The following is a 144,179-nucleotide window of genomic DNA, read 5'->3' on the forward strand; positions in this document are numbered from 1 at the left end:
TGGAGCGGTAAATACCCGGCTGTCGGTGTCATTGTGAGCCACCAAAGTTGCCTTCCTGGTCGTGCTCTCTTGACTCCTGTTGCTGAGTGTCGTGATTTAATTTCGATTGTTTCCACCATTCCCGTGCCAAGCGCTTTGCTTTTCGTTCATTTCCACTAAGCGTTCGACCGCGTTAATCATGGCTTCCTTACGCGAGTATTGACGACTGTTGGTTTTAACGATGCTGCACGAAGGCTGTTCAATTACTGGTACTCGGGTGTCTATTGACCCAAATGGCCGTCTTACGTCCCCGATCGCGGTGTGTGAGGGCGTCCTTCAAGGGAGTCCATTATGTACGTCGCTCTACGTGCTGTTTCTGGAACCCTTGTTGCGATCTATAGCTGCTCGTTTGCGTGGCTGCTCACTGTTGGGAGAAAGGATTACCGTTCGTGCATATGCTGATGACGTTATGGTTCTTCTCTGTACTGATGATGATATACCACTTCTGAAGGAAGTTTCAGATGCCGTCTTACGGGAGCATGAGTTAATGACGAGAAATGTCGCTTACTCAGTTTGCGAGGATGTGACGCTGTTGAAATTCCACTGTGCGGCAGGTCCCGGCGGAGGTTCGAGTCCTCTCTCGGCCATGTGTGTGTGTATGTGTGTTCTTACGATAATTTAGGTTAAGTAGTGTGTACGTTTAGGGACTGATGACCTTAGCCGTTACGTCCCATAAGATTTCACACACACTTGAACATTTTTTGTTGAAATTTTTTGTTGATATCGATCGCTGGTTCAATCCCGTGTCCGGCCATCCTGATTTAGATTTTCCGTGATTTCCCTATATCACTCCAGGCAAATTCCGGGATGGTTCCTTTGAAAGGGCACGGCCGACTTCCTTCCGCATCCTTCCCTAATCCGAGCTTGTGCTCCGTCTCTAATGACCTCGTTGTCGACGGGACGTTAAACACTAATCTCCTCTTCCTCTCTAAAGATAGCTACGATAAACTGGAAGTCTGTCACGGACAAGATTCGAGGAGCAATCACTGAAAACCAACCAACGTCGCTTTCTCTCTCACTTCTTCATAAGGTCCAGGCCATGGAAACGTATGTGTTAAGTAAGGCTAATTTTATTTCACAAATCATTCCACTTAATGCGATGATGCACCGCAAGTTGCAAAGTTTAACTGGCAGGTTTATTTGGCGCAGCTCTATATTTCGCGCGCGTTATGGGGTCATCGGAGAGGACAGGAATATGTGGAAAACACTGATAAGTAGAAGGGACAGGATGATGGGACATCTGCTAAGACATGAGGGAATGGCTTCCATGGTACTAGAGGGAGCTGTAGAGGGCAAAAACTGTAGAGGAAGACAGAGATTGGAATACGTCAAGCAAATACACTCCTGGAAATGGAAAAAAGAACACATTGACACCGGTGTGTCAGACCCACCATACTTGCTTCGGACACTGCGAGAGGGCTGTACAAGCAATGATCACACGCACGGCACAGCGGACACACCAGGAACCGCGGCGTTGGCCGTCGAATGGCACTAGCTGCGCAGCATTTGTGCACCGCCGCCGTCAGTGTCAGCCAGTTTGCCGTGGCATACGGAGCTCCATCGCAGTCTTTAACACTGGTAGCATGCCGCGACATCGTGGACTTGAACCGCATGTGCAGTTGATGGACTTTTAGCGAGGGCGTATAGTGGGCATGCGGGAGGCCGGCTGGACGTACCACCGAATTGCTCAACACGTGGGGCGTGAGGTCTCCACAGTACATCGATGTTGTCGCCAGTGGTCGGCGGAAGGTGCACGTGCCCGTCGACCTAGGACCGGACCGCAGCGACGCACGGATGCACCCCAAGACCGTAGGATCCTCCGCAGTGCCGTAGGGGACCGCACCGCCACTTACCAGCAAATTAGGGACACTGTTGCTCCTGGGGTACCGGCGAGGACCATTCGCAACCGCCTCCATGAAGCTGGGCTACGGTCCCGCACACCGTTAGGCCGTCTTCCGCTCACGCCCCAACATCGTGCAGCCCGCCTCCAGTGGTGTCGCGAGAGGCGTGAATGGAGGGACGAATGGAGACGTGTCGTCTTCAGCGATGATAGTCGCTTCTGCCTTGGTGCCAATGATGGTCGTATGCGTGTTTGGCGCCGTGCAGGTGAGCGCCACAATCAGGACTGCATACGACCGAGGCACACAGGGCCAACACCCGGCATCATGGTGTGGGGAGCGATCTCCTACACTGGCCGTACACCTCTGGTGATCGTCAAGGGGACACTGAATAGTGCACGGTACATCCAAACCGTCATCGAACCCATGGTTCTACCATTCCTAGACCGGCAAGGGAACTTGCTGTTCCAACAGGACAATGCACGTCCGCACGTATCCCGTGCCACCCAACGTGCTCTAGAAGGTGTAAGTCAACTACCCTGGCCAGCAAGATCTCCGGATCTGTCCCCCATTGGGAATGTTTGGGACTGGATGAAGCGTCGTCTCACGCGATCTGCACGTCCAGCACGAACGCTGGTCCAACTGAGGGGCCAGGTGGAAATGGCATGGCAAGCCGTTCCACAGGACTACATCCAGCATCTCTACGATCGTCTCCATGGGAGAATAGCAGCCTGCATTGCTGCGAAAGGTGGATGTACACTGTACTAGTGCCGACATTGTGCATGCTCTGTTGCCTGTGTCTATGTGCCTGTGGTTCTGTGAGTGTGATCATGTGATGTATCTGACCCCACGAATGTGTCAATAAAGTTTCCCCTTCCTGGGACAATGAATTCACGGTGTTCTTATTTCAGTTTCCAGGAGTGTAATTGAGGACGTAGGTTGCAAGTGCTACTCTGAGATGAAGAGGTTAGCACAGGGGAGGAATCCGTGGCGGGCCGCATCAAACCAGTCTGTAGACTGACGAAAAAAAAAAAAAAAAAAAAGGAGGTCATGGCGCATCCCCTCTGCTGGGATGTTTGGGCCTCCGTGACATTCGGGTTAAGGCTTCTGCCTTATTTATCCGTCGCACCGTTTTAACATGTCAACGCGGTCCCCAGTCACTTACAGCTCGCCTCCATGACTGTTGTTCGCAGATGATGCTGTAATTTACCGTCAATAAGGTCATCCGAAGACCAGAATCAGTTGCAAAGCGATTTAGAAAAGATCGCTGTACGGTGTGGCAGGTGGCAATTGACGCTAAATAACGAAGAGTGTGAGGTGATCCACATGAGTTCCAAAAGAAATCCGTTGGAATTCGATTACTCTATAAATAGTAAGATTCTCAAGGCTGTCAATTCAACTAAGTACCTGGGTGTTAAAATTACGAACAACTTCAGTTGGAAAGACCACATAGATAATATTGTCGGGAAGGCGAGCCAAAGGTTGCGTTTCATTGGCAGGACACTTAGAAGATGTAACAAATCCACTAAAGGGACAGCTTACACTACACTCGTTAGTCCTCTGTTAGAATATTGCTGCGCGGTGTGGGATCCTTACCAGGTGGGATTGACGGAGGACATCGAAAGGGTGCAAAAAAGGGCAGCGCGTTTTGTATTATCACGTAATAGGGGAGAGAGTGTGGCAGATATGATACGCGAGTTGGGATTGAAGTCATTAAAGCAAAGACGTTTTACGTCGCGGCGAGATATATTCACAAAATTTCAGTAACCAACTTTCTCTTCCGAATGCGAAAATATTTTGTTGAGCCCAACCTACATAGGTAGGAATGATCATCAAAATAAAATAAGAGAAATCAGAGCTCGAACAGAAAGGTTTAGGTGTTCGTTTTTCCCACGCACTGTTCGGGAGTGGATTGGTAGAGTGACAGTATGATTGTTGTTCGATGAACCCTCTGCCAAGTACTTAAATGTGAATTGCAGAGTAATCATGTAGATGTATCCGACCGGCGAGTGTAACACTTCCAGTAGATATTGGTAGGATTAGTCATAAACTACAGCACGTTAAGAAATTTTTTCTTGAGGTCAGTTATTTACATTGGCAGTTTCCCAAGTGAAACTCTCCCTAAACACGCAGTCAAGCCGCTGGCCAACAACTCATAGTATTCGCTCTGTGGACGTCCTGTCGCCATAAACGAATTGGAAGATTGTTTCGTCTAACGTCAGCCTCCAGATTTTCCCGATGGAGGTGGCGTCCTCATGGTACCAAGTTGTTCATGATATTGTACCTACCAACGTGCGACTTTTTCGTATTGATCTCAATGTGAGGGATAGCTGCAATCGTTGCCACGAAACCGATACATTACGTCACCGGTTGATCTCCTGCGGTCATGATCATTGGAGGTGGCTTCGCCGACAACTGGCTTTTCTCCTCAGGACGTCGGAGGCGGCTGTCTGTGGGAGATTCTCGTGCTTCCCGATTCAGCCTTCTTTCCCCTATCGAAGAACAATGCTTTCATGTGGCTTGTTGGACATTATGTCCACTACGTGATGGTGAGTGAATCTGACCCAGATCCGCGTGCCTTTTTCCAATATATGGCCACAGACCATTGGACGTGGCTCGAGATGCCACGTTATGGAGAGTTTTTTTTTCTAATATGCTGTATCTTGTTTCTCACCGACAAGAGGTTGGATGAAACTTCCTGGCAGATTAAAACTATATGCCGGACCGAGACTCGAACTCGGTACCTTTGCCTTTCGCGGGCAAATGCTCTGCCAACTGAGCACAACTCACGCCCCGTCTTCACAGCTTTACTTCTGCCAGTATCTCGTCTCCTACCTTTCAAACTTCCAGCTGTAAGGACGGGGCGGGAGTCGTGCTTGGATAGCTCAGTTGGCAGAGCGCTTGCCCGCGAAAGGCAAAGGTCCCGAGTTCGAGTCTCAGTCCGGCACACAGTTTTAATCTGCCCAGAAGTTTCATATCAGCGCACACTCCGCTGGAGAGTGAAAATCTCATTCAAGGAGTTGGATGAGTTGACGTCCACCCCTTTCTTTATGGACACTCTTCTTCGGATTTAAATTTTACACGACGTAGAAGTGACGGAGGAAAGAAGGTGTAGGCGCGTTAAAATGGACGCCATATTCCTTCATGCGTTCTCCTGATTTAACCCCTTTGTTTTGTGGAAATGACTTGTTTTGTTTTATTTTATTAAAAAAAGAAAAGGAAAAGTGGTAAGGTCTTTGATTGGTTATCAAAACGTCCTCGGTCCCCTTGTTCGAAACCCTAAAAATAAAGGGGTTAGCGTCTGTGATTCCTAATCAAAACGACATCGGTCCCGGGTTCGAATCACGCCGCTGCTTAAATTTTGATTAATAATCAACATTGTCGGCCGAAGGCTTCCTGAATAAGATGTCACCCTCATTTTGCCAACACCCGTGTCAAAAAGAGTGGAGGAGCGCACAGATGTTCAGGGCACTCTCTTGTCCTAGGGGTGGGGCACTGCCCACAAAGGCAGAAGAATCAGCAATGATCAACGACATGAAGATGCAGAAGGCAATGGAAATCACTGAGTTCAAGGCACATAACGTGTATCCACAGCACATGTGACCTGTAATTGAAGAAGTATCATGATGATCTCTCCATTGGCAAAAGATCCCCCCCCCCCCTCCCCCTTCGGATCTCCCCGAGGGGACTGCCAAGGGGAAGGTCAGCATGAGAAAAAAAATTGAATAATCAAGGAAAGGATAACGTTTTACGAGTCGCTGAGTGGGACTTCAGAAGCTTGAACGTGGTAGGGAAACTAGAAAATTTGAAAAGGGAAATTGCAAAGGCTCAATCTGGATATAGTAGAGGTCAGTGAAGTGAAGTGGAAGGAAGATAAGGATTTCTGGTCAGATGAGTACAGGGTAATATCAACAGCAGCAGAAAGTGGTATAACAGGAGTAGGATGCGATATGAATAGGTAGGTTGGGGCAGAGAGTGTGTTATTATGATCAGTTCAGTGACAGAGTTGTTCTTATCGGAATCAACAGCAAACAAACATGGACAACGATAGTTCAGGGATACATGTCGATGTCGGAAGTTGAAGATGGAGAAATACAGAAAGTTTATTAGGATATTGAAAGCTGGCAGGTGTGGCGGTGCGGTTCTAGGCGCGTCAGTCTGGAACCGCGCTACTGCTACGGTCGTAGGTTCGAATCCTGCTTCGGGCATGGATGTGTGTGATGTCCTTAGGTTTGTTAGGTTTAATTAGCTCTAAGTTCTAGGCGACTGATGACCTCAGAAGTTAAGTCGCATAGTGCTCAGAGCCATTTCAACCTTTATTTGATATTGAAAGGGTAATGCAGTATGTAAAGGGGGACGAAAATCTAATAGTCATGGGGCACTGGAATGCAATTGCAGGGGAAGGCGTATAAGAAAAGTTAATAGCAGTATATGGGCTTCGGTCAAAGAATGAGAGACGAGAAGAACTAATTGACTTCCGTAACACGTTTCAACTAGTAATAGTGAATACTCGGTTCAAGAATCACAAGAAGAGGAGGTAAACTTCGGAAAGGCCGGGTGATACAGGAAGATTTCAGTTAGATTACATCATGCTCAGACAGAGAATCCGCAGTCAGAGCCGGCCGCTGTGCCCCAACTGTTGTAGGCGTTTCAGTCCGGAATCGCGCGGCCGCTAAGGTTGCAGGTTCTAATCCTGCCTCGTGCATGGATGTGTGTGATGTTCTTGGTTCAGTTAGGTTTCAGTAGTTCTAAGTTCTAGGGCACTGATGACCTCACACGTTAAGTCCTATAGTGCTCAGAGCCATTTGAACCGAAATAAGATACTGGATTGTAAGGTGTACCCAGGAGTAGATATAGACCCAGATCACAAAATACACTACTGGAAATGGAAAAAAGAACACATTGACACCGGTGTGTCAGACCCACCATACTTGCTTCGGACACTGCGAGAGGGCTGTACAAGGAATGATCACACGCACGGCACAGCCGACACACCAGGAACCGCGGTGTTGGCCGTCGAATGGCGCTAGCTGCGCAGCATATGTGCACCGCCGCCGTCAGTGTCAGCCAGTTTGCCGTGGCATACGGAGCTGCATCGCAGTCTTTAACACTAGTAGCATGCCGCGACAGCGTGGACGTGAACCGTATGTGCAGTTGACGGACTTTGAGCGAGGGCGTATAGTGGGCATGCGGGAGGCCGGGTGGACGTACCGCCGAATTGCTCAACACGTGTGGCGTGAGGTCTCCACAGTACATCGATGTTGTCGCCAGTGGTCGGCGGAAGGTACACGTGCCCGTAGACGTGGGACCGGACCGCAGCGACGGACGGATGCACGCCAAGACCGTAGGATCCTACGCAGTGCCGTAGGGGACCGCACCGCCACTTCCCAGCAAATTAGGGACACTGTTGCTCCTGGGGTATCGGCGAGGACCATTCGCAACCGTCTCCATGAAGCTGGGCTACGGTCCCGCACACCGTTAGGCCGTCTTCCCCTCACGCCCCAACATCGTGCAGCCCGCCTCCAGTGGTGTCGCGACAGGCGTGAATGGAGGGACGAATGGAGACGTGGCGTCTTCAGCGATGAGAGTCGCTTCTGCCTTGGTGCCAATGATGGTCGTAAGCGTGTTTGGCGCCGTGCAGATGAACGCCATAATCAAGACTGCATACGACCGACGCACACAGGGCCAACACACGGCATCATGGTGTGGGGAGCGATCTCCTACACTGGCCGTACACCTCTGGTGATCGTCGAGGAGACACTGAATAGTGCACGGTACATCCAAACCGTCATCGAACCCATCGTTCTACCATTCCTAGACCGGCAAGGGAACTTGCTGTTCCAGCAGGAAAATGCAGGTCCACATGTATCCCGTGCCACCCAACGTGCTCTAGAAGGTGTAAGTCAACTACCCTGGCCAGCAAGATCTCCGGATCTGTCCCCCATTGAGCATGTTTGGGACTGGATGAAGCGTCGTCTCACGCGGTCTGCACGTCCAGCACGAACGCTGGTCCAACTGAGGCGCCAGGTGGAAGTGGCATGGCAAGCCGTTCCACAGGACTACATCCAGCATCTCTACGATCGTCTCCATGGGAGAATAGCGGCCTGCGATAGGTGGATATACACTGTACTAGTGCCGACATTGTGCGTGCTCTGTTGCCTTTGTCGATGTGCCTGTGGTTCTGTGAGTGTGATCATGTGATGTATCTGACCCCAGGAATGTGTCAATAAAGTTTCCCCTTTCTGGGGCAATGAATTCACGGTGTTCTTATTTCAATTTTCAGGAATGTAGTGGAAGAGTAGGCTGAAGATTAAGACTTTTGTCAGGAAGAGTCTACTTGCAAAGAAATGGTATACGGAAATACTAATGAATGACGATATATGCTTGAAGTTTTATAAGGCTATATGTACAGCAATAAGGAACAGCTCAGCAGGCAGTACAGTTGAAGAGCAATGGACATCTCGGGGCATCAAAGAAGTTGGGAAGGAAAACATAGGTACAAAGAAAGTAATGGCGAAAAAACCATGGGTAACAGAGGGGATAGTTCAATTGATCAATGAAAGGAGGAAGTAAAAAAATGTGCTGGGAAACCCAGGATTACAAAAATACAAGTTGTTGAGGAATGAAACAAATAGGAGCTGCAGGGAAGCTAAGCTAAAATGGCTGCATGAAAAATGTGAAGACATCGAAAAAGAAACGATTGCCGGAAGGACAGACTCAGAATACCAGACAGTCAAAATAACCTTTGGTGACATTAAAAGCACAGGTGATAACATTAAAAGTGCAGCAGGAATTCCACTGTTAAAGGCAGACGAGACAGTGAATAGGTACAAAGAATACATTGAAAGCCTCTATTTGAGGGGGAAGATTTGTCTTATGTGATAAAAGAAGAAACAGGAGTCGATTTAGAAGAGATAGGGGATCCAGTATTAGAATCAGAATTTAATAAGGCAGAAGGGAAAGATAACATTCCATCAGAATTTCTAAAAGCACTGTGAAAATGAATATTTACATTGGTGTGTAGAATGTATGACTCTGGCGACATAACATCTGACTTTTGGAAACCCATCATCCACACAACTCCAAAGAAGACAAGAGCAGACAAGTGAGAGAATTATGTCACAATCAGAATAAAAGCCCATGCATCCAAGTTTCTTACAAGAATAATATACAGAAGAATGGAGAAGAGAAATGAGGATGCCCTAGATGACGATGAGGTTGGTTTCAGGAAAGGTAAAGGCACGAGAGAGACAATTCTGACGTTGCGGTTTAATAATGGAAGCGAGACTAAAGAAAAACCAAAACACATTCGAATCATTTGTCAACCTGGAAAAAGCGTTCGACTATGTAAATGATGCAAGATTTTCGAAATTCTGAAAAAAGTAAGGGGTAAGCTATTGGAAGAGACGCGTCACATACAATATTTCCAACAGTCAAGAGGGAATAATAAGAGCGGACGACCAAGAACAAAGTGCTCGTATTAAAAAGAGTGTAAGACAAGGATGTAGTCTTTAGTCCCTACTATTCAATCTCTATATCGAGGAAGCAATGATGGAAATAAGATGAATGTTCTGGAGTGGAATTAAAATTCAAGGTGAAAGGATATCAATGATACGATTCGCTGATGACGTTACTATCTTGAGTGAAAGTGAAGAAGAAATACATGATCTGCTGAACGGAATGAACAGTCTAATGAGCACAGAGTAGGGATTGAGAGTAAATCGAATAAAGACGTAACTAATGAGAAATAGTGAAAATGAGAACAGCGAGAAACTTAACATCAGAATAGGTGGGTAGTAGATGAAGGTAACGAATTTTACTACGTATTCAGTAAAATAACCAATGATGGACAGAGCAAGGAGAGCATCAAAAGAGGATTAGCAATGGCAAAAAGAGGATTCCTGGACAAGAGAAGTATACTGATATCAAATATCGGTCTTAATTTGAGGAAGAAATTTCTGAGACATATGTCTGGAGTACAGCATTGTATGGCAGTGAAACATGGACAGTGGGAAAACCGGAACAGAAGAGAATCAAAGCATTTTTGATGTGATGCTACAGATGAATGCTGAAAATTAGGTGTACTGATAAGGTAAGGAATTCTGTACAGAATCAGAGAGGAAAGGAACATGTGGCAAACACTGATAAGGAGAAGGCAGGACGATAGAACATCTGTTAAGACATGAGGGAATGACTTCCATGGTACTATGGGGAGCTGTAGAGGGATAAAACTATAGAGGAAAATGGACACTGGAATAATCCGGCAAATAATTGATGACATAGTTTGCAACTGCTGCTCTGCTCTGAGAAGAAGAGGTTAGCACAGGAGAGAAATTCGTGGCGGGCCGCATCAGACCAATGAGAGTGCTGACGATGATCAAAAATGTAAAATAAAGACTTATGTCCATCCTATCCAGCTGCCCAGCACAGACTGAGTCTTTTTCCCACCAGTTCCAAGGAAGAGGTGACGGTCAGATGATTTAGATTAGTGGAGGTAGCCCAAGTGACTTATTTTCCCGCCATTTTCTTGGTTTAGTGGAAGTAGCCAAAGTGACCTTTTGTCTGCCAATATTTGAATTTCCCGCCATTTTCTAATGGAGGGGAGGGGGTTATGTTAGTGGAAATAGCCCAATTGACCTGTTTACTCACCAAAAATTTGAATTTCCCACCATGATATCACTGCAATGTTGCCATATCTGCCGCCGCCATCTTGGATCTGCCATCTTGAATCAATCTGGCAACATCGTTGAGTGCAGTGACAGGAAGCTTGTCCCACTACTACGATAGTGCCCTCTGGTGGCAGTACCGTGTATTAGGTCTGTTGGATTCCGGACTTCATGGGGGACATACTGGATGGAGTTACTGCCTATGTCAACTCAAACTGTTCAAATAAAGACTGCATGCAAAATAAAGATTTATGTCCATCCTATGCAACAGCCCAGCACAGGGTGAGTCCTTTTCCTACCAATTCCAAGGAAGAGGTGGCGGCCGAATGACCTAGGTTAGTGGAGGTAGCCCAAGTGCCCTTTTCTCCTCGCCAAATTATGACGTCCCGCCATATTTTTGGGGAGGGGAGGAGGGTAGGGGGTTAGGTAAGTGGAGGTAGCCAGACTGTCCTATTTCCCCGCCAAAACTTGAACTTCCCGCGATGAAGTCATTGCGGCGTTGCTCTATCTGTCCCCGCTATTTTGGACCCGCCATTCTATAAAATTTGGCAACAATGCAAGGTGGGGTGGCGCCCTGAAGCCTACTAGTCACAGACTTAGGCCTTACTTTGAGACAGAAATTTCTGAGAATGTGCATTCTAAACACAGCATCGTGTGGCAGCGAAACATGAACTGCGGGAAAACTGGGAGAGAAGAGAGTCGAAGTATTTGAGATTTGGTGGTATATAGAAATATTGGGATTTGGTGTACTGATAAGGTAACATATGAGGAGGTACTACGCAGAATCGGTGATGAAATGAATACGAGGGTTGTTTTTTTTAAGTAAGGGCCGATCGCGCGTATAGTCCCGTAGTTCGCGCGGACGCCGCAACAAGCGACCGCGCCACTTGCCGGCATCCTTCCCGCTCACACTGATGCAAGTTGCAGCTCTGTAGCTGACGTGTACGCATCGCTGTGCTACTTTATAATGTTTACGATTATTGAATCGCACGCCGCGTGTGAGATACGGTCAGTGATACGTTTTTTGACCGCGAGAAGCCTATCAGCTGCAGAAATTCATCGTCAGTTACCAGAAGTTTATGGCTCGAATGCAATGAGTGAAGGTAAAGTGCGTCAGTGGGTTAGAGAGTTTAAAAATGGCCGTCGAAACGTCCATGACGAAGAACGCTCAGGCCGGCCCTCTGTGATCACTGATGATTTGGTGGCTGCAGTCGAATCAAAGATTCGTGAGCACAGAAGATTTACAATTTCCACTCTTTCTTTGGAATTTCCACAAGTTTCAAGATCAGTTTTGTACAAAATTGTGTCTGAGAACCTAAGCTTTAAGAAACTGTGTTCTCGGTGGGTACCCAGACTCCTCACAGAGGACCACAAAGCCCGCATCTCGTGGTCGTGCGGTAGCGTTCTCGCATCCCGCGCCCAGGTTCCCGGGTTCGAATCCCGGCGGGATCAGGGATTTTCTCTGCCTCGTGATGGCTGGGTGTTGTCCTTAGGTTAGTTAGGTTTAAGTAGTTCTAAGTTCTAGGGGACTGATGACCATAGACGTTAAGTCCCATAGTGCTCAGAGCCATTTGAACCATTTTGAGGACCACAAAGGGAAGAGATTTGACACTTCATTGGACTTTTTGATTCGTTACGAGGAAGAAGGGGATGACAAGTTGAGTCAAATTGTCACTGGAGATGAAACATGGGTATCCCGTATCACTCCCGAAAGCGAGCGACGATCGATAGAATGGCGACACACAACCTCACCCGTCAAAGTCAAAGCCAAACAGACGCTGTCAAAGAGCAAGAATATGGCAACTGTGTTCCGGGACCAGCGCGGTGTTTTGCTAGTGGACGTTATGCCACGAGGAACGACAATCAACTCAGATGCCTACTGTGTAACTCTAAAGAAGCTCCGCAGAGCAATTCAAAACAAAAGGCGCGGCATGCTGACAAAAGGAGTTTAGCTCCCACACGATAACGCTAGGCCTCACACCTCTCAAAACACTCGGGATTTGATTTATTCTTTCGGCTGGGAAGTTTTGGACCGTGCACCATAGAGCCCCGAACTTGCTCCTAGCGATTTTCACCTTTTCCGTCACCTGAAACAACATCTTGGCGGGCAGCGCTTCAATGACGACGATGAAGTGAAATCAGCCGTGAACTCTCGAATTCTTTGAAGAGGGAATTAAAAACTTAGTTGTACGGTATGAGAAGTGCTTAAATAAACAAGGCAACTATGTAGAAAAATAGGTAAAAGTGTGTAGAATCAGAAAATAAAAGTTTTTTTTTTACAAAAGTATTTGTATCTTTTCTTAAAAATAAAACCGGCTCTTACTTAAAAATCAGCCCTCGTACATGGAAAAGACAAAGAAGAAGGGATAGGGTGAGAGGACATCAGGGAATAACTTACGTAGTATTGAAGGGAGCTGTAGAGGGCAGACAGAGATTGGAATACACCCAGCAGATTACTTGGGAAGCAGGTTGCAATTGTTACTCTGAGATAAAGGCGCTGGCACAGAATGGAATTCGTAGCGTGCTTCTTCTCACCAGTGAGAAAACTGACAACACCACAAAAATACAAAATTCCCACCTAATGAGGGGATTGCTTTTCGATTCTCAGCGGCGGTATGGGTTGAAATGTTTCCCTCAGCCACCCATATTCGAACCTCGGTCATCGTGGTTAAGACCTATGGTGTAGAGGCGTCAAGTAAAGTAGTGAGGTGTGGGAAAGTGTGGGAGGTGATGCGGCGATATTCTCATCGTGTGACAAGTGCACCTTGCCGTTGGACAGAATTGTCGAAGAATGTGGTTCCAATGTGACCTCCCAAAATATATATATGAGGCAATACTGACCTTACGACTTATCATAGAAGAAAGCTTTCTAGCATTTGTAGACTTAGAGAAAGCTTTTGACAATGTTGACTGGAATACTCTCTTTCAAATTCTGAAGGTGGCAGGGGTAAAATACAGGGAGCGAAAGGCTATTTACAATTTGTGCAGAAACCAGATGGCAGTCATAAGAGTCGAGGGGCATGAAAGGGAAGCAGTGGTTCGAAAAGGAGTGAGACAGGGTTGTAGCCTCTCCCCGATGTTATTCAATCTGTATACTGAGCAAGCAGTAAAGGAAACAAAAGAAAAATTTGGAGTAGGTATTAAAATTCATGGAGAAAAAGTAAAAACTTTGAGGTTTGCCGATGACATTGTAGTTCTGTCAGAGACGGCAAAGGACTTGGAAGAGCAGTTGAACGGAATGGACAGTGTCTTGAAAGGAGGGTATAAGATGAACATCAACAAAAGCAAAACGAGGATAATGGAATGTAGTCAAATTAAGTTGGGTGATCCTGAGGGAATTAGATAGGAAATGAGGCACTTAAAGTAGTAAAGGAGTTTGCTATTTAAGGAGCAAAATAACTGATGATGGTCGAAGTAGAGAGGATATAAAATGTAGACTGGCAATGGCAGGAAAAGCGTTTATGAAGAAGAGAAATTTGTTAACATCGAATATAGATTTATGTATCAGGAAGTCGTTTCTGAAAGTATTTGTGTGGAGTGTAGCCATGTATGGAAGTGAAACATGGACGATAACTAGTTTGGACAAGAAGAGAATAGAAGCTTTCGAAATGTGGTGCTACAGAAGAATGCTGAAGATTAGATGTGTAGATCACGTAACTAATGAGGAGGTATTGAATAGGATTGGGAAGAAGAGATGTTTGTGGCACAACTTGACTAGAAGAAGGGATCGGTTGCTAGGACATGTTCTGAGGCATCAAGGGATCACAAATTTAGCATTGTAGGGCAGCGTGGGGGGTAAAAATCGTAGAGGGAGACCAAGAGATGAATACACTAAGCAGATTCAGAAGGATGTATGTTGCAGTAGGTACTGCGAGATGATGAGGCATGCACAGGATAGAGTGGCATGGAGAGCTGCATCAAACCAGTCTCAGGACTGAAGGCAACAACAACAACATATATATAGTATTACCTCCCAACTGTTTATTATTCTGTAACCTCGCAAAATAACGTGAATAACCTCTCAATAAAAAATGTGACTCATTTGTAACCTTTCAGTAATTAATTGACTGTGAATCTAAACTGGTAAATTTGGACGTCAGCAGTGCTGTGTCGTGGGTCTGAAAGATCATTCTGAATAAACTGAAAATTCTTACCTCAGTGAAGTCCCTGAATAACGCGTATATATCTGCTCATATGAGAAATCTTTCTGGCACACTCCCAGTCCAATGCTGGCCTCTAGACGTGTCATGTATAAAAAGAAACAACTGATTTTTCCTTACGTTAATATCCATGGAGAAGAAGTAAAAACTTTGAGGTTCGCCGATGACATTGTAATTCTGTCAGAAACAGCAAAGGACTTGGAAGAGCAGTTGAACGGAATGGACAGTGTCGTGAAAGGAGGGTATAAGATGAACATCAACAAAAGTAAAACAAGGATAATGGAACGTAGTCGAATTAAGCTGAGGGAATTAGATTAGGAAATGAGACAAATAACGGAGTAAAGGAGTTTTGCTATTTGCGGAGCAAAATAACTGACGATGGTCGAAGTAGAGAGGATATAAAATGTAGACTGGCAATGGCAAGGAAAGCGTATCTTAGGAAGAGAAATTTGTTCACATCGAGTATTGATTTAAGTGTCCGGAAGTCGTTTCCCAAAGTATCTGTATGGTGTGTAGCCATGAATTGAAGTGAAACGTGGACGATAAATAGGTTAGACAAGAAAAGATTAGAAGCTTTCGAAATGTGGTGCTACAGAAGAATTCTGAAGATTAGATGAGTAGATCACATAACTAATGAGGAGGTATTGAATATAATTGGGGAGAAGAGGAGTTTGTGGCACAACTTAACCAGAAGAGGGGGTCGGTTGGTAGGACATGTTCTGAGGCATCAAGGGATCACCAATTTGGTACTGGAGGGCAGCGTGGTGGGTAAAAATCGTGGAGGGAGACCAAGAGATGAATACACTAAACTGATTCAGAAGGATGTTGGTTGCAGTAGGTACTGGCAGATGAAGAAGCTTGCACAGGATAGAGTAGCATTGAGAGCTGCATCAAACCAGTCTCAGGACTGAAGACCACAACAACAACAACATTCGGTATGACCATAGATTGGTGAAATTAGTAAATTAATTCAAATGAATGATTGTCAAAAGTTAATTTGATAAGAAAGATTATTATTAAAAGATTTTTTTAAACATTTACACAGGAGTGGGCATAACAATAGTACAAATTGTAACAAAGTTGTAACGAGTTAGGTATGCGCGCGGTTGCTTTTACCTTATACTACGTCGCTCGGGCATGACCTGCCCAACCACCCAACTGCGAGTTACTACTACTAATAATACTTCCGACACTGCTCCTACTGCAGCCGACAGTGCCGTTTGGTCTGCGATTCTATTATGGCTGAACATATCGCAGGCAGAGAGTGAGCAGCCCACCGAAATTACATCTGCTCTAGTGCGCTAGCAATAAAGTCCTTGCCAGCCGTGATGGCCGAGCGGTTCTAGGCGCTACAGTCTGGAACCACGCGACCGTTCCGGTCATCCTGCCTCGGGCATGGATGTGTGTGATGTCCTTAGGTTAGGTAGGTTTATGTAGTTCTCAGATCTAGGGGACTGATGACCAAAGAAGTCCCATAGTGCTCAGAGCCATTTGAGGCAATAAAGTCCTCAATCGTGGTCCTCTTACAAACTCACTTTACCTATGGCCTTCTTTTCACATGTTGTTTGAACCGTTGCCGGGCTCGAGGATAACGACACAAGGCATCAAGATTTTCTATCCTGGTTGTAGGCAATTTAGCCCTAAATTTTAACTTCTGCAGCCCAATGGCAGAGAATAACTGTGTTTCAAAACAGTGCCCATTAACTTTTTTTTGTGTCATGTGTTTTCAACAGATGTCACATAATAACTTTGTTCTTTTCTTTCTGCAGGGCGAGTAGAGCATCTGAAGTATGGGTTCCAAATCTATTATGCGTTACGCCAGAGAAAAGAGCTTGTATGAAGATGTGTGTTTGGCGGAAATTGCAGGCGAACGGAGAAGGAAAACCGGAGAGGAACCGGTGATAGCGGTCGACGGAGTCGAATGCGTGTGGTACCTGTACCGAAACTGCGACTTCCGCTGTGGTGGGCAGTACAAAGAGTTCCGAGAGGCTTGCAGAAACTTTGTGCAGATTCAGTAATTCCAGCGTTCGACTCGTGTTCTTCTTCCATGGGCTACCATCTGCTGAGAAGAATGAGAAATGGCTCCATATGTCTAACCAGAGTGTAGAGAACCCGGAAGAGACTCCCACTAGAGCAAATGTGAGTTTGCAACTACCAGAATGGTTTATCCCGTGCGCCCGGGTGATTTTCAGGGGGGAACCATCGTCCGAGGTGCGTCTCAGTATGGAAGATTACAACATGGACATCGCGCGGTATGCGGCGAGCTGCAAAAACTGCCTGGGAGTCATTTCGAGAAATGGGGACTTCCTGATATATAAGGAGGTGTCAGGGCTGTTCACATTCGACAGAAGCCTGCAGTTAGATGACGAAGTGAGAATGTTGCGTTTTCGTCCCTCTGACATCACCTCAAGTCTTGGCATACAGCAACAAGACCTGCCTGCATTGGCAACATTCTTGCACTGTGATGGCATCAGCGCGGATGAGTTTCGACGCGTTCACGGACGGCTTGGTCGTCGTTATGGACGAAGAGAACATCTAGCCAGCGTTGTGGCAGAGCTGGTGAAAAATGGCACAGTAGAGGAGATGTGTCGCATTGCATTCGGTGACAGCTGGCGAGAATTCGTCGACAGCGTGTAGGCAGAGATTGAACATTTCAATTACAAGCGGAAAGCAACTGTAAGGATTTCAGATGGGTCTGGTTGGTCCGACGTCCTCCAGCGGATTACAGCTAAGCACTCTTCTGGCGAGATTCCAGCTGTACTACTCTCAGTGGCCAGGTGTCATAAATTCCATGTGGGTGCTGCACTGGAAGATCCGTCACTTGCCAAATATGACACCACGTCGATAGGAGATGCTCTCCAAACTATGAGACGCAGGATGTACACCGTGCTGCTGTGGGAAGGTGGAGACGGCCCATTCCAGGTGGAGGAGCTGGTGACTGGAAAGACGGAGGTGTGCCGGGAGCGAGTGGAGGTCCAGAAGCGGCTGCCGCCCAATGTGGTACACCCAGGCCTGCTGGAACTGTGGGCTGGAGATGTGGAAACGCGCTGGAGGCTCTTCACATGGATAGTGGGAGTCCCAGATCCAGAGGAGTCCGCCCTGATGTCACTGGAGCCCCAGTCTCTGGTTGTGCCAGCCGTCACGCTGTACTTCCTCCGGCACGAGGCTCGTCTTCTGAGGCGCCATGAGGCTGAGATTTTTGCCGTCGTCGCCGCCACTGTGGAGAAGCTCACAGCATGGGAACTCGCCCGAAAACATTGCCCAGAACTGGACCAGCGTGCTGTCTTCCTGGCAGCACTGTTTGTCCGCACCACCTTGCACGTACTGGATGCGGCTGCCCTCTGTGGATTGTCCTTCCCACGGGAAGCTGACTGCCAGCTGGATGCCTACTTTGATGGGAAGTTCTTCCACGAACTGTACCTCAAGGCTAAGGCCCAGTCGTTCTCAAGGATTGGGACCCACGCTTCCTGGGACCCTACCTACCTAGCTCCAATCCACAAGCTGCTGAATATCGTAGAACCCACACATTCTTAACATACGGCTCTATCACTGCATAATAAGATGAGTCAGAGACACCATTCTGTTTAAAGCAGCCAAAACATCTTAATATGATGGGCAACCACACTATTTCAGAAGAACCCAAAATAACACACTGTCATCCTAAATCTGCTAGCAAATACTCCAAATATGCGAGGCGTGTTTTTTAAGTAAGTACCGTCTTGAAATTAAAAAAAAAGACGTGATAAGATATCTCAATAATTTTATTTTCACATGAAATCCTGTATCTTAATCAACTTTTCTACATAATTTTCGTCAATATTGAGGCACTTGTCATAACGTTGTACCAGTTTTTGAATACCCTCCTCATAGAAGTCTGCCGCCTGACTTGTTAACCACTGCATCACCACTGTTTTGACTCCGCCATCGTCTTGAAGACGCTGACCGCCCAGGTGTTTCTTCAAGTGCAGGAACAGATGGTAGTCACTGGGCGCAAGATCGGGGCTGTACGGAGGATGATCTAGAGCTTCCCGTCGGAAAGATGTGATGAGATCTTTGGTCTGTTTCGCCACATGCGGACGGGCATTGTCTTGCAGCAGAACGATGCTCTTGCTCAACTTCCATGGGCCGTTGCTTTGATTCTGATGTGACGTAGCCCACCCACGTTTCATCATCCGTAACAATTTGGCTGAAGAAATCGTCAACGTCGTTGTGGTACCGCTCAAGAAAGTCAATGCACTGTCTAAACGTTCGGTTTTGTGCACATCCGTCAACATTTTCGGTACCCAACGTGCGTACAATTTTCGGTAATTCGAGTGCTCAGTCACAATGCCATACAAATCACTACGAGAAACATTAGGAAAGTCATCCCGCAAGGAGGAAACCGTAAAGCGTCTGTTTTCTCTCACCTTATTGTCCACTTCCTGCACCAAACTTTCATTAAAGACCGAAGGACGCCCACTCCATTGTTCATCGTGCACATTTGTGCGGCCATCTTTAAATGCTCTCACCCATTTTCTTACCATTCCATCATTGACAATGTTTTCTCCGTAAACTGCATAGATCTCACGATGAATGTCGATCGCTTTTAGGCCTTTAGCACTAAGAAATCTTATAACAGCCCGCACTTCACAGTTGGCGGGACTCGCGATTATCGGAGGCATCTTGAACACTCAGTACACAACGTAAACAAGGAAGAATCAGACTGTAATAGCGTCAGTGCGTAGATTAAGGTACAGGCTTTGATATATCTTAGCACTTCTTTTTTTTAATTTCAAAACGGTACTTACTTAAAAAAACACGCCTCGTATATTCACCTAACACACGCCAATATCAGATGAAGCATGTCGCCCTCGTAGGCACATGGCATAGTATTGACAAATTATATATACTGCATTTCCATTTATTTCAGAATTTATAAGCTGTTTCCAATGGAATCTAGTTCCACAACTAAGAACTTATATGTTCCGCTTCATGTCGAATGGCATGTCGAAAGTTACTTGTTATAGGAATGTTTAAATGCAATTTCCACCATTTGACTGTTTATATAGTAGACTGTTTATTCTACTGTACAATCATGATTCCGGGCTTTCGCTGTTTTCAAATACTAGAGAGAGAGAGAGAGAGAGAGAGAGAGAGAGAGAGAGAGAGAGAGATAGGAAAAAAGGGAGAGAGAGAATGCATGCATTATCAATTTATAAGAAGAGAACGCTGGAAAAAAGTATTATAAAATACCGATATCTGTATCACAAGTGCACAGTGGGATGCCGGCATCTCACCATTCCTCTCTTGCTACAGATTTCATACCGTTTTCTTCATTTACCATTTTTCTTTCCCCATACAGAACTTCGCTGCCTGAGTTACATTGCACAACTGTAAAACTACTCCCATGGTCTATTACTCAGTGAGTCCACAACTTCGTCTACTTCGCATTTTTTTTTTTGCCTCACAAGGTCTTTCTCAGCTGCTATAATGAATACACTTTCAAATTTTCTAATTGATTAATGCCGTTTCTCATCACAAAAAAGAAAAATGTCGTTAATACATTTGTTCCATTATGTCGAAATATTCATTATCACTCAAAATTCCGTCGTAAACATTTCCCAGAGTAGAGTAGAAGCAACTGGCGTAAATATGGCTCGTGCCATAATTTGTCGACTCAGTGTGACCTCGCACAAGGGTCGCTGCAATTTGCTTGTTACAATTCATGCCGTACGAACATATAGTTCACTCTGCGGCTTCCAACCGGAACCAAAATGCCTAAACGTGCTAATTGTAACGCGGACGTAAGGAATATTGACCAAAGCTTGCTCTAGCAAAACATTTCAAGTACGTGCTGGAAAAGGTACCTTGAGGTATATATTTTTGAAACGAAATAAGCCAAGTGAAATCGTATGTTATGATAAGATTGACCTATCGGAACTGCATTTACATAACGAATAATTTAGTATAGCTACAGAACAAAACACACACACACACACACACACACACACACACACACACACGCACGCACACATACATGTACACTACATCATAAATTAGTGTGTGTAATACTGACACTGCAAGTTTTGAAAACAATGTAATGTCGGATAGATTGTGCAGTTAGTATAACACTGAGAAATGACATTTTAAATACATAATACCAAAAAATTGCTACATGGACCGGAAATATGGTACTGTAGTAATGAATTTTTGTTCAAATACTATTAATCAACTTAAATGCCGCAATTCAGAATTTTCATCCCATTTCAGTGCCACAGTCAATTGTCCCGGCCACTGTTGTAACATTTCGTCACAAGTCTAGCGGTTAACACTGTCACTGAAACTGAGTGTAATACCTTTACTACTCAGAAGAGTTTATTTTGAAAATTGTGGTCGTACTAGAATTGTCGAGTGCTGTACTGTAGAAAGCTTGTTGGACTGATCTGTGTTGCTGTAAATACGCATTAAAGAAGTGTGTATGGGTGTGTTAAGGGCAGAGTAGCGTTATCTTCTCTGCTTCTCGCTTTTTTTCTCCGTATCAAAATAACTGCTGTGATATTTTGCAGCTAACACTCCGTGGCAGACAACGGCTTTCTCCGCCATCTAAGAATATTGCAATACACTTACAGCGAATCACAACCATAGAGTAGAAACATCCCTGGAAAGAGCATTGAGAAGCGCAGAATTGATTTTGTGTTGTCCACATACGTTGCCACAATGGCCACGTGATCTCGGAACGCCGTAGATTTGTCCAACATTTGTCCTATAAATTTTGAATGTTGTCATATCGCTAGTGAAGATAGATTCCCTTCGTAAGTGCTGCGGATTTGGTATAGACGTTTTGCAGGCACCATAGCACTTAACGTCTGATATTTGAAATAAATTGGGCTCTTAGCTTTGAAGAGCAAAATGAACGGGTATGACGTCACAGAAGCTTTACGTCAGCATGTATTTACACTGTCTTTCATGTCACATCTCGTAGAGTCGCTTAACAGAGTATTGAACGGCGAAATTGGGGTTTTGAGTCACCATCACTAATATGCATAAAATGTTAGGATACAGTATCAGAACTGAGGAGCTAACAACGCCAACGTTTGTCACTGGCTGAAGCAAACTTTATAACCTATATTCTTGATCAGTTATGTTTGGTATATTACTGAGAAGTGAGACAACGTTTCAAAACATCGACAATTACTTGCTAGGGATAATACGTACATTCATACACATCAAAGAAAGCTTCAAAAGAATTAATGAAGCCTGTTAAACTTATCCAGTATGTTATTTCTTACGTAATTAATAACGTCATAAACAACTATATTTTACTTCTTTATTAAAGCTGAACGTTTTGCTTAATATGTCATATGGTGGAATTTGCTTCGTCTACTTATGTTCTTATATATTGTGAGCGTCGGCGATTTTGTGTTATAGTAGTACCTAAATAACTTTTTGCCTTCAGATATACGGCCTCGGTTGTGTAAGAAAGTGGAAAAATATCCCTGTCGTCATGGAACATCTCCAATTTTCCACTATAAGAAAGCGCTATTATGAAATAAAGATTATGAAGATACAACAGTACAAAATTATAAGGAGAATGAGAACGGCGAAAATAAGTTAACTTAAGATGTTAACAGACAGGTATTTTCGAAATTTTCTTTCCGAGAAACCTTCACGTGCTGTGAAATGACGTGACGTTTAATTGAAGACCTGTGCGAATGCCTCCATTCGAGAGGTATTGTAGAATGTATTGATGTTATGTGACGAGACGTGACGTCACTTGATGGCGGACTCGAATTGGCGTTAAACAATCGACGTCGTCCCTAGATCACGTGACAATTCCATTTTAATTCTGATAACATGCGCAGGACGCAATGTTCACTGCAGAGGTATTTCTACTCTATGATCACATCGCGTCCTCTTAGCAACGCCATTGTGTATCACTGCTGATCACAGACGCTCTCCTTGCTCAATAATGTCTTTGCTCTACGTAGTGCCTCTTTCTGCTGTTAATAAAACGTCTATAAGCATATATTGTCTTTAAAAGCTGTAAATTCTTCTGTTTGAAAATCATATAAATCTTTAACAAAACAATGTAACATGTATTATTGAAAGGAAATAAAAAATAAAATGACAGTTTTGTGCAAACAATCCAAAAACAAATATTTCCACTCGCCACTAAAGTACGTCGGACGATAACAATCGCTTTATGTGTAAATTTTTGAATTGAAATGAGCCAAAATTAAATCATAGGAAAGAAATACTACTGACTTAAGTGTGGTCAATAATGTGTAATAACACATGCCATGTAGAACAAAGCGGGAATTATATCAAAATGTTAGAAGTAGTCACAATCAAGCTACAGTAGCCGATTAGATACAGTATTGTAAGGTGCTTAAAAATGTTATTAGCAAGGCAAAAAGTATGTGGTATGCAAACAGAATAGCTACTTCACAGGATAAAATTAAAGCCATATGGCCAGTTGTGAAGGAAGTCTCTGATCAGCAGCACAAGGTTGACGACATAAAGTCAATTTTGCTGTAATAATATTTCTGTTAGTGATAAATCATATATATGTACAGTATTTAACAACCATTTTCAGAGCATTGCTGGTGAATTAAATAAAAATTTAGTTTCTACAGGAAATCATACAAATTTCTTAGCAAATGCCTTTCCGAGATTGATGTCTGAAATACTCCTCTGTGATACAGGCAAGAGGGAGATTGAGACAATAATCAAATCACTGAAGACTAAGTACTCTCATGTCTAGTAGAATATTAAAGTACTGTGCTGCACATGTTAGCCCTGTATTTAGCCATATTTGTAATTTTTCCTTTAGAAATGGTCACTTTCATGAGCGATTAAAGTACTCGGTAGTAAAGCCGCTTTATAAAAAGGGAGAAAGGGATAATGTAGATAATTGTAGACGTATTTCTGTGCCATCAGTGTTTGCAAAAGTTATCGAAAAAGCTGTGTATGTAAGGTTAATTGATAATTTTATATCACATGATTTGCTATCAAATGTACAGTTCGGCTTTAGAAGACGTTTGACAATTGAAAATGCTATTTTCTCTTTTCTCTCTGAGGTACTGCATGGGCTAAACAAAAAGTTTCTAAGGCTTGGCGTATTTTTTGATAACAAAGGCATTTGACTGTGGTGATCTCGCAATATTGCTCCAGAAGTTGGACCATTATGGAATAAAGGGAGTAGCTCACAATTGGTTCACCTCTTACTTTAGCAACAGGCAGCAAAATGTCATACTGTCAAGTGGGGGGGGGGGGGGGGGGGTGCCCCAGGGATCAGTGTTGGGGCCGATCCTGTTCCTTATTTGTATAAATGATATGCCCTCTAGTGTTTCAAGTAGAGCAGTACATGACCTCAGTTCATGGCTTGTAGAGAATAAACTAACGTTAAATCACAGTAAGACTCAGGTTTTACAGTTCCTAACACCCAATTCAACAAAACCTGACTTTTTAATCTCACAGAACGGGCATATGATTAGTGAAACTGAACAGTTCCAATTCCTAGGTGTTCAGATAGATAGTAAGCTGTCGTGGAAAACCCACATTCAGGATGTTGTTCAAAGACTTAATACTGCCATTTTCACTATTCGAACGGTATCGAAAGTGAGTGATATTTCGACACGTAAATTAGTCTACTTTGCTTATTTTCATTCACTTATATCGTATGGTGTTACGTTTTGGGGTAACTCTTCCCATTCTAGAAGGATATTTTTGGCTCAGAAACGGCGGTTCGGGCAATGAGTGGTGTGAGTTCACGAACCTCTTGTCGACCTTTGTTCACGAGTCTGGGTATTTTGACATTGGTCTCTCAATATGTATATTCCTATTTGTCGTTTCTTGTTACCAATATTTGTTTATCTCCAACAATAAGCAGCTTTCACTCGGTTAATACTCGGCAGAAATCAAACCTCCATTTGGATCGGACTTCTGTAACTCTTGTGCAAGAAGGTGTGCAGTATACTGCTGCATCCATTTTCAATAAGCTGCCACTCGAATTAAAAAATCTTAGCAGTAATCTACGCGCTTTCAAGTCGAAACTGAAGAGTTTCCTCATGGGTCACTCCTTTTATTCTGTCGAGGAGTTCCTCGAAAAATTAAGACGATTCTCATGGTAATGCTGATAGCGTTTGCTTAAACTTATGGACTGATTTTCTTTCAGGTTCATTAACATTTATTTTTATCTATTATTACTTTTTATGTTGCTAGTTCATGTACTGACACGTTCCATTACCTTGGAGATTTGCTCCTCAATTTGGTCCTACGGAACTTGACATTCAAAATAAATAAAAATAAAGTTCCGCATTTACGTAAGTAGTAACTTAAAACAGCTACAGATCAGCATTGACACACACATGCACATACACAAATTCATGCATACGTTATTTTTTAGAATCAGTAATATTAAAACTGCACTTTTTGAAAACAACGTGAAGTCGGAGCTATTGATTTCTCCAAAGACTTGCTCTCAACATCAAACAGCCTCTCAGGTGCCTTTAGCTGTATAACATGTTTGATCTTGTACTGATATGTTTCAAAGTAGATTAAAGTATTAATTGAGACGGAAGAGAAAGAAAATAAAGTAGTCTGTCAGTGCCTCGAATTTAGTGTTCGCACACTGAATGTTTTTGAATCATAAGAAGGTAACCATGTATGCTGTAAGTGGGTAGATATTACGACGAACCTGACAATATTAAGCGTAAGCCAAAAGATAACAGCGGAGAAAAGTTTCAGTTCTGTAAGTTTGTTTGACTATGCGACGAGACGGGTTTAGGTTGCAAGCGGTTTAAAAAGGCTGTAAGGCTAGAACACGCTCTCTGGAAAAATAATGTGCATACAGGAACATATGAAATTTTTCATAACTAAACCAAGGATAAGGTTTGTTATTATTCAAGAAATTTCAGCCAAGAGTGAAATGTGAAACGACAGTAGACAGATTATTTTTTGTTGATAACATATGGCAGGAATAAATATGGTACGAAATGTGCACCTGTCCAGCACAAACTGCTATAAAAAAAGCAGTGTGTTAAGTTTATTAATTCTAGAGTCCTCCCTGGATGGTACTTGAGTCATTGTACGGTGTAGGATGAGATGGACCAGTAGTAACATTTTGTTCAATTTTTATTTTACTTGTCTTTCTTCTTTATACGAATATTTTTGAAGTTTAGGATGTTGGCCCTTAAAAGACCTAGAATTTATGGAATGCTGTTCATACGAATGTGGTTATTATTTAAGTAATGACGGATGTGAGCCGGCCGGTCTGGCCGTGCGGTTCTAGGCGCTTCAGTCTGGAGCCACGTGACCGTTGTGGTCGCAGGTTCGAATCCTGCCTCGGCCATGGATGTGTGTGATGTCCTTAGGTTGGTTAGGTTTAAGTAGTTCTAAGTTCTAGGGGACTGATGACCACATATATTAAGTCCCATAGTGTTCAGACCCATTTGAACCATTTTTTGAACGGATGTGATGTTGTGGCATAAGCTTTTTCCACCCTAATCCTTGAACATGGTTTCTCACTGAAACGGGCCCATATTTGGTTTTTGTATAAAAAACAGCGGACGGTCAAACAAGCGTTTTATAAAACAGGTCATAATTGTCCAAATGAAGTATCAAACATAACGCTTAATACGACGGTTGTTACTGCTCACTTTCCAAAAGTGTTCACTCTCCTCTTCGCCTGTGCTAGACATGTCTTCCCTGCCTCGTCCGTTAACTATTAACTTTCGTTCCAAGGTAGCTGAATTCCTTAACTTTCTCTATCATTTTTTATGTTGACCCTCTTGCTATTCTCATTTCTGATGCTGCTCTTTTGTCTGTTTTAGGTTTTATCTCAGTCCATATTCTGTACCCATTCCGTTCAACATGTTCTGCATTTGTTCACTTTTACAAAGCATAGCCAGTGTCAACACCTAATATTATGAAATCCTTCCATCCTGAATTGTAACTCAACTCTTGAACCTTTCTTTTATGTACGTCATTGCTACCTTGACAGACAGCCCGGAAAGTATGTCCGAAGGCTGAATCCCTGTCTTACATCCTTTCAATCCGCCCACTTCGTGTTTGGTCTCGCAGACACACTGTTCGCTCTTGTGTCTTCAACATATCGCTTATTACCCTTCTTTGCCTACATATTACTCCTATTTTTCTCGGAATGTCGAACGTCTTGCAACGTAAGAAATTTTCGAACGCTTCTTCCATTTCGACAGATTCTATGAACGGATCTTGATATTTCCTAAATAACGCTTCCATTGTCCCGTACCATTTCAGAATTGCCTCTCTGGTCTATCTCTCCTAAAGCTGAACTGATCATCGTGTAACACGCCAGTACCATTTTTCTATACATTACTCTCGTCAGCAACTTCGATACACTGACTGTTAAGCTGATTGTGTGATAGCACTCACATCTGTCTGTTCTAGCTGTAATGCATAATTGTGTGCTCAGAATGAGATTTTCACTCTGCAGCGGAGTGTGCGCTGATATGAAACTTCCTGCCAGATTAAAACTGTGTGCCGGACCGAGACACGAACTCGGAACCGTTGTCTTTCGTGGGCAAGTGCTCAGACGGTAGAGCACTTGCCTGAGAAAGGTAAAGGTTCCGAGTTCGAGCCTCGGTCTGGCACACAGTTTTAATCTGGCAGGAAGTTTCATAATTACGTGGAAGATATTTTTACGAAATTTACATGTTATATCTGCATTCCGACAGGGTCGACGTATCAAGGAAATTCTCAAGGAATGTCATCCATGCCTTGCCCTTCATTTGATCGTAAAACATCCAAAGCTCTGTTACATTCTGACTCTAACACTGGGTCCCCTGTATATATCACATCACCTCTCATGACTTTTTGTATTACATCGTAATACAAGTCTTTCTGCTCGTAGACGCCTTCAGTCTTCTCTTTCCACCTATTCATTGTTCCATTAGACGAAAACTAATATCTTAATATGTTTTCGCTTTTCCAGTTGGAGGTTATGTGTGTTGCCAGTGAAGCTCTGGGGTGTTGTGAGAAACACCTCTCTCAGCGCTCATGATCTTCATCTATATCTACGTGGATACTCTGCAAATTACATTTAAGTACCTGGCAGACGGTCCATCGAATCACCTTCACAATTCTCTATTTTTTCCAAACTCATATAGCGCAAGGAAGGAACGAACACCTATATCGCCGGCCGGAGTGGCCGTGCGTCTCTAGGCGCTACAGTCTACGGTCGCAGGTTCGAATCCTGCCTCGGGCATGGATGTGTGTGATGTCCTTAGGTTAGTTAACTTTAATTAGTTCTAAGTTATAGGAGACTGATGACTTCAGAAGTTAAGCTGCATAGTGCTCAGAGCCATTTGAACCATTCGAACACCTATATCCTTCCGTACGAGCTCTGATTTCCCTTATTATACCGTGGTGATTGTTTCTCCCTATGTAGGTCGGTGTCAAAAAAATATTTTCACATTGGGAGCAGAAAGCTGGTGATTGGAAGTTCGTGAGAAGATTCAGCCGCAACGAAAAACGACTTTTTTTAAAATGATGTCCAGCCAAAATAATGTATCATTTCAGTGACACTCTCTCCCATATTTCGCGATAAAACAAAACGTGCTTCCCTTCTTTGGACTTTTTGGATATACTCTGTCAGTCCTATCTGGTAAAGATACGTTCCAGAGACCACTTTCCACAGTGGATGCACCTTCTGTCTGTAGGTTTACTTGAAGAGGAGTCACCAAAGTGGATGGTCAGCAGGACTTACTGGACGGCCAGCTGGCTGTGTTTGAACGCCGTGACAGCGTCCAGGACTACATCACACGAGTGACCCATCATGCCAGTGACTTGTCCGTCCAAAATTGCTCTGATCACCTTAGGAGGCAACGTCTTCCTTGACGAAGAGGTGAATGCCACTCAACCACGGCACAGTTTCTTCCAGTGATGAAGATTGGGAGACTTCCGCCTCACTGGTCTCTGCATAGATCACAGAACAATGACACTTGGCTTCGTGCTCTGGCGAGAGGATTTTCCAGTGTGTAGTGCTTGTGGTGTACAAATTGCTGTGCGCGACGTTCTACTAGTATGTGTTATATTTCCAGACCATAGGGTAGCGGCTGTTTTGTTCGCAGATCCACCCTCTAGCGTAAGAGACATTGAAACGAACGTGGTTAGAGTTTTATGGTTTAGTGATCGATCCAGCTAGGTTCCTAAGATTTTATGGAGATGGTAAGGTGTTAAGATGTTGGCTGGCTGACCTACACTATTCGTAAGAGTGCAGCCAGTCACATACCCCTGCACTACTCTTTCAGCTCCTCTTGTTTTACTTCTGTTTCAATACATCGTACAGCACCCTTCTCTGTGTACTTTTTAGGACTGTGAATGAAAGTGTTTGTTTGGATCAATGTGAGTGAGGTGAGAGTGAGTGAGTGTCTTTTATAGGTTTCCTCGTCACTGTGAGATAACACTTTTAATCCCTGAGACTGCTTTGATGCAACTCTCCATGCTACTCTATCCTGTGAAAGTTTCTTCATCTTCCAGTACGTACTGCAACCTACATCCTTCTGAATCTTCTTAGTGTATTCATCTCTTGGTCTCCCTCTGCGATTTTTACCCTCCACACTGCCCTCAGAACAGGTCCTACCAACCGATCCCTTCTTCTAGTCAAGTTGTGCCACAAATTCCTCTTCTCCCCAAATTTATTCAATACCTCCTCATTAGTTATATGATCTACCCACCTAATCTTCAGCACCACATTTAGAAAGCTACTCTTCTCTTCTTGACCAAACTAGTAATCGTGCATGTTTTACTTCCATACATGGCTACACTCCATAGAAATACTTTCAGAAACGACTTCCTCATACTTAAATCTATACTCCATGTTAACAAATTTCTCTTCTTCAGAAACGCTTTCCTTGCCGTTGCCAGTCTGCATTTTATATCCTCTCTACTTGGACCATCATCAGTTATTTTTCTCCCTAAATAGCAAAACTACTTTAGTACTCTAGATGTCTCATTTCCTAATCTGATTCACTCAGCATCACCCGACTTAATTTGACTACATTCCATTATCCTCGTTTTGCTTCTGTTGATGTTCATCTTATATCTTCCTTTCCGTTCAACTGCTCTTCCAAGTCCTTTGCTGTCTCTGACAGAATTACAATGTCATCGGCGAACCTCAAAGTTTTTATTTCTGCTCCATGCATTTTAATACCTACTCCAAATTTTTCTTTTGTTTCCTTTATTGCTTGCTCAATATACAGATTGAGTACCATTGGGGAGAAGCTACAACCCTGTCTCACTCCCTTCTCAACCACTGATTCGCTTTCATGTCCCTCGACTCTCATAACTGCCATCTGGTTTCTGTAAAAATTGTAAATTGCCTTTCGCTCCCTGTATTTTAACCCTGCCACCTTCAGAATTTGAAAGAGGGTATTCCAGTCAACATTGTCAAAAGCTTTCTCTAAGTCTACACATGCTAGAAACGTAGGTTTGCCTTTTCTTAATCTAGCTTCTAAGATAAGTCGTAGCGTCAGTATTGCCTCATGTGTTCCTATATTCCTACTGTGCTAAGAAACGTTTTTATTATCATGAAATGTATGGACTTATCTTTTGAGAAATTATCGCCACTTTATGTCTATAAAGCTTTAGAGAAACTTTCGGTGCAACTGAGATCGATGAAGAGGGCTCCTCAAGTACAAAAGCTGCTGAATGCCATGCTGCTTGGATGATATCCCACCAATAGTGAGGTGCACACCAAGCGAAATTGCGTTAAAGGTTTTGTAAGATGCTGAGAGATTATGGATGGGGATACAAAAGAAGAGCAACAGCAGTGGGAAAGTACAATGGCGACTGAAAAGTGTTGATTGTTGATGTTAAGCTCCAAAAATTAGCATCGTTTATTGTGACATCAGCTAAAGTTGGCTGAGTATATTGCAGCAGGATTCCGCCAGCTAAGGTTAGATCTCATGTACCAAATCCAATGTGCTGCTTAGAGTGCCAATGCTTCAGTCACGCCTTTATGTGTGTTGACAGTCGCGCTACACATGGCCGAGCCCTCAGGGGCTACGCATTTATTCGCTGGGTACAGACTTGGCGACCCCAGGGTTGATTTTCTGGGTGTTGTTAAATGAAGCTGTCACTGTAAGCTCTGGGCAGGCTTCAGCGAGCACTGTCGAGGCAGAGCGGTGGGATGTTGCATGTCACGGGGAACGGGGATAAGGGTTTGACTGTCTGGATGGCAAGGATGGTAAAAAGCTCTACAGAAATAGCCTCAGCCTTAATGTGTGCAGTGCACTATTAAGATGCATGGCTGCTGAGGGGCAACAGATTTTAGTGGGCAAGATCTGGGGAACCAGCTGCATCTCAGTTGTATAAGACTTACTCAGACTCATGAGGCTCTGTCTAGATGGAATTCTGTTTCCCTAGTTGCCCATGGGACAGGAATGGATGCTTTGAAATTTTTGTCGTCCTTCTTCTCCGTGTAACGGTGGTACTAACAACCAACCAAACTAGAGGGCTTGTGCAATCAGTCTTCCTGATTCTGGATTTATTCCGAGTGGTGGTATTTGCAGTACTGCTGGCCAGAAAGTGTTTTTCACGGTGAAGCGGAAAGAGATTAGTTTTGGTGAGGTCTCGTTCTTGTGTGTTCAAAAGGGTTTACAGGGAATCTGTGGCTCCTTAAAGTCCGTCAAGAAGCGCTTGTGCATAGGGGCATTGTTAGGAGAATCTTCTAATTGCCAGTAAGCAGCTACCCTTGATTCAACCTTGAGGTCAGGTTGTGGAGAGCCTCATGACGGCTTAGGACCTGTTCACTCTTGACACAGTTACACCCATTTATTTCTGTGGTGTTACTGGGTCATTCACTGCCATCGGCCTGTGATTCCGCTCTCTAGACCTCACAGAATCCGTTCAGTGGGAGATCAGTGATGGCCACCACTCCACCACTTCCCATTCCACATTCACCTGCTGGGTGGAGAACTACCTGAAGAGAAGCCAGGAAAACGGTTGTCCAGCAGGGCCAACTGGACGCTATCCAGGCCACTTTCCCAATTGGTGGAAGGAGGCAATTTTGGAACCTCTTCTCAAAGTGACAGCGTCCATGAATGGGTGGACCACATCCGATGAATGATGCATTATGCTGCTTTCTCCGTCCCAAAGTCCTCAGGTCATCTTAGGAGGCTGCAACGCCGGAAATGCATATCCTTCTATTTCCATCTCTTGTACTATAGATTTTTCCTTATTTTGTTACCTGAACATATAACATCTCTGTGTCTTAATATATTGTACTTCTTTTGCTATTTGTGTATGCATTTATGTCGATGTATAATTGGTTTGTTTTGTAAATATTATTTCTATTTTTACGCTGGGTCTTGCCTAGGGAAAACTATGCTACCGAACGATTACATCGATAGGTCGTGTGAAGAGCGAAAGTGTTTAGAATCTTTGGTAGTGTTAACTCTGTCGCGTGGAGCGCGGGCAGAGGGGAGTCTGGCTGGAGTAGTGCAGTGGAGCAGGTGTTGCCTCGCTTTCGTGGTCTGGCAGCATGTAATCGCGCTAGAATTGCTCTGTTAGTTTCTGACATGGTGTCGCGGACGGGAAGCGTTAACCGGCACACATCAAGAGCCCGTTTCGGCTGGAGACCGTGTCGAGAAGAAGGCGCGCCAACATCCAGCTTCTGCAACAGCGACGGCTGACAAAGAGTGACTGTCGCCACCTGCTCGATCGACGACTTCAAACCTTCAATCAACCAACAGGGAAGACTGGAAGCACGTAAAGTTTTAGAACTGTATGGCAGACCTCAGCTTTTCAAACTGTTCCATTTTCGTTACTATAATTACAGCAACGTAGCATGAACCTTTGTTGCTCATTGTCCCAATTGCATTACCAAGCAGGGTCCCTTCCTTTCCCGGAATGAACCCGAGTGTCGTTGAAATTCAAACGCCAGCATTAAAGTAATATCATTCGATTTCACTGCTTTAATTTCAAAGTTCAGTTAAAGTATTCATAGCTGGCTACAATATCTAGATTATACAAGCACAAATGAAGAGTGCGAGTTTTGTTACCATATTTTAGCTTACCTGTGACTGCAGCTCAGCTTGGTACATACTAAATGTTACTATTGTTAATTGTCCAGAATCATTTAATTCAGTTTCAAAGTTAAATCTCTTATTTCTAAATTGAGTAGATTCCAGTAGCACGTAACCAGGACACTAACGGCAACAAGACAGAAAATTCCGCTTCTGCACTTGAATTGCAAGGAACCAATATACACTACTGGCCATTAAAATTGCTACACCGCGAAGATGACGTGCTACAGACGCGAAATTTAACCGACAGGAAGAAGATGCTGTGATGTGCAAATGATTAGCTTGCCAGAGCATTCACACAAGGTTGGCGCCGGTGGGGACGCCTATAACATGCTGACATGAGGAAAGTTTCCAACCGATTCCTCAAACACAAACAGCAGTTGACCGTCGTTGCCTGGTGAAACGTTGTTGTGATGCCTCGTGTAAGGAGGAGAAATGCGTACCATCATGTTTCCGACTTTGATAAAGGTCGGATTGTAGCCTATCGCGATTGCGGTATATCGTATCGCGACATTGCTGCTCGCGTTGGTCGAGATCCAATGACTGTTAGCAGAATATCGAATCGGTGGGTTCAGGAGGGTAATACGGAACGCCGTACTGGATCCCAACGGCCTCGTTTCACTAGCAGTCGAGATGACAGGCATCCTGTCTGCATGTCTGTAACGGATCGTGCAGTCACGTCTCGATCGCTGAGTCAAGAGATGGGGACGTTTGCAAGATAACAACCATCTGCAAGAACAGTTCGACAATGTTTGCAGCAGCATGAACTATCAGCTCGGAGACCGTGGCTGCGGTTACCCTTAACCCTGCCTCACAGACAGGAGCGCCTGCGATGTTGTACTCAACGACGAACCTGGGTGCACGAATGGCAAAACGTCATTTTTTCGGATGAATCCAGGTTCCGATTACAGCATCATGATGGTCGCATCCGTGTTTGGCGACATCAAGGTGAACACACGTTGGAAGCGTGTATTCGTCGTCGCCATAATGGCGCATCACCCGGCGTGATGGTATGGAGTGCCATTGGTTACACGTCTCGCTCACTTCTTGTTAGCATTAACGGCAGTTTGAACAGTGGACGTTACATTTCAGATGCGTTACGACCCGTGGCTCTACCCCTCATTCGATCCCTGCGAAACCCTACATTTCAACAGGATAATGCACGACCGCATGTTGCAGGTCCTGCACGGGCCTTTCTGGATGCAGAAAATGTTCGACTGCTGCCCTTGCCAGCACATTCTCCAGATCTGTCACCAACTGAAAACGTCTGGTCAATGGTGCCCGAGCAACTGGCTCGTCACAATACGCCAGTCACTACTCTTGATGGACTGTGGTATCGTGTTGAAGCTGCATGGACAGCTGTACCTGTACACGCCATCCAAGCTCGGTTTGACTCAATGCCCAGGCGTATCAAGGCCGTTATTACGGCCAGAAATGGTTGTTCTGTGTATTGAGTTCTCAGGATCTATGCATCCAAATCGAGTGTAAATGTAATCATATGTCAGTTCTAGTATAATATATTTATCCAATGAATACCCGTTTATCATCTGCATTTCTTCTTTGTGTAGCAATTTTAATGGCCAGTAATAGTAAATGGGCCGCGGAACACGTAACTAACGGCAGATGTTCTCCGCCTCAGAGAAAGAGAGAAAGAGAGAGAGAGAGAGAGAGAGAGAGAGAAATACTTAGTTCCTCGCCACAAGGAATTTCGTATTTGAAAAGCAAAAATGCGACAACCAACTGATGACGGAGGGTTTCGAGTTGTCGGATAAATCTGAAATGGCAAAGCCAAGTAGCAGTGCTGCCAACATCCACTGGTCCCGCTTTGCATTAGAAAATACTCTGAAAGCTGTGTGATATCGCAGGAGAATCCTACCGCAGCACACTTAGCACCTGAGTTATTATCTGTGTCTTACACAAATGTGCGGCATAGTTCTACTACAGACGCTACGCGAGCATAGCTGCTACGAAAAGAAATCTTTTGGCAGATGTGCTTCAGAAACGCAACGGAGAGGGTACGGCAAGTTTAATCGAGTTTCGTTGCAGATGCTGATAGCAGATATCGTGACGTATGTGAAGTGTTTATCAAAGATTAGCGAATCTGTCTAATTAAGCAGCTGATATAATATATACCGTGCGATTGTGAAGAAATGCACTGTTAACAGCTGAAGCTGCACACGCACGTATCTTTTGTTGGCAGCGACGAAGCTACATCTGCTGAACGTAAGTTTACATTTCACAGCAGAGCCTATTACTAATAAATTCGGAAGCTGCTACATTTTGTGTTTCTGTTGCCGAGGCGCTGAAAACGTCTGTGTATATGAAACATGTTTAACAATGTAGTGAACAATAAGTGTAAAATTTTCCGTCGTTTGTCTGAAATTTTTCAATTTGCGTCTCACTGTCTTCGTAATTTCCATTCCATGCTTGAATTTTCAATCGGTCGGCGGTGTAAACAAGACTATGCATTTCTTTTGCAGACACTTGTTTCGAAATTATACCTTTCGTGAGACAAAATAAGTTTTCACAACGTTGATTACTCCCTAACTGAAGTTTAAGCTCAACAGGTTTTGGAGGCAATTGCCACGAAGGCCTTAGCATTCTACGAAATTCATTACGCGCAGCTGCGCTAATATCCTCTCTTATCACTGATAGCTTAAAATAACATCCACCATCAAACTATCTTCCATATTTTCGTTATCTGTACTTATATGCTCATATTATTTCACATTTTAAATATTTAGACTATTACCTATAAGATGCTAACATTCTCGTTTTTAGGGTTCCATACTGTAATCGGTAAGAATGGAACCATTGTATGATCAGTTTCTTGTCCGTCTGTCCAGATGTTAATATGCTCAAGAATGGTTATAGGTATAACGTTATAGTGGATTTCCCATCGACCTAAAATCGTAAAATTTGGCAAGAAGCAAAGTTTCACAGTACAAGTAAGGAAGAAAAGTCCAAAAATTGTTAGTTGGTATAGATATATAGAAAACTTGTGTTTTTCTTTGTTCGTCTGCTTGTCTATCCGTCTGTGAAACTATACTGATACTGGTTTGATGCAGCTCTCTATGCTACTCTATCCTGTGCAAGCTTCTTCATCTGCCAGTACTTACTGCAACCTACATCCTCCTGAATCTGCTTAGTGTATATTAATCTCTTGGTCTCCCTCTACGATTTTTACCCTCCACGCTGCCCTCCAATGATAAATATGTGATCCGATGATGCATCAGAACATGTCCTACCAACCGGTCCTTCCTTCTAGTGAAGTTATGCCATAAACCCCTCTTCTCCCCAATTCTATTCAATACGTCATTAGTTATGCGATCTACCCATCTAATCTTAAGGCTTCTTCTGTAGCACCACATTTCGAAAGGTTCTATTTTCTTCTTGTCTAAACTATTTATCGTCCATGTTTCACTTCCATACATTGCTACACTCCATACAACTACTTTCAGAAACGACTTCCTGACACTTAAATCTATACCCGATGTTAAATTTCTCATCTTCAGAAACGCTTTCCTTGCCATTCCCAGTCTACATTTTATATCTTATCTACTTCGACCATCATCAGTTATTTTGCTTCCCAAATAGCAAAACTCCTGTACTACTTTAAGTGTCTCACTATAGAGATACGAACTTGAAATTTATGTCAAATGTTGTGGACTACGCTTCTATGGCGGTGAAAAAACCGGTAGAGGTGTCAATTGGGAATTCGTGTCAAACACTGAGGTCTATGGGTCTCTTTGTGGTGTAAATAATTTCAGGTCCTAGGTAAATGCGGTAAAAGATGCACATATTCTGATAGTTTGAAACTCACTCATCCTAATCTAAGGAAACACCATGTACTTACATGTGAAACCTGATGCTTTAGTGACAAAGCACGAGTCTAGAATCCGAGAGTTATTGCCGTCGAATCTGGGGCAGGTCACGGGTTTATCAGCCTTCGTTTAAACCCAGGTTTCAACTTTTAGCGATAGAAAGTGTAGCGTTGAACAACAAGTGGTCTCCTTTCCCCACTTTGATAACTGCCGTAGATAAGGCGCACTGTAGTTCCCGAAGTGGCGCTCAACGAAAGGACCTGCAACAGGGTACTGAGCCACACAAAATTATTATTCCGTATATTATCCTATAAATGCATAATTAAATTTATGCTACTTGCACCTGCACTTTTAAATTTCTTTTTCTTTTTAATCTATAATCTTCTACAACTGACATGTGCTTTCACACACCGAAGAGCCAAAGGAACTGGTACACCTGCCTAATTTCGTGTATGGCCCCCACGAACACGCAGAAGTACCGCAGCACGACGTGGCGTGGACTCGACTAATGTCTGAAGTAGTGCTGGAGGGAACTGACACCATGAATCCTGCAGGGCTATCCATCAACCAGCAAGTGGGTGCAGATCTCTTCTGTACAGCACGTTGCAAGGCATCCACGTATGTTCAATAATGTTCATGTCTCGGCGGTTTGGTGGCCATCGGAAGGATTTAAACCGAGAAGAGTGTTCCTGGAGCCATTGTGGACGTGTGGGGTGTCGCATTGTCCTGCTAGAATTGCCCAAGTCCGTCGGAATGCAGAATGGGCATGAGTGGATATAGGTGATACGACAAGATGCTTATGTACGTGTCACATGTCAGGGCCGTATATAGACGTATCAGGGGTCCCATATCACTCCAACTGCACACGCCCCGCACCATTACAGAGTCTCCACCAGCTTGAACAGTCCCCTGCTGACATGCACATGCATTGTACATAGATTCATGAGGTTGTCCCAATACCTGTACAAGTCCATCTGCACGATACAATTTGGAACGAGGCTCGTCCGACCAGGCAACATGTTTCCAGTGATCAAAAGTCCATTGTCGGTTCAAAAATGGCTCCAAGCACTATGGGACTTCACATATGAGGTCATCAGTCCCCAAGACTTAGAACTACGTAAAACTAACTAACCTAAGGACATAACACACTTCCATACCCGAGGCAGGATTCGAACCTGCGATAGTAGCAGCCTAGCGGTTCCAGTCCGTAGCGGCTAGAACCGCTCTGCCAGCCCGGCCGGCATGAGTGTCACCAAATTATAAAACTGAATTACTGTTTTGACCATTCTGCCGATGACCTTATTAGTTTCGTCCCCTAGGAATCTTTTGGGCGCTGCAATCATGGACTATGCGGCTGGTACCGGCGGAGGTTCGAATCCTCCCTCGGGCATGGGTGTGTGTGTTTGTCCTTAGTATAATTTAGGTTACGTTGTATGTAATCTTAGGGCCTGATGTCCTTAGCAGTTATGTGTCATAAGATTTCACACATATTTGAACATTTTTTTCGAACCTGCGACCGTAGCAGCATCGGGGTTCCGGACCGAAGTGCCTAGAGCCGCTCGACCACAGCGGCCGGCCCATTGCCGGTGTTGATGGGCCCAGCCAAGGCAAAAAGCTGTGTGTCGCGCAATCATCTAGGATATACGAGGGAGCTTTCGGGTCCGGAAGCCTACATCGTTGATGTTTCGTTTAATGGTTCGCACACTGACACTTGTTAATAGCCCAGCATTGAAATCTGCGGCAAATTGCGGAAGGGTTGCACTCCTATCACGTTAAACGGTTCTCTTGCGTCGTCGTTGGTCCAGTTCCTACAGGATCTTTTTCCGCTACACTCGTGAAATGGTTGTACGGGAAAATCACCATGTCACCGCTACCTCGGAGATGCTGTGTCTCATCGCTCGGTCCCAACTACAATACCACGTTCAAACTGTTTAAATCTTGATAACCTTCCATTGCAGCAGCAGTAACCGATCTAACAACTGCGCCAGACCCTTGTTGTCTTACATAGGCATTGCCGACCGCAGCGCCGTATTCTGAGTGCTCACATATTTTTCTAATTTGTTACACATGCCTATACCAGTATCTCGGCGCTTCAAAATGGTTCAAATGGCTCTGAGCACTATGGGACTTAACATCTGACGTCATCAGTCCCCTAGTACTTAGAACTACTTAAACCTAACAAACCTAAGGACGTCAGACACGTCCATGCCCGAGGCAGGATTCGAACCTGCGACCGTAGTGGTCGCGCGGCTCCAGACTGTGGCGCCTAGAACCGCTCGGCCACACCGGCTGGCCTCGCCGCTTCAGTGTAGCACACGTTTATTGTAGTTCTACGTGGAGAGTCAACTTTTTGTTCGATGTTTATAGTGATTTTAAACACTGAAATAGTTGTAGCTATATCTTTGGTTTGTTTTTTTGCAGAACACGTCTGTGGTTAACTACTAGAGATGGGCACACTTATTCGTCCTTGGGAACTAGTACACTGCTGATCGCTCTTTTATGTGAACTGTTCATTTTTACTCGTTCACCGTTCATTTGTTCTTGGTATATGGTTCTTATGAAAAACTGAAAACTAGTAGTGTAGGTGAGAGGGCACCACGAGGGGGCACTTGCCTCCCCCCTGGAGTATAGAGTTTTTATTCATTACAGAATTCTTAGGCACTTTTAGAAGTAATTTCTGTGATTCTGCAGAACCTCTCGTTTAGCCAACTATAGCGTTGTGTGGCTGATCGCACGGAAATAGCATAAGCTGGCGCACGGAAAACCGGCCCCGAGTACAGACCGTTCGCCAATTACGGACGATGTGTTGCACGTTACGAGCAGATGGAACAAACAGACAAACATGTAATAATTAGGCAGTGAAGAAATAAGGTAATGCAAGCAACAATTGCGAGACAATCGATGACGATGTGTAGAGAGCTGGAGAAGAGAACATGAAAATCTCACGCGGCGCCCATGTAGTCTTGTACACCCGTTGGTGGCTGTTTCCCAACTTAATAGGCCACAAGTGTCTTGTATAAAATTCTTCGTTTCGACTTCCACTACATAGCTATGTTACGTTGTAAACAATAATCGTTTACACCCTGTATATACTTCACGTTGTCTCTAAGTTCGCAGGCGAACTAGAGACTTTATGGAGGCATAAAATAAAATATGGTTGGTAAAAATTAGATTTTTATGTTGCATTATTAAAGTTAATGCAGCAATAATAATAATAATAATAATAATAATAATGTTCGCAGTAATAAAGTTTTTGGTTTGAAAGCTCCTTCTGAACAAATGTTTTTGAGATAATAAGTAAATACGATTTTATGGCAATATTTGTCTTTTCAAATGGAGAGGCACCGCTTTTCCTACTGACCCAAAATGACCCAAAAACCACTTTTTTTTGTTTTTCAAGGAAACCAAACTAGCTGCTAATGCAAATGGGAAACAACCGAACATAAAAATAATAAAAGCCTTCCTAAACGTAATGATTTGTAAATGAAAGATACACGAAAATCATTTTGTATGAATTTTCTTACACTAAAAATTACCCGATTGACAGTTAGTTGCTAAATCAGTTCGATGAAACCAAAAAAAATATATGAATAACAAAAAAACTTGCCTGCTGTTCATCGATATAATGAAGTGAGCTGATATGCCCTTTTGTTACCTGAAAAGACGTACCTATTTCATACAACGTAATTTGTATGTAATTTACGTCACTATAAAATACTTTTTGATTACCGGTCGTGGATGCTGAATAGCCAGTGCCGAGTGCAAGAATAGTTTGTAACACATCTAAATGGGCGAGCGCAGTGAACGAAACGAACAACTGGATACTGAACTAACTGGGAGCAGTCGGCAGTGGAACTGAGACAGGTGGTCATGCGAAGAACGACGAGTGCGGCCGAGGGAGGCCGAGGCTGAGACGAGCACGCGACCGAGGCTGGAGCGAGAACTGCCCAAGTGACCGCCGCGACCGAAGTGAACTATGAACCGATCGTTCCTCGGATTTCGTTCCTCGGTCCTTTTGTTCACCTTGGTGAATCGTTCCTTTGCATCCGCTCTTTCGCGAACTACCCATCTCTATTAACTAATCTCTGGTTTGTATGTAATTAGCCACTCACCAGGTATAACAGTGCTTTCACATCTGACTCACTCTATGATTATCCTTTTCGTGTTCAAAAGTTCTGACTGGGCAGTACTAATAGCAATGCCATAATGTTAAGACACCATCTGAAACGCCAACAGCCGCGCGGGATTATCCAAGCGGTCTAGGGCGCTGGACAATGCGGCTGGTCCCGGCGGAGGTTTGAGTCCTACCTCGGGCATGGGCGTGTGTGTTTGTCCTTAGGACAAGTTAGTTTAAGTAGTGTGTAAGCTTGCGGACTAATGATCTTAGCATTTAAGACCTATAAGATTTCACACACATTTGAACACTTTTTTTTTTTTTTTGTAGCGCCAATGACACATGACTTTTTGTAAGTTACACCACCTCGCGTATAATCGATTCTACATTATGCCTTTCCGGTTGTGTCGTTTTCCTGTACACAATTACTGTGATGATGGCTGTTAGTTAAAACCGGTATTGAAATATCAAGGACCTCGTGGACAGCTTCTTGCCATGCATTTCATAAAATCACGCATCGGTGCTTCGGAATGGGTGCAAGACAAAAATATCATTTCACTCTGGAATAGCGTGTGGGGGCCATGAACGCCTAAATCTTGTGGTACCAGCTCTAATTTCTGTATCTTGTCGAGTTTATTATCCCCTGCAAGTTTTCCCAGCCCCTCTGCTGGTATGCTGCAGGCAACAAAATAGAGAAAGGGAGGAGGAACGAAATAAAACCAAGTTCATAGGTTGAGAGAGGATGTTGGGCTATTCTAGTGATTACAAAATTGAGTTATGAGCCCACTTCTCCGTATAACGTTGCACCGCCTGTAGCCTGGAGAGATACATTCATCCGATTGGGAAGGGTGTCATAAAACCGTCGAGTCCTCTCCTGAGACAAGTTGTCCCATAAGTCTTGTTAATGGTTCCTGACATCACAGATACTGGGACTTGGTTGGAGGTGACACCTGAACTGGTCCAACACATGTTCCATTGAGGTGAAATGTGGGCATCGAACTGACTACGAGACTACTTCAGCATCGCACGGACAGTTTATAGAGTCACAAAGCGTTTGAGAACGAGCATTGTCCTGTTGAAAAATGGCGCCCCGTTACTGTGGTATGAGAGAGACGACAGGAGAATGGGGGATGTCCGCCGGCCGGTGTGGCCGAGTTGTTCTAGGTGCTACAGCCTGGAACCACGCGACCGCTACGGCTGCAGGTTCGAATCCTGCCTCTGGCATGGATGTGTGTGATGTCCTTAAGTTAGTTAGGTTTAAGTAGTTCTAAGTTCTAGGGGACTGATGAGCTCAGATGTTAAGTCCCATAGTGTTCAGAGCTATTTCAACCATCTTTTTTGGAGGATGTCTACGAAGTGCTGTTGTGATATCATAGGTCCGTCAATCACTACCAGCTGTGACATGAAGTCATATGCAGTGGTTGTCCGTAGTACCAGGAGAAATACCGCTGTGCCCCGCCAAAACATTGAGACCTCAGGGACTCAGCATTCGTTTTCTGGGTAGATGGTTAGCGACCCTGGTGTCCCTGAGGTGGGGACTGGTAAGTGCCGACAGTCCTCTGTCAGTGTAAGCTCTAGTAAGCTCTAGGTATCCTTCAGCAGCCACCATGCAGCGTGTGTCGCAGCGAAAGTGCATCTATTTTTGACTACCCTTATGGCAAGGATGGTAGAAACCTCTACAAAAAAAGTCCTCAGTCTCCAGGTCTGCTGCGCAGAGATGAGATGCGTGGCTGCTGAGATGAAACAATCCTTAATGGGCACCCAGAGGAGAACCTACGAGACCTCAGTTGTATATGCCAACCAATGAGTTCAGTTCCATTACTCTCGAAACTAGTCATCGAACCTACAAACCAATGCGGCAATTTCAATGTCAGTGTTTTCGGCACATCACCTTAGGATGTATGGATGAAGCCCGTTTTGCCAAATGTGGCAAAGGCACCCACGAAGGAGTTGGGTGTTCCTCCCGTCTGAAGTATTTAAATTGCTCTGGGCATCACTCAGTCTCGAGTAGGGCCAACAGTGTCTTTTTTTTATTGTTCCGTGGCACCAAATTAAGGAGAAGTCTCCATGGTCATGGAACGAGTCAATACATGAAATTATAACACGATTGTAGAAGCAGATAAAATGAAACATAAGAAACATATTCAGTTGTAGATTGTACAAACAGATAAAATGAAATATAAGAAACATATTCAGGTGACAAGTCGTTAGTTTAAATAAATAAAAACAAGAATGTAACACTGGAATTTGCTTAATTTTTTAGCTCTTCCAGGAGCTCCTCGACAGAATAGAAGGAGTGAGCCATGAGGAAACTCTTTAGTGTTTAGGCTACTGCTAAGATTTTTGAGTTCCTGTGGTAGCTTATTGAAAATGGATGCAGCAGAATACTGCACACCTTTCTGCACAAGAGTCAAGGAAGTGCATTCCACATGCAGATCTGATTTCTGCCTAGTATTAACTGAGTGAAAGCTGCTAACTCTTGGGAATAAGCTAATATTGCATTAAAGAAAATATATACTGTGAGGGCAATGTCAGAATTCCCAGACTACTGAATAGGGGTCGACAAGAGGTTTTCGAAGTTGCACCACACATAGCTCGAACAGCCCGTTTTTGAGCCAAAAATACCCTTTTTGAATCAGAAGAATTACCCCAAAAAATAATACCATATGACATAAGCGTATGAAAATATGCGAAGTAGACTACTTTTCGTGTTGAAATGTCACTTATTTCAGATACTGTTCTAATCGTAAATAAAGCGGCATTTAGTTTCTGAACAAGATCCTGAACATGGGCTTTCCACAACAGATTACTATCTATCCGAACGCCTAGGAACTTCAACTGTCCGGTCTCGTTTATAATATGCCCATTCTGATTAAAATATCAGTTCTTGTTGATTTGTGAGTTAGAAACTGTAAAAACTGAGTCTTACTGTGATTTAGCATCAAATTATTTTCCACAAGTCATGAACGTATTTCATGAACTACATTATTTGATAATGTTTTAATATTACACACAAGATCTTTCACTACGAAGCTGGTGTCATCAGCAAACAGAAATATTTTTGAATCACCTGTAATACTGGAAGGCGTATCATTTATATAAATAAGAAACAGTGGTGGCCCCAGCACCAACCCTTGAGGAACGCCCCACTTAACAGTGCCCCATTGGGACTGAACATCACTACCACTCTCAATATTACGGAGAATTACCTTCTGCTTTCTGTTCTTAAAGTAAGAAGCGAACCAATTGTAAGCTACTCCCCTTACTCCATAATGGTCCAACTTCTGCAGTAATATTTTGTGGTCAACACAGTCAAAAGCCTTCGTTAGATCAAAGAAAACACCTAAAGTTCGCAACCTTTTATTTAATCCGTCCAAAACCTCACAGTTGTTAAGCCATTTCTAAAACCAAACTGTACATTTGACCGCAAATTATGTGAATTTAAATGCTCCAGTGACCTTGTATATACAATCTTATCGATAACTTTAGCAAACACCGATGGCACAGAAATAGGTCAATAATTGTCAATATTATCCCTGTCTCCCTTTTTATAATGTGGCTTCACTACCGAGTACTTTAATCGGTCAGGAAACCGACCACTCCTAAAGGAAAAGTTACAGATATGGCTAAGTACTGTGCTAACATACATGGAACAATACTTCAGTATTCTGTAGATACCCCGTCATATCCATGAGAGTTCTTGGTCCTTAGTGATTTAATTATTAACTCAATCTCCCTCTTGTCAGTATCATGGAGGAGCATTTCTGGTAACAGTGTCGGAACACTTTTTTCTACGAGCGCTATATGATTCCCTGTTGGGACTATGTTTCTATTTAGTTCACCTGCTATATTCAGAAAGTGATTATTAAACACTGTACATATATGCGACTTATCAGTAACACGGACATTCCCACTACACACTGATTCTATATCCTCTACCTGTCTCTGCAAACCAGCCACTTCCTTTACGACTGACCATATGGTTTTAATTTTATCCTGAGACTTAGCTATTCTATTTGCATACCACATACTTTTTGCCTTCCTAATAACTTTTTTAAGCATCTTACAATACTGTTTGTAATGGGCGGCTGCAGTTAGATTGTGACTGTTTCTAACGTTTTGATATAATTGCCACTTTGTTCTACAAGATATTCTTATCCCTCTAGTCAGCCACCCAGACTGACTGTTTGTGCTAGTACCATGTTTTGAACGTTCTAACGGAAAGCAACTTTCAAAGAGCATGAGAAAAGTCTTGAGAAAAGCATTATATTTATCATGTACTGTATGAGCTCTATAAACATCTTGCCACTGTTGTTCCTTGATGAGATTTACAAATGTCTCTACAGCAACTGAATCTGATTTCCTAAACAGCTGATGACTATATTTAACACGTGATGCAGCACAAAAATCTTTTAGAGTTAACATTTGTGCATCATGATCTGAAAGGCCATTCACATTTCTGCTGACAGAATGCCCTTCCAGTAATGAGGAATGAACAAAAATATTGTCTATGGTTGTTCTACTGTTCCCTTGCACTCTCGTTGGAAAGAATACGGTTTGCATAAGATTACATGAATTAAGGAGTTCTACCAACATCCTTTTCCTTGCACAATCACTTACACAATTAATATTGAAGTCACCACATGTAACAAACTTTTTGTATTTCCTGTAAAGTGAACCAAGAACCTCCTCTACCTTTAGCAAAAATGTTGTGAAATCGGAGTCTGGGGATCTATAAATAACAACAGTAAGAAGTTTAGCTCCACTAAATTTAACCACACATGCACAACATTCAAACACCTTTTCAGTGCAGTACTTTGAAACATCAATTGACTCAAATGGGATACCGTTTTTCACATACATAGCTGCTCCTCCACACCGCAAAGAGCTCCTAAAAAAGCTGTCAGCCAACCAGTAGCCTAGTAAAGGAAGGCTGTGAATTATCTCCTTATTTAAGAAGTTTTCAGATATACCAATAATTTCAGAGTCAATATCTATAAGCAGTTCACTGACTTTATCTCTAATACCTTGTATATTTTGATGAAATATACTAATTCCCTCATTAATCGGATACCTAAGCTTTGTCGAAAGTGGTTTCTTTGTTAGAGAGACTTCCCTTAAGCAGGAATACCTATGAGATGACTTCAATCTAAAAAAGGTACAGCTCTAACACCCACAACTACCGGAATTTTCCCATGAGTGATCCCACCACCCCTACCTATGCTGTCACCTACAAGCTTTGCCAACCTACCCTTTCCATACCTGTTGAGGTGCAGGCCATGTCTAGTGTCACCCTTAAGAAATGAATATGCAGGAGATGAAACATCGAAACACATCCCATGTGGTGAGGCTATACAATCTCCCACATTACCTTCATCTTTTGCTTCGGCCCGTAAAAACCACAGCCAACGCTTCTAAGCCAATGGAGGTTACACTAGTAGCTACGCTTGTCAGTGCACGTGTCAAGCTGCAGTTGGTTCAAATGGTTCTTAGCACTATGGGACTTAACATCTCAGGCCATCAGTCCCCTAGAACTACATAAACCTAACTAACCTAAGGACATCACTCACATCCATGCCCGAGGCAGGATTCGAACCTGCGCCCGTAGCAGTCGCGCGGTTCCGAACTGAAGCGCATAGAACCGCTTGGCCACCTCGGCCGGCTCGGTGTCACAAAATCGTTGTGTTCTCTCCTGAGACAAGTTGTCCCACAAATCTTGTTAATGGTTCTCGACATCACATGGACTGGGATGGAGTTGACATCTGATCTGGTCCAACACATGTTCCATTGAGGTGCATTGTGGGCATCGAGCTGGCTTCGAGACTACTTCATCATCGCACAGACAGCTTATAGGCTCACAAACCGTGTGAGCACGAGCATTGTCCTGTTGAAAAATGTCGCCCCGTTACTGTGGTATGAGAGAGAAGACAGGAGAATGGAGGATGTCCGCCGGCCGGTGTGGCCGAGTGGTTCTAGGCGCTTCAGTCTGGAACCACGCGACCGCTACGGTCGCAGGTTCGAATCCTGCCACGGTGTGGATGTGTGTGATGTCCTTAGGGTATTTAGGTTTAAGCAGTTCTAAGTTCTAGGGGACTGATGACCTCAGATGTTAAGTCCCATAGTGATCAGAGCTATTTCAACCTTTTTCTTTCTTTCTTTTTTTTTTTTTTTTTTGAGGATGTCCACGAAGTGCTGTTGTGATATCACAGGTCCGTCAATCACTACCAGCTGTGACATGAAGTCATATGCAGTGGTTGTCCATGGTACCAGGAGAAATACCGCTGTGCCTCGCCAAAGCATTGAGACCTCAAGGACTCAGCATTCGTTTGTTGGGTACGAGGTTGGGGACCCTGGTGTCCCTGAGGTGGGGACTGGTAAGTGCCGACAGTCCTCTGTCAGCGCAATCTCTAGGCAGCCTTCAGCAGCCACCATGCAGCTTAGTGGTGGAACACAGGGAAAGTGCATCTTGGTTTGACTCCCCCGATGGTGAGGATGGTAGAAACCTCTATAAAAAAAAACCCTTAGTGTCTAGGTTTGCTACGTAGAGCTCAGATGCGTGGCTGCTGAGATGGAACAATCCTTAATGGGCACGTTGAGGAGAACCTACGAGACCTCAGTTGTGTATGCCAACCAATGTTTTTAGTTCCATTACTCTCCAAACTAGTCAACCACCCAACAAACCAAGGCTCTATTTTCAATGCCCGTGCTTTGGGCACATCACCTCAGGATGTAAGGATGAAGCTAGCTTTGGGAAATGTGGCAAAACTACCCACTAAGGAGTTGGTTGTTCCTCCCCTTTGAAGTATTTAAGTTGCTCTGGGCATGACTCAGTCTTGAGTAGAGTCCACAGTGAAAGGAATGTACAGGAGATTGAAACATCGAAACACATCCCATGTGGTGAGGCGATACAATCTCTCACATTACCTACATCTTTTGCTTTGGCTCTTAAAAGGGCGATTTCCACAGCCAACCCTTCTACGCCAATGGAGGTCACACCAGTGCACATGTCAAGCTGCAGTTGTTTCAGGCCCATAGTCCTTCCAACCAATAGTTACCACCACTGCAGACCTCCTAGCACCTGCAAAGGCAGAGCCAGGTGAAAAATGTGGCAGTACTTCCACTGCTGATTGAATCGTGAATTTACTTTCAATTTTTTTTAAGAGAATTTACTTTATTACTAGCGATTGAAGAACATAAACACATTTAATAACACTTGGTGAGCGTGGAAGTAGTTGCAAGGAAGTAACTGACGGAAAATGAAATAACAAATGTGAATTTTTTCCCCAAGACATATTCAAAACTATAAGCAGAAAAGCACCCTCGAAATATCAAGTTACAATTTTATTTAGAGGCAGAAAGAACAATATTAACAGTAGGAGCCTTTGGGCTGAGAAGCTTGCCTGCTACTTTTCAACACATCAACATCTGAAAGAGTAAACTAATGCAAATCTGCAACAGACCAGATTACTTTAAACTAAAAAAATTTTAACAACTCACACAAACACGTCAACTTTGCAACCCATAAGAGGGATGGAAATGGTACAATACTCAAATTATTTGTCGGCGAAAGTGCAATTTTTTTTAAAGGACCCGTACGGTGGAATCGTGGCAAACTTATAGCCTAAACTATTTAAATAAAACCCATAAAATGCAGACTTACATAAAATGTACAACATGCTCTACATTACACATATACCACCTCGCAAGATGATAGACAAAATAAAAACATATTTAAAGAATTCGGCCTTTAAGCAATAAATTCGTTAACACCGAATCGGACGAACATGACAGAGGCAGCTATTAACTTATGGCCGATTGACAGGAGGGGGGGGGGGGGGGGCGTTGCTAAACAACCCGAACCGCAGATTGCTCTAAACCTCCCCATTTTCACAAGAGAAAAACGGAACACCCAATTCACAAATAACCATCTTCCCGCGGGTGGGCAAATGGAGAAGAATGTGGGGCGACCCCAAAACAAAGCGGCTGGTGACCTCACCAAGAAAACAAGTAGAATTTAACAGTAAATGAAACAACATATCTCGAATCACCCCCAAAACGCTCTCCCGAACCGTCCGCTGCCAGCCGCTTCAACGGACGCAGGAAGGCGCGCCGATCTCCCTTCTCACGGCGTCGCAGCTCTCCCCGACCAGACGGATGTCGTGGTTTCGCTGCTGTTGCTCTCGTGTGAACCGCGAAGCCACTACCCCTTTCTATACGGCGCGGCCCACTGGACTCAAGTGGCGACCTCACATGCGCTGAAGCTCGAGGCGGACAAGTCATCTCGTGTCTCAGTGCGCGACCGACCAACCGACCGATCCAACAGCCAATGACCGTTGCCCGAGCAACTCGAGCAGACTGGCGGCCTAATGCGCAGACTCAGATTCAGGAACTCAGCCCCGAGCGGGCGACCACTAGCTACGTTCTGTTACTGGCGGAGTGGTAAGACTCATTTTCTGGCTTTAAAACTTGATCCAAACGGCAGACATACTAGCACTCCGACGACAGACAGACACTAACTGCCGCACAAGTGCAAACGAGAGACAGTTCAGCTACTGGTGACCCGAGACTGACTTATCCCCACTCCAACCGACCAACTGCCGAGCTTAAAGCGCCCCTTAAATGCACGTCAACAGGCGACCTGTCCGCTTTCCCATCAGAGGTAGTCACCAGAGCTGCGATAGCCACAGCGGCGCCACCGCCAGAAACGGAGGGCGACTGCTTCACACAACGCGCTGCGGCGCGCTCTTCAAAACAGCAATTTTTATACCACGGCTCACTGATGCAGTAGCTTCTACAAAGCCTCCCCCCCCCCCAGACCAAAAAAAGCAAATGTGATGCTTTCACCACAGGCGATAAGAGGCCTTAAATCAACAGATCATGTCGACGTCATGCGACTTGATGGCTCAGATGCTCCTACTTCAGAGCCAATGGTTGCAAAGTCTGTCCCGGGCAAACATCTTGCTCCAAAGTAGAAACTCCAACCATTTTGGGTTCCCTTCCCTGGCGGAAAGATAGGGTGAATGTCCAACCACCATGATAAATGGCTCCCATACAACAATGGAACGTGAACGGCTTCAGAACTCATGTGCTAAAACAGAAACTCCTATCAGAGGCCAAACACCCTGAAAATTTACCGCCAACCTCCTTGCCTACAGGCGCCAGGTGAAACTTGATGTCGTCAAGTCCTGAATCAAAATTGCGCAACGGATAACTGGGGAGGTGAGCTTGAGAGCGCTACCTAGAGAGCGTGCCCTTTCTGTACGATACTAGGCAAGGGGCTGGAGGGCTCACACGCTGGTGTGTGGGTCCCTGCATTCTATAGATTTTATTTTAAATGAATTCCTTTAACTTGACTTCTTTGTGATTTTTAAGGTATGTTAAAGATTAATGACAATTGTTTACGTATTTATTTTAAATATTATCACTCGATATTACAGCGATTGCAGCAATTGTTCCAGTTTAGAAATATTACAAGTTTACATCTTATAGCTCGGGTATATTATATACCAGTCAGCACACACTTTTCTACGGGCAAGACGGAATTGCGTTGGTCAAATGTATACCACCAAAGTCTCCCAATATTTTACATAGGCCATCCACTACGTGAGGAGGATATCGGGCAAACTGGGGACCAGATACTTTAACACAGGGGGCAAATTCCCTAAATTAAAGAGATTGTAAGGTGTCAGGCAAATCGAACACCTTCCATGAAAACCCTGACATGATAAGCAAATCCAGTAGTATGTCACATAGCTCCGAATAAATTGTGACATTAAATTAACCAAAGTAACACGAGTAATGAGTGAGCAAATGGAATACCACAGACTAACACAACAATGCCCAAATGCATGTCGTCCCTTCCCACCATGAGGCAGATGCAGTTCCGAGGGGAGAAACGAGGACAGAAGCCGAGAGCAGAACCGTGTTAAGCTAGAAGGCCCTACGATAACGGACGGACTGGATACCCACGTCAGCAGCCTACCTCTAAGTCTACCACCCGCACGTTTTAGAGTGAGACTTTTTCACATCTCTGTTACGTCAAGGACCACCCCCCAGCCAATGTTAAAAGCCTAAAAGCTAGAGCCCTCCGATAAAACAAAAAGGGCCACTACCACACGCACGTTTTAGTGTGAGACTTTTTCGCGTCTCAGGTACGTCAAGGACCACCCCCCAGCCTATGTTAAAAGATATAGCCCTCCAGAAGAACAGTATAGATCTTACAATAACGCTAAAAGGACCACACCAGCTGCAGGTTTTAGCGTGAGACTTTTTAGCGTCTCTGTTACGTTGCAAACTTCAAAAACATTGCCCCACCATGAAAAGTATAATGTTTGTCATTGGATAGACAGAATTTTTGTAGGCGGAGCTTAAGATTAACATAGAGACACTGATTGGTCAGATGAAAACACAGCCAGATAGTTTTTTTAAACCAACTTCGGTAAATTGTAGTAAGGATAGAGTTAGTTCCGAGACGGCGAGCTGGATGGCTGGTGCGCCGGCCGCTGTCGCCCTGACGCTGCCTGAACACCGACAAGGTAATGAACGCACGTGATGCTGCATTTTTGAGCGCATCAGGCTTCACTCAGAACTGCAGAAGTCTCATCTGTTACGCCCCTTTTTTTTGCGTAATACTAGTGTCGATCGTTAATTAAAACTCATGGTGTTCACATTTGCCACTGGAAGTAAAGATCTGAAACGCGATGATTTTTCTATTTTATAGTTATTGAGAAGCCACATCAGCCACTGTAATTTACGACAGGTTAGATAAGTAATTACAGATAATTGAGGGTCATTGTGGACCATTTTGATAGTTTTCTCTTTTGTGAAACTTAATTTAAACCTAGATTATAGATGTGATATGGCATAGGTCATCCTTCGATCCATTGTAGAACTTGAAAAACCACTCAGGGAATATTCGTTCACATTTTTGTTGAACGCAGTTGGTTTTTACCATCCTGTATTGAAACATTTCCTTTTATCAATATAGCAATTTATCAACAACGTTTTGTGAGTAGAATAAAATTTCCAATGGTAAACTTTACTGCTTTTTCGACGTTATTTTACTAGCTAACTAAAAATAGGAAAGCCTTGAACCCTTTCCACTAAATTTAGTTAGTATTAAGATTCTTTTACAGGGAGTGCAGTGGAGCTGACACTGAGATCATTTAGTATTTGGTTATATCATCGCTAGTCTCACTGAACTCTTCTGAATTCTACATGTCATGTGTGGTCTGGCGTCTCGTTACCAGCAACAGGTCCCAGGTTTAAACTAGTTAATTCCCTAAAAAACACGCTCAGAGCGTCGTTGCGCAAAAGTGGTAGGGAGACACGATATAGAACAAACAGACACCACCATGTATGTTTAGAAAATGGCGACCCTGGCAGGATGGTAAAATACCATAATTGAAGGTCGACCACATGCCTAACTAGGTCAGGAAAATATCGTGCTAAAAATTTTTCGTATTAAAAAAGTTTTTTCTGAAGTTATACATAGTTGTAAACAGTAGCTGGACCAGTAGATAGTTAAAGTATTCAAGAAAAAGTAAGAAATATGGCAGAGACAATAGCAGAATTAAGTTATGAATTTTGAAAATTGTTAGAATTAAGTTTTCTCTCCTAAGCAAGCGCGCAGGTGTCGGATACATCGTTGACAAGTTGGTTCTGACCCAACAAGTAAGTGAATGGGTTGTCAGTCTTGGTACTGTCAAGTCGTGGGAACAAAAAATTTATGAAATTCGTGAGATCGTATGAGCGCATGTTGACGCTAAGTAGGGCGCGTGAATTGCTTTTAAAACAGAAAATAAGGGATTCTTAAAGATTGGATATGGCAGATGGAGACCTTGACCGAATTGAGGTAGAGACCCAGTATGAAAATGGACAGAGAATAGAGAACAGTACAACAGACGATGCAGTATCGCGAGAAATAGGACAGATAACGAACCATAACGAGGATAGTGTACGCCAAGGCACAGAAAACCTAGGTCAGCATACGACAGAGGAGCAGGAAAGTAGAGACAAAGTCGATGAGGATTCTAACTTGCGTCTTGAATACGTAGAACGTATAGTACAAGTAATCAGAGCTCCCTCACCACAGAGTAAAAGGAATGCGATCAGAAACGTGTCAAGGCACAGTTCAATGAGATCGGTAGCGAACCAACACTCGGGCGGAAACACAGAGCGTAGGACGTCGGAAGGAAAGGCAATAGGACCCACCAATCTGGCAGAATTTTTACAACAAATTACGGAAACCATGACACGGCAAAATAAAGACATAGCGAACCAAACTAAAATTAAGAATGCAGAAACCATTAGACAAATACGTGAGATTAAAGAACAAAACAAAAAAAAATCAGTTACACCTATGTCATATTGAAGACGAGGCAAAAGAATCTCGAGAAGTGATAGGAAACTTAATAACAGGTCACAATCAACTGAGAACAGACTTTGACAAGGTACAAGTAGACGTACAAACATTGCGTAATGACATTCAGGACGAGATCAAAACATTACGTAATAACACCCAGGGAGAAGTCAAGAAACTAAAGAAACAGATAAACGTAATTACTAGACAAGCAGCAGGTACAGCGCATGAAATTGTTGAAAACAGTGTGTTACACTAACGTATCACAAAAGCAGCGCTGAAAAGATATGATAACCGCATAGTCAAAATAGAAGCGCAAACGAAGCGACAGTTTCAGAAATTGCGAACAGAGTTTTTGCAAACCACTGAAGAGCGTAGTGAACAGGATCGAACAAGCACAGAGTCTACAACCACATCCGTATCTATAACAGCACCGGAAAAACAAGCAATTAACGAAGATATTACGCATTTGCGATTCCAATCACAGGCGGAAAGTAACATACGTGACAATGGAAAGCCAGGTCGCGAAGAGTACGGTGCAATGCATTCAGCTACACGTTCACAACCGATGGAAGAAAATTATTGCGTACCACTCCAACGATACTACGCAAGGGTACGCGAAAGTTACCGTGGACAATATCCAATGGATCTACCACAACCGGAAGGAAAGACGAGAGAAATGATCAGAAACAAAAGTGGCGAAGAATCGCGAATTTCATATGGAACTATGACGAAGTACGACAACGATCATTTCCTCACAGTCAGAAAATTTCAACACTTTCGAGAAGGAAACTCATTACATCCACGAACATTTATTGATCAATTCCGAGGAGGATTACCAGAACACTGGACGCTAGCACACAAATTAGACTTTATATGTGCACACATGTCAGGAACAGTCGCAGAAACCATGCAGGATGTTGCAGCGACATGCCGATCGTACGAAGATTTCAAAGAGAAGTTTCTCTCACGATATTGGTCGAGCGAAGCACAGAACAGAGTGAAGTACGGATTATTACAGAACCCATATTTTGAAAATTCAGGAGAGAAGAGTCCCGTGAAATTTTTCGAAGTAATGGCGAACAAAAATCAATGCTTAGATGTACCATACAGTGACGGAGAGTTGATTAAATTATGCGCGATGAAGCTACCATTGAAATACCAGCAATCATTAGTAGGTCGCGGAGGCAATGACGTCGAAGCATTTAAAGGTATTCTAAGGGAACTAGAGTTAATATTTTCGGAAGATGACGCAAGAAAAAGACGAAGCGCACGTGAAAACGGAAGCAAAAAGCGGTGGAATCCACAAGACACAGTACGAAGAAACAATAATTACGAACCACGTGATAACTTTGCACCAAGAAACTACAATAGATTTCAACAAAGAACCGGTTATGGATTTAGAAGAGAATATGGCAATAACTATAATTTAGCCAGGAACGGCAACTACTATTACAGAGGGAATAACGACAACCGGAACGGGTACTGGAGAACCAATAGACCGACAAATTATCAACAAAGAAACCACTATCAACAAGCTGAACAAGAAAAGCGAATACAGATAGAAGAGGTTGAGGTAAGACCACCAAAACCCGACAACCGTTCGATTTGACAGCTAAGCGCCCATGCCAAAGAGAATGACGCACCGACCCAGGACAATTGCAGCACCTTGAACAGAGAAGTAAAAATCTTATCACGAGAAGAGAAGAAGGAAGAAACAAATCCGCAGGGACTAGATGAAAACGAAGACAAGAAAATAACAACATCGTGTTGGAACGAAATTAATGGGGAGAATACTGACGAGGAAAATGAATCACCAGAGGCATGCACAACGAATGTAGGAGGAAAGGACGATGTAATGAGTATTGCAGAGCTATTTGAGATGGAAACCAGGGAAAGCGAATTCAATGAGGATAATGCGCAGTCGACAGAAGTTGAAAATAAGTTACGAGTGGGCACACAACCCAACGTATATAATGAAGGAATGAAGCGATAATTAGTGCATTTAGATGCGGTTATGTGGAAATAGCGACGAAGAAGGAGAAGATAGACGAGGATGGAAAAGTAGAGGATGTTGAAGAAAGCGTAAATGAAGGAAGAAATAGAGAAGAGGAAATAAAAAAAGAGAGAAGTAGCAGTCGAAGCTTATCCTACAGAAAATTCGAATTCACAAGAGAAATTCCTAAAAAGACTCATGTATGATTCAGTGGAGGATTCGTTGATGCAAGAAGAAGAAGAACAGAACCAACCCTTTCAAATTCAACCAATTGTGAAGGCCATGGTAAAGCATATCCCAGTCAATATTGTAATTGATAGCGGAAGTGAACTGACTGCGATGTCAGAAAATTTATTCATGCAGTGTAATGTCCATGAGGAATTGCCAGTTCTGAAAACACGTAAGATTAAAGTAAGACGTCCTATTAGAAACAATGCTGCGGAAGTTACGAGACAAAGGATGTTAACTCTTTCGTGCCAAGGTCAAAAGATCGAAGCCAACTTCGTGATTATATCTAAACTAACTGTAGATTTGATTATAGGTGCAGATTTTTTAAATGAGAGACGAGCGATAATAGATATGGGGAAAGATAGCGTAACATTCGGGAATGTCACACTTCTCTTTGAGCAAAAGCTAAAATTAGAAGAAATATCAGTTATAAGCAAACAATTAAGAATGATGCGAGATAAAGAGGATGAAGAATTAGAATGGTATGCACAAAAGAGGGAACCGCCTCAACTCATGTTAGAAGTCCATAAAGAAATCGACGAAAAATTGCTAGAAGTTCAAGGTACTTCGGAACACAGTAAAAGAGAATTAGAGGGTATTTTAAGAGATAAAGCAGAGGTATTTTTACCTAAGGCTGGCAGTATTAAACACTTTCAGTACAAATTTGAAGATTAATTTTATTACTGGTAAATAATCAGCATAATATTTCAATATTATGTTGCAGATAAGATCGTCAGGAGAAAGGAGAATGAAGAGAGAGGAAGGTGGGAAAAAGAAAGTAGTTTCAATAATAACACCAATAGTACGATAGATTAAGGTGAAGGGATAAAGCGTAGATAGTCTAACAGCATGAAATACTAAAATGCTATACACCACGACACTACACAAAAATAAAAAACGAATTTGAGGATTCTTGAGTAGGCGTTAAGACTCCAAATATCTTAGAATTGTAACATGGAAAGGGGTCTGAAATTTAAGCTTTTTAAGAAGGCATAAACAAGTAGGTACTAGACATATGTTAGATGATTATAAGTAAAAACGTTTTGTAAGAACCATTGCAAAAAGTCCAACAAAGACTAGAAGCAACGACCCACAAGCTGCAACGTGAGATGTATCAAGAAAGAAAAGGATGTAATTACCAAGACACGATTCCTACATAGCAGGAGCGTCGAGAGAAGGGAAAGAACAGCGAAACCAACAGAAAGCCCTTATATAGAAAGTGGGCAATAAATTTGCCCACTAGCAGGAACCCTGCTGAGACGTGACGGGATGGGCGAACGCCGGAACGGTCTCCGAGCCCCCGACACAGCGGAGCGAGCAAAAAACGGCCGGACGAGAAGACCGCTTGGGCAAGCCACCACTGGCAAAAAATATGTGTAAAAGTCACACTACTGCTATTAAAGAGCACGCTGATGCACGAAACTGAAGAAGAACTTCCACAAATTAAAAATGACGCGCCCAAACAATTTATCAAACTGTTACTAGGAGGAGAACTTCAAAGCGACTAGTTATCAATAAATATTTCCATATCCTGCCCAGAGAAGAACCAAGAAGCAAGTAAGAAGCAGAGAAAAAGCAGGAAGAACAGAAGTTGAAGATTCGCAAGATTGAGACCAAGAAAGAAGATGGGTGAAGAATAGACGACATACCTTCCCCAATCCCTATGCTATTGTAAAATAGTCGTCTGCGAAGTATTACAACGAAAAACGACCGCTTTCAGCGGCACATAACGATGACTTTCACGCATACAAAGCCAGTAAACCACGAGATTCGGCACTCACAGCTCCATTCCATTATGGGACCTCCACAACAGCAACACACTTGCAAAGCCAACAAGGAACGACAAACGAAGCTGTACATCAAATACTTGCCCACATCCATCTCGCTCAAGTCCATCACCTTCGTGCAAAAACATTCGCCAACCACATGCTTGAACATTCATAGGATTGTGTGAATGTGTGAAATCAAATTATGTGATGCAGGAATTGTGCAAAAGAAACGTGTGAAAAACTAAATAAGTTAAGCACAACAGACAGCTAATAAACTACAAAATAACAGTCATTGACTATGGACTTAAGTAAAGAATAGACTATCGATAAAAACAAGTCATTAGTTCTGAAATGGACAGTATATAAAGAAACAATACGCCACTTATTTACTCCTCATAAAAATAAAAGAATAACTGTATTTTACTTATTTTCTCCTTATAAAAACAAAGAATAAAAAATTATCTTGTTGGATGTTTTCCCTTTCTTTAACATTTGTACCATTTATTAGGATAATACCTCAATACTTGTGTATGTATACTTCTTTGTCAAAGCAATTCTAGGAAATAATTCTGATTTGTTAGTGTAACAATGTTGAAATGAGTGTCTAGAAACAAAAACATTTTACTTGTACATGATACTTAGAAAATGTGTTAGGAATAAATTTTACTTAATTACTACATTTATAAAAACAATATTTATAAGAAAATCGATGTGAAAGGCTCCTCACTTTCCATAACAAACTTCTTAAAAAACAAACTACGCACTTAAATAAGGAAAGAAAATAATTAAAAATTAATAATAGTAAAAAATTAATCTCTTGTCATTTTTAATTATGATGTGGAAGAATTTAAAAATATAAGTTAGTAATACAAACTAGCATAGAACAGAATAACGTGGCTGAACAGTAGGCAACAAAATTCAGACACCGGAATAATTTTTGACGGACTTAGACAACGATTCAATCATTGCCTAAATTTAGTGCAAAAATTAAGTTCGAAGGGTAGTGATATGTAAGATGTCAGGCAAATCCAACACCTTCCATGAAAACCCTGACATGATAAGCAAATCCAGTAGTATGTCACATAGCTCCGAATAAATCGTGACATTAAATTAACCAAAGTAATATGAGTAACGAGTGAGCAAATGGAATACTACAGACTAACACAAGAATGCCTAAATGCATGTCGTACCTTCCCACCATGAGGCAGATGCAGTTCCGAGGGGAGAAACGAGGACAGAAGCCGAGAGCAGAACCGTGTTAAGCTAGAAGGCCCTATGATAAGGGACGGACTGGACACCCACGTCAGCAGCCTACCTCTAAGTCTACCACCCGCACGTTTTAGCGTGAGACTTTCTCGCGTCCCTGTTACGTCAAGGACCACCCCGCAGCCCATGTTAAAAGCCTAAAAGCTAGAGCCATCCAGAAAAACAGTATACATCTTACGATAACACAAAAAGGGCCACTGCCTCCCGCACGTTTTAGTGTGAGACATTTTTGCGTCTCAGGTACGTCAAGGACCAACCCCCAGCCCATGTTAAAAGATAGAGCCCTCCAGAAGAACAGTATAGATCTTACGATAACGCTAAAAGGACCACGCCAGCTGCAGGTTCTAGAGTGAGACTTTTTAGCGTCTCTGTTACGTTGCAAACATTAAAAACATTGCCCCACCACGAAAAGTATAATGTTTGTCATTGGATAGACAGAATTTTTGTAGGCGGAGCTTAAGGTTAGCATTGAGACACTGATTGGTCAGATGAAAACGCAGCCAGATAGTTTTTTTAAACCAACTTCGGTAAATTGTAGTAAGGATAGAGTTAATTCCGAGACAGCGAGCTGCATGGCTGGTGCGCCGGCCGCTGTCGCCCTGACGCTGCCTGAACACCGACAAGGTAATGAACGCACGCGATGACGCATTTTTTAGCGCATCAGGCTTCACTCAGAACTGCAGAAGTCTCATCTGTTACACCCCTTTTTTTGCGTAATACTAGTGTCGATCGTTAATTAAAACTCATGGTGTTCACATTTGCCACTTGACGTTAAGATCTGAAATGCGATGATTTTTCTATTTTATAGTTATTGAGAAGCCACATCAGCCACTGTAATCTACGGCAGGTTAGATAATTAATTAAAGATAATTGAGGGTCATTGTGGACCATTTTGATAGTTTTCTCTTTTGTGAAACTTAACTTAAACATAGATTATAGAAGTGATACGGCATAGGTCATCCTTTGATCCATTGTACAACTTGGAAAACCACTCAGGGAATATTCGTTCACATTTTTGTTGAACGCAGTTGGTTTTTACCATCCTGTATTGAAACATTTCCTTTTATCAATATAGCAATTTATAAACAATGTTTTGTGAGTAGAATAAAATTTCCAATGGTAAACTTAACTGCTTTTTCGACGTTATTTTACCAGCTAACAAAAAATAGGAAAGCCTTGAACTCTTTCCACTCAATTTAGTTAGTATTAAGATTCTTTTACAGGGAGTGCAGTGGAGCTGACACTGAGATCATTTAGTATTTGGTTATACCATCGCTAGTCTCACTGAACTCTTCTGAATTCTACATGTCATGTGTGGTCTGGCGTCTCCTTACCAGCAACAGGTGCCAGGTTCAAACTAGTTAATTCCCTAAAAAACACGCTCAGATCGTCGTTGCGCAAAAGAGGTAGGGAGACACGATATAGAACAGACAGACACCACCATGAATGTTTAGAAGATCACTAATTCCCTTACACAATCCGAAGCTGGAAATAAAAGAATTAGTACAAATATTCAAATACCTCTCTTCCGTGCTTGAACATTGAGACAGACGCACTGAGGGCATGTCTGCTCAGTTACCTGTATAACATCATTTATTCTTTCCTGTTGGCTGAGTGTGAATGCTCACATTTTACTTATTTCCTTCCACACTCGTTTCTTTTAATATAAGGGCGATGGTAATCTCGCCATCGGGCACGTGTAAGCACCAAAAAACACACCCACATACACAATGTCCGTGTTTCTCTAGCATTGTGTTTGTCGCCCGAAGTGTTTAGTGTGTTGCAGAGTGGTTGGTTCACTCTTTTTTATTTTTACGATCAGCCAGCCCAGGCCATCTGCAACGTATATTATTTTGATACCTTCAACCGATTTTATTTTCCTTTTAGTGCATGTTCTCCATTTTTGCTTACTTCTTTCGCTTTCTTTTTCAGTGTGGTTCCCAGTCCGTTTTTCACCTTTTTACTTTCGCCGACTCGTTTTCGGAATGCTTTTCACCAAAGACCATCTGGCATGAGGAAAAAGGGTCTGATGACCCTGCATTTTGGTCCCTTTACTGCCATCATGGGCTCAGCTTTCATTTGCTGAATACGAGCTTGGTGACTCTGAGGTTCCTGTGCTGGGGACAGCTACGCACCGCTACTCCCTTGTCACCATAAGCTCTGGCCATGCTTCAGCGGCCACTGTGAGATGCAGTTGTGGAACGTTTTGTGACTCATGGAATAGGGATCTTGCCCTGACCACTCAGATCACGAGGAGAGAATAAAGTTACACGAGTGTCGACAGAACTCACAGAACTCATCTAGCACTGTCCGTCCACCGCCCTGGGTAAAATTATTACTATTTATTTTAAATGCTTATCATAACGTCTATACTACCTTGGCAATATATCTTTACAGAGTCTGAAGATGACTCTTTAATAGAGTCAAAACCTGTCACTTACTCCAAACTCTATAAAGTCCCTTCAATCTCATGGTAAGCTGCACTCTGATGGGATACATGCCTGTTGAGGTGGAACAGTGGTCAGTGGGCAACCTCTGGGGAACCTAGTGGACCTCAGTTTCATCGAGGCTCTGTCTGAATGGACCCTTATTTCCCTATCTGCTCGTGGGACGGAAACGAATACTCGTAAATTTTCTTTTTTGCCCCTCCCAGCGGAAAGAGTGGGTCGCTGGAAGGTACCAAAATTCAATCTAACAAGAGGGCGGGTGCAGCCAGTCCTTCTGAATCAGTCAGTAGTAAAAGAATGCGTGATGTTTCGCAGAATGTGCTTCTTATAGGTGAAAGGAAAGAGGGTTGTTTTGTGAAAGTTTGGCCATTTTTTATACAGAAAGGCTCTGAAGGCATTGCCGGGACCTTAAAACGTCTTAAGCGCTTGCGCAATGGGCCTCTTGAAACACTTAGCTCCCAACAAGTCAGGAGACTTCAGAAATCCCGACGCCTCTGGGAGTATGCGATAGAAACTGAATTGCACAGCACCTTGAACTGCAACAAAGGTGTTGTGAGTTGCTGGTATCCAGCCGACACTACCCGAGAAGAAGTAAAAGCCGAGTCGTTCCAGGAAGGGAATTTCGATGTGCAAAACGTTATGAACCGGGTCAATGGCGATCTTGCAAAATGCGACACTTACGTTTAATGGCAACAAACTACCAGAGCGTCTCAAGCCAGGTTACCTACCACTCAGTGTGCGACATTATGTCCCAAATCCCATGTGGTGTTTTAAATGGCAACACTTTGGGCACATTACTCTCGGCTATAAAGATGCCACCTTGTGGGAATTGTGGTGCAGCCACCCATGACGCAGTTGGTTGCTCCTCTCATCCAAAGAGGATCAACTGCTCTGGGGACCAACCTATGAGCAGCACAGACTGCAGACTTTTTCTGGAGCAACGGAAGCTCCTGGAGATCAAAACGACAAAGCGCGCCCCATATGGTGAAGGTAAGAATTTGTAGAGGTCAATGCCGCTGCCCAACTTCGCTGCCTCCTTTTCTTCTGTTCTGAAAACTGATGCCGCTACACTGATGGAGGCTGCCACTGTCAAATTACCGACTGCGTTTGTCGATGCATTTGTGCTGCTGCAGTTCCTTTGAAGCCTGCTCCTCCAACCTGAATTTCAAAAAAGACTGTGGTTGCTGACATCGTGCAATTTCCTGCCACCTCAAAAGGTCAAGTCTTGTGCACCACCCATCACTGCTACGACCATTTCCATGGCTGTGGCTCCAAAGCCGCCTCAGACCAAAATATCGAACGCGAAGTCGAACAATCGTCCACTGAGGGAGACGGGAGGTACACAGTCCGACGATGTCACCGTCATCCTATCTGACACCTCTCTCGAATCTTCTTCAGAGGTGATGGGGCTTGATGCCAGATGAGGACAATCATCTCGCCCCAAGGCTGAGCCTCCACCCACTGTCGATTCCAAATTAAGATGGTTCAAATGGGTCTGAGCACTATGGGACTTAACATCTGTGGTCATCAGTCCCCTAGAACTTCGAACTACTTAAACCTAACTAACCTAAGGACATGACACACATCCATGCCCGAGGCAGGATTCGAACCTGTGGGCATAGCGGTCACGCGGTTCCAGATTGAGGCGCCTAGAACCGCACGGCCACACCAGCCGGCTTGTCGATTGTCATCCCTTGCAGAAAGTCAAGATGGAAGTACTACCCCCCTCACCTTCCCCCCCGTGATAGATGACCCTCATCATACTGTTAAACATTAATTGGTTCAGGAACTAAAACTAAAAGCACAACAATGCGCCCTGTGCATGTGTTTACAGGAAACACATTTTAAAGTATCTGATACACCTGTACTACAGGTCTTAAAGCCATATTGCTAGGTTGAGCTGCCTGGACAAAAGGCTAAGGAAAGGGTTGCTATATTTCTGAATAATTTGCACCATTCCTCTGCTCTCCCTCTAGCTAATGACCTGACAGCCATTTAACTTGAAATTACTGCGCTTTGTAGGATTCAAATTTGCTCTCTGTATTTACTTCCACTGGATGCAGTAGACTCTGAGGCTCTCACAGATCTTATGGAACAACTCCCCTGAACCATTCCTCCTCCTGGGAGACTTCAGTGCCCATCATGTCCTGTGGAGCTCGACCTCCATTTCCCCTCAGTCACGAGTTTTGGAGAACCTCATGACGTCTCATGTGCAATGCATCCACAACCAAGATTTCACTTCTTCACTTCCAATGGGTCATTCTCGACCATCGACCTCACTTTCTGCTCTCCCACCCTCACAAACGGCGTTCAGTAGGATGTAACTGACAACCTCCATTCGGGTGACCACTGTCCATTCCATGTTCGCCCACTGGATGGTAGAATGTTCGAACAGAAGCCATCAAGATGAATGATTGGCCGGGCTTACTGGGCCCTGCTCAGCCCGTTGGTTGTGACTGAACACCGTGATGGTATAAAGAAGTTAGTGGACCATTCATGTGATCCATCATGCCCCTGAAGTATCCATACCACAGTCTTATGGTCCTCTTAGGAGGCAACCTGTCCCATGGTGGACAGAAGAGTGCCATTCAACCACCCAGACCAAAACATTACTGCCATCGCGAGAGACTAGGGTCGAGTTAAAGAGAGCAAAAATCAGTCTGGGCAACCATTCCTGGGCATCATCGACGGTTCCATTTGTTCTACAAAAGTATGACAAGTCATCCAGAGGGTTTATGATAAACATAGTCATTTACCAATTACAGCAGTGTGAACTACAACGAAGTTCGGGGTCATCGCTCAGACAGCATCGGAACATTGTGCACGTACTACAGCTGATAAAAGCCATGATCCGGCATTTCGTCGCTACCATGCTACTGTCGAGAGGGGCAGGTTGGACTTCAGATCCAACTGTTCTTTCTCCATGTGGGAGCCGGTATCAGCACTGTCTGAGACTTGTGACACCGCACCCAGTCAAGACCAAATCCGGTACCTCATGCTTCGACAATTTCCAGTGGCGTCAAAGTCACTCCTCCTAAAGCGTTTTAACCTTATGTGGCAGACTGGCAGCTTCCCCAGCTTGTCGAGGTTTCTGATACACCTCCTGAAATAGGGAAAAGACCATATATCTCCCAGTAGTTAGAATAACGCGTTAATGAACTGCATAGGAATGAATCTGGAGTGAATTGTTAACCATCGTCTGGTGCTATTAGAGACAACTCCTTAGTAGCACTCAGTGTGGATTCCTGAGATTTTGGTCCATTGTCGATAACCTGACCCTGCTATAGGTGGCTACTCAGTAGTCTCTCCTACACAGCCATCAATGTATCAGTCTATTCTTCGATGTCCGTGAGCACGTGGTAAAAATTGCTGTTTTGAAGAGCGCGCCACAGCGCGTAGTGTGAAGCAGTCGCCCTCCGTTTCTGGCGGTGGCGCCACTGTGGCAATCGCAGCTTTGGTGTTTCCCTCTGGTGGGAAAGGGGAAAGGTTGCCTGTTCACGTGCATTTAAGGGGCGCTATGAGCTCGCCAGGGGGAGCAGTCTGAGCCAGTCTCTCGTCCCCAGCTTGTTAGGCGGTTAGGGTCTGTTTGTCGTTCGGAGTGCTAGGATGTCTGTCGTTCGGATCAACCTTTAATGCCAGCATAATGAGAGTCTTTCCACTCCACCAGTAAGAGAACTCGGGGGGTGGTGGCCCAGACGGCGTTTAGTTCCTGCATCTGAGTCTGCGCGTTAGGCCGCCAGTGTGCTCGAGTTTGCTCAGGCAGTGGTCATTGGCGGTTGGATCGGTCGGTTGTTCGGTCGCGCACTGAGACACCAGATGACTTGTCCGTCTCGAGCGTCGGCGCATGTGAGGCCGCCACGTGAGTTCAGTGGGCCACGGCGTATAGCGAGGGGTAGTGGTTTCGCTGTTCACAAGAGAGCAACAGGAGTCAACCCACGACATCGGTCTGGCCGGTGTGAGCTGCGAGGCCGTGAGACGGGAGGTCGGCGCGCCTTCCTGCGTCCGTTGAAGCGGCTGGCAGCGGACGGTTCGGGAGACAGATTCGGGGGTGCTGCACCAGGTCTTCTCGAGAAATCGAAGTTTATTAAAAGTTAAGTGATGAGTGATATGTTGTTTGTAATACTCTTGTTAAATTCTACTTGTTTCATTCACCAGCCGTTTTGTTTTGGGGTCGTTCCACATTCTTCTCCGTTTGCCCATCTGCGGGAAGGTGGTTGTTTATAAATAGGGTGGTCCGTTTCTCCCTTGTGGAGTAGGGGCGGGTTGTTTGGTAATCTCCGTATTAAGCTACCGCACGTCAGTAGCTGCCTCTGTCAAGTCGGATTTGGTGTGTTAACGAATTTATTGCTTGGAGTGTAACGGTCTAATACCTGAAATACGTTTTGATCTTTGGATACTTTGATATTATTGCCTATGATATTGAGAGGCGGTATCTGTGTACTGTAGAGCATCTTAACTATTGATGCTTGTGAAAGGCAAAGGTCCCGAGTTCGAGTCTCGGTCGGGCACACAGTTTTAATCTGCCAGGAAGTTTCATATCAGCGCACACTCCGCTGCAGAGTGAAAATCTCATTCTGGATCTTAACTATTGTTTGGCCAACATTGTAGAATGTTATATAAGATTGCATTTCATGGTCTTTTATTTAAATGATCATTTTAGTATATAATGTTGCCACCCTTTCACCGTAACACTTTTCTTAGAAGTTAAAATCAAGTTGCACCTTCGGTATCAAGGTTTATATTTTAATTGTTAGTGTTTTGTACCATTCTGTCCCTCCTATAGAGCCGTGCATAATTTGTATGCTTGTGTAAATTGTTAAAACTCTTAGTTTAAAGTTATCTGGTGTGTTGCATATTTGCACCATTGTAGTCTTTCAGAGCCTGTTGTGAGCGGTCGTAATTACGGCCGAGTCAAAAGGGAGCGGCAAGGTTCTCTGCCCGAAAGCTCATACAGTCAAAACTTGTTTCTTTCTGCCTTTTAATAAATTGTAACTTTGATATTTAGAGGGTGCTTTCTGATTATAATTGTAATTCTGTTTCTTTAAAAAAATGATTTTAAGGCACTATTAAAGTGAATAAAATTCCCATTTGTTAAAAGTAATTTGGTTATAATTTCATCAGTCACTTCCTGGAAACTAGTTTCGTGCTTACATACTGTGATTAAATGTGTAAATGTTCTTGATGAATCGCTAGAAAACAAAATAAATTCTTAAGAATATATTTTGAAAATAAATCACGGTTCAGTCAGTAATGTGTACAATATTGCTTGCCGACATTGTATGCTTGCATAACTGCATCAGTGCGGTCTGCTATGCTACATCCCCATCATCTTAAGGCGTTTCCCGTCTCTACGGTTTTTTAGGACCCGAGATGGTGACTCACTGTCAGATCGTTTTGACCAGAAGAATGGTGTCCCTCGGGGCAGTGTTACTCTCTTTGCATAGCCATAAACAGCAACATGTCTCTGGTAAGGAGTCCTGTATAGCACTCCTGATTTGTGGACGATTTTGCTGTTTTCTGTTCCTCCTACAGTGTTACAACGGCAAGCCGTCAGTCCAGAGGTTAGGCGAGTGGGTTGCAGAAATGAATTTTAAGTTTTCTGCGGGTATGTGAGTGTGTGTTTATTTTAATCGTTCTTGTCGTATTTTCAATTAGCGTGCCTTGCATGTGGGGGACACCGTCCAACATTTTAGAGACTCAGTGCTCTTTCTGGGCGTCATTTTTGACTCGAAATTATCGTATATGCCACACCTGAGAGACTTGAAAGGCAGTACCCTGAAGGCACTGAGTCTCTTAAAGTTTCTTAGCCACAGGGCTTGGGGAGTTGACAAGGCGCGTCTCGTCCAGTTTTATAGGGCTTTCGTGAATTCGGGGGTGGTCTATGGGTGCACGGTGTGTGCATCAGCGATGCCTTCTTATCTGAAGACCATTGATCTGTAACAAGTTTCAGCTAGTAATAGCGAATACCCTGTTCAAGAATCACAAGAGGAGGAGCTATACTTGGAAAGGGCCGGGAGATACGGGAAGATTTCAATTAGATTACATCATGGTCAGATAGAGATTCCGAAATCCGATACTGAATTGTAAGGCGTACCCAGGAGCAGATATAGACTCAGATCACAATATAGTTGTGATGAAGAGTAGGCTGAAGTTCAAGACATTAGTTAGGAAGAATCAATACGCTAAGAAGTGGGATACGGAAGTTCTAAGGAATGACGAGACACGTTTGAAGTTCTCTAACGCTATAGATACAGCAATAAGGAATAGCATAGTAGGCAACACAGTTGAAGAGGAATGGACGTCTCTAAAAAAGGCCATCACAGAAGTTGGGAAGGAAAACATAGGTACAAAGAAGGTAGCTGCGAAGAAACCATGGGCAACAGAAGAAATATTTCAGTTGATTGATGAAAGGAGGAAGTACAAACGTGTTCCGGGAAAATCAGGAATACAGAAATACAAGCCGCTGAGGAATGAAATAAATAGGAAGTGCAGGGAAGCTAAGACGAAATGGCTGCAGGAAAAATGTGAAGACATCGAAAAAGATATGATTGTCGGAAGGACAGACTCAGCATACAGGAAAGTCAGAACTACCTTTGGTGACATTAAAAGCAACGGTGCTAACATTAAGAGTGCAACGGGAATGCCACTGTTAAATGCAGAGGAGAGAGCGGATAGGTGGAGAGAATACATTGAAAGCCTCTATGAGGGTGAAGATTTGTCTGATGTGATAGAAGAAGAAATAGGAGTCGATTTAGAAGAGATAGGGGATCCAGTATTAGAATCGGAATTTAAAAGAGCTTTGGAGGACTTATGGTCAAATAAGGCAGAAGGGATAGATGACATTCCATCAGAATTTCTAAAATCATTAGGGGAAGTGGCAACAAAACGACTATTCACGTTGGTGTGTAGAATATATGAGTCTGGCGACATACAATCTGACTTTCGGAAAAGCGTCATCCACACAATTCCGAAGACGGCAAGAGCTGACAAGTGTGACAATTATCGCACAATCAGCTTGACAGCTCATGCATCGAAGCTGCTTACAAGAATAATATACAGAAGAATGGAAAAGAAAATTGATAATGCGCTAGGTGATGATCAGTTTGGCTTTAGGAAAAGTAAAGGCACGAGAGAGGCAATTCTGACGTTACGGCTAATAATGGAAGCAAGGCTAAAGAAAAATCAAGACACGTTCATAGGATTTCTCGACCTGGAAAAAGCGTTCGACAATGTAAAATGGTGCAAGCTGCTCAAGATTCTGAAAGAAGTAGGGGTAAGCTATAGGGAGAGACGGGTCATATACAATATGTACAACAACCAAGAGGGAATAATAAGAGTGGACAATGAAGAACGAAGTGCTCGTATTAAGAAGGGTGTAAGAAAAGGCTGTAGCCTTTCTCCCCTACTCTTCAATCTGTACATCGAAAAAGCAAAGGTGGAAATAAAAGAAAGGTTGAGGAATGGAATTAAAGTACAAGGTGAAAGGGTATCAATGATACGATTCGCTGATGACATTGCTAGCCTGAGTGAAAGTGAAGAAGAATTAAATGATCTGCTGGACGGCATGAATAGTCTAATGAGTACACAGTATGGTTTGAGAGTAAATCCGAGAAAGACGAAAGTAATGAGAAGTAGTAGAAATGAGAACAGCGATAAACTTAACATCAGGATTGATGGTCACGAAGTCAATGAAGTTAAGGAATTCTGCTACCTAGGCAGTAAAATAACCATTGACGGACGGAGCAAGGAGGACATCAAAAGCAGTCTCGCTATGGCAAAAAAGGCATTTCTGGCCAAGAGAAGTCTACTAATATCAAATACCGGCCTAATTTGCGGAAGAAATTTCTGAGGATGTACGTTTGGAGTACAGCATTGTATGGTAGTGAAACATGGACTGTGGAAAAACCGGAACAGAAGAGAATCGAAGAATTTGAGATGTGGTGCTATAGACGAATGTTGAAAATTAGGTGGACTGATAAGGTAAGGAATGAGGAGGTTTTACGCAGACTTGGAGAGGAAAGGAATATCTGGAAAACACTGATAAGGAGAAGGGACAGGATGATAGGACATCTGCTAAGACATGAGGGAATGACTTCCATGGTACTAGAGGGAGCTGTAGAGGGCAAAAACTGTAGAAGAAGACAGAGATTGGAATACGTCAAGCAAATAATTGAGGATGTAGGTTGCAAGTGCTACTCTGAGATGAAGAGGTTAGCACAGGAAAGGAATTCGTGGCGTGCCGCATCAAACCAGTCAGTAGACTGATGACCAAAAGAAAGATGCTGTCCACAATTACACGATCCGGCTGGCCACAGGTGCTTATTGGACCAGTCACGTACCAAGTCTCTGTACTGAGCCTAGGGAACCACCACTTACCATGCTGGAGTCGTTGGGCATTGACCACATCCAACCTCGCATCCATTGTTTAAATGTCTGCCGTCCTGTTTGTTGTACAGAGCCATTGTCACTTTAGATTTATTGCAGCACAGGAGAGATTGCATCCCTGCTTCTGTTTTTAATTCGATATTTTCAGAGATTTTACATGTGTGCCACAACTGTGTAAACCTGCATCTACTTCCACACTCCGCAAGCCACCTGACGGTGTGTGGCGGAGGGTACCCTGAGTACCTCTATCGGTTCTCCCTTCTATTCCAGTCTCGTATTGTTCGTGGAAAGAAGGATTGCCGGTATGCTTCTGTGTGGGCTCTAATCTGTCTGATTTTATCCTCATGGTCTCTTCGCGAGATATACATAGGAGGGAGCAATATACTGCTTGACTCTTCGGTGAAGGTATGTTCTCGAAACTTCAACAAAAGCCCGTACCGAGCTACTGAGCGTCTCTCCTGCAGAGTCTTGCACTGGAGTTTATCTATCATCTCCGTAACGCTTTCGCGATTACTAAATGATCCTGTAATGAAGCGTGCTGCTCTCCATTGGATGTTCTCTATCTCTTTCATCAACTCTATCTGGTGCGAATCCCGCACTGGTGACCAGTATTCAAGCAGTGGACGAACAAGCGTACTCTATCCTACTTCCTTTGTGTTCGGATTGCATTTCCTTAGGATTCTTCCAATGAATCTCAGTCTGGCATCTGTTTTACCGACGATCAAGTTTATATGGTCATTCCATTTTAAATCACTCCTACTGCGTACTCACAGATACCAGAATGAGATTTTCACTCTGCAGCGGAGTGTGCGCTGATATGAAACTTCCTGGCAGATTAAAACTGTGTGCCCGACCGAGACTCGAACTCGGGACCTTTGCCTTTCGCGGGCAAGTGCTCTACCAACTGAGCTACCGAAGCACGACTCACGTCCGGTACTCACAGCTTTACTTCTGCCAGTATCCGTCTCCTACCTTCCAAACTTTACAGAAGCTCTTCTGCGAAACTTGCAGAACTAGCACTCCTTAAAGAAAGGATATTGCGGAGACATGGCTTAGCCACAGCCTGGGGGATGTTTCCAGAATGAGATTTTCACTCTGCAGCGGAGTGTGCGCTGATATGAAACTTCCTGGCAGATTAAAACTGTGTGCCCGACCGAGACTCGAACTCGGGACCTTTGCCTTTCGCGGGCAAGTGCTCTACCAACTGAGCTACCGAAGCACGACTCACGTCCGGTACTCACAGCTTTACTTCTGCCAGTATCCGTCTCCTACCTTCCAAACTTTACAGAAGCTCTTCTGCGAAACTTGCAGAACTAGCACTCCTGAAAGAAAGGATATTGCGGAGACATGGCTTAGCCACAGCCTAGGGGATGTTTCCAGAATGAGATTTTCACTCTGCAGCGGAGTGTGCGCTGATATGAAACTTCCTGGCAGATTAAAACTGTGTGCCCGACCGAGACTCGAACTCGGGACCTTTGCCTTTCGCGGGCAAGTGCTCTACCAACTGAGCTACCGAAGCACGACTCACGTCCGGTACTCACAGCTTTACTTCTGCCAGTATCCGTCTCCTACCTTCCAAACTTTACAGAAGTTCTTCTGCGAAACTTGCAGAACTAGCACTCCTGAAAGAAAGGATATTGCGGAGACATGGCTTAGCCACAGCCTGGGGGATGTTTCCAGAATGAGATTTTCACTCTGCAGCGGAGTGTGCGCTGATATGAAACTTCCTGGCAGATTAAAACTGTGTGCCCGACCGAGACTCGAACTCGGGACCTTTGCCTTTCGCGGGCAAGTGCTCTACCAACTGAGCTACCGAAGCACGACTCACGTCCGGTACTCACAGCTTTACTTCTGCCAGTATCCGTCTCCTACCTTCCAAACTTTACAGAAGCTCTTCTGCGAAACTTGCAGAACTAGCACTCCTGAAAGAAAGGATATTGCGGAGACATGGCTTAGCCACAGCCTGGGGGATGTTTCCAGAATGAGATTTTCACTCTGCAGCGGAGTGTGCGCTGATATGAAACTTCCTGGCAGATTAAAACTGTGTGCCCGACCGAGACTCGAACTCGGGACCTTTGCCTTTCGCGGGCAAGTGCTCTACCAACTGAGCTACCGAAGCACGACTCACGTCCGGTACTCACAGCTTTACTTCTGCCAGTATCCGTCTCCTACCTTCCAAACTTTACAGAAGCTCTTCTGCGAAACTTGCAGCACTAGCACTCCTTAAAGAAAGGATATTGCGGAGACATGGCTTAGCCACAGCCTGGGGGATGTTTCCAGAATGAGATTTTCACTCTGCAGCGGAGTGTGCGCTGATATGAAACTTCCTGGCAGATTAAAACTGTGTGCCCGACCGAGACTCGAACTCGGGACCTTTGCCTTTCGCGGGCAAGTGCTCTACCAACTGAGCTACCGAAGCACGACTCACGTCCGGTACTCACAGCTTTACTTCTGCCAGTATCCGTCTCCTACCTTCCAAACTTTACAGAAGCTCTTCTGCGAAACTTGCAGAACTAGCACTCCTGAAAGAAAGGATATTGCGGAGACATGGCTTAGCCACAGCCTGGGGGATGTTTCCAGAATGAGATTTTCACTCTGCAGCGGAGTGTGCGCTGATATGAAACTTCCTGGCAGATTACAGCTGTGAGTAGCGGACGTGAGTCGTGCTTCGGTAGCTCAGTTGGTAGAGCACTTGCCCGCGAAAGGCAAAGGTCCCGAGTTCGAGTCTCGGTCGGGCACACAGTTTTAATCTGCCAGGAAGTTTCATATCAGCGCACACTCCGCTGCAGAGTGAAAATCTCATTCTGGAAACATCCCCCAGGCTGTGGCTAAGCCATGTCTCCGCAATATCCTTTCTTTCAGGTGTGCTAGTTCTGCAAGTTTCGCAGAAGAGCTTCTGTAAAGTTTGGAAGGTAGGAGACGGATACTGGCAGAAGTAAAGCTGTGAGTACCGGACGTGAGTCGTGCTTCGGTAGCTCAGTTGGTAGAGCACTTGCCCGCGAAAGGCAAAGGTCCCGAGTTCGAGTCTCGGTCGGGCACACAGTTTTAATCTGCCAGGAAGTTACTCACAGATAATTTATGGAATTAACTGCTTCCAGTTGCGGACCTGCTATTTTCTAGCTAAATGATAAGGGATCTATCTTTCTATGTATTCGCAGCACGTTACACTTGTCTACATTGAGATTCAATTGCCAATCCCTGCACCATGCGTCAATTCGCTGCAGATCCTCCTGCATTTCTGTACAATTTTCCATTGTTACAACCTCTCGATACACCACAGCGTCATCTGCAAAAAGCCTCAGTGAACTTCGGATGTCATTCACCAGGTCATTTATGTATATTGCGAATAGCAACGGTCCTATGACACACCCTGCGGCACACCTGAAATCACTCTACTTCGGAAGACTTCTCTCCATTGAGAATATCCACTCACACAATTGGTCTGATAGTTCATATGCTCTTACTTTGTTCATTAAACGACTGTGGGTGTTGTGGTTGATAGGAGAGCCAACACCGTGTTATTAGCGGAGGCCGAAAGGCACGCGTTGTAGCTCACGCAGGCTGGCGGACGTAGCTGGTGGAATACTTAACTCTAATCCGTTAATGATGAACGTCGCTCTTGACGGTACATGATTTACAATATCAGTAGTAACTGAATATGGTGCCTTGCTAGGTAGTAGCAAATGCAAAACTATCGTCTCGGCAAATGAGAGCGTATGTTGTCAGTGAACCATCGCTAGCAAAGTCGACTGTACAACTGGGGCGAGTGCTAGGGAGTCTCTATAGACTAGACCTGCCGTGTGGCGGCGCTCGGTCTGCAATCACTGATAGTGGCGACACGCGGGTGCGACGTATACTACCGGACCGCGGCCGATTTAAAGGCTACCACCTAGCAAGTGTGGTGTCTGGCGGTGACACCACAGTGGGGAACTGTATCGAACGCCTTGCGGAAGTCAAGCTGTCTTTACTGATGGATCAAAGCAGGTGGCCCCATTAGCTGCTCTTTCGTTCTCCCATATCATGTCCTTAAAGTCTCACTGCCTCAAGAATAAACTATCTTCGATGCATACGCGATCTTCTGGACACTGGAGCAGATGAGACGTTCTTCCAGTGCTAAATTCCCTGTCTGTCCAGATTCTCTGAGCGCCCTCTAATCTGTCCAGCCTTTGTAACCACCAGATAAAGTCATCCAGAATGGCCAGAATGCCTTGCAAAAAATGTTCTCGGTTTACTTGCCGCGTCAAATTTGGTTAACATCCCAAGCTTTCGATGACTACCTCCGTCATCTTCGTCAGGGGTAAAACTGACTGCCGTGGACCGGTGAGGCTTCCGCTTTTATGAGCAGTGGTCGGCTTCTCATTGGCTGGACGACGTCACGGTTGAAACGGCGCATATGGAGGTGGCGGCCTCAGTATCCATAGGTTTTGTTTGCGCGCTTTATCCAGTGTTGCTTGTAGCGCCATCCATCGCAATAGGCGGAGAACAGCCAGGAATGTGAGAAGTCTCCCTCTGCTCTCTTTCTTTATGAACTGCGCGCTTCCGTGCACTGCTGAGAGCATATCCAATGTCTCTGCTGAAATTATTTTCACGGAGTCTAATTTCAACTGCTTCCCTGATGACAGCGTCCCAATAGTTTGAAGCGCGAGCAAGTAGTCTTGTTTCATCGAATAAAATCTTATGTTTATTTAACAAACTGTGCTCAGGCGCAGCTGATTTTTCTAGATACCTGTTTTTCAGGTGACGCTTATGTTCCTCACAGCGATCGGCAACAGTTCTTATAGACTGCCCCGCATAATTTTTGCCACACTCGCAAGGAATGCTGTAAATTCCCGGCACTCTCAGGGCAAGATTATCTTTCATGTGTCGTAACAGCTCCTTAATATTCCTGGGTGGCCAGAAGACTGGTGTGATTCCCTGCCGGTTCACAGTGGAGGTGGAGAAGGATGGAAAGTTACCCTTCTTAGATGTGCTGGTGGAGCGAAAATCAGATGGACGTCTCTGACATTCTGTGTACAGAAAACCGACCCATACAGATTTATATCTAAACGCGCGTAGTTTTCACCACCCAGCTCAGAAGAGAGCTATGCTGAATACGTTGGTACACAGAGCAAGGATTATTTCGGACAAGGATCGTCTCGGCTCCGAGATTAGCTATCTGACGATGGTGTTAAGAAGAAATGGATATTCTGGTCGTGTACTCAGATGTACTTTGGCGAACAAACCTAGTAAGTGCGCTGTTCGAACAGATCAAGAGGACCAACACATCGCGCGGCTACCATTCTGCGGTGCAGCGACCAGAAAGATCGGCAGATTCCAGGAAGATTAAGGAGCTGTTACGACACGTGAAAGACAATCTTGGCCTGAGAGTGCCGGGAATTTAGAGCATTCCTTGCGAGGGTGGCAAAAATTGTGTGGGCCAGTCTATAAGAACTGTTGCCGATCGCTGTGTGGAACATCAGCGTCACCTGAAAAACAGCTATCTGGAAAAATCTGCGGTTGTTAAGTGAGCACAGTTTGTTAAATAAACATAAGATTTTATTCGATGAAACAAGACTACTTGCTCGCGTTTCAAACTATTGGGACTCTGTCATCAGGGAAGCAGTTGAAATTAGACTCTGTGAAAATAATTTCAACAGAGACTCCGGCTATGCACTCAGCAATGCATGGAAGCGCGCAGTTGATACAGAAAGAGCGCACAGGGAGAGTTCTCACATTCCTCGCAGTTCTCCGCCTGTTACGATGGATGGCGCTGCAAGCAACACTGGGTAAAGCGCGAAAACAAAATCTATGGATACTGAGGCCGCCACCTCCATACGCTTCCCTTTTCACCGTGACGTCATCCAGCCAATGAGAAGCCGTCCACTGCTTATAAAAGCGGAAGCCTCACCGGTCCACAGCAGTCAGTTTTACCCCTGACGAAGATGAGAGAGGTAGTCATCGAAAGCTTGGGATGTTAACCAAATTTGATGCGGCAAGTAAACCGAGAACATTTTTTGCTAGAACTCCGTTGCGAAAGACTTTGTAATTATCCAGAATGCCTTCCTCCAATGGCAGCGACTGGTGAAGGAGGTTTCTTTCTTCAGGGTACCTGGCCGCATGGGAACTGTGGGGAAGGAAGGGTGGACAGAGGAGCCAAGGAGGCATGTCGTTATCCTCAGGTGTTCCAGGCTGCTATCCCCCTACTTGCTATCACCTTGCTGTTGACGTCCAAATTCTTGCACTGATGGGAAGAATAAGCTGGAATTGACCAAAGAAAAGCTCCGTGTAGCAAAGCACACAACCTGGCTGAGGCGTACTTCCTTCCAGCCACGTTGTTGTGTACATACTTCCGCGTAATCAGCACGTACATGACTTTCTCAATAGAGCGCGCCCCACTAAGCACAACAGCGCAGGCGCAGTGTTCGTACATCTTCGCACTACGAGATGGCGCTGCAATAGAGACGGACCAAATGCTGCTTCCTCCGATCTGCGTATTAATACGCCATGCGGCCAATGAGATTGCTGCCAATACAGAACCTTTTCTCCTCGCGGATCACACTCGCTCAGTGATACCTGAACGTGCTAGGTATTATAACGAGTGTACAGATCTCTGATTAGTCAGTCTGCATTTGTTTGTATCAGTATATAGTGAAGTTTCAGTCTGCGACTAATAAGATTACCATATACCTGTACATAGCCATGAAGATAAATGTATAGAAACTTTTGTCAAGTATCAAAGATATGTGAGAATAAGATTAACGTACCAATACCAAGGGAACTTCAGATTTTCAATTGTAAATAGTACCTAGAACTAAGTTAAGTAATTTTATGCTTGTTATTATTTTAATAAATGCCTGTGAAAATTAATCAAGTTGGTCACCATAAATCTGCTACTCTAAGCGTGCAAGTGGCATTTATATCGTCTAACATAACGGCGGAAGATAAACACGCCACGATAAGACCACAAGACATATTGCTCACACTCGCCTACTTCGTTAGAGCGACAAGTCAAGTAATCTGATGGTGTGCGCACAGAAGATCTTAACAGTACGCACACCACACACGTCGAGTGGAGAATGTTCTCCTTACTCATCTTCGCATAAGCCACAGACCACGACCCACGGATTTTTACTCCAGCGGGTGGATCCTCCAATATGTGGTGCTTGTGGCGTGCATATCACGGTGCTCCACATTTTATTTTCCGACCAACGGACTGTGACGGATTTGCCGACAGAACTGCCTTCTATTTTAAGGAATGTTCAAACTAATATGGATCCAGTTTGAAAGTTTTGAGAATTTTTGAGCAGTTTTAACAAGGTTTTAGGGAGGTGGTCTTCATGTATCAACAGGGTGATTGGCACACCCACGTTTTTTGTAAGTGGTCACTCAGTCACATTTCACTGTGCTTTTCTTTTAGCTGTTATGCGTATAGTTTTCTCTGTGTTTTAATTACATGTGTAGCTACATTCTCTACAAATTCGTTTTAGGGTTGTAGGGAAGCAGTCTCCTCATGACATATAGAATTCATATGCTTTCCATTGTGTGCCATCATAGTCCGCTGTAACTAGCTATGACGTTACGAATGTTGCGCAATACCTTAAAAGTTGCCAACATTGTAGTTAGAGAGCCTGTATTGAGAACGGCAATATATATATATATATATATATATATATATATATATATATATATAATAACTTTATTTTCCACCTGCCGCTACACAGGGTATGTTAGTTTGAACTACTATGTTGTCATTTCGAGTCCATAACGTCCAAACATACATACATACACACACCCGCACCCACACACACACAAGCAACCAACTAACCTCTGCGTCCACTCAAGTTCAAATGCAAAGTCCGTACCTCGGCCACAGCTTTGTCTGGACCTATCGGAAGGACCAAAAATTCAGTTTGTCCTGGTGCCCTCCGCCTACCTCTATTCTCAACAAGTGCAGAAATCCAAAGTAATTTCCACTGGTAGATGGTCATGTTATCTTCACTTGTGTTCACGCTGGACATACTGAGCAGCACTCATTTCTGGTTGGCTTCATAGTGAGTACCCACCTCTCATGGTCTTGAGCATATCTGCTTCTGCACAGATGAGCCCTTCCTCATCCGTACGGACTCCTTAAGTAGTCTACAAGCTCTGGAGCACTGCTTCTCTAGTTATCCTCTGGTAACGACTATCCAGAAGTCTATTCATGCAGGAAATGAACTTCCTGACATGCTGGCCAGATACGGTACCGATAAACCAACTCTGGAGATCGGCAGTCGGGAGACTGATCTCCGATTGATTTTATGCTGTAAAGTTTTCGGGACTGGGAATACCCAATGGTATATCCTAAGTATGCGAAATAAACCATGTGCTATAAAGGGGACAATGCATGTGTGGAGATCATTCATGTGAGCCACATGCATGGACTCCATTGTCCATCACCATTACTTGGCTGATCCCCGGTCACCTCCTGCGTTGTTGGGACAACTCCAGTGTTACTGCGGCTCATGACCGGTAGTAGTCCACATCTTGTTGGACTGTCCAAGTCTAGCCGCCCTGGGGCTGTCCTTCACCCTTCTGGACACACTACATATGGTGTTAGGTGACAATGCTCCGACAGCTGATCTAGTTTTTTTATTCTAGAGGGAGGTTTTTATCACTCAATCTAAGGGTGTATCTTTGGCCTTCACTCCTAAGCCTTCACCCTTCTTCAATTTTCAGTCGTTCTCGCTCCCTCTACTGCTGTCTGTTCGACTTTGTTTTCGTCTGTGTCTGTGTTTCTTTTGCTTTGTGCTTTTAGGCTGGACATTTCTGTGTGGCTGGCTCTTCCTTTCTTATCCTTGTCATTAGGCAGTCCAGGACATCTGCAATAATTTTTTAACACCTTCTGTCAGTAACTTCCTTTCAATTGATATGTTAACTTTTGGCTTGATTCTTTTACTCTCTCCTTTTGTGCGGTTACGCACTTTGTTTGACGCAGTTTCTTCCATTCCCTGGTTTTCAGTGGCAGTATTGATTTGGGCTATCGGTTTCACCCCATACCTGTGTGACTCCGGAAAATGGGACAGATAAGCCAGCAATTTAGTTCCTTTAGTCCCAAAACCAACCAATCAATCTTCTGAAGCTGCATACAGCCTTTGTACAGGACCATTTTGTCTATGGGAGTGTGGCACATTGTTCAGAATCACACTCAGCATTGCAGTTGCAGGACACTGTAAACCACTTTAGAGTTAGATATCCATCTGAGGGTTTCCAAACTACCCCAGTGAGTGACCTACTAGTGGAGTCTTAGGTTCTCCCATTGCAGATCAGGAGACGACAGTTGCTTGCCAGTTACACTGCGCAGCTCCCCTAAACATCCCAATTAACGTCTCTTTTTCTTGAACATGGCAGTCCATCTCACAAAATGGTCGCCTCGATTGGGTATTACAATTGGAGGCCGTGTCCATTCCCATTTCACTGAACCGAAGCTTCACCTCTCCTACCTTTCCTGTGGGTCCACTCAGGTGCACCTACATTGTGTATACCTCAACCACGTCTTCGCATGGAAGTATTTCAAGGACCAAATGACTTAGTGACTCCTGAGCCGCCCCTCCCTACTGACCAATTTTTCTCTATTCTTGGTGAATTCCAGGGATCTGAAGTAGTCCACATTGACGGCTCGATGGCCGATGGTCATGTGTGCCTTGCTTGTGCTCACGCAGGACATACTGAACAGAGCTCACTGCCAGATGGCTGCAGCGTTTTCTCTGCAGAGTTGGTAGCCATCTTTCGCACCCTTGAGCATGTCCGCTCCTGCACAGATGAGTCCTGCCTCATGTGCAGTAACCCCATAAGAAACCTAGAAGGTCTCGACCAGTGTTACCCTCGTCGTCCTTGGCAATGACTACCCAGTAATCTGTCGATGCCCTCAAAAACTGTGCACGTTCAGCGGCTCAGGATGTATCGGAATCCTGGGAAATGAACTTGCTGCCAGTATAGCCTAACAAGCTACCAGTAAACTGACTTTGGACAACGGTACACCGGAAATCTGTTTTAGGAATATGGGATGCTTAATGGTGCACCCTCAGGACACCAAATAAATTATGTGTTATCAAGTAGACAATGTATGTAGGTCATCTATGCGCGCCACTCACAGGGACTTCATTGTCCTTTGCTAGCTCTGCATCAGCCATACTTGGCTAACTCATGGTCACCTCCTACACTGCGAGGACCCATCCCAGTGTCGCTGTAGTTCTCACTCGACTGTGGTCCACATCTTGTTCGATTGCCCAGATTCAAATGCCCTGAGGCGGACCTTTAATGTCCATGATTCGCTCCCTTCGATTTTAGTTGACAATGCCTCAAAGGCAACCATAATTTTAAATTTTATCCACGCAGGTCGTTTTGTGGATGCATTAGCCTCATGTCTCAGACTCTTATTCTAGTTGTGCTTTACCTCTTTCTTGTTCCATCTGGCGCTGTTTGTCCGACATTGTGTTTGTATTTTCACCATTTGTGCTTCTCTTTCCTCGTGTTTTTAGGCTGGACATTTTAGAATTGATTACATAGTCGTTGGCTCGCCCCTTTTTATTCTTATGGTCAGGGAACCAAGGCTGTCGGCTATATTTTTTAGCTCCTCCTACAGCTTTTTCTTAGCTAATGTCGTAGATTTTAGCTTGGCACTTTTGCTTCCTACTTCTGTATGGTTACGCTTCTTGTTCCTTCCCCAGACTGCAGAGGTTAGCATCTTACCGGGTATAATTTTAATCCCAGATCTGTGTGACTGAAGAAAATGCAGTTAAGACCCTTTAATCTACAAAACATGCAACCAACCATGCAAAGACGTACGTTCACTAGCTCAGTGATACAATTCCCATTTTCCTGTTTGTATGAACGTCTGCAACTGAAATAAACATTGTGCAATGATTTTCACATAATAATTCGTGACCCATAGAAACCATTTTTCTGAAGAATAGAAATTTGTTAACATCGAGTATAGATTTGAGTGTCAGGAAGTCATTTCTGAAAGTATTTGTATGAAGTGTAGCCATGTATGGAAGTGAAACATGGACGATAAATAGTCTGGACAAGAAGAGAATAGAAGCTTTCGAAATGTGGTGCTACAGAAGAATGCTGAAGATTAGATGGGTAGATCACATAACTAATGAGTAAGTATTGAATAGGATTGGGGAGAAAAGAAGTTTGTGGCACAACTTGACCAGAAGAAGTGATTGGTTGGTAGGACATGTTCTGAGTCATCAAGGGGTCACCAATTTAGTGTTGGAGGGCAGCATGGAGGGGAAAAAATCGTAGAGGGGGACCAAGAGATTAATACACTAAGCAGATTCAGAAGGATGTAGGTTGCAGTAGGTACTGGGAGATGAAGCTTGCACAGAATAGAGTAGCATGGAGAGCTGCATCAAACCAGTCTCAGGACTGAAGACCACAACAACAGCAACAAACAGAAACCAGTTCTTCCAAGTGTTATTTTGTACTGTGTCACCAGTTTCAGCGCACCAAAGCACAATATTAAGGGTGAATACAGGCCAAATAAACTGTACATTCTTCTTTCCATGGGCATATTTTGCTTCCTTATTTCTGATTCAATGGAGCAAACCACAGAATATGAAAGCACTATCTCCATGTTTCTATACCCCCTCGTAATGTACGCTACTGGCCATTCAAATTGCTACACCACGAAGATGTCGTGCTACAGACGCGAGATTTAACCGGCAGCAAGAAGATGCTGTGATATGCAAATTATTAGCCTTTCAGAGCATTCACACAACGTTGGCGCCGGGGCGACACCTAAAACGTGCTGACATGAGGAAAGTTTCCAACCGATTCCACATACACAAACAGCAGTTGACCGGCGTTGCCTGGTGAAACGATGTTGTGATTCCTCGTGTGAGGAGGAGAAATGCGTACCATCACGTTTCCGACTTTGATAAAGGTCGGATTGTAGCCTATCGCGCTTGCGGTTTATCGTATCGCGACATTGCGGCTCGCATTGGTCGAGATCAAATGATTGTTAGCAGAATATGGAATCGGTGGGTTCAGGAGGGTAATACGGAACGCCGTGCTGGATCCCAACGGCCTCGTATCACTAGCAGTCGAGATGACACGCATCTTATCTGCAAGGTCGTAACGGATCGTGCAGCCACGTCTCGAGTCAACATATGGGGACGTTTGCAAAACAACAACCATCTACACGAATAGTTCGACGACGTGGCTGCGGTTACCCTTGACGCAGCATCACAGACAGGAGCGCCACCGATGGTGTACTCAACGACGAACCTGGGTGCACGAATGGCAAAACGTCATTTTCTCGGATAAATACAGGGTCAGTTTACAGTATCATGATGGTTGCATCCGTGTTTGGCGACATCGTGGTGAACGCACATTGGATATGTGTATTCGCCATCGCCGTACTGGCATATCACCCGGCGTGATGGTTTGGGGCACCATTGGTTACACGTATTGGTCACCTCTTGTTCGCATTGACGGCAGTTTGAACTGTGGACGATACAATTCAGATGTGTTACGACCCGTGGCTCTACCCTTGATTCAATCCCTGCGAATCCCTACATTTCAGCAGAATAATGCACGACCGCATGTTGCAGGCCCTGTACGGGCTTTTATGGATACAGAAAGTGTTCGACTGTAGCCCTGGCCAGCACACTCTCCAGATGTCTCACCAATTGAAAATGTCTGGTCAATGGTGGCCGAACAACTGGCTTGTCACAATACGCCAGTCTCTACTGTTGATGAACTGTGGTACCGTGTTGAAGCTGCATGGACAGCTGTACCTGTACACGCCACCCAAGTTCTGTTTGACTTAATGCCCAGGCGTATCAAGGCCGTTGTTGCGGAGAGAGGTGTTTGTTGTGGGCACTGATTTCTCAGGATCTATGCACCAAATTGCGTGAAAATGTAATCACATATCAGTTCTAGTATAATATATTTGTCCAATGAATACCTGTTTATCATCTGCATATCTTCTTGGTGTAGCAGTTTTAATGGGCAGCAGTGTATTTCACATTGTGTGTGATGTAAGTGTTGCATTTGAAGACAATTTGATTCCAGTTTACATCAATATAGTACTACTCTGTCTGTGTATATCAAAGTGAAAGTGGAAGACTGGGGAAGGTAAACCTTCCCTAGTGCATGTACACCATCTTTAAAATGATCAGTGAGAGCTTACCGTAAACCGAAGAAAACGATCCACTAGTGAAGGCAAACCATCACTGTACTTGCCTAGGTAATGTGTACAGTAGCGTAGTATCCTTTAGTGAAGGTTACCATCGTTGCTGCCGGGGTGCGTCCAACAATGCTACCAAGCATCAGTATGAATGTAATTGTCGTCAGCCCGTTATTGATATGTTATACGTCTACTCAGTTACGTTTAACAGTAGTACAGTTATGTTTCACGTCAGTGCAGCTGTGGCTAAATCAGTGAAGTTCTACGAACATCTTAGAGTGGAACGGGAAATCTCAGCTATAATTCTGTCTTCATGGACAGAGAAAAGTAGGAGTCATTTATCTGCAAGGCTAAATCACTAAAATCCGGACGAAAGAGGGACGGCAGCCTCAACAAGTTATTGAGGAGAAATGAAGTGCTGGTAGTGAATGCAGTAACCAAATTAATACAACCTGTAACTGAAGAAGGTAAAATTAAATACTATGTTTATGATGAAGAACTGTGTGATATTCTGCATGATACACATGTAATGACTGGCCACAGTGGAATGATGAAATCCTTGGGGCCAAAGTTTTGTAACATGGCATACAGAGATGTCCAAATTTACACTAATGGCCATTAAAATTGTTACACCAAGATGAAATGCAGATGGTAAACGGGCAGTCATTGGACAAATATATTATACTAGAACTGACATGTGATTACATTTTCACGCAATTTGGGTGCATAGATCCTGAGTAATCAGTACCCAGAACAACCACCTCTGGCCATAATAACAGCCTTGATACGCCTGGGCATTGAGTCAAACGCAGCGTAGATGGCGTGCACAGGTACAGCTGCCCATGCAGCTTCAACAGGATACCACAGTTCATCAAGAGTAGTGACTGGCGTATTGTGACGAGCCAGTCGCTTGGCCACCATTGACCAGACGTTTACAATTGGTGAGAGATCTGGAGAAAGTGCTGGCCAGGGCAGCAGTCGAACATTTTCTGTATCCAGAAAGGTCCATACAGGACCTGCAACATGACGTCTTGCATTATCCTGCTGAAATGTAGGGTTTCGCAGGGGTCGAAAGAAAGGTAGAGCCAGGGTCGTAACACATCTGAAATGTAACGTCCATTGTTCAAAGCGCCGTCTAGGCGAAAAAGAGGTGAGCGAGACGTGTAACCGATGGCTCCCCATACCATCACGCCGGTTGATACGCCATTATGACGATGACGAATACATGCTTCCAATGTGCGTTCACCGCGATGTCGCCAAACACGGAATCGACCATCATGATGCTGTAAACAGAACCTGGATCCATCTGAAAAAATGACGTTTTGCCATTCGTGCACCCAGGTTCGTCGTTGAGTACACCATCGCAGGTGCTCCTGGCTGCGATGCTGCGTCAAGGGTAACCGCAGCTGTGGTCTCCGAGCTAATAGTCAATGTTGCTGCAAACGTCGTTGAACTGTTCGTGGAGATGGTTGTTGTCTTGCAAACGTCCCCATCTGTTGACTCAGGGATCGAGACGTGGCTGCATGATCCGTTACAGCCATGCAGACAGGATTCCTGTCATCTCGACCGCTAGTGATACGAGGCCGTTGGGATTCAGCACGGCATACCGCATTACTCTCGTGAACCCACTGATTCCATATTCTGCTAACAGTCACTGGATCTCGACCAACGCGAGCAGCAATGTCGCGATATGATATACCGCAGTCGCGATAGGCTACAATCCGAACCTTATCAAAATCGGAAACGTGATGGTACCCATTTCTCCTCCTTATAGATGTTTCACCAGGCAACGCTGGTAAACTGCTGTATGTGTATGAGAAATCGGTTGGAAACTTTCCTCATCTCAGCAGGTTGAAAATGTCGCCACCTGCGCCAACCTTGTGTGAATGCTATCGAAATCATTTCGATATCACAGCATCTTAAATTTCACGTATGTGGTGTAGCAATTTTAATGGTCAGTAGTGTATTGTAGTTTGTGTGAGCATTTTTTGCAGAAGCAAAAAGGTCAGAAAAAGAGTATAGTAGTTATGCAAATGCTGATCAAGGAGCTAAATGCTAGATGCCAAGTTGATCTCATCGACTTCCAATCGCAACCACATGGAGATCGCTAGTTTGTGATGATTTATCTCGACCATCTCACTAAATTCGTTGTTCCTAATCCACCGAAGTCCAAAACAGCTGGAGAGGTAAAGCGATAACATTATTGACACTTTTACGCTGTTAGGCGCTCCCTCAGCATTGTAGTCTGACAATGGTAGAGAGTTCGTTAGCAAAACATGAGCAGCTTGACTGAACTATGGGCTAATTTTAAGACTGACCACGGAAACCTAGACAGCCAGAACCGAAGGAGCGTAGAACGAGGAAGTCCTGCTAACTACACGGATGCAGGGGGACAACACCGCAGAGTGGAGCAGTGCATTAAGGTTCGAGCAGCTACTGCAGTATAGCGCTGTACATTTTGGAATTAAAAGGTCTCTGAAGAAGCGATATTTGGCTGCCCTCCTAAACATGGTTTGTCTTCAACAAGTGTGCGATGCGGCCAGGAGATTCTTCAGATGCAACTGCCAGCAAAAATATTACACTCTGTGGTGCTTCTGCCAAAACACATATGTGTTGTGCAACCAAAAATGTCATGGTGCAAGAGCCTGCTGCAATAACTGAATTTTATATAATATGACTATGTTTTCAACTACAGGTAATAAATGCAACTTTCGAAGTACGACTGTTTTGTTTTTACAGACATGGTTCACATTCCTTACCTCTTCGCAGTGAAGGTATATATTCACTAGTAATAGTGCACTATCCCCATTCAACGTGTATTGTTTGACAGAACTGGAATCAGTAACCCTATTTCAGTAAGTGGGTCAGTGATAGTACACCATCACCAGCGATGGTACACTTTCCCTGAAACTACCCATTCCACTATAGCATATGCACTTCCTTTGCGTCTGCCATAAAATACCTTCAGTGAGTGCCACTTTATAACATTCTCATTTTCTGTCCGTAGGGCGAGAAGCAGGTCACGCGGATGGGTGGTAAATGGATTACGCGGTACGCCAACATAAATAAGTTATATGAAGATGTGGATCTTTCAGAAATGGCAAAGGAACACAAGAGCAAGACTGGCAGGGAGCCGGTAATTGTGGTGGACGGAAATGGACTTGTGTGGTACTTGTATCGAAACTGTGACTTCCATTGTGGTGGGCAGTACAAGGAATTCAGGGAGGCTTGCAGGAACCTAATGCAGAAATTCAAGAACTCCGGCGTCCGGCTCGTATTCTTCCTCGATGGGCTAGCATCTGCTGAGAAGAATGGGAAATTGGTGGAGGGGTCTAGAGAAGGAGTGAAACAGAGTAATAAGACATTAGGAAAACAGCATGCTAGTAATTCCACAGCGACAGTACCTAAACAACTACCCGAAGGGCTAATACCGTGTGCCCGGGTGGTTATCAAGTGTGAACCATCAAGTGAGGTGCGCCTCTGTGTGGAAGATTATCATCAGGAGATCGCTCAGTTTGCAGCAAGCCACAGAAATTGCTTTGGAATATTGTCCAACACCGGAAATTTCCTGATATACAAAGATGTACCAAGCATGTTCTTATTACACAGTAAAGACAAACAGGGAGACAGAGAGGTGAGGACGATGCGTTACTGTTCTTCTGAAATCGCCTCACATCTTGGCATCCAGCAACACCAGCTGTCTGCAGTTCAGACATTCTTAGCCAGTGATACCATCAACAGGGACGAGATGCGGAACGCACATCGAAGAATTGGTGAACTCTATGGGTGAAAAGAACTTCTAGAAAGTGCTGTAGCAGAGCTGGTCAAGAACAATACTTTGGAGGAAATGTGTCACATAGCATTCGGTGACAGGTGGCGAGTGTATCTAGACAGAGTGAAAGCAGAAATTGACCATTACAGTTACAAGCGAGGGACATCTGAAAGGACTCCACAAAGCCGCAGCTGATCTCATGTTCCTCCAGTGTATTACAGACAAGCACTCAACTGGTCAGATACCGGCAGTATTACTGTCAGTTGCCAAGTGCCATGCTCTGCATGTCGGTGCTGCACTGTAGGACTTGTCACATGCGAAGAGTGGTATCGCTTCGCGAGGAGAACAGCTTCAACGTTTGAGGTGCAGGATGTACACTGTGCTGCTGTGGGAAAGTGGAGACGGTCCATTCCAGGTTGAGGAGAAGGTGACCAGAAAGACTGAGGTGCAACGGGCGCAAGTCGTGGTCCAGAAGCAGCTGCCACCCAGTGTGGTCCACCCGGGCCTGCTGAAACTGTGGACTGGAGACCTGGAAACGCGCTGGCGGCTCTTCAGCTGGATAGTGGGCTTCCCAGAGGCGTCCGCCCTCAGGTCCCTGGAGCCCCAGTGCCTATTAGTCCCAGCCACAGCACTGCACTTCCTCCGGCACGAGACCTGCCTTCTGAGGGGGCACGAGGCTGAGATCTTTGCTGTGGTCGCCGTCACTGTGAGCGGCCTCACACCTCAACAGCTGGCCCAGAAAAGCATCCCATCTCTGGACCCACACGCCATCTTCCTGGCGACGATCTTCATCCGCACTGTCCTGCACGTGTTGGATGCGGCCGCTGTCTGTGGATTGTCCTTCCCTCAGGAGGCAGACTGCCACTTGGATGCCTACTTTGATGGGAAGTTGTTCCATGAGCTCTACCTCAGTGCTAAGGCCCAATCGTTCCAAAGAGTTAGGACCCACGCTTCCTGGAACCCATCATATCTCAACCCAATCCAGAAGCTGACGGATATAATAGAACAAGCTACCTAATGTACACCGAGTGGACAATCATTGTTTAGTGTACTAGTGGCCATTTCTGGCTCCCTGAGAGGGTAAGATCTTCGCTGAGGTCGCCGTAGCAGTGAGAAACTTCATACCAGGGGAACTGACCGAAAAAGAATTTTCCGAACCTCACCCTCATCTCATCTACCTAGCAACGCACCATCTTGCACGTGGTGGATGGTGCCACAGTCTGCAGGTTGTCTTTCCCAAAGGACGCAGACTGCCACTTGGATGCCTACTTTGATGGGAAGTTGTTCCATGAGCTCTACCTCAGTGCTAAGGCCCAATCGTTCCAAAGAGTTAGGACCCACGCTTCCTGGAACCCATCATATCTCAACCCAATCCAGAAGCTGACGGATATAATAGAACAAGCTAACTAATGAACACCGACTGGACAATCATTGTTTAGTGTACTACTGGCCATTTCTGGCTCCCCGAGAGGGTAAGATCTTCGCTGAGGTCGCCGTAGCAGTGAAAAGTTCATACCAGGGGAACTGACCGAAAAAGAATTTTCCGAACCTCACCCTCATCCCATCTTCCTAGCAACACACCATCTTGCACGTGCTGGATGGTGCCACAGTCTGCAGGTTGTCTTTCCCAAAGGAGGCAGACTGCCACTTGGATGCCTACTTTGATGGGAAGTTGTTCCATGAGGTCTACCTCAATGCTAAGGCCCAATCGTTCCAAAGAGTTAGGACCCACGCTTCCTGGAACCCATCATATCTCAACCCAATCCAGAAGCTGACGGATATAGTAGAACAAGCTAACTAATGTACACTGAGTGGACAATCATTGTTTAGTGTACTACTGGCCATTTCTGGCTCCCTGAGAGGGTAAGATCTTCGCTGAGGTCGCCGTAGCAGTGAGAAAGTTCATACCAGGGGAACTGACCGAAAAAGAATTTTCCGAACCTCACCCTCATCCCATCTTCCTAGCAACACACCATCTTGCACGTGCTGGATGGTGCCACAGTCTGCAGGTTGTCTTTCCCAAAGGAGGCAGACTGCCACTTGGATGCCTACTTTGATGGGAAGTTGTTCCATGAGCTCTACCTCAGTGCTAAGGCCCAATCGTTCCAAAGAGTTAGGACCCACGCTTCCCGGAACCATATCTCAACCCAATCCAGAAGCTGACGGATATAATAGAACAAGCTAACTAATGTACACCGAGTGGACAATCATTGTTTAGTGTACTACTGGCCATTTCTGGCTCCCTGAGAGGGTAAGATCTTCGCTGAGGTCGCCGTAGCAGTGAGAAACTTCATACCAGGGGAACTGACCGAAAAAGAATTTTCCGAACCTCACCCTCATCCCATCTTCCTAGCAACGCACCATCTTGCACGTGCTGGATGGTGCCACAGTCTGCAGGTTGTCCTCCCCCTCAGGAGGCAGACTGCCAATTGGATGCCTACTTTGATGGGAAGTTGTTCCATGAGCTCTATCTCAAGACTAGCGGCCACTCTGTCCCAAGAGCGTTGATCCCAGCTCCCTGGGATCCCTGGTATCCAAACACCATCCAGAAGTTGCTGAGAATTGTCGAAGGAACCCATACTGGTCATCAAAGAATGGACAATCAGCATGTAACACATGTGGTTTCCCCCCTGCATGTTAGTAATGACCTGTTAACACTGTACTTTGATGATGTGTTTGTGTTGTGTTGAGCACCAAGCACACTGAAATGACCAATTTTAAGCTTGATGTCCTTCAATATATGTCCATAGACAACCTCAATCACATAACAATGTTGTGAATGGCGGAAACCTGGGTCGTCATTCAATAAGACACAATACATTCAATCTCGGTCTGTGACCAGGTATTCCAGGTACATACGTTCAGGTGACTTACAACAGCATGCTACAAAGAGTTCCTCAGTAAAATGGATATCGAAGATATTGAATATGTGTTATTCTTTTTTACTGCCACATTATGTATAGTACATTTACATTTTTCAAAATATTTACAAGTTATTTCCTATGTAATGTAGTGATATGAACTTGTTTTTTAGTTATTAATATGTATGTTCAGCTCATAACTGAATTTTGCTTGAGAAACAATTTAAACGATCAGAAACGCTGAAAAAAGAAAAACACCTTAAAACAGTGGTATAAGAATTACTTGTGCAAACAATTTTAGCTCTTCATCGGCGTGTGAAACTCTGCACATGTCTTTGTAAACGACAGCACCATAAATTCATGTCGTCTGGATATGTAGATTGCTGTGGTGGGTCATAATGCAAAATGTAAGGGCACAAATGTGAAGCTTGTAAAATGGATGTGTGGTTTTTCTTTTTAAATACCTTTCCTAGTAAGCAGGCCTAATATTGACCGTTTCCTAATGGGAAAACTAATTTCATGTCGGAAAAGAAAATATCAAGCGCACGTAGGACTGAAACTGCATCTGCACATATGTACCTCAAAAATGAAGTAAATTAAACGAAATCGTTTGGCATAAATAACACTGGCGGAAGTATGGTCAATGACTAATAAAGAAACCTACCAGAGTCGTGTTTACAATAACCACAGAAATGAATTCTCATTTTACATACACACTCAAGCACACTACATAGTCGTTAACCATGTTGAATAGTAACAATAAAAACTCTCAAAACAGTGCAATCTCATAATTATTCATAACTATTAAACACGCAATGCCACCAAATTATGAGGCTAAAATATGATTCTGCTATAATGAACTTTTGTATCAAATAGTACAGATGAACTTAAGAGACGCTGCTCCCAATTTTCATCTCATTTCACAGCAACACTTAGTTCTTTCTGTCACTGTTGCAGCATTTCACCACAGATGTAATTTTTTCATGGCGAATACCATGATCGTTAAACCTCCAATACCGCATTTATCATTCACAACAGTTTATTCTGAAAATGAAAGTCATTCAAGAAATATCGGAAAGAGCACTCGACATAGTTTGTTTCATTTATTGCTCGACGTACGCAGTGTGAAGTACATACCGCAGTTTTAATACTCTTTCTCTCTCTCTTCCTCTTCGTCTCTCATACTAACTCCAATGGAATATTGTGGCTAATAGTCCATGGCAATAAACGGCTTTCTTCACCGTCTCAGCATTCCTACTTCATTTACAGCGAGCTACATTTCCTCCTCTGTGCGCCCATATTGCATCCCACTACAGAATACAGACGCTAAACTTGTTTAATGCCAAATAAGGTCTTTTCTGTACTTAGTGCACCTCTCCCCCTCTGTCTCTCTCTAGTGTTTACAAAGTGTTTACAAATATTATATTGTCTTGCTCCACATTGTATTATCTCCATACCGTGGAAATCCTTAACGAAACGAACGTATTACTGAAATATAATTAAAAATTGAATTACAACTTTACACAGACATAACAAAATGAATAAATATTACCACTTGCCACTGTGTGTTGCCACTGGTTGCTACTTGTATAACACACTGGCACTTGTACTGAGGTAATTCCTTCAGTATGCATTTATTCCATCTCCATTAGCCTATATCTCTTTCTGTCCAACACCTCTGCCTCCTCTAACTCCACCTCGGTCTCCCACAATCTCCATGTATCATCTTCTCCCACTTGCTCTGTTTCAGTCAGGAAAAAGGGACTCATGACGCTGTTTTTCAGTCCCTCTTCTCACCAAACCAATCAGCCAACCAACCTGCCAACCTACCAGCCCTCTCTCTGTCCAACTGCTTCTCCACACACTCGCTGTCCATCTGCTCCTCCACACTCTCTCTGTTTGTCTACATCTCTCCCCCTCCCCCCCCCCCCCTGTCCCCTCCTGTTTGTTTCAGGGTTAGAATAGGCCTGTGGTATTCGTGTCAATCGTAAGAGTGTGTGTCTCTTTACTTTTCTGCTTTCAGTTTTATTGTCCCCTTTACGGTTAGACCTCCACTCTTTCCAGATTTTTTCGAAGTGCGGGCCATTTGGAAAAGAATGACTTACGTAATGCATCACACATCCATTATGCATTAAGATCTTCTGCACCTATCATTGCAATGGCTCTCCAATTCCACCCATAGTCTAGGTATTTGGCGATGAGACCTTACACGATCCATAATGTCCATCCATTGTCTGCTGTCCTCTTTTGCACCCATGACAATGCTCAATTTCTACACACCCATTACCAGCACGGCAGGTAACCCATTGAGGGGAGGCATCATGTATAAACTTGCTTGTAGCTCCCGGACAACACAGGTATCACACTGCTGATGCCTGAGCTGCAAACTCCACATGTACGCTACAGAGTGGATGCTCATCATCTTGGAGCATCAAGGCTCCCAGAAATGACCCTCGCACCAGGTGGCCTTTGCTGTGGCTGTGCGGCACCTGTGGAGAGAGCCCCTGATCGCAGTAGTTGCCATCAGAGCAGATGACACCTAATGAAGCAGACCAAGTCATCTTTTGCTGTTGAATAAATAACCCCAGCAACCTCTAAGAAGGGTAAAGTTGAATTGAAGACTGAGAAGTATGACTCCAAACCGTTTTGTTCTCTAGGTACAGATTGTGCTTAAAGCAACAGAAATAAGACAACCATATTCGCATTGTTATTTATTGTGCAGCAGAACCGATGGGACTCCTTTCTGGTTATTAACCCTCTATTTCTCGTAGAATACCTGGAGGATAGTTTGGGAGGTGGTGGCGCTGTCCAAATTGCGAAATGGGACAGTGCTGATTCAGGCAGTATCCACAATCCAGTCATGGGCGTTACTCACCTTTGACTAGCTGGGTGATATTCCCATTTCAGTCACTCCCCACAAAAGCCTCCAGAGGGTCTAGGGGATTAAATTTCAACGAAACCCTGTGTTTCACTTAAATGATCAGATACGGGCCAGTTTGGTGTGTCTATTGGGACCTAAAGAAAACTGAGTTGCTACTGGTCCCTTAACATTGGCCTTTGAGGGCGATTCGTTACCTGAAAAGATCAAGATAATGGTCTCCTGATGGGACGTAAAACCATACATTCTTTACCCAATGCAGTGCTTTAAGTGCTGGATATTCGGGCACATGTCTACCCGGTTCATATTATTTGTCCACTCCCTCTTTTCACCTGTGTCACCTGTTGAGTGCACCACTCCCTTTTCTCGCCAGACTGCACAGTACTCAGAAGGGAGAGGGAAATTATGCAGAACAAGTCCGTGGACAGGCTGACTCACCAAGAAGCTAAACTGAAATACGAAAGGTTGAACCCAATTTGATTGGTGTCTCCTTATGCTGCTGCTACGACGACGTCGCCTCATTGGCGACGACACACTCCTCGTCCAAGCCTTCTACAGTGGGCTCTCTGGGCCCATTTGCTTTCACCCTCCTGGTCGATGGGGCACATATTCTGTTGCTCCGAAATTTTCTACTTTGAGATCATTGCCCCCCAAAAGCCAGGGTTTCCTCGCCACTGCCCAGAGGAGCAACAGATTCCCCAGCTTCTCTTGCACAGACTTGTCAGTGAGTGAAGCAGCAACTAGTTGCGGGTCGGAGGATTTCATAGTCTTTCTGTGTCTCTGGAAGTCCGTGAAGTTACGTCAGAGAAGACCTCCCAGAAAGTCCCTAAAGAACAGCCAGAGGGTAAAAAAGCAACAAAGAAGTCTGTTAAGAAATGGGAGACCATTTCCTGATGGCCTCGCATCTGAGGATGAGGGGACATTGTAGGGTCCCCAAAGAACCTGGACCCTGCCAACGCCTCAGACACAGTGGTGATACCAGCGCACAATAGGTGGCAGCAGGTGACGCTGCGACGTGAACTGTCTCCTTGGTGACGTCATGCCTTCCCAGATAACAGAAAGTGTCAAACTCCAGTGGAACAGTAGCGGTTTTTCCCCCACTTTCTGAGTTGCCACAACTCTTAAGCATTACACCTGCATCCTGCGTTGTCCTCTAGGCGACCTAGTATCCATCAAGGTGGAGTACCACCCTTTGTGGTAGGAAAATCGTTCTGCCTGCAACAGGAGGACAGGTAGAGTACCTCTGTCTATAAGGAACCTGTGCCCCTTCAAACACTTTTAGAAGCCATGGTTTCAGGGTGAAGATAATGCAGGAAATTACCATTTTAATCCAGACAGTGAAGTATGACATGTACTGGCTGTATACTAATTTGTCAACTCCCCACATCTTTGCTACTCATGGGTAATTTCAACACTCGTAACACACTGTATGGTGGGACCAAGTTTCTGGCCATGGTAAGGATGTTGAGAATCTAATAACTAAACACAACCTTTGCCTACTAAATACCAGTGCCCAAACTCATTTCTGTGTGACACATGAGACATACTTGGCCCACTGATCTCTCGATCTGCAGTTCTGGCATTCTGCCGTCTATGCACTAGAGAGCTCACGACGACTCTTGTGGAACTGACCATTTTCCGCTCCTCTGGTCCATCCCCCAGCGTCACACACCTGGACGCTTGCACAGATGGGCTCTAAGCAATTCTGACTTAGAAACTTCTACCGTTACTACTACCACCAGATACATCGCATGCAAACATTGATGTAGTGATCCAGAACATTACTACAACCATTATTTCTGCACCTGAAGCGGCATCCCTTGTCCCCCTCAGATTGCCCCAGGTGTAAGACAATACCTCGGTGGTCGCTGGAAATCGCTACAGGCATTAAGGGTTGTAGGCGGCTCCTACAATCTTATAAGTGGCACACACCAATGGAACACCTTGTTGTCTTCAATCGGCTTTGAGCTGGGTCCATCCGCTAATCACAAGACAGGAGAAGGATTGTTGGGGATGGTACATCTCCACCAATGGAACACATTTTCCCAAGTTTGGACATCAGACGCCCTTACAGTTATCAGACAACTGCATGCATATGTGGGAGAGCTGTATATAGCGACCCAGATACAATAGCAGAGCATTTTTCTGGACATTATGCTCGAAATTCTGCATCTGAGGAAGTTAAATTCAATGCTGAGAAGTACAATCCTAAGGCGGTCCCCTCCCTAACTGCACCTTGGGAGTAAGGTAGGACTTCTTCGCCTCTCTGTTTAATGTGCAGCAGAGCCGATAGGGAAGACTTTCTGGCCACAAGGCACGTATTCTTGGTTGAAAATCTGGAGGACAAGTTTTGGGAAATGGCTGCACTGTCCAAAATGAGAAATAGGTTAGTCCTGATTCAGACAGCATCCGCAGCCCTGTCCCAGATCGGTCATATTCCCATTTTGGTCATCACTATCCATAAAAATGTCAACATGGTTGAGGGTATTATTATTTGAAGATGGGGTGCTAACTTTTGTCTGACCATTCTATAGAGGACCTAAAGATAACAGGGTTGCAACCAGTGCCTTGATCTTCGCCTTTCAGGGTGATTCGTTACCTGAAAAGGTTAGGGTGGTGGTATACTGATGTGACGTATAAGCATAAGCCTCTTGACTTATGCAGTGCTTTAAGTGCCGGGAATTCGGGCACATATCTTTCCAATGCATGTAGAGACTGCAGACGTTCACTGCATCGGAAGGCTCTGTGTGCACCTCCCCGCACCTGTATCAGCTGTGGAGAACACCACTCCCCCTGCTCGCTGGACTGCACAGTACTCCAAAAGGGGTGAAAAATTATGGAGTACAAGGTACTGGACCAGCTAATGTACCAAAATATCAAACGGAAAAACTGCATGGTTGCACGTCATTCGTTCGAAATCTTCCTATGCTGCAGCTACATCGACATTACCTTCATTGCCGATGGTAGTCTCCTCATCTCTGTCTCACACAGTGGGCCCTCAGGGCTGCTCCTGTGTATCCCCACCTCCCTTTGTGGTTTGGGGCACTTCTTCTTCCATTGTTCCCTAACATTCTACTTTGGGGCCAATGCATCCCCAGACGCTGGGGACATCAGTCCCCATTTCCCAGTTGGAGAAAGCAACAGCCTCCTCCTGTGCAGAAGGGGTCCCTTGGGACTCTCCCTTGGAAGGTTTCCAGAACTGCAAAGGTGAACGTTAGCCAGTGGCTCAAGGGGCCACTATCTGCTGGTTGACGGGCTCCATTGCCTTTCTCTGTCCCTGAATCTACTACAGGGAAGCCCTCCAAACAAGCCCCTAAAGAGCACCAGAGGACGAACAAGAAGACGAAATCTGTTAAGAAACTCGAGTGGTCCCCACACCACCTCTCCCAATGGAGATTCTAGGATCCTTGGAGGACCTAGGCCATGACAGTGCACAGTTGCCATGGAAATGGATACGCACATTCGACCTGTGGCAGCAGCTGACCCTGAGGCTTAACCTGCCTCCTTGGTCCCTTCATGCCTTCCCAGACCACAGACAGCGCCATCCTCCAGTAGAACTGCCACTATTTTTTCCCCACCTGGCTGGGGTTAAGTGTTTCACCTGCTCTTTGCATTGCTCTTCAAGAATCATGGTTTCCAGCAAGATGAATATCTTTGTAGCTATAGCAGGTTTACAAAAATCATAATGATTGTAACACGATGTTCTGTATATAGCGCACCTGTACCCCTTTAAACACATGAAGGCGCTGTTGCTGCCAGGATGCGGACAATGCTGGAAATTATCATCTGCAACATATACCTTCCTCCAGATGGTGAAGCACCGCACCATGTATTACCTGCGCTAATTTCACAACTCCCCACCTTTTATACTTTTGTTTGATTTTAATGCTTATTGTCCTTTGTCAGGTGGTACCAACATTACTGGCCATGGGAAAGATGTCGAGACTCTGCTAGCTCGATCCTTGCCTCTTAAATACAGGTGCCCCCACTCACTTCAGTGTGGCGCATGGCCCATATTCGGCCATTAATCTCTCCATATACAGTCCTGGTCTTGTACCATCTATCCATTGGAGATGGTAGTGACCACTGTGTGCTCTTCCTGCCGCTCCTCCTGCGTCACTCACCTGGATGCGTGCACAGCTGGGCCCTTTGCAAGCCTTATTCAGACGCATTTACCTCCACTACCACTACTGACTCTCAGCAGGGCGGCAACATCCATCAGCTCATCCAGACAATCGCTACTACCATTGTTGCTTCAGCTGAATTGCCAGTCACTTGCTCCTCAGGTTGCTGCAGGCGGTAGACAGTACTTTGAAGGTCTACAGAAACTGCATCGCCCTACAGAGGCCGTAAGTGGCCCCTCCAACATCATAAGCAAAATGTGTCCCTGGAGCACCCCATTGCCTTCAAACGGTTCCTTGCCTGGGTCCGTGAACTCCTAGAACGACAGAAACAGGAGTGTTGAGAACGATACATCTCCATCATTAGCCCACGAACTCCTCTTTCCCAGGTTAAGCTCCTTTACAGATACCAGACCACTGCAGATATACCAGGGATTACCAACGCATGGAGCTGCCACAACAAACCCCGACGTAATCGCAGAGTATTCTGCCCCATGTGTGAGATTTACTGCTCCGCTTTCATCTTCTAAAACAGAAGTTGGAATGATAACACCTGTATCTTGCGCCACGCCACCGTGGGTAATATAATACTCCCTCCAGCGAGTGGGAATGTCTCAGTGTGCTTGCTGACTTTCCTGACATATCCCCTGGACAAGACAGCATTCATTCCTAAATGACTAAACATCTGTCAGTGAATTACCAGGGCCACCTTCTTACCATCTTAACAGTAGAGTGATGGAGACTTCCCTTTGCAATAGAGAGAAAGAATGTTCATTCCATTCCTAAAACCTGGTAAAGAACCGCACGGTGGGGATAGGTATCGTCCTATGGGGCTCACCAACGTTCTGTGCAGGCTGCTTGAACAAATGGTGAGCCTTTGGTTGTTTCGGCTCGTTGGGCCTCGGGGCCTTCTGGATGCATGCCAGGGCGGTTTTCGCCACGGTAGCTCCACCACCAATAACGTGGTCTATCTGGAGTCTGCCATCCGAAAGGCCTTTTCCAGCTGTCAGCAAGTAATTGCCATCTGTTTTGACCATTCAAAGGCCCATGACACCTCTACGCGTCGCCACAATCTCGCTACTTTGCATGAGTAATGTCTCCGGGGCTCACTGCCGAGTTTTAAGCAGAACGCTTTGTTGCTCGGCACTTTCAGAGATCGTCTGATGCTTCATACAGCTCCCCCCATGTAAAACAGAATGGGGGTCCCACAGGGCTCTGTACAGAGCGTCCCACTCTATTTAGTGGCCATTAATGAACTTGCAGTAGTTGTCGGGTCTTCTTGTATGCTGACGACTATTGTCCTTCATTTCTCTCATCTAGAGTTGCTGTGGCTGAACATCGATTGCAGGGAGCAATAAATACATAACGCACAGTCAGGAGCCCTCGCACACGGCTTTCAATTTACAGCAGCGAAGACTTGCATCAGGCACTTCTCTCACTATCGTACTGTCCAAGCACACCTGAAACTTTACCTCAGTGAACAAGTACTTAATGTAGTGGAGACTTACTGTTTTTTGGGACTGATCATCGACGCAAACTGAACTTGGTTTCCACATCTTCGTCAGCTTCAGGAAGAGTACCAGTTACATCACAACATTTTGCACTGCTACAGCTTTACATAGCCCTCGTACAGTCCTATCTTGACTATAGGAACATGGCGTATGGTCCAGTATCGCCCTCAGCAATGTGGCTGCTGAAGTCTGTACTCCACTTTTGAGTTCAGCTTGCGAAGGGACCTTTCCGAAAGAGACCAATGAACAGCCTCCTAGAAGAAGCCGAGGTTCTTCCATTGTGGATCAGGGGACTACAGCTAATTGTGATTTATACCGCACACCTTGGTAGTTCATCTCAACAGCCAAATTATGGTCTCATTTTCCTAACACAGCAATCCATCTCCCGCAACGGTGGCCCAGATAGGGGATTACACCTGTAGCCCATGTCTGATGCCTTCTCACTGAACTCAAGTCTTTCCCTCTGCCACCCTTCCTCATGTAAACCTCCATGGTCCATGCATCACCAGTAGCTTTGTCTGAACCTATAATGAGCTCTAAATTACTCATGTCTCTCTGAGGCTTCTGCTGCCAATTTTTATCTATTCTCTGAGACTTCCAGGGCTCACAAATACTATGCACTGATACTTGACGATCGATGGTCGCGTTTCCTTTGCTCATGCTCACGCTGGACATACTGAACAGCTATCCCTGCCGAATCACTGCAGTGTTCTCACTGCGGAGTTGGTAGCCATCTGTGGCACCGTAGAGCACATCTGTTCCTACACAGGCCAGTGCTTCCTCATCTGTAGTGACTCCTTAAGCGACCCAGAAGCTCTCGACCAGTGCTCCCCTCGCCATCTTTTGGTAATGACTACCCAGGAGTCTGTTTATGCCCACAAAATACGTGGAGTTCAGTGGCATTCATGTCGACGCCAGGACATATCGGAATACCAGGAAATGAACTTGCTAACAGTCTAGCATAACAGGCTACCGGTAAATCGACTCTGGAGATCGGCACATCAGAGACTGATCTCCAGTTAATTGTACACAGTAACGTTTTCGGGATCTGGGTCTTGGTACACCCAATAAACTACATGTTATCAAGGAGACGAAGCGTGTTTCTAGGTCATCCACACGAGCCAATCACAGGGACTCCGTTGTCCTTTGCTGGCTCTGCATCAGGTTGCTTGACTGACTCATGGTCACCTCCTCCATTGCAAGGACCCATCTCAGTCTTGTTGGACTGTCCAATTTTAACTGCCCTGAGTCCGACTTTTAGCCTTCCCCTCACACTACCTACGATGTTAGGAGACAATGCCTCAGTGGCTGATCTAGTTTCCTTTGGGATAGGGGTTTTTATCACTCAATCTAAGGGTGGGCTTCTGACCTTCTCTCCCAGGACTTCATTAACTCTTACTCTCTCTTTCACTGCAGTTTGGTGGCCTCGATGTTAGTCTTTTCCCTATCTGTGTTTCTCTAACCTGATGTTTTCGGGCTGAAAATTTTTTATTGCTACGATCAGCCAACTCAGACCATCTGCAATATTATTTTAATACTTTCCACTTCTTTTATTCCTCTTAGTAGTCGTTTTTCCTTGCGTTTCTCTTTCACAATAATTCCCAGTTATTTTTATGGCTTTCTTAGTTTCTCGAACTCTTTTAGGGAGTGGTTTTATATATAGATCGGTCTGAATTGGGAAAAAGGAACTGATGACCCTTTAGTTGGTTTACTAAACCAACAAACAAGGCCCATCTCCGATTCCACCTCCACTCTGCCCATCTTCTCCTATTCTCTTTCTCTGTCCACATCGCCCTCCCTCACTCTCTATCCATCTCCTTCTTCCCCTGACACCTTCCACATCATTACGAAGTGCTGTATTCATGATCTATGGCACATATATTTCACTTGTATCCCTAGGGGTTTTCACCATGCAATTTGCTTTTCAAGCAGCTCAATGTCTATGAAGTCATACCTCCTACCTTATGTGTCGCACAATGACATAGATACATTCAACAGCGTATGTGTTGTATGATAGGAGCTGTAGGGAATGGTAAGGTGCCTGTTCAACATTAATTCAGGTATACTTTTAAAAGAAATTAACAAGAAATTGCTACTCAACATTTACAAAAATCTTATGTTGACTAATCCCTTTTGTTAAAAGACAAAGATCACTAGTCCAATATTCTTGATTAAATATTAACACTTATACTGCATTGATGGCTCATAACGGTGATACAATGATGTCAAATTTAAGCTCAAGACATTTAAAACGATACCAATTACAAGTTTCAGCTAAAACTAGTTACCTACTTGTCATTAAAATTTAAAACACCAAAACTATCTTAAAAATGCGTACAGGAAACCGTTAAATGAAATTTGTAGTGATGAATTACATCAATTTAGATTTCTGAAAAATCTTAAGATAAAATCGATTTAGCAAGAGAGCTTAGAATACACAATAGCAACAGCAGTTGGAACGTTATTCGGAAGTTTTACGCACAGAAGATTGCCTTGCGGCACAATTAAAGTTTTACTCAAGTGCTGTACGAAAGTACCAGACAATTTCAATATAAGTTTGGAGTCGCAAAGCGCCTTCAGATGAATCGCAAATAAGGAGAATCGAACGGTGCAATTACTTCACTCAGAGACTGATCTGCAGCATTAGAATTCATCCCGTCTACCTCAGTGGGCCTACAGTGCTGTAAGTATGCAAATATATTTTATTTCCAATTTCAGTCCTACGTTCACTTCTTGCGAATACATTATGCATATCATTAAAATGGTATGACAAAGCATGAAATACAGGGTGGTCCACTGATCGTGACCGGGCCAAATATCTCACGAAATAAGCATGAAACGAAAAAACTACAAAGAACGAAACTCGTCTAACTTGAAGGGGGAAACCAGATGGCGCTACGGTTGGCCCGCTATATGGCGCTGCCATAGGACAAACGGATATCAACTGCGATTTTTTAATTAGGAATCCCCATCTTTTATAACATATTCGTGTTGTACTTAAAAAAAATTAATGTTTTAGTTGGACCACTTTTTCCTCTTTGTGACAGATGGCGCTGTAATAGTCACAAAAGTATAAGTACGTGGCATCACGTAACATTCCGCCAGTGCGGACGGTATTTGCTTCGTGATACATTACCCATGTTAAAATGGACCGTTTACCAATTGCGGAAAAGGCCGATATCTTGTTGATGTATGGCTATTGGGATACAAATGCCCGACAGGGGTGTGTTATTTATGCTGCTCGGTATCCTGGACGACACGATCCAAGTGTCCGGACCATTCGCCGGATAGTTAAACGTTATTTAAGGAAACAGGAAGTGTTCAGCCACAAGTGAAACGTCAACCACGACCTGCAACAAATGGCGATGCCCAAGTAGGTGTTTTCGCTGCTGTCGCTGCTAATCCGCTACCAGACAAATGGCCCGAGAATCGGGAATCTCAGAAACGTCGGTGTTGAGAATGCTACATCAACATCGATTGCACCCGTACCATATTTCTATGCACCAGGTACAGCATGGCGACGACTTTGAACGTCGTGTACATTTCTGCCACTGGGCACAAGAGAAATTACGGGACGCTGACAGATTTCTTGCACGCGTTCTATTTACCGACGAAGCATCATTCACCAACAGCGGTAACGTAAACCGGCATAATATGCACTATTGGGCAACTGAAAATTCACGATGGTTGCGACAAGTCAAACATCGGCGACCTTGGCGGGTTAATGTATGGTGCAGCATTATGAGAAGAAGGCTAATTGGCACCCATTTTACCGATGGCAATCTAAATGGTGCAATGTATGCTGATTTCCTACGTAATGTTCTACCGATGTTACTACTAGATTTTTCACAGCATGAGAGAATGGCGATGTACTTCCAACATGATGGATGTCCGGCAAATAAGTCGCGTGCGGTTGAAACGGTATTAATTAGCAGATTGGACGTCGAAGCACCGTACCGTGGCCCGCACGTTCACCGGATCTGACGTCCCCGGATTTCTTTCTGTGGGGAAAGTTGAAGAATATTTGCTGTCGTGATCCAGCGACAACGCCTGACAACATGCGTCAGGGGATTGTCCATGCATGTGCCAACATTACGGAATGCGAACTACTCGCTGTTGAGAGGAATGTCGTTACACGTATTGCCAAATGCACTGAGGTTGGCGGACATCATTTTGAGCATTTATTGCATTAATGTGGTATTTACAGGTGGTATTTACAGCTGTAACAGCATGCTTTCTCAGAAATGATAAGTTCACAAAGGTACATGTATCGCATTGGAACAATCAAAATAATACGTTCAAACGTACCTACGTTCTGTATTTTAATTTAAATAACCTACCTGTTACCAACTGTTCGTCTAAAATTGTGAGCCATATGTTTGTGACTATTACAGCGGCATCTATCACAAAGCGAAAAAAGTGGTGCAACTAAAACGTTCATATGTCTTTAAGTGCCACACGAATATCTAATAAAAGATGCGGGTTCCTAATTTTGAAAAAAACGCAGTTAATATCCATCTGGTACCCCCTTCAAGCTAGATGAGTTTCGTACTTCGTAGTTTTTTCGTGTAACGATCAATGAACCATCCTGTATACATCAATTGCCCTGGTCATACACACATAGAACACGAATGGCACCTACAAGTGCAGACGCAGTGACAACCCTTTCAACATGAACAGATAAAATAAACAGATCACCATGTACTGAGTAGTAGAACTACTCAGCTTCGGACGGAGTGAACTAATGCTCGTACATAAACGCAACCAGGCTGCAGCGGCAGTTTAGTGAAGGCTGTGCTGACCTTCCAGCTTTTTGTTTGATGGACAGTCTCTTCCAGTCGGCGGATACAGGATCCGAAAGAGTATACTGCATAAACTGTCGACACATATAGGTAACCGGCGAACACTTAAATCGAGAAGAGGTGACTCATTTCAAACAAACGGCTCTCAATCCTAACGAGCCACACTATCACATCAGGTCCAGACTTACTCTGACACACTCAAAAATCTGTTCCCAGCAGTGGCTCGAGTGCACACGTCTATTTTGCTGCGTTGATTGTGATCTTACAAAATAAAAGTGATGTTGTTATTAAATGGAAAATTGGTAATTGAGATTTCGCTTACTGTTTTATCAATCACAATTGGCGTAAGAATCATGGATTGACCATTGTCATAAAATATTGCTTTATGAGATGTGAATAGTCTTTACTTGCAGTTTCTCGTAGCTTGAAGCAGTCACTATTAAGAAATTGCGTTGTCGTCTTTCTAATTACTTCATGATCGTAGATACGATCATACCCGGTTGTGAAGTTATTGTTATGACAAAACAATTTCCTAAGGGACCAGATAGTTCTTAAGAGCGCAAAAACAACTGTGACATCACACAAAAGGGAAATTCAATATTAAAGCTGATGTAAGACGACGATAAAACAGTTTACTTTTTATCAATGTAACACGCACATTGGACTGCTCATCTTGGTGTCTGTAATCTTAGAAAAATGCGTAATCAAAATGAAAATAATAATGAGGAGATGATAGGAAAGAGCACAGCTAAATGATTCAGTATACCCAGAACAAATATTTATTATAGCTAAAACATATATCGTATCTTAAGCTCAGTACTACAATGACGGTAGATTTTTATGTCCGTATCATGTCCATTAAGCTCTCTTTTATATAGCCATTGTCCTCTTTGAGTCACTCGTGCGTCGTCACGATATGTTATAACAGTTCTTCTTTCTACACTTCACTCAAACTTAGACATAACACGTTTTTGTACATTTAGTAAAAATTAGATCAGACTGCCACAAATCTGCGTCCGTCTTACTTAAGAAAAACAGTACAAGTCTTTAGCGCTCAAGGCTTCAAATGTTCTCCAGCGAACAAAATAGTGAAGGACCGCATATCTATCCGTATTTTTCTGTTTATATTGCCGCCCAAAGACGAAGAATTACATTATTTATAAAATTCCATCGTCGCTATGCGACGCCTTATTGTACATTAATCATTATTTATAAACAAGTATTTGCCTTCTTGCTGAAAGTATTAACTACTCGTATTTGCTGTTTTAATGAAGTCAAAAATAGCGAATATCACATGATACAAAACCCATGCATTCATAGCGGACCACGTTCCCACGTCAAGTGACATAATTGGCAAAGAGAATGTATACCCAACACCAGCAGTGTCGGAAAAATTGAAGATAACTTTGTAACATAGTGAAAGCTTTTGACAATGTTAACTGGAATACTCTCTTTCAAATTCTAAGGTAGCAGGGGTAGAATACAGGGAGAGAATGACGATTTACAATTTGTACAGAAACTAGATGGCAGTTATAAGATACGAGGGGTATGGAAGGGAATCAGTGGCTAGGAAGGAAGAGAGACGTGGTAGTAGCCTATCTGCGATGTTATTCAATCTGTATATTGCGCAAGAAGTAAAGGAAACAAATGAAAAATTTGAAGCAGGAACTAAAATCCATGGAGAAGAAATAAAAATTTTGAGGTATTGTAATTCTGTCAGAGACAACAAACGACTTGGAAGAGCAGTTGAATGTAATGGACAGTGTCTTGAAAGGAGGATGTAAGATCAACATCAACAAAAGAAAAACAAGGATAGTGGAATGGAAACAAATGAAATCAACTGTTTCAGAGGTAATTAGGTTATGAAATGAGGCACCTAAAGTAGTAAGTAGAGTTCTGCTATTTGGGAAGCAAAACAACTGATGATGCTAAAAGTAGAGAGGATATGAAATATAGACTGGAAATGGCAAGGAAAGCGTTTATGAAGTAGAGAAATCTGTTAACATCGAGTATAGATTTAAGGGTCAGGAAGTCTTTTCTGAAAGTATTTGAATGGGGTGTAGCCCTGTATGGAAGTAAAACATGGACGATAAATGGTTTAGACAAGAAGAGAATAGAAGCTTTCAGAATGTGGTGCTACAGAAGAATGATGAATACCGGATGGGTAGCTAACGTAACTAATGAGGAGGTACTGAGTGGAATTCGGGAGGGAAGGATTTTGTGGCTCAACTTGAGGAGAGGATGTGATCAGTTGGTAGGACATATTCTGAGGCATCAATGGATCACCAATTTAGTATTCGTGGGCAGCGTGGAGGGTAAAAATCGTAGAAGGTGTCCAAGAGAAGAATCCACTAAACAGATTCAGAAGGATGTAGGTTGCAGTAGGTAGTGGGAGACGAAAAAGCTTGCACTGGATAGAGTAGCATTAGGAGCTGCATCAAACAAGTCTCAGGACTGAAGACCACAACAACCTCAACAACAACAACAACAACAACAACAGCACGACACAATGAGGATAGTGGTGGTGGTTAGTGTTTAACGACCCGTCAACAACGAGATTAGAGACGGAGCGCAAGCTCGGGTTAGGGAAGGATTGTGAAGGAAATCGGCCGTGCCCTTTCAAAGGAAACATCCCGGCATTTGCCTGAAACGATTTAGAGATATCACGGAAAACCTTAATCAGGATGGCCGGAGACGGGATTGAACCGTCGTCCTTTCGAACGCGAGTCCAGTGTGCTAACCACTGCGCCACCTCGCTCGGTGAGGATAGTGCCTGAGAAGTGCGTTGAGAACAGAGTTAATAGCTAAGAAATAATATATTGAAAGGTAGTTTTTCACGCACCTCATTGTTTACGATGTAATAATTCTGAATTGTGTGTTTCACAATAATACGCCTCTGCTGTGAAATGTTACTGGCCTTTCCCCAGGTTTCAGCTAGAGTACTCTAGCCTTCTTCAGAAGCATAAAATAAACTAATACAAACCGGGATTAGGCACGGCCAAACATAAGAAGCTAATGTACCATGTCCTGCTACGTTAATTATCTGAGGAACAGGCCCGGCCCCACTTCGTGGAAACCGGTCGGTTAGCCGTGGACGCCCCGTTTGCAACTGACTGTGGCACACATATACAGGCTGTTACAAAAAGGTACGGCCAAACTTTCAGGAAACATTCCTCAAACACAAATAAAGGAAAGGTGTTGTGTGGACATGTCTCCGGAAACGCTTAATTTCCATGTTAGAGCTCATTTTAGTTTCGTCAGTATGTACTGTACTTCCTCGATTCACCGCCATGTGGCCCAATTGAAGGAAGGTAATGTTGACTTCGGTGCTTGTGTTGACATGCTACTCATTGCTCTACAGTACTGGCATCAAGCACATCAGTACGTAGCATCAACAGGTTAGTGTTCATCACGAACGTGGTTTTGCAGTCAGTGCAATGTTTACAAATGCGGAGTTGGTACATGCCCATTTGATGTATGAATTAGGTTCAAATGGCTCTGAGCACTATGGGACTAAACATCTTAGGTCATCAGTCCCCTAGAACTTAAACGGAACTAACCTAAGTACATCACACGGATCCATGCCCGAGGCAGGATTCGAACCTGCGACCGTAGCAGTCGCGCGGTTCCGGACTGAGCGCCTAGAACCGCTAGACCACCGCCATGTACGAATTAGCACGGGGCAATGGCCGTGGCGCGGTACGTTTATATCGAGACAGATTTCCAGAACGAAGGTGTCCCGACGGGAAGACGTTCGAACCAATTGATCGGCTTCTTAGAGAGCACGGAACATTCCAGCCTATGACTCGCTACTGGGGAAGACCAAGAACAAAGAGGACACCTTCAATGGACGAGGCAATTCTTCGTGCAGTTGAAGATAACCCTAATGTCAGTGCCAGAGAAGTTGTTGCTGTACAAGGTAACGTTGACTACGTCAGTGTATGGAGAATGCTAGGGGAGAACCAGTTGTTTCCGTACCATGTACAGCGTGTGCAAGCACTATCAGCAGCTGATTGGCCTTTGCAGGTACACTTCTGCGAATGGTTCATCCAACAATGTGTCAATCCTCATTTCAGTGCAAATGATCTCTTTACGGATGAGGCTTCATTCCAACGTGATCAAATTGTAAATTTTCACAATCAACATGTGTGGGGTGGCGAGAATCCGAACGCAGTTGTGCAATCACGTCATCAACACATATTTTCTGCGAACGTTTGGGCTGGCGTTGTTGGTGATGTCTTGATTGAGCCCCATGTTCTTCCACCTACGCTCACTGGAGCACGTTATCATGATTTCATACGGGATACTCTACCTGTGCTGCTAGAACATGTGCCTTTACAAGTACGACACAACATGTGATTCATGCACGATGGAGCTCCTGCACATTTCAGTCGAAGTGTTCGTACGCTTCTCTACAACAGATTCGGTGACCGAGGATTGGTAGAGGCGGACTAATTTCGTGGCCTCCACGCTCTCCTGACGTCAACCCTCTTGACTTTCATTTATGGGGGCATTTGAAAGCTCTTGTCTACGCTACCCCTGTACCAAATGTAGAGACTCTTCGTGCTCGTATTGTGGACGGCTGTGATAAACTACGTCATTCTCCAGGGCTGCATCAGCGCATCAGGGATTCCATGCGACGGAGGGTGGATGCACGTATCCTCGCTAACGGAGGACATTTTGAACATTTCCTGTAACAAAGTGTTTGAAGTCACGCTGGTACGTTCTGTTGCTGGGTGTTTCCATTCCATGATTAATGTGATTTGAAGAGAAGTAATAAGATGAGCTCTAACATGGAAAGTAAGCGTTTCCGAACACGTGTCCACGTAACATATTATCTTTCTTTGTGTGGGAGGAATGTTTGCTGAAAGTTTGGACGTACCTTTTTGTAACGGAGGAATGCTGCGAATCACGCACATGCGCGGACGGAAAGTCAAAGGTGGCTGCCATTGGCTGTTTTTGTGGTATGTACTGGGAAATTACCTACAGCGTTAAACCGTAAATTTGTGAGAGAACAAGGCACTAAGTAGATACAATCTTGATGAGCGTTAACTGTGAACCGAGACCTTATTAACTGATAAGAAATTTACTTAGACGTTAAGCTTGTTATATTTAAAAAAAACATATGATCATCGCTATGTTGCATGGTTCCGCACAGTCTCATGAGGGGATGTTTTCTGTCTACATAAGTGATCTTTTGGATAGGGTGGATAGCAATGTGCGGCTGTTTGCTGATGGTGCTGTGGTGTACGGGAAGGTGTCGTCGTTGGGTGACTGTAGGAGGATACATGATGACTTGGACAGGATTTGTGATTGGTGTAAATAATGCCAGCTAACTTTATATATAGATAAATGTAAATTAATGCAGATGAGTAGGAAAAAGAATCCCGTGATGTTTGCATACTCCCATTAGTAGTGTAGCGCTTGACACAGCCACGTCGATAAAATATTTGGTCGTAACACTGCAGAGCGATATGACGTGGGACAAGCATGTAATGGCAGTTCTGGGGAAGGCGGATAGTCGTCTTCGGTTCATTGGTAGAATTTTGGGAAGATGTGGTTCATCTGTAAAGGAGACCGCTTATAAAACACTAATACGACCTATTCTCGAGTACTGCTCGAGCGTTTGGGATCCCTCTCAGGTCGGATTGAGGGAGGACATAGAAGCAATTCAGAGGCGGGCTGCTAGATTTGTCACTGGTAGGTTTGATCATCACGCGAGTGTTGCGGAAATGCTCCAGGCACTCGGGTAGGAGTCTCTGGAGGAAAGGAGGCGTACTTTTCGTGAATCGCTACTGAGGAAATTTATAGAAGCAGCATTTGAGCCTTACTGCAGTACAATTTTATTGTCGCCAACTTATATTTCGTGGAAAGACCACAAAGATAAGATAGAAGAAATTAGGGCTCTTACAGAGGCGTACAGGTAGTCATTTTTCCCTCGTTCTGTTTGGAACGGGGAGAGTTGATGCTAGTTGTGGTATGAGGTACCCTCCGCCACGCACCGTACGGTGGATTGCGGAGTATGTATGTAGATGTAGATGTAGTTGATGAACAAGGTTATATGTCCGTAACGCGAGAACTTCTCAGGGTTAGGAGAAGGTGGAAATAAAATAATTTCCGTTATCCATGGAGTAATATGCGAATTTGTTAACGCGAGATTTGACTAACGTTGTTATGTTATGGCACTACATTACTACGCATTTATGATTCGTTGGGTGTGTGAAGCTCAGGGCATCATTTATGACTATATGCACAGATGGTCAACGTTGTGTGTGGAAAACTTGTAATAACTTAACCAAACATACATTAACTATAAATGTAACATGTACCACCGTCCACTATATGTAGTCACAAATGTGACGTGGAACAAAACTATAAAGGACACGGAGCTGTTTAAAAGCTATTAGCTGCTGTAGGGAAGCGTGCCGCTTGCGTCACTGTCTAGCTCGCCGACGCTCTTTAATGGCCTCAGTCAAGGTACTGACTTTAGCCAGGTGCACCCTAAGGAACAAGGGATCGTGTTTTCCGCTGCAGAAACGATAGTTCTAGTAACTTGATTAACCACCAAATCGATGGTACCATGTGGGGGAGATTCAGCGGTGACAGCAGAGATGAAAGCTCTTTGTGGACGTCTGGGAGAATGGCGCTCGGGAAGTGACAGGAAGATGGAAAAGTGGTCTCTACCACACAAGTTATCGTGGACTCTCCAATGGACAGATTTCGTGAGCTGCAGAGTGATAAACCAATGGTCGAGTAAGTGCCATGAGCCACTCTGAAATGTGTGGAGGACACAGTATTTAAGAGGCAGAGGTCGATTTTCGACATCTCTACCTCGGCCAGTAAGCGCAGTGCCACTCTGCAAGGGGTTACGGGCGTTGAAATCTCCCAAAAGCAGGAAAGATTTAGGGAGCTGACAAATCAGTGCAGCCAATGTGTTCAGGGGTACTGCACCATCTGGAGGGAGACATGCGTTGCAGACAGTTGCTTCATGAGTCGTCCTTATCCTGACAGCCACAGCGACAAGTGGCTTTGAAGGGGCACAGCTTCACTGCATACTGAGTTCAGGACATAGGCACAAACTCTACCTGACACTATATTATACTCACTACAGTTGTAATATCGCCCTATAGCTGCAAAGGCCAGGGGTTCACATTGCCGGGAACCAGGTTTCCTGCAGAAAGCAGTTATAAAGCTTAACAGTTGTCATAGCTCAGCCAGGTGGCGGAAAAAAAACCGCGGCAGTTCCACTGGAGGATAACGTTATCGTGAGGCTGAGGCTGGGAAGGCTTCAAGCATGTAAGGAGGCAGGTTACACCTCAGGGACACCTGCAGCCACTGACTATTTGTATCCTCTCCTACAGTGACATCCTGCAGATCTCCATCTCATCCACAGACGCAGAATTGGTAGGGAGTGGTTGTGGTGTTGGGGCCATCGGAGGGTCCTTTTTCTTGCTTTCAGACAGTCGTTCTTCTTCGCTTGTCTATCTTCTCGCTTGTCTTTAGCGAGGAATGGAAAAGCAACTGGAATCACTCAACAGAGGAAAGTCCACTGGACCTGACGGGATACCAGTTCGATTCTACACAGAGTACGCGAAAGAACTTGCCCCCCTTCTAACAGCTGTGTACTGCAAGTCTCTAGAGGAACGGAAGGTTCCAAATGATTGTAAAAGAGCACAGGTAGTCCCAGTCCTCAAGAAGGGTCGTCGAGCAGATGCGCAAAAAACTATAGACCTATATCTCTAACGTTGATCTGTTGTAGAATATTAGAACATGTTTTCTGATCGCGTATCATGTTGTTTTTGCAAACCAACAATCTACTCTGTAGGAATTAACATGGATTCCAGAAACAGCGATCGTGTGAGGACCAACTCGCATTATTTGTTCATGAGACCCAGACAATATTAGATACAGGCTCCCAGGTAGATGCAATTTTCCTTGACTTCCGGAAGGCGTTCGATACAGTTCCGCACTGTCGCCTGATAAACAAAGGAAGAGCCTACGGAATATCAGACCAGCTGTCTGGCTGTATTGAAGAGTTTTTAGCAAAGAGAACACAGAATGTTCTTAACAATGGAGAGACGTCTACAGACGTTAAAGTGACCTCTGGCGTGCCACAGGGGAGTGTTATGGGACCATTACTTTTCACAATATACGTAAATGACCTAGTAGATAGTGTCGAAAGTTCCATGTGGCTATTCGCGGATGATGCTGTAGTATACAGAGAAGTTGCAGCATTAAAAAATTGTAGCGAAAAGCAGGAAGATCTGCAGCGGATATGCACTTGGTGCAGGGAGTGGCAACTGACCCTTAACATAGACAAATGTAATGTATTGCGAATACATAGAAAGAAGGATCCTTCATTGTATGACTATATGATAGCGGAACAAACACTGGTAACATTTACTTCTGTAAAATATCTGGGAGTATGCGTGCGGAACTATTTGAAGTGGAATGACCACATGAAATTAATTGTTGGTAAGGCTGGTACCAGATTGAGATTCATTGGGAGAGTCCTTAGAAAATGGAGTCCATCAACAAAGGAGGTGGCTTACAAAACACTCGTTCCACCTATACTTGAGTATTGCTCATCAGTGTGGGATCCGTACCAGATCGGGTTGACGGAGGAGATAGAGAAGATCCAAAGGAGAGCGGCGCGTTTCGTCAAAGGGTTATTTGGTAAGCGTGATAGCGTTACGGAGATGTTTAGCAAACTCGAGTAGCAGACTCAGCAAGAGAGGCGCTCTGCATCGCGTTGTAGCTTGTTGTCCGGGTTTCGAGAGGGTGCGTTTCTGGATGAGGTATCGAATATATTGCTTCCCCCTACTTATACCTCCGGAGGAGATCACGGATGTAAAATTAGAGAGTTTCGAGCGCCCAAGGAGGCTTTCCGGCAGTCGTTCTTCCCGCGAACCATACGCGACTGGAACAGGAAGGAGAGGTAATGACCGTGGAACGTAAAGTGCCCTCCGCCACACACCGTTGGGTGGTTAGCGGAGTATAAATGTAGCGGTTTGCTGGGAGGACTTCTCCGAAGTAGCTTCTGGCACAGCGCTCTTCTTCCAAGAGCTTTTGGCTCTTTTAGCCATTGGCGAGTGTCTGGTGTGGCATTAGTGGAGACCTCGGGAGAGAGGGTCCCAATGGACCCCTTCCTCACGGCAGCATCCGGAGGAGGCTGTTGCTTCTCTGGCTGGGGGGCGGGGACCAATGTTACGTGCGTTTTGGGGCACTTGCTCCTGAAGTTGGCACTTTGGGAGCAATGGAAGGCGATTTTCCTCCTACCACCAAGGGGGTGGATCTATTCTGGACGCCCAGAGGCCCCAATGTTCATGGAATAGGGTGTGGTACGACGGGTTCTTGTGATGGCGATGGTAATGTAGCTGGAGCATATGTGGACATCAACAGAATTGGGTGTAATCGTTCAAATTTACGTTCAGCCTCTTGGTAAGTCAATCGGTCCATGGTCTTGTAATCCATGGTTTTCCGCTCCTGTTGGCGTACTGTGCAATCTGGCGACCTTGGGGAGAGATGCTCTCGGCAGTTGATACAAGTGGGAGAAGGCGCACATGGAGTATCTTGGCGCAGTGAATGTCTGCAGTCTCGACATGTGGTGTTGGAAGTGCAGCAGGAATACATGTGCCAGAATTTCCAGCACTTAAAGCAACACATATGGGGAGGGGCGTATGGTTTAACGTCACAGCGGTAAATCGTCACAACGACCTTTCCAGGCAATGAACCACCCTCAAAGGCCAAGATGAAGGCACCGGTAGCAACCCTGTTGCCTTTGGTTGCCCTATAAACGCACCAGATGAAATGAACAACCCGCCGTTCTAGATTGGCGCAGAGCTCGTCGTGAGACTGCAAGAGGAGGTCGCAATGGAAAATAATCCACTGGACCATGTTGAGACTTTTGTGGAGAGTGACAGAAACAGGAATATCACCTAGCCGGTCACAAGTTAGTAATGCCCGAGACTGGGCTGGAGATGGTGTCTGAATCAAGACTGCACCGCTTCTCATCTTGGATAGTGCTGCCACTTCCCGTAACTTATCCTCGAGGTGCTGAATCGCAAATTAGGAGACTCGATCTGTTCAGTTACTTTACTCAGAGACTGATCTGCAGCAAGAGAATTCATCCACCTCTACCTTAGTGGGCCTACAGTGCTGCAAGTATGCAAATATATTTTATTTCACATATCAGTCCTACGTTCACTTCTTGCCAGTACAGTATGCATATCATTGAAATGGTATGACAAAGCATGAAATACAGGGTGGTCCACTGATCGTGACCGTGCCAAATATCTCACGAAATAATCATGAAACGAAAAAACTACAAAGAACGAAACTCGTCTAGCTTGAAGGGGGAAACCAGATGGCGCTATGGTTGGCCCGCTAGATGGCTCTGCTATAGGTCAAACGGAAATCAACTGCGATTTTTAAATTACGAACCCCCATATTTTATTACATATTCGTGTTGTAATTAAATAAATGTGAATGTTTTAGTTGGACCACCTTTTTCGCTTTGTGATAGATGGCGCTGTAATAGTCACAAAAGTATAAGTACGTGACATCACGTAACATTCCGCCAGTGCGGACGGTATTTGCTTCGTGATACATTAACCGTGTTAAAATGGACCGTTTACCAATTGCAGAAAAGGTCGATATGTTGTTGATGTATGGCTATTGTGATCAAAAAGGCCCGACGCCCGTGTACTATGTATGCTGTTCGGTATCCTGGACGACATTATCCAAAGTTCCGGACCGTTCGCCGGATAGTTACGTTATTTAAGGAAACAGGAAGTGTTCAGCCACAAGTGAAACGTCAACCACGACCTGCAACAAATGATGATGCCCGAATAGGTGTTTTCGCTGCTGTCGCGGCTAATCCGTACATCAGTAGCAGGCAGATAGGGCGAGAATCGGGAATCTCAAAAAAGTCGGTGTTGAGGATGCTACATCAACATCGAATGCACCCGTACCATATCTCTATGCACCAGGCGACGACACTGAACGTCGTTTACAGTTCTGGCACTGGGCACAAGAGAAATTACGGGACGATGACAGATTTTTTGCACGCGTTCTATTTAGCGACGAAGCGTCATTCACCAACAGCGGTAACGTAAACCGGTATAATATGCACTACTGGGCAACGGAAAATCCACGATGGCTGCGACAAGTGGAACATCAGCGACCGTGGCGGGTTAATGTATGGTGCGGCATTATGGGCAATCTAAATGGTTAAATGTATGCTGGTTTCCTACGTAATGTTCTACCGATGTTACTACAAGATGTTTCACTGCATCACAGAATGGCGATGCCCGGCACATAGCTCGCATGCTGTTGAAGCGGTACTGAATAGCATATTTCATGACAATTGGATTGGTTGTCGAAGCACCATACCGTGGCCCGCACGTTCAACGGATCTGACGTCCCCAGATTTCTTTCTGTGGGGAAGATGAAGGATATTTGCTATCGTGATCCACCGACAACGTCTGAAAACATGCATCAGGGCATTGCGAATGCATGTGCGAACATAACGGAATGCGAACTACTCGCTGTTGAGAGGAATGTCGTTACACGTATTGCCAACTGCATTGAGGTTGACGGACATCATTTTGAGCATTTATTGCATTAATGCGGTATTTACAGGTAAGCACGCTGTAACAGCATGCGTTCTCAAAAATGATAAGTTCACAAAGGTACATGTATCACATTGTAACAACCGAAATAAAATGTTCAAACGTACCGACGTTCTGCATTTTAATGTAAATAACCTACCTGTTACCAAGTGTTCGTCTAAAATTGTGAGCCATATGTTTTGTGACTATTACAGCATCTGTCACAAAGCGAAAAAAGTGGTCCAACTAAAAAATCATATTTCTTTACGTACCACATGGATATGTAATAAAAGATGGGGGTTCCTAATTAAAAAATCGCAGTTGATATCCGTTTGACCAATAGCAGCGCCATCTAACGGGCCAGTCGTAGCGCCATCTGGTATCCCATTTCAAGCTAGACGAGTTTCGTTCTTTCTAGTTTTTTCGTTTGACGCTTACTTCGTGAGATATTTGGCCCAGTCCCGATTAATGGACCTCCCTGTATATATCAATTGCCATGGGCATACACACATACAACACGAATGGCACCTACAAGTGCAGACTCAGTGACAACCATTTCAACATGAACAGATAAAATGAACAGATCAACTGAGGCTTCATAGGTAGATATGAGTCCCTGTCCATTCTGCTACAGACTAAATACTGAGGCGAATTGGCTCTCTTCTTTCTGTAGCCCTACATTCCTGCCATGGTGTAGCAAGGGAGGGAAACGATTTAGGGCTATACTTGTCAGGATTGTACTCCGTCTTGCCCTTCTCAGAGACTGCTAGCGTCGTCCAGTCACCAGCAAGAGATGACCTAGTCGACTTCATTGCTGGTCATCTGCCCAGATGCCGCCCACTCCGATCAAGACCTCTCCCCACAGGCGCCACCCAGCCACAACAAAGGGCAAATGGCGTGACGGCCGTTGCTGGCAATCCTGATTCCCCAGGAAGACGGGCACCTACTCCTTGGCATACGTTGGGAGTTAACAGCTCAGGCATCAGCAGTGCGATCCCTGTGTTGTCAGGGGGCTACCACCAAATGGCTACATGACAGCCCCACCACAACGGACTGGCTACCTTGCTGGATATTGGGCACAGGGAAATCCAATACTATCATGAGGGCGAGAGAGGACAGGAGAGAACAGAAGAAGATGACATACCCCATAAAGTGTGCTCGCACAAATAGTTGAACTGCAGGTTGTTTGCAAATGGCGCTGTAGTTTATGGACTAGTCAAGTCATCAGAAAAAAAACAAAACAATTGCAAAACTATTTATAAAAGATATCTTATCGTGCAAAAATTGACAATTGATCCTAACTAACGAAAAGTGTGAGGTCATCGAGATGAATGGTTAAATCGAATCCAAATCAGTCACACCTAAGGGCCATAAATTCGACTAAATATCTAGGAATTATGATTAAGAACAACTTAAACTGCAAAGAACACATAGAAAATGTCGGGTTGGGTTGTTTTGTGGAGAAGAGCACACAGCGAAATCATCGGTCTCATCGGATTAGGGAAGGATGGGGAAGGAAGTCGGACGTGCCCTTTCGAAGGAACCATCCCGTTATTTGCCCGGAACGGTTTAGGGAAATCACGGAAAACCTAAATCAGGATGGCCAGACGCGGGATTGAACCGTCGTCCTCCCGAATGCGAGTCCAGTGTCTAACCACTGCGCCACCTCGCTCGGTAAATGTTGGGGGGGGGGGGGAGGGGGGGAGGGGGGGGGAGGGGGACGCTAACCACAGACTGCATTTTGTTTGCAAGACACGTAGAATTTGTGGCAGACCTACCAAAGAGACTACCTACACTGCACTCGTCTGACCGCTTTTAGAATATTACTCCGCAATGTGGGATCCTTAACAGATAAGACTGACGGAGTGCATCAAGGAAGTTCGAAGAAGGGCAGCAAGTTTTGTATCATCGCCAAATAGGGCAGAGAGTGTCCGTGAAATGCTACAGGATCTGGGATGGACATCATTAAAACAAAGGCGTTTTACGTTGCGGCGTAATCTTCTCACGAAATTCCAAACGCCAACTATCTCATTTGAATGTGAAAATATTTTGCTGACACCAACTTACGTAGGGTAAACGGTCATTGTGAGAAAATAAGGGAAATCAGAGCTTGTACAGAAAGATATAGGTGTTCGTTCTTTTCGCGCCCTATCCGAGATTGAAATACTAGAGAATTGTGAAGGTGGTTCGATGCACCCTCTGCCACACTGTTAAACGTGATTTGCAGAGTATCCATGCAGACGTAAATATAGATGTATCTGGACTTTGACCTAAGCTTTTTGGCTGGAGGTTTTAGTTCGTTGTAGAGTGGCCTGCGAATGGTGACAAGTGTGCTTATGGAATATGGGTCTGATGACCTTAGCAGTTCAGCCCCTTTAAACATTGAAACAATCAAAAACAATCAACCAACCAACCAACCAACTGGTCAGCCAGAACATTATGAACACCTAGCTAACAGTGGGTAATGGGTATGCAGTGGCGATGCATTGTGGTATGGAAGCTACGAGAGCTTGACAGGTCGCTGGAGGGAGGTGGAACATCTGCACACATAAGTCGCCTAATTCCTGTAAATTCGGGGGAGGGAGGGAGATGACCTCTAACGCCACGTTCAGTCACTTCCAAGATGTGTGAGATCGTTTCACATCTGGCGAACTAGGGGACTCCATATCAACAGACATTCACTGCCTTCCTTGAACCACTCCATCACACTACTGGCATTGTGACATGGTACATTATCTTGCTGAAAAATGCCACTGCTGTCGGAAAATATGATCGTCGTGAAGAGGTGTACGAGGTCTGCAACCAGTGTAAGATACTCCTTGGTTGTTATGGTGGTTTGTATGAGCTCCAATAGATCCCTGGACACCCACGTGAATGTTCCCCAGAGCATAATGGAGCAACCACCAGCTTGTCCCAATCCCACAGTACAGGTGTCAAGGAGTTGTAGTCCTGGAAAGCAGCGGATTCACGCCTTCCGACTGGCATGATGAAAACTGTATGGGGGCTCATCAGACCATGCAATGCTATACACTACGCCAACGTCCAGCGCTGTGGTCACATGGCCACTGTGTTCCTTGAACCACTTCATCACACTACTGGCATTGTGACATGGTACATTATCTTGCTGAAACAGGCCACTGCTGTTGGGAAACATGATCATCATGAAGGGGTGTACGACATCTGCAAACAGTGTACAGTACTCCTTGGTTGTTATGGTGGTTTGTATGAGCTCCACTGAATCCCTGTATGCCCACATGAGTTTTCCCCAGAGCATAATGGAGCCACCGCCAGCTTGTCCCCATCGCACAGTACAGGTGTCAAGGATTTGTTGTCCTGGAAGACAGCAGATTCGCGCCCTCTGAGGGCATGATGAAGACAGTATCGGAGCTCATCAGACCATACAACGCTCTGCACTACACCAACGTCCACCGCTTTTGTCATGTGCTTGCTGTCTTCCTTGAACCACTCCATCACAGTACTGGCCTTGTCACATGGTACATTATCTTGCTGAAAAATGCCACTGTAGTCGGAAAACATGGTCATCATGAAGGGGTGTATGAGACCTGCAACTAGTGTCCAATACTCCTTGGTTGTCACGGTGGTTTGTATGAGCTCCACCGGATCCCTGGATGCCCACGTGAATGTCTCCTAGAGAATAATGGAGCCACCGCCAGCTTGTCCCCATCCCACAGTACACGTTTCAAGGAATTGTTGTCCTGGAAGACGGCGGATTCGCGCCCTCTGAGGGCATGATGAAGACGGTATCGGGGCTCATCAGACCATACAACACTCTGCACTGCGCCAGTGTACAGCGCTGTGGACACGTGTTCACTGTCTTCCTTGAACCACTCCATCACACAACTGGCCTTGTGACACGGTATATTATCTTGCTGAAAACTGCCACTGCTGTCAGAAATCATGATAATCGAGAAGGGGTTTACGAGGTGTGCAACCAGTGTACGATGCTCCTTGGTTGTTATGGTGGTTTGTATGAGCTCCACTGAATCCCTGGATACCCACGTGAATGTTCCCCAGAGCATAATGGAGCCACCGCCGGCTTGTCCCCATCCTACAGTACAGGTGTCAAGGAATTGTTGTCCTGGAAGACGGCGGAATCGCGCCCTCCGATTGGCATGATGAAGACGGTATCGGCGTCCATCACACCATACAACGCTCTGCACTGCGCCAACGTCCAGCGCTGTGGTCGTGTGCCCATTTTAATCGTAGTCGCCAATGACTTGCTGTTAACATTGGCACATGCACGGGTCGTTGGTTGGCGAGGCCCATCGTTAGAAGTGTTCGGTACGCTGTGTGTTCAAGCACACTTGTACCCCGGCCAGCGCTAAGGCCTCTTGTTACTTCCGCCACAGTTCGCCACCTGTACTGTTTTGTCAGACTGCCCAGCCTACGACGTCCGACATCTGTAATGAGCGGCGGCCGCCAAAACCCACAACACGTGGTTCCCCCTTGATTTCTCCATGTGCTGAAGACACAACAGCTCTACCCGTACACCCGACAGGTCTTTGGGTTTCCGAAATGTTCGTGCTGATCCTCTGGGCTATCACAATCTGCTCTCGAAAAAACTCAGGTAGTGCACTTTACCCATTCTACACACGCTCGCTGATACTAGATGCACAATGCGTGTGTCTGAGTAGCAGTCATTCCCGGCCATGTGACGCTGCTGTCACCTGCACTGGTTTATATCGATAGCAGGCCAGCGGTCGTAATGTTCTGGCCGATCAGTGTATGTGAATATAGTCTGCACAGCGCGTTGCGAATGCAGCGAGTAGTAAAGAAATTTTCAAGTAAATAATCACGCCTGATATCGCAAAAAATGGCTCTAAGAATTGGACTTACCATGTCAGGTCATCAGTCCCCTAGAACGTAGAAGTACTTAAACGTAACTAAACTAAGGACATCACACAAATCCATGCCCGAGGCAGGAATCGAACCTGCGACCGTAGGAGTCGCGTGGTTCCGGTCTGAAGCGCTAGAACCGCGCGGCCAATGCGGGCGGCTCGTGATGCCTCTGTTTTACTGCATAGTAAGCGATAAACGTGTTTTGTTTCATCATTTTGTGGAGGTTATCAGCAAGAAAACGTTTGATAATAGTTTGTAAAGGTTGTTGAAAGTCACTAAGTGTGGTCGTTCTCAAATACTGGATGAATAAATCTGGTTATTCGTGCCTTCTAAGCTACACTGCTCTTTTCAACTCCACCCTTACCAGTACCTCTGTGATAACTGGGTGGTCATTACCTGCACAGCAATTCTTTGAAGACATTTCGGTAAGTGATATGTGAAAAAGTTTGGTTGAACCCGGTCCAGTGAATTAAGGGGAGATGTCGAACATACGCTCTAGGTCTGGAAAAACAGAACACCGTCGTTCATATTGACAGCAGATATGCATCACTATCTCTCTCTTTCTTGAGCCTTGTCCCGCGCTTATGCAGGGTCAGCCATGCTTAATCGGATGTGGAATCCAGAATGAGATTTTCACTCTGCAGCGGAGTGTGCGCTGATATGAAAACTTCTTGGCAGATTAAAACTGTGTGCCGGACCGACATTCGAACTCGGGACATTCGTCTTTCGGGGGCAAGTGCTCTACCAGCTGAGGTACCCATGCACAAATCACGCCCCCGCCTCACAGCTTTAGTTCTGCCAGTATCTCGGGTCCAACCTTGCAAACTTTACAGAAGCTCCTGAAAGAAAGGACATTGCGCAGGCAGAACCTGGCAAAAGTAAAGCTGTGAGGAAGGGGTGTGAGTCGTGCTTGGATAGCTGAGTTGGTAGAGTACTTGCCCGAGAAAGGCAAAGGTCCCGAGTTCGAGTCTCGGTCCGGCACGCAGTTTTAATCTGGCAGGAAGTTTCATATCAGCGCACACTCCGCTGCAGAGTGAAAATCTCATTCTGGAAACATCCCCCACGCTGTGGCTAAGCCAGGTCTCGGCAGTATCCTTTCTTTCAGGAGTGCTAGTTTGGCAAGGTTCGCAGGAGAGCTTCTGTAAAGTTTGGAAGGTAGGAGATGAGGTACTGGCAGCAGTAAAGCTGTGAGGACAGGGAGTGAGTCGTGCTTCGGTAGATCAGTTGGTACAGCACCTGCCTGCAAAAGGCGAAGGTCTCGTTTTCGAGTCTACGTCCGGCACACAGTTTTAATGTGCCAGGAAGATCCGGATGTGGCATTTTAATTTTAAAGGATGGCCAGATGGCCCTCCTGCCGACACCCCGTGCCCCCAGGGACGGAATGAGTCTACCCCAATGGTCTGCATCTAGTGAAAGCCATTGTTGTTGTTGTTGTTGTGGTCTTCAGTCCTGAGACTGGTTTGATGCCGCTCTTCATGCTAATCTATCCTGTGCAAGCGTCTTCATCTCCCAGTACCTACTGCAACCTACATCCTTCTGAATCTGCTTAGTGTATTCATCTCTTGGTCTCCCTCTACGATTTTTACCCTCCACGCTGCCCTCCAAAGCCAAATTTGTGATCCCTTGATGCCTCAGGACATGTCCTACCAACCGATCCCTTTTTCTAGTCAGGTTGGGCCACAAACTTCTCTTCACCCCAATCCTACTCAGTACCTCCTCATTAGTTAAGTGATCTACACACCTAATCTTCAACATTCTTCTCCAAGCCATAGAAGAGTGCAAATTTGTTCAGATGTCTGCGAGCCGTGTAACTGAGGCGCAGGGCGGGGACCAGCTTGGTTTCACCTAGCGGGATGAGGAAAACCGCCTAAAAACAACATCCAGGCTGGCCGGCACACCGGCTCTCGTCTTTAATCCACGGGGCGGATTCTATCTGGGGCCGGTGCGACTACCCAAATCCAGGAAGCAGCGTGTCAGTGCTCTCGGCTACCCTGACGGGTCGACATGTACATCACTATGTTTTGCCGAAATGATGACCATTCGAACTACGTCGGCCTGTGGATTGAAGTTCAACATCGATATTGCGGTGCAACACCACCTACAGGTAAAATGAGCTTGTGGCTATAAATCGAAGATAATGGATCAGCGTGACTCGAGCAGATGCGAAGGATGCCTCGCAGACACATGCGCGAACTGTACCGTCAAATCTGTGAGTCTGAAAGAGAGCACTTTATTGGCGTGAGCGAATTGGATGCATCCATCCGAGAAGTTACTGGTCGTGTGAGACGAAATGTTTCGGTAGTGCAATCGGTGTCTGCAGAATAGTTCAGGGAAGGCTGTAGAACATGACGAGATGGGTCAGGTCGCACCACCCGGACCACCCTCTGAGAAGATCGACGCCTCATCCGAATGGCATTGCAGGATATATGTGCGTCCTGCTCGGCTCTGGGGCGACAGTGGAACAGTGTATCACATCATATGCTATCAGGGGTGACAGCCCGTAGCAGATTATTATAGCATGGGTTATGTGCGCGTCGTCCACTTCTCCACCTACCTTTGACGAATGTCTAGAAACATGATATGCATAAACTGTGTATGGGGACATGAATGGCATCAGATAGGGTTTATTCGTTTGAAATTGGTGGCCATATTTTTGTTCGCTACAGACGAAGTGGCATCCCGTGCTCCCATTTGCTCAAGACATACAGCGCCAGCTCAAGACCTCATGGTGTGGAATGCTGTTGGGTACAACAACAACCCATAGTTGCCACGTGTCCATGGCAATGAGACCTAAGTGTATAACTTCCTGCGACCCACAGCCATACCCTTTCTGCCCGACACTCAAGACGCCATTTTTAGCACGACAATGCACGACCACTTGTTGCTGCAGGAACGTGTGCCTTCTTAGCGTCACAGGATGTCAGCCTTTCGCCCTGGCACTCCGGATCACCAGATTTGTCACCAATCGAAAATGTGTGGGATATGGTGAGACAGCAGTTGCAGTACTCTGACCCAGTGGCAACCACCACAGATGAACTTCGGAACCAGGTGAGTGCAGCGTGGATGGCTACACCACAGGACGCCATTCGCGCCTTATACGCGTCGATGCCATCACGTGTGGAAAAAATTACCACACCTTATACCTACAGGGTGTTTCAAAAATGACCGGTATATTTGAAACGGCAATAAAAACTAAACGAGCAGCGATAGAAATACACTGTTTGTTGGAATATGCTTGGGACAACAGTACATTTGCAGGCGGACAAACTTTCGAAATTACAGTAGTTACAATTTTCAACAACAGATGGCGCTGCAAGTGATGTGAAAGATATAGAAGACAACGCACTCTGTGGGTGCGCCATTCTGTACGTCGTCTTTCTGCTGTAAGCGTGTGCTGTTCACAGAGTGCAAGTGTGCTGTGGACAACATGGTTTATTCCATAGAACTGAGGATTTTTCTGGTGTTGGAATTCCACCGCCTAGAACACAGTGTTGTTGCAACAAGACGAAGTTTTCAACGGAGGTTTAATGTATCCAAAGGACCGAAAAGCGATACAATAAAGGATCTGTACGATTGTGTACTCAACGACGAACCTGGGTGTGCGAATGGCAAAACGGCATTTTTTCGGATGAATCCAGGTTCTGTTAACAGCATCATTGTTTGGCGTGTTTGGCGACATCGCGGTGAACGCACATTGGAAGCGTGTATTCATCATTGCCATACTTACGTACCACGACTATCACGTCTACAAGTGAAATGTTTTCATATCGGCGAATACAAGGAACCGTCATCTGTAAAACACAATGACAATGAAAATTTGTTCCAGATTGGGGCACGAAACCGTATTTCCCGCTCTACGTAAACAGTCACCTTAAAGGCTTCGGGCATCCGTGCACGATTCATGGGCAGAGAAAAACTTCCGAATGTCGCAGTACCTGCGTCACAACCTTTACTTGTAAACACGTTATGTAATTCCCTTACAAGGTAGGACGTTTTAACTGAAAGTCTCTGCCTGGTATTGGCGGATAATTACGATATTGCAGTTCAGTATCAAGGTAATCTTCAAGAGCCTGCCAGGTCTTGAGCAATATTCTAGAACCGGTCGCACGAGTATTTGTCAGCAATCTTCCTTGTAGACTGATTGTATTTCCACAGTATTCTACCAGTAAACGGAGATCTACCATGTGCCTTACCCACGACTCAGCCCGTGTGACCTTTCCACCTCATGTCGCTACTGTTACACCTAAGTATTTTTATGAGTCTACACATTCCGAGTCACTAATGTTATACTCATAGAATACCGTGTTTTATTTCGTTTTGTGAAGATTACAATTTCATATTTTAGAACATTCAAAAGCAAGCTGTCAATCAGTGCACCAATTTGAAATCTTATCAAAGTCCAGCTGAATATTTGTACAGCTTCGTTCAGACTTCACTTCGTTATACCCTCCTGGAAATTGAAATAAGAACAAAGTGAAATCATTGTCCCAGGAAGGGGAAACTTTATTGACACATTCCTGGGGTCAGATACATCACATGATCACACTGACAGAACCACAGGCACATAGACACAGGCAACAGAGCATGCACAATGTCGGCACTAGTACAGTGTACATCCACCTTTCGCAGCAATGCAGGCTGCTATTCTCCCATGGAGACGATCGTAGAGATGCTGGATGTAGTCCTGTGGAACGGCTTGCCATTCCATTTCTACCTGGCGCCTCAGTTGGACCAGCGTTCGTGCTGGACGTGCAGACCGCGTGAGACGACGCTTCATCCAGTCCCTAACATGCTGAATGGGGGACAGATCCGGAGATCTTGCTGGCCAGGGTAGTTGACTTACACCTTCTAGAGCACGTAGGGTGGCACGGGATACATGCAAGTTCCCTTTCCGGTCTAGGAATGGTAGAACGATGAGTTCGATGACGGTTTGAATGTACCGTGCACTATTCAGTGTCCCCTCGACGATCACCAGAGGTGTACGGCCAGTGTAGGAGATCGCTCCCCACACCATGATGCCGAGTGTTGGCCCTGTGTGCCTCGGTCGTATGCAGTCCTGATTGTGGCGCTCACCTGCACGGCGCCAAACACGCATACGACCATCATTGGCACCAAGGCAGAAGCGACTCTCATCGCTGAAGACGACACGTCTCCATTCGTCCCTCCATTCACGCCTGTCGCGACACCACTGGAGGCGCGCTGCACGATGTTGGGGCGTGAGCGGAAGACGGCCTAACGGTGTGCGGGACCGTAGCGCAGCTTCATGGAGACGGTTGCGAATGGTCCTCGACGATACCCCAGGAGCAACAGTGTCCCTAATTTGCTGGGAAGTGGCGGTGCGGTCCCCTGCGGCACTGCGTAGGATCCTACGGTCTTGGCGTGCACCCGTGCGTCGCTGCGGTCCGGTCCCAGGTCGACGGGCACGTGCACCTTCCGCCGACCACTGGCGACAACATCGATGTACTGTGGAGACCTCACGCCCCACGTGTTGAGCTATTCGGCGGTACGTCCACCCGGCCTCCCGCATGCCCACTATACGCCCTCGCTCAAAGTCCGTCAACTGCACATACGGTTCACGTCCACGCTGTCGCGGCATGCTACCAGTGTTAAAGACTGCGATGGAGCTCCGTATGCCACGGCAAACTGGCTGACACTGACGGCGGCGGTGCACAAATGCTGCGCAGCTAGCGCCATTCGACGACCAACACCGCGGTTCCTGGTATGTCCGCTGTGCCGTGCGTGTGATCATTGCTTGTACAGCCCTCTCCCAGTGTCCGGAGCAAGTATGGTGGGTCTGACACACCGGTGTCAATGTGTTCTTTTTTCCATTTCCAGGAGTGTAGATAACTGCATCACGTGAGAAAAATCTGACGTTGTGTTCCGTCTCTGATAACCTGTCCTCTGACTGGACGTTAAACCCTGTCCTCCACTCACACTGTTGCCAAATCCATGCTGCGTGGCTATGTGTTTGCCACACAAGTGTTGTGAATAACATGGAATCCATACTACTGAACGGCATAGTTGATCGCAACGGGGGAGGAAGAGGGAGCGCCCTCTCACTCTCCCCCTCCCCTTTTTGCCCCATGGAATCTGGCTTACAGAGATTTTAGTCATACATTAGTTGGATAACCATCAATTCTGTGGAACTTAATAATATTTTTCTGTCACCAACAGAATATAATTCTAATGGCACGACATGTGTCGATAATCAAAACTTAACAGCTTATTTGTGTCAAAATAGCAATGATTGCGACTAGGCTCTATCCCCTCATCCCGGAAAAATTTCCACTGACTTCCATGCTAATGGCTAACAATATGCATAGTCTCAGTTGCAGACTGCGAATTGTCTATCTGCCCGCTTCTAGGGAAAAAAAAACATGTTTTTCAATGTTTCATTTAATTATTCACCGAATTTAAAAACACTGTCATAATTTATCCATAAAGATTTACAATGCTATACGAAAGGTTTAAACAGTGGGATAAGCGTTATTGTTGGAGACTGTGTATATGTCTTGTGGAAACCTGACTCGTGTCTCACAAAGTATCCAGAATATGTTGATCCTCCAGTCAAGAATGAGAGCACTTGGAAACTTCCAAGAAACTTCGGCTATAATTTCAAACTTACACGAAACTTTTTGTTGCTAAAACCCCGTACAGAATAATGAAAGGAAAAAAAAAATAATCGTTTACCGCTTTCCCTCTATTCCTGCAGTAAAACTCGGGCGGCAGACTTGACGATTTAATTTATTACTTCCTTTTTGCTAAGTGGCCAAGCGGTTCCCGTCAGCTCACCGAAGTTAATCGCTGGCGGGCTGGGCTAGCACTTGGATGGGTGACCATGTGGTCTGCCGAGCGCTGTTGGCAAGCGGGTTGCACACAGCCCTTGTGAGGCAAACTGAGGAGCTACTTGATTGAAAAATAGCGGCTCCGGTCGCGGAAACTGACGTACAGCTCGGAGAGCGGTGAGCTGACCACATGTACCGCCATATTCACATCCAGTGACGCATGTGGCCTGAGGATGACACGGCGGCCGGTCGGTACCGTTGCGCCTCTATGGCCTGTTCGGGAGGAATTGAGTTTCTTTTTTTCCTAACTGTATTTTAGCACATTATAAGGGCAGTATCCCAATACGTACACTACTGAATAAGCCTGCAAAATTATGTATTTGTATGACACTTTGTTTTAGAGATGCGCGAAAAACTAGCTTATCTTCAGGATACATTCCCCTCAGTCAGCCTATAAAATAAGCGACTTTTACCATTTTTTGATTCGGAAACACTAGTGCAGCAATCAATGTGTATGTCTCTTTCGCGTCATATGTCGATTCTTGGAAATAATTTTCTGATCTTTTTAAAAGAAATTCTGTCATCATTAAGCCTCAAAACCGACGAGTTAAAATTCGTCTGTCCGGAATGAGGTGGTCCATCACGAAAGTCTCGCAGTCAGCAAATAGCATCTGTAATAAAAAAACCAAAGAATTTCCTTGATCTATAGGATTGTAAATGTGCAGGGAGAGAAAAAAGGTTGTTGCATCCGGCTTACGGTGACAATGTACATCTACATCTACATAGATACTCTGCAAATCACATTTAAGTGCCTGGCAGAGAGTTCATCGAACCACCTCCACAATAATTATCTGTCGTTCCAATCTCGTACAGCTGATTTCCCTTATTTTATTACGACGATCGTTTCTCTCTATGTAAGTGGGCGGTAGCTGAATATTTTCGCATTCGGAGGAGAAAGTTGCTGACTGAAATTTCGTGAGAAGATTTCGCAGGCACGAAAGACGCTTAGGATTCAAAGAAGTCCACCCCAAACACTGTACCATTTTAGTGACACTCTCTCCCCTATTCCTCCGTAATAAAAAGAAAAGTTTTGGAAATTTCTCGATGTAGACCGTTAATTCTATCTGGCAAGGATCCCACACCGTGCGTCAGTATTCTAAAAGTGTATGGACAAGCCTAGTGTAGGCAGTCTCTTTAGTAGATCCGCTACATTCTCTACGTGCCCCGGCAATAAAACGCAATCTTTGGTTTGTCTTCCCCATAACATTTTTCACGTGTTCTTTCCAGTTTTAAGCTGTTCGTAGTTGTAATTCCTAGGTACTTAGCTGAATTTATAGTCTTTAGATGTGACTGACTTGTCGTGTAACCGAAGTTTAACGAAAGTCCTTTTAGAACTCATCTGCCGGCCGTTTTGGCCAAGCGGTTCTAGGCGCTTCAGTCTGCAGGTTCGAATTCTGCCTCGGGCATGGATATGTGTGGTGTTCTTAAGTTAGTTCGGTTTAAGTAGTTCTGTTCTAAGGGACTGATAACCTCAGCTGTTAAGTCCCATAGTGCTCCGAGCCATTTCGTTACTTACGGTCAATGGCCAATTTTCGCACCATACAGATATCTGTTCTATACCAATTTCCAATCTGTTTTGATCTTCTGATGACTTTTCTAGTCGATAAACGACAGTGTCATCTGGAAACAACCTAAGTTAGCTGCTCAGATTGTCTCCTAAATCGTTTATGTAGATACGGAACAGCAAAGGTCCTACAACACTACCTTGGGAAACGCCAGAAATCACTTCTGTTTTGCTCGATGACTTTCCGTTAGTTACTACGAACTGTGATCTCTCTGACAAGAAATCACGAATACAGTTACATAAAGAGACGCTATTCCACAAGCACACAATTAACTACAAGTTGCTTGTGTGGTACAGTGTCAAAAGACTTCTGGGAGTATGGTCGAGTGTGTTAGGACTTGTGAGATGACGGATCAGGAAATTGCGTATAATAAGGAGGATATAAAACTTCCTGGCAGATTAAAACTGTGTGCAGGACCGAGACTCCAACTTGTGACCTTTGCCTATCGCGGGCAAGTGCTCTATCGACTGAGCTACCCAAGCACGACTCACGTCCCGTCCTCTCCTGTGAACTTTGCAAAACTGTTGTTGATGTTATGGTCTTCAGTCCTGAGACTGGTTTGATGCAGCTCTCCATGCTACTCTATCCTGTGCAAGCTTCTTCATCTCCCAGTACCTACTGCAGCCTACATCCTTCTGAATCTGCTTAGTGTATTCATCTCTTGGTCTCTCTCTACGATTTTTACCTTCCACGCTGCCCTCCAATGCTAAATTTGTGATCCCATGATGCCTCAGAACATGTCCTACCAACCGATCCCTTCTTCTAGTCAAGTTGTGCCACAAGCTCTTCTTCTCCCCAATCCTATTCAATACCTCCACATTTGTTATGTGATCTACCCATCTAATCTCCAGCATTCTTCTGTAGCACAACATTTCGAAAGCTTCTATTCTCTACCCGTCTAAGCTATTTATCGTTAATGTTTCACTTCCATACATGGCTACACTCCATACAAATACTTTCAGAAACGACTTCCTGACATTTAAATCTATACTCGATGTTACTAAATTTTTCTTCTTCAGAAACGCTTTCCTTGCCATTGCCAGTCTACATTTTACATCCTCTCCATTTCGACCCTCATCAGTTGTTTTGCTACCCAAATAGCGAAACTCTTTTATTACTTTAAGTATCTCATTTCCTAATCTAATTCCCTCAGCTTCACCCGACTTAATTCAACTACATTCCATTACCCTCGTTTTCTTTTGATGATGTTCATCTTATACCCTCCTTTCATGACACTGTCCATTTCGTTCAACTGCTCTTCCAAGTCCTTTGCTGTCTCTGACAGAATTACAATATCATCGGCGAACCTCAAAGTTTTTATTTCTTCTCCATGGATTTTAATACCTACTCCGAATTTTACTTTTGTTCCCTTTATTGCTTGCTCAATATACAGATTGAATAACATTGGGGATAGGCTACAACCCTCTCTCACTCCCTTACCAACCACTGCTTCCCTTTCATACCCCTCGACTCGTATGACTGCCATCTGCCTTTCGCTCCCTGTATTTGACTCATGCCACCTTCAGAATTTGAACGAGAGTATTGCAATCAACATTGTCAATACTTTGCCTAAGTCTACAAATGCCAGAAACGTACGTTTGCCTTTCCTTAATCTGTCTTCTAAGATAAGTCGTAAGGTCAGTATTGCCTCTCGTGTTCCTACATATCTACGGAATCCAAACTGATCTTCCCCGAGGTCGGCTTCTATCAGTTTTTCCATTCGTCTGTAAAGAATTCGCGTTAGTATTTTGCAGCTGTGATTTATTAAACTGATAGTTCGGTAATTTTCTCATCTGTCAACACCTGCTTTCTTTGGGATTGTGATATTCTTCTTGAAGTATGAGGGTATTCCGCCTGTCTCATACATCTTGCTCACCAGATGGTAGAGTTCTGTCAGGACTGGCTCTGCCAAGGGTGTCAGTAGTTCTAATGGAGGGTTGTCTACTCCGAGGGCCTTTTTTGACCCAGGACTTTCAGTTCTATGTCAAATTCTTCACGCAAAATCGTATCTCCCATTTCATCTTTAGCACTCCTGAAAGAAAGGATATTGCGGAGACATGGCTTAGCCACAGCCTGGGGGATGTTTCTAGCATGAAATTTTCACTCTACAGCGGAGTGTGCGCTGATGTGAAACTTCCTGGCAGATTAAAGTGTGTGCCGGACCGAGACTCGAGCACTTGCCCGAGAAAGGCAAAGGTCCCGCGATCGAGTCTCGGCCCGGCTCACAGTTTAAATCTGCCAGGAAGTTTCATATCAGCGCACACTCCGCTGTAGAGTGAAAATTTCATTCCAGAGGGAGGATATATTTCAGTGTACGGTATACAAGGGGTCCGAGTACGGAGATGTTACCAAGTTTAGGCCAGTCTAGGACGGCGAAGAAGTAAATGAGTGGGCAACGGAAGGGGAGGTGGTTCATGTTATGTTGCTGGCTGGGCATGGAATGCAGAGCCACACGCTGTGCCTCCCAAGAAACAAATATGTTCTGCCCGAGGTCTGGATCAGCAGATAGAGAAACAACTGTGTTCTGCACTGCAGAACGCTCCAGCGTCCACACACGTGACCTGTATACCACGCGAGCAATTGGCTAAAACCGAAGGCGTGAATTCGGCAGCAATTTCAGAATGAGGCTCAAGGTGTCTCTTGTCAGCAGCTGTAACTGGACGGAGCTTGGCTCGGTTCTGAAAGGCATTTACGTTGTGTCACGTAGACACAGCCGAAGTTGCTCAGGGAGAAAACTTGTCAATATTTGACTGGGCCCTTTCACATCAAGTATTTAAACCGCTTCCCTAAATACACCTTGACTGGCTGCCGCCCTGTACATTCCTGCCCCCTCGTGGAGGAATGGTAACTCACTTTGTTCACAAAAGCCTATCCATCACTTGGTTTGCCCTAACAGGAGCCTGATTACTATGTGAGAATCTGTTACAATATTTCATTTACTGCATGTGGAAGGGGACTTACATGTAGGTAGGTTTATCAAATTTCATGAGTAAAGAAAATACTAAAATATTAACTGTTCAGATTTTGTAGAGCATTCCAATAGCCTCCTCAGTAATAGAAATCATCATTGTCCAGAAATTCAGATCTTTAAAAAAATGAAGTTAAAATCGTGCTAGATTGCTTCACAGAAGACGAATGAACTACACTCATACACATAAATGCTGATACGTGGTGAAACAACGCTCTGGTAAGCTGTTTGCGGGTTTAAATCACCTCGGGGTATGACCATGCAGTGCATTTGACCTGCGGTCGTCACACGGTGGCGCTGGCAGCAGTCCACATACGCAGAGGTGTGTTGGTGCATGTCAGAGTACGGTGTAGCGAGTAAGTGTGCACACGTTTTCAGACGTGCTAATGGTGACTGTGTGCTGAAAATGGCTCAAAGAACACATATTGATGACGTTATGAGGGGTAGAGTACTAGGGCGACTGGAGGCTGGTGAAACACAGCACGTCACAGCACAGGGCCTCCGTGAGCCACAAAGTGTGATCTCAAGATTATGGCAACGATTGCAGCAGACAGGAAACGTGTCCAGGCGCTACAGTACGGGACGTCCACAGTGTACAACACCACAAGGAGACCGATATCTCACCATCAGTGCCCGCAGACGGCCACGGAGTACTGCAGGTAGCCTCGCTCGGGACCTTACCGCAGCCACTGGAACAGTTGTTTGCAGACACACAGTCTACATACGACTGAACAGACACGGTTTATTCGCCCGGAGATCTGCAAGGTGCATTCCACTGATCCCTGGTCACAGTAGAGCCCGTAAAGCTTAGTGTCAAGAACACAGTACATGCTCATTGGAACAGTGGTCCCACGAGTCCTGGTATAGTCTGAACAGTGATTCTCGCCGAGTTTTCATCTGGCGTGAACCAGGAACCAGATATCAACCCCTTCATGTCCTTGAAAGGGACCTGATTGGAGGTCGTGGTTTGATGGTGTGGGGTGGGATTATGATTGGTGCACGTACACCCCTGCATGTCTTTGACAGAGGAACTGTAACAGGTCAGGTGTATCGGGACGTCATTTTGCAGCAGTATGTCCGCCTTTTCAGGGGTGCAGTGGGTCCCACCTGCCTCGGATCATAACGCACGGCCCCACCGAGCTGCCATCGTGGAGGAGTACCTTGAAACAGAAGATATCAGGCGAATGGAGTGGCCTGCCTGTTCTCCAGATCTAAACCCCATCGAGTACGTCTGGGATGCTCTCGGTTGACGTATGGCTGCACGTCTTCAAACCCCTACGACACTTCAGGAGCTCCGACAGGCACTGGTGCAAGAATGGGAGGCTATACCCCAGCAGCTGCTCGACCACCTGATCCAGAGTGTGCCAACCCGTTGTGCGACCTGTGTACGTGTGCATGGTGATCATATCCCATGTTGATGTGGGGCTACATGAACAGGAAACAGTGGCGTTTTGTAGCACATGTGTTTCGGGACGGTTTTCGCAACTTATCACCAACACTGTGGACTTACAGATGTGTGTCGTGTGTGTTCCCTATGTGCCTATGCTATTAACGCCAGTTCTGTGTAGTGACACGTTGTGTGGAGCCACATTGTGCAGTTATCCTTAATTTATGAGCATGAGTGTATTGTGGGTACTGTTAGGTTGAGGAAACAATCTATTATTAATTTAGTGTAGCAGTACTAAACTCAGAATCCTAGAAAGTACTTGCTGGTCGAACTGAAACAGCACTGATCGTTTAATGGTTTACAGACGCCCGTAGAAATATGTTGTTGTTTGTATTGTCTGGCAAATACTAATCTCCTTGCTACAAAGTGAAATAATAGAAAAATATAAAACCCATCAACAACATGACAGAATACTTAATTCTGTGATAATGTATTTGGGCAAAAAACGTAATAAGTCAGATTACTGCAGGACAATAAGACCTCGCTTGGGTTACAATTGGCTTAAGCACATATGTAAAAGAGTAATGATCTATGTAAAATCTTGCTACGTCATTTTTTTGAAAGTGACGTATGTGACAGCTACTTCAAATGTAAGCACAAGTAAACAGCTAGGATTACACAGTAGTACTTGCTTCTGAAGTTTTGTACTTTTTGAGAGGGCTGCCGAGTAGCTTGGCAAAAATATCAACCTACGGATATAATCTTATAAAATTATTCAGTTCAGTGCTCTACCACTTGAGCTACCAAATGACACGCGTGATTCTGTATATAAGGACAATTTTCACTGAGTGTTTTATTTTGCTGAATGACGCTGTCCTTCCTTGTAACAGTGGGAAAGCGTATCCTGGCTGTAAATTCATTTTAACTTCAGAGTACAAATTATTTTTAATTAAGTTAGTAAATTTGCACACTAGTTGCAGTAGTTGCACAAAGTACCACGGGCTACCAATTATTCAGTTACTTGCAGAAAAATGTTGGATGCAGTTTGCAAGTTGTAGAGATGGTGTAAAATAAATCACATCAAAACTTTTTTCTGCATTAACCCATGTTAAATTCCTAAATAGAAAGCCTTTCATGACACCGAGAAAAACTGGAATTATGGATAAAATAAGGGGATAGTAAAGGCTACACATCAAAATCCATGATTATTAACATTTTACCTACTCAGTTTAAAGTGCCTTGTTGTGTACATAGTTCCGCTTAGTCAGCGCGTACACAACTTTGCCAATAGAGCGCGCCCCGCTAAGCACAACAGCACAGGCACAGCACTCGCGTGTCTCTGCACTATGAGGTGGCGCTGCCTTAGAGACGGACCAAATTCTGCTTCCGCCGATCCGCGTATTAATATGTCTCGCAGCCAATGAGATTGCTGCTAACGTAGAACCTTTTCTCCTTGCGGATCACACTCGCACAGTGATACCTGAAAGCGCGAGGTATTATAACGAATGTACAGACCTCCGATTAGTCAGTCTACATTAGTCTGCATTAGTCTGCATTTGTCTGTACCAGTCTATAGTCAAGTTTCAGTCTACGCCTAATAAGATTACCCTATTCCTGTACATATCCATGAAGAGAAATGTATAGACACTTTTGTCAAGTATAAGAGATATGCGAGAATAAGATTAACGTACCAAGACCAAAGGAACTTCAGATTGTCAATTCTAAATAGCATCCAGAATCAAGTTAAGTAAGGTTAATGATTGTTATTATTTTAATAAATGGGTGTGAAAAATAATGAAGTTCTGTTTAAAGTTGGTCACCGTCAATCTGCTACTCTAGGCGTGCAAGTGGCATTTCTATCATCTGACCTAACGGCAGAAGATAAACACGCCACGATAAGACCACGAGACATATTGCTGACACTCGCCTACTTCGTTAGAGCGACAAGTAAAATAATCTGATGGTGTGTGTACCGAAGGTCTTATACTACACACACCACATACCTCATACCAACTGGTAGAGTAACAGTCCTTACTTAGGAATATACAGTAAGAGAGAGATAGAGAGAGAGAGAGAGAGAGAGAGAGTTAATTTTTGTACCTAGGTAAAAATTATGCAGTGGTTTCAACGGAAAAAAAATTGCAGCAAAAACTAGCCTGAGAAGCTTATGAGCTGTGTTTGTTCAATGCAGCCAAATAGTAGCGAAAATCTCAGAAAAGCAAAAGCAAAGTGAGCCGTGCACGGTTCGTGCTCGTGCCATTTATTGTGTGTCACATTCTGTTACGGTACTGCCGCCTCTTCTTCTTATTCCATTTACTGACGTCACTAACTTCCTCCTTTACTTGCCCATGAGCGGCAGCAGCAGCGCGTATCGAGAAGTGCACTGTCGTACCATCGCTGCAGCGACCGATAGTATTACCGGGTCGTCGTGTGTCTGGTAGTTGGTTGGAGATGGACCAGCAGTGGAGTCGGAGACGGAACGCCGGTGAGGCGCCGATAGCCAGTGGTCGCAGACCGCTGGCGACACTCATGGACTGTCCGACAGAGGGAGATTGGAGAGGCACCACCGTTGGCTGGTCGTTCGGTTGGTCGTCTTATCGGCCGACGTATATTTGGCCCTTTCACCATTTCCGGGCCTGGGCAGTCGTTAGGTTGGTGTGGAGCAGCAAGGAAGTCCCTGGTGCGTGGTGTCGTGCCGGAGCCGCTGGCGGCGTGCACTCGCAATTGGAGAGTGAGCTGTTGCTTGCTCACCCATTTCTCTTGGACGTGAGTCCTCACTTAACCCACTATCGAGCCTCAGACGTTTATATTTCTCCGTTTGATCCTGGTTGTCGCTTTTGGGACATTCCTGCAAGCAACAAGGTGTTTGTTGTGATTCTCGAGTCTCTCCCAGCGTGGACTGGCAATGGCAAGGAAAGGGTTTCTGAAGAAGAGAAATTTGTTAACATCGAGTACAGATTTAAGTGTCAGGAAGTCATTTCTGAAAGAATTTGTATGGAATGTAGCCATGTATGGAAGTGAAACATGGACGATAAATAGTTTGGACAAGAAGAGAATAGAAGCTTTCGAAATGTGGTGATACTGAAGAATGCTGAAGATTAGATGGGTAGATCACATAAATAATAAGTATTGAATAGGATTGGGGAGAAGAGAAGTTTGTGGCACAACTGGACCAGAAGAAGGCATCTGTTGGTAGGATATGTTCTGAGACATCAAGGGATCACCAGTTTAGTACTGGAGGGCAGCGTGGAGGGTAAAAACCGTAGAGGGAGACCAAGAGATGAATACACTAAGCAGATTCAGAAGGATATAGGTTGCAGTAGGTACTGGGAGATGAAGAAGCTTGCACAGGATAGAGTAGCATGGAGAGCTGCATCAAACCAGTCTCAGGACTGAAGACCACAACAACAACAACAACAATAACATTTGATAATTAAAATATCCACGGGTGTACTGCCGGTCTACAGTGTCCAACGGGCACAATATTTCGGCGAACATAAATGTGGCCATCATCAGGTGAACTGACGGACTGAGCTCCTGTGAACGTGCCGGCACGGAGATCCGTACGCTATGGCTGCTCAGGGGGAACTGGGTTCGGTCGCGGCAGCGGCCGATTTAAATACCCTCCGCCCTCGGCGCACTCCCACCGCCGTCCGCGCCACGCGCCACGGTCGCGCGGTGGAACAGAATGTGACGGCGTCTGAGATGGCGTCGGTGTGATGGCTCTGTCGGCCGTGGTCGTCACAACTGCACGTTTGCTCGATTTACTCTCGATTAACCCAATCGCTGGTTCCCGAGCCTTGCCGAGATTATAGCCACAGTCACGGTTTATGAGGTCGTCATTGGTGCGAATTTCGATGGCCTCTCTAACAACGCTGTCCCAGTATCTCGACGTCTGTACCAGAACCCTCGTGCGTTCATACTCCATAGCGTGATTTTCCGACAAACAATGTTCAGTGACCGCCGACTTGCTCGGATACATCAGTCGAGTGTGCCTCTGGTGTTCACGGCATCGATCCTCGACGGTACGCATCGTCTGACCGATATACGACTTGCCACATTGACACGGGATCTGGTACACGCCGGCCTTCCTCAGACCGAGGTCATCTTTGGCGCTCCCCACCAGTGCACGAGTTTTATTCGGTGGACATAAGACAGTGCCGACCCGGTGTTTCTTCAAAATGCGGGCGTTTTTCCCCGAGAGTGCGCCTGTGTATGGAATAAACGCGGTGCCTACCTCCTCCCTTGTGATTTCATCCATCTCTACAGGTTGTGCTGTAGTGGTTGGGCGGAGAGCACGTTGAATCTGCCACTCTGAGTACCTTTTTTTTTGTATTTGCTAAGATTCCAGCCGTCTTCCTGTCAAATTTAACTTAATTTATTTCCTGTTATGGAAGTTCACCAGAGGTATCTTCTGCCTCGTGGTGGTTAACGTTCCGGTTACCTGCTCTGGTTGTTGACGTCATTTTAGGCAGAGTATTTTCCTCGTCATATTGTTGCTGTCCAGCACGCCGTGTAGCTCGACAGCTGAAGTTTCGTTGTTGGTCGTTGTGGGCGCCAGTATTCTGAGTGGCTTGTATTGAAATCTTGTGGTCGTTTGCTGTTGCGTGTAGCGGAACTGATTTGGTTAATTGGTCTGTCAGCTGTCTGTCGGTTGGGTTGCCTCCAGATTAAGAAGTCGTTGGACAGGGTGCCTGTCTTACCTAAATGGGCGTTAGTGTTACGATCCCAGACCGACCCTTGGAAACGTCTGAAAACCTTCATTGGGCATTATGTAGTAATTTCCCTGTTCGGATTTTAGTTATTTGGTTCAGGTCATAAATAGCTACACAGGATAATTGAAATGGCGTGGGAGTCGGGACAGATTCCATCAGACTGGACAAAAGTAGTAATCACACCAATCTTTAAACATGGAAACAGCAAAGATTGTAACAGCTACCGAGGTATCTCTTTAATCAGCGTCGTGGGTAAAATCTTCTCAGGTATTGTTGAAAGGAGAGTTGAGGACCAATTGGACGAAAATTAGTGTGGGTTTAGACGTCTTAGAGGTTGTCAGGACCAGATCTTTGGCTTACGGCAAATAATGGAGAAGTATTATGAGTGGAACAGGGAATTATATCTATGCTTTATAGATCTAGGAAAGGCATATGACCGGGTTCCTAGGAAGAAGTTATTGTTTGTTCTACGTGATTATGGAATAGGAGGCAAACTTTTGCAAGCAATTAAAAGTCTCTACATAGATAGTCAGGCAGCAGTTAGAGTTGACGGTAAATTGAGTTCATGGTTCAGAGTAGTTTCAGGGGTAAGACAAGGCTGCAATCTGTCTCCACTGTTGCTCATATTATTTATGGATCATATGTTGAAAACAATAGACTGACTGGGTGATATTAGGATAGGTGAACACAAAATAAGCAGTCTCGCATATGCGGATGACTTAGTTGTGATGGCAGACTCTATTGAAAGTTTGCAAAGTAATATTACAGAGCTAGATCAGAAATGTAAGGACTATGGTATGAAGATTAGCATCTCCAAAACAAAAGTAATGTCAGTGGGAAAGAAATATAAACGGATTGAGTGCCAAATAGGAGGAACAAAGTTAGAACAGGTGGACGATTTCAAATACTTAGGATGCATATTCTCACAGGATGGCAAAATAGTGAAAGAACTGGAAGCGAGGTGTAGCAAAGCTAATGCAGCGAGCGCTCAGCTACGATCTACTCTCTTCTGCAAGAAGGAAGTCAGTACCAAGACTAAGTTATCTGTGCACCGTTCAATCTTTCGACCAACTTTGTTGTGTGGGAGTGAAAGCTGTGTGGATTCAGGTTACCTTATCAACAAGGTTGAGGTTACGGATATAAAAGTAGCTAGGATGATTGCAGGTACTAGTAGATGGGAACAATGGCAGGAGGGTGTCCACAATGAGGAAATCAAAGAAAAACTGGGAATGAACTCTATAGATGTAGCAGTCAGGGCGAACAGGCTTAGATGGTGGGGTCATGTTACACGCATGGGAGAAGCAAGGTTACCCAAGAAACTCATTGATTCAGCAGTAGAGGGTAGGAGGAGTCGGGGCAGACCAAAGAGAAGGTTCCTGGATTCGGTTAAGAATGATTTTGAAGTAATAGGTTTGACATCAGAAGAGGCACCAATGTTAGCACTGAATAGGGGATCATGGAGGAATTTTATAAGGGGGGCTATGCTCCAGACTGAACGCTGAAAGGCATAATCAGTCTTAAATGATGATGATGATGATGATGGTTCATGTGTGGCCTTCAGACGAGTTTTAATGTCTCTTAAATTGATGTGCTTGTCTTGCCCTTATGGCATAAGATTGCTATGCTTTCGTTATAAGATAGGGCCTTCTACCTTTTGATTGAGACTCTTCTTCTTGCCTAATAAGCGGCCTCCAGCCAAGTTCCATTAAAACTAAATTGCTAAGGCATTCAGCCTGTTTCGATTGAATATTTAGAAAACCTCGAGAAGAACGTGGTATTTCAATTTTCTCTTTAGGCCTTGTGTCTTGGACTTTAAGTGTGGCCTTCAGCTGATTTGAAGTTAATCAAAGGAGGTCGATTAAGGTTTTGAGTGCTTTGAATCCTTGTTGTAATATTGTGTGTTGATGAATAAAGTTTGTGCGTTGCTTTCAACTGCAGCAACATATTTTGGCTCCTTTCCACTACTTTATCTGCTCTGTACTGCTAGCGCGGGCGTTTCAGAAAGATATGCCTGTTCATTCGAAAACCATTTTAAATTACCTCGTTGGGTGATAGTCCTTAGACCGATCAGCTAATTTTTCATGTTAATTAATTTGTCATAACTGAAGCATGTGAAAATGAACAAGACTGAAATGTAACTAGGTTATTGGCATGCAGAAAAACATTGCAGAGATCAAAAAATAGTAACTTAAGTATGTGTCCAAGACAATTAAATACATTCTCGTGTTATACACGAAACATAAGAGGGAAAAGAATGCAGTGAGTCTTTATTCAGATAACAAAATAGAATAGGTTCCACGATTAGAACGCATTTACATCTATATCTACATGATTACTCTGTTATTCACAATAAAGTGTCTGGCAGAGGGTTCAATGAACCACCGGCATACTGTCTCTCTACCGTTCCATTTTCGAACAGCGCTCGGGAAAAAGGAGCACTTAAATTTTTCTGTGCGAGCCGTGATTTCTCTTATTTTACTGTGATAATGCCAACAGAAAGTTTTCGCAATCGGAGGCGAAAACTGGTGATTGATATTGCATGAGAAGGTCCTGTCGCAACGAAAAGCGCCCTTGTTTTAATGATTGCCACTCCAATGCAAGTATCATGTCTGTCTCACTACTTCTCTACCACGCGATAATACAAAACGAGCTGCCCTTCTTTGTACTTTTTCGATGTCATCCGTCAGTCCCACCTGATGCGTACCCCACACCGCACAGCAGTAGTCCAGAATAGGGCGCACAAGCTTTGTGTAAGCAGTCTCTTTAGTTGACCTGTTGCACCTTCTAAGTGTTCTGCGAATGAATGGCAGTCTTTGGTTTGCTGTACCCACAACATTATCTATGTGATCGTTCCAATTTTGGTTATTTGTAAACGTAGTCCCTGAGTATTTAGTTGAATTTATAGCCTTCAGATTTTTGTGACTTAGCGTGTAATCGAAATTTAGCCGATTTCTTTTAGTACTTATGTGAATAACTTCACATTTTTCTTTATTCAGGGTTAACTGCAATTATTCATTTTTCAGGTAGTTTTGGTCGTTTGGTAACCTTACAAGACGGTAAATGACAGCATCATATGCAAACGATCTAAGACGGCTCCTCAGATTGTCTCCTATGTCGTTAATATAGATCAGGATCATTACAGGGCCTATAAAACTTCCTTGGGGAACGCCGGATATTACTTCTGTTTTACTCAATGACTTTCCGTCTATTACTACGAACTGTGACCTTTCTGACAGGAAATCACGAATCCATTCACAAAACTGAGGATATATTCCATAGGCACGCAGTTTGGTTAGAAGACGCTTGTGAGGAACTGCTTCGAAAGTCTTTCGGAAATCTAAATATACGGATTCAACTTGATATCCACTGTCGATAGCACTCATTACTACATGAATATAAGGAGCTACTAGCGTTTCAAAAGAACCATATTTTCTGAGTCTGTGCTGACTCTCTGTCAATATATAGCTTTCTTCGAGGTATTCATAATGTTCGAACGCAATATATGTTACCAAACCCTACTGCAAATCGACATTAGTGATATGCACTTGTAATTCATCGTATTACTCCTATTTTCCTTTTTAGGTGTTACTGTGACTTGAGAAATTTTCCAATCTTTAGGTACTGGTCTTTCTCTGAGCGAGCGGTTGTATATAATTGCTAAATATGGAGCTATGTTATCAGCATACTCTGAGAGGAACCTGACTGGTATACAGTCTGGACGGAGGACTTGCCTTTATTGAGTGATTTAAGCTGCTTCGTCACTCCGAGGATATCTACTTCTGTGTTTCTGATCTTGGCAGTTGCTGTTGGTTGGAATTCAGCAACATTTACTTCGCCTTCTTTGGTGAAGGAGTTTCGTTTCAAATTGTTCGAATGGCTCTGAGCACTATGGGACTCAACATCTGAGGTCATCAGTCCCCTAGAACTTAGAACTACTTAAACCTAACTAACCTAAGGACATCACACACATCCATGCCCGAGGCAGGATTCGAACCTGCGACCGTAGCGGTCGCGCGGTTCGAGACTGAAGCGCCTAGAACCGCTCGGCCACAAGGGACTGGCTGAAGGAGTTTCGTAAAACCGTGTTTAATAACTCTGCTTTAGTGGCACTGCCGTCAGTGACTTCACCGTTGTTACCGCGCAGTGAAGGTATTGATCGCGTCTTGCCACTGGCGTGCTTTATGTGTGACCAGAACCTCTTTGGGTTCTCTGGCAGACTACGAGAGAGAGTTTCTTTGTGACAGAAGCGCACGTTTGTAAACAGAGTTCCAACTGACGGGAAAGGAGCACATCACTTGCAAGGGGGGACAGAAGACGCATGTGTGACGTCGACAAACTTTAATGGTGCTTCTCTGCAGTATAGTGATGGGGGGAGTGGGGGGGGGGAGTAATTATGTGCAATGTACAACGTAAGAGTCGTCTTGCGGGAGGGAAAAGAGCGGAGAATGCACAACACACGCCCTCTTGTCAAAGCGATATTAAAGAAAACGTTCTATGGAGAACAGCTGGTGGTGCCTAGCGGTGGTACAACACTAACTACGCGTAAAAACATACACTCCTGGAAATTGAAATAAGAACACCGTGAATTCATTGTCCCAGGAAGGGGAAACTTTATTGACACATTCCTGGGGTCAGATACATCACATGATCACACTGACAGAACCACAGGCACATAGACACAGGCAACAGAGCATGCACAACGTCGGCACTAGTACAGTGTACCTGTATATACACCTTTCGCAGCAATGCAGGCTAGTATTGTCCCATGAAGACGATCGTAGAGATGCTGGATGTAGTCCTGTGGAACGGCTTGCCATGCCATTTCCACCTGGCGCCTCAGTTGGAACAGCGTTCGTGCTGGACGTGAAGACCGTGTGAGACGACGCTTCATCCAGTCCCAAACATTTCTAGAGCACGTTGGGTGGCACGGGATACATGCGGACGTGCATTGTCCTGTTGGAACAGCAAGTTCCCTTGCCGGCCTAGGAATGGTAGAACGATGGGTTCGATGACGGTTTGGATGTACCGTGCACTATTCAGTCTCCCCTCGACGATCACCAGGAGTGTACGGCCAGTGTAGGAGATCGCTCCCCACACCATGATGCCGGGTGTTGGCCCTGTGTGCCTCGGTCGTATGCAGTCCTGATTGTGGCGCTCAGCTGCACGGCGCCAAACACGCATACGACCATCATTGGCACCAAGGCAGAAGCGACTCTCATCGCTGAAGACGACACGTCTCCATTCGTCCCTCCATTCACGCCTGTCGCGACACCACTGGAGGCGCGCTGCACGATGTTGGGGCGTGAGCGGAAGACGGCCTAACGGTGTGCGGGGCCGTAGCCCAGCTTCATGGAGACGGTTGCGAATGGTCCTCGCCGATACCCCAGGAGCAACAGTGTCCCTAATTTGCTGGGAAGTGGTGGTGCGGTCCCCTACGGCACTGCGTAGGATCCTACGGTCTTGGCGTGCATCCGTGCGTCGCTGCGGTTCGGTCCCAGGTCGACGGGCACGTGCACCTTCCGCCGACCACTGGCGACAACATCGATGTACTGTGGAGACCTCACGCCCCACGTATTGAGCAATTCGGCGGTACGTCCACCCGGCCTCCCGCATGCCCACTATACGCCCTCGCTCAAAGTCCGTTAACTGCACATACGGTTCACGTCCACGCTGTCGCGGCCTGCTACCAGTGTTAAGGACTGCGATGGAGCTCCGTATTCCACGGCAAACTGGCTGACACTGACGGCGGCGGTGCACAAATGCTGCGCAGCTAGCGCCATTCGACGGCCAACACCGCGCCGTGCAGGTGAGCGCCACAATCAGGACTGCATACGTCCGAGGCACACAGGGCCAACACCCGGCATCATGGTCTGGGGAGCGATCTCCTACACTGGCCGTACACCTCTGGTGATCGTCGAGGGGACACTGAATAGTCCACGGTACATCCAAACCGTCATCGAACCCATCGTTCTACCATTCCTAGACCGCGAAGGGAACTTGCTGTTCCAACAGGACAATGCACGTCCGCATGTATCCCGTGCCACCCAACGTGCTCTAGAAGATGTAAGTCAACTACCCTGGCCAGCAAGATCTCCGGATCTGACCCCCATTGAGCATGTTTGGGACTGGATGAAGCGTCGTCTCACGTGGTCTGCACGTCCAGCACGAACGCTGGTCCAACTGAGGCGCCAGGTGGAAATGGCATGGCAAGCCGTTCCACAGGACTACATCCAGCATCTCTACGATCGTCTCCATGGGAGAATAGCAGCCTGCATTGCTGCGAAAGGTGGATATACACTGTACTAGTGCCGACATTGTGCATGCTCTGGTGCCTGTGGTTCTGTCAGTGTGATCATGTGATGTATCTGACCCCAGGAATGTGTCAATAAAGTTTCCACTTCCTGGGACAATGAATTCACTGTGTTCTTATTTCAGTTTCCAGGAGTGTACTTATCGTCTATGTTTCACTTCCATACATGGCTACACTCCATACATATACTTTCAGAAAAGACTTCCTGACACTTAAATTTCACTTCTTCAGAAACGATTTCATTGCCATTGGCCGTCTGCATTCTATATTCTCTGTACTTCTACCATTATCACTTATTTTTCTCCCCAAATAGCAAAACTCCTTTACTATTTTAATTTTCTCATTTCCTCATCTAATTCCCACAGCATCACCTACGTCAATTAGACTACATTCCATTACCCTAGTTTTGCTTTTGTTGATGTTCATCTTATACCCTTCTTTCAAGACACTGTCCATTTCGTTCAACTGCTCTTCCAGGTACTTTGCTGTCTCTGATGAAATTACAATGTCATTGGCAAACCTGAAAGTTTTTATAATTTCTCCATGGAATTTAATTCTTACTCCAAATTTTTCTTCTGCATCCTTCCTTGCTTGCTCATTATACAGATTGAATAATATAGGGGTGCGGCTACAACCCTGTCTCACTCCCTTCCCTACCACTGCTTTTCTTTCATGCCCCTCGAACTCTTATAACTGCTATCTGGTTTCTGTACCAATAGTGAATGGCCTTTCGCTCCCTGTATTTTACCCCCGCCACCTTCATAATTTGAGGTGAGAGTATTCCATACAACGTTGTCAGAAATTTTCGCTAAGTCTACAAATGCTAGAAACGTAGTTTTGTCTTTCCTTAATCCATACATAGGTTTTTCTGTCCTTAATCCATCTCCTAAGTAAGACAAGTCGTGATGTCAGTATTGCCTTACGTGTTCCATTATTTCTACGGAATTGAAACTGATCTTCCCCGACGTCGGCTTCTACCAGTTTTTCCATTCGTCTGTAGTGTTAGTATTTTGCAGCCGTGACTTATTAAACTGATAGTTGGGTAATTTTAGTATCTGTTAACACGTGATTTCTTTGGAATTGGAATTATTGTATTCTTCTTAAAGTCTGAGGGTATTTCGCCTATCTCATACATGTAGCAGATGCTAGAGTTTAGTCATGGCAGGCTCTCCCGCGGCTGTCAGTAGTTCTAATGGAATGTTGTCTACTCCCGGTGCCTTATTTCGACTCAGGTCTTTCAGTGCACTGTCAAACTCTTCACACAGTGTTATATGCCCTATTTCATCTTCATCCACGTCCTGTTCCATTTCCGTAATATTGCCCTCAAGTAGAGACCCTCAATATACTCCTTCCACCTTTCTTCCTTCCCTTCTTAGTGCAGTGCAACATTAGCTAGAAAAATTAGATGAAAATTTGAAGTATCACAATCAATTGAACAGTAAAAGACAAACGGAATGGGCACCGCAAATACAGGCCCCACATTCCAGGATTCATAGCAAAATGATACATTCAATGAAGCAGACTTGTAACAAGTAGTATCTACATCTACATCTGCATCTACATGTCTACTCTGCAATTTAAATTTAAGTGCTACTATCTCTCTACCATTCCACTCCCGAACAGCGCGCGGGTAAAACGAACACCTAAACCTTTCTGTTCGAGCTCTGATTTCTCTT

At 44.8% G+C, this 144,179-nt stretch overlaps 1 protein-coding gene across 1 annotated transcript; it reads left to right on the plus strand.

The window, feature by feature from the left end:
• The first annotated feature begins 34,910 nt into the window (after positions 1-34,910).
• LOC126293570 (constitutive coactivator of peroxisome proliferator-activated receptor gamma-like) lies at positions 34,911-86,105 on the plus strand. Its single transcript, XM_049986846.1, has 2 exons — positions 34,911-34,973; positions 85,304-86,105. Exon 2 carries the CDS (start codon positions 85,325-85,327, stop codon positions 86,084-86,086), a length of 762 nt encoding a protein of 253 aa, XP_049842803.1. The 5' UTR covers positions 34,911-34,973; positions 85,304-85,324; the 3' UTR covers positions 86,087-86,105.
• Positions 86,106-144,179: the final 58,074 nt, after the last annotated feature.

The sequence above is a fragment of the Schistocerca gregaria genome, chromosome 10 (genome assembly GCF_023897955.1).
Source record: "Schistocerca gregaria isolate iqSchGreg1 chromosome 10, iqSchGreg1.2, whole genome shotgun sequence".
Lineage (NCBI taxonomy): Eukaryota > Metazoa > Arthropoda > Insecta > Orthoptera > Acrididae > Schistocerca > Schistocerca gregaria.

Excerpts from the sequence above, each read along its gene's own strand:
- LOC126293570 (XM_049986846.1), top strand. The coding sequence starts at position 85,325 with ATGGGTGGTAAATGGATTACGCGGTACGCCAACATAAATAAGTTATAT.